At 36.6% G+C, this 144,179-nt stretch overlaps 1 protein-coding gene across 2 annotated transcripts; it reads right to left on the bottom strand.

Moving 5' to 3' along the window:
• Positions 1-31,067: 31,067 nt before the first annotated feature.
• On the bottom strand, positions 31,068-137,394 carry LOC149793059 (coadhesin-like). 2 transcript variants are annotated; one of them, XM_089966959.1, is made up of 16 exons: positions 137,309-137,394; positions 132,997-133,035; positions 130,548-130,715; positions 94,227-94,394; positions 83,812-83,979; positions 69,975-70,139; positions 59,801-59,965; positions 43,355-43,525; positions 42,595-42,615; positions 36,785-36,952; positions 36,288-36,452; positions 35,623-35,778; positions 34,662-34,798; positions 33,289-33,442; positions 31,854-31,975; positions 31,068-31,473 (listed from the first exon to the last, which is right to left on the bottom strand). In XM_089966959.1, the coding sequence occupies exons 1-16, from the start codon at positions 137,334-137,336 to the stop codon at positions 31,318-31,320; spliced, it is 2,151 nt and encodes a 716-aa protein (XP_089823085.1). In that variant the 5' UTR covers positions 137,337-137,394; the 3' UTR covers positions 31,068-31,317. The 2 variants fall into 2 exon arrangements, 1 of the variants encoding a protein (XP_089823085.1); XR_016422706.1 differs by lacking the exon at positions 33,289-33,442 and adding an exon at positions 33,095-33,144 and having other exon boundaries at positions 31,335-31,473.
• Positions 137,395-144,179: the final 6,785 nt, after the last annotated feature.

Here is a 144,179-nt window from a genome sequence, read left to right as displayed (position 1 = left end):
GCATAATTGTGTGTTACGAAGTCACACAAGATCAAAAACAGGGATCACCAAACAACTTCAAACATTGGTCGGAGACGGACGTTATATGCTATTTATTGTTCAATAACAACAAGTGTTAAGAAGCCATACAAAATCAGTGATAACGCCGACTTTGTCGTGGGCCGACTCCGTAATTGGCCGATTATGTTGTGGGGAGATTTCTTAAGTAAATGTATATGGGCAGAATCTGTAATGGGCCGACTCTGTAATGGGCCGAGGTCACCGTTTGAAGCAATTCTTTCGGCACTAACCATCTCAATATGCGCATTAATAGCACCGGCATTCATTGCAACTTTACAGATTCATGTTTGGACGAAAAGGTCAAGGTCATCACTATCGATTGGTTCCCACAGGCAATTTTGGCAAGACTGTCAGCAAAAGAGGTTTAGAATCATTGGCATTATTCAGACACATAATCCCTGATTGTTAAACCTAATTTCTTAAGACGTTAATAGTGGTATTAACCATGATAAGTCAGACGTGTGGAAAAAGAGGTCAGCATTTTCTTTAAGATCTATGCATTTACGCTAGATGTTGGCAATGAATAATTTAAATAATCAAAATAATAACTGCAGTGCGTATTTGCATCTGTAACACCACCAACGAAAATATATGTGATCACCGTCACATCACTGGTGCGCACAAATGAGCAGCACACATCTTATCCAATCTATGGCTGCAGATTTACACAGGCAAAGCAAACACCCCTGTCGTGCTTCATAAACGGCATGGGTTTGTTGGTTACCTGCTTATGCAAGAAGTCGCCGCAGAAAGTGGTGGATTATCTTTGATGGAGTCACTACTTACGCTTACGGGCACCACGCGATTGTGAATTAAAAACAAAGCTAAGTTCCGTGTCCGTGTAAAAGCCACATATATAAAGAGAATACAAATTATATGGCGATTTTCCGTGTCCGTGTAAAAGCCATATAAATAAAGAATACAAATCATATGGCGAATAACAATCCTTTCAATTGCACTGGATCCAGCAAGAGATCACGTGTGCCAGGGATTGATTAATATAAATGCAATAAACTGACAACGAAGAGTGCGAAACTAGTATGTAGCTAGCCTGAGCGCTTTCGACTCTTTAATGAGTCTTTTTCAAAGGCAAATACAAAACATAATCAAGACAAACAAATACAACAGAAAAACGGTTATGTGTGCGAAACTTTACATGGCTGCTTTTTTTTTTACAGGTATTCAACCTTCTAACTTTATTATGTGTCAGCTTGTTTTTTTTTAGCTTGTTGCTGATAATGGAAAATATTTATATTGACCTAAATATTGATGAACCATAACGACATCTGTTATTTTATGTAAATTTATATAAGCGCAGATTATATCCCGGATATTTCGTTGCTATAGTAGTCATAGGCTATTAAGCAAATGTAGAAAATTGTTTAAAATAAAGCGTGTCGGCTGCAAAAGATAATTTTATTTGTGCATTTCTAGTCCTCTTGGTTTAAAACGCTTGGTTTCAATGTTCTAAGGCGGCATATCCAGTAAGATTCCTTTTCTTTCCTGGTTTAAGATCTGTAGCCTTCAGTAAGTCGGAGAAACTGAAAAGCTCCACAAAAGGATCAACCTTCATAGATCTGAGTGGATGACAAAGATGTACAGAAGCCCGGTCGCAGAACACTTCCCCTCCCCTGGCCACACCTTTAGTGGTATAACACTTGCTACAATTGCTCACAACCTCATGTGAAGTCCCCAAACCAGGAAAGAAAAGGAATCTTACTCGATACGCCGCCTTAGAACATGTTTTGTATTTGCCTTTGAAAAAGACTCATTAAAGCAATTAATACAAATAATACTATCATACAGGTTAAAGAATTTTTTAATTCGTGCTCTACGTAGATTAGAACCCAGGTTCGCGGGTAAACTTCACCCATCGCCTTGCTGCAAACATGAGCCCTTATTCCCTCACGACTATGCACACATCAAGCAATATACCAAAAAAAAAAAATGATGTTACTCAGTCGGTGTTATATGCACTCATGGGTAGGAGACACACTCGCATGACGACCTAGTAATTAACTCTCATGTATATACACAGTCATTCCGGATTCCTATGAAAGAAATGAAGGTATACATAATTAATTATAGAGAATTATAAATATACACCAGACAGAACGGAAAGTGCAATCCCTGGATACCATTGATGAATGCTTGATAAGAGTAGGCAGAATTAATATTTTAATACAAATAATACTATCATACAGGTTAGAGAATTTTTAATTCGTACTCTACGGAGATTCGAACCCAGGTCCGCAGGTAAACGGCATCTATCACCTTGCCTGCACACACGAGCCCATATTCCCTCACGACTAAGCACACATCACCAAATAATGATGTTATTCAATCGGTGTTATATACACTTGTGTGTAGCAGACACACTCGCAAGACGGTCTAGCAATTAATTCCCATGTATCTATACAGTCATTCCGGATTCCTTTGAAAGAAATTAAGATATACAGAATTAATTATAGAGAATTATAAATATACACCAGACAGAACGGAAAGTGCAATCCGTGGATTCTACATATAGAAGAATGCTTGAAAATAGTAGGCAGAATTCATGTGTATATTATATATAGTAATTCGAGTGTATCTGCTACACACGAGTGCAGATAACACACACACACACACACACACACACACACACACACATATATAACGATTTACGCTCGCGTAAGGACATTTATGGGAGGTGTGATTGGGTCTACAATTTCCCGCCAGATTGGTCGTGTAATGAGCTGTCAAGAGCCAATATATTTAAAGTTTTTAATCACGTGTTCCGCCCAGCCAATCGCAATGCTTTCGCACCGTCTGTGCGCGGAGGGATTCTCTCTGCTAGGGACTTTGGCGTCAGTTGTGCCAATTTCCTTCTGGGGTGCGGACGTGTTCTATTTTTTGGCAGAAATTTTTCCCACCTCCACCCAATCATACCTCCCTGTATATATTTGTTATATCCAATCGCGTTGTTCATGATATGGTTGTGTATTGTTTGTTTTTTTGCATTTTGGTTTCCTTTCCATTTGTTTGGTCTTTAGGCGGTTGCATCCGCAAATAATCTCTTGCAAGGTTATATGGCTTATACAGTCTCGTTTTGTTTATAATGTCGCTCGTCTCAGTGTTTCATTTGTTTGCATCGTTACTTGATATATTTTGTTCCAAGTTATATTGATGTAGATACATAGTTTAGGCTGAGTCTGCTCAGTATATAATAAACATGTTTACGGTGGTTGCAGCCTCAAAACATTTCTGTATTATACGCTAGGTTTCATTGTTCAATTTCTTAGCACGTTTACTCTATAGACTTTGTCTAAATAGTTAGGTTATGCTGTAAATGTATGGCAAATTTTTGGTTCACTTATATCATTTATGTTTAATACAAAGTCACTAAAGTGGCCAGCATCAAACACAACGCTTGTCTTTGTTTTCATTATGTACCCATATACTTTGACTTTGTTACATTTACACGACTGACCTAGGGAATTCTATCTTTTCACTCTCTTATCTTCCTCTCGACAAAATCGATGTCGGAAAGAGTAGGCTGTTGCATGCACAGTTAATTTTACAATCTCATCAAACAAGTTAATAATACAGAATCATGTGTTTTCATTCACTTTCTTTCTGACAACCCATCTTGTACATGTGCAAGAACATATCACATAAATATAGTAAATGTGTACAATTAATAGCTTCCATAGTACAGAACGCTCTACGATATCACTAAAGTAATGGCGGATTGCCACGAGATGCACAAATTGCTGCACCCATTAAAACTAATGGACATTTGTATAGCGGAGTACGTATGAGTATGCTGTACGTACGAATATATGGAAAAGGCCGTATAATATTCAGTACTTACGAGTACCATGTATATGTAAAAGGAAGCATATACATGCAGTACCTGCGAATACATGGAAAAGGCCATATAATTATGCAGTGCGCAATAATACATCGAACATGACGTATAAGCTATCCGTACGTACATATATCAAAAAAGAGGACTTACGATTATAAAGGATTAGGTATTAATAGGTATAGTAGGTTTCATCATTTTTCCACTTGTAGTTTTGCTATAAAATTCAGTTAGTTCATTTATTAATTTTTTATTCATCTTTATAAAATCAATCTGACATCTCTATGAACTTTTAGATAATGGATATGTTCTATGAAAAAAGCAAAATAAATGAGAATTCATGTCTAAAAAACACTTCTTAGATTCTACTATGTTACTTGTTGATGAGGATTTGAAGAAAGTTCATTGTCTGCGATAAGGCACGTATATGTACAATGTTTTGTACAATGGCACCCGTGATTATCAGATGTGTCGTGCCTTGTGGCTGGACCGCGCGAAGTGGCCAACTTTCATTCTGAAGAATGTTGGAGAAGTTTTGTTTTAGTGTTATTCTGAATATAATATAATATTTGTTAAAGTGTGTGGCAAAACATGCTCATGTTACATACATCTGGCAACATATAAATGTTTCAGACATACAAGGAATATTCCTTTGTCTCATGGTCATTAATGATTCTTTACATCAGTGCATGCGTAGATTCTGCCTTAGATGTATATATCATTAGGTCTGTTCAATGCAATCAAGGAAATTTAATTAATGGAATTTGCTGTTCATCATCCCAACTCGGCACTCCATTAAATTGCAAACCTTCTGCTCAACCGTCCGACCATGGCAGTTCCTAGATATATTGGTAGTTCCAGGGTAATTACAGAAGCGTCTCGGAACTGAATGCCGGCACCACAGGTCGATGGACAAGAAGTCAAACTCAGCCAATCACTCAATATACTTGTAAAAAATATCAAACTTGGTATACTTGAGATTTTGTTTGAAATGGTGAATCAGAAAAAAGTATGTAATAAAATATTATTTTTCTTAACTTTAACAAGATAAAAATGTGTTACATATCCCGCAAACATCAACCGTTTCTGCCACACTGCTTAGCGATAAAGAATAATAAAAATAAATTTGCCGAAAAGGGCAACCGTACAAATAAAAAGAATGATAACAATATATATATATATATATATATATATATATATATATATATATATATATATATATATATATATATATACATATAACAAAAAAAATATTTAAAACTGTACTCTGTTTGATGCACTTCAGTCACCTGCACATTTTTGAGTAGCACATTTTCGACTCTCTATGATAACCCTGGGCAGTCGTTGGCAGCGTCTCTCTCTAAATTGGTCCCCATCACCACACGTGGCTGTGTATGCAGTCCATCCGTTCAAGGAACTCCAACTGTCAGTGTCTGTGTCATAAAAGGTAGTCGGAAATAAAAATCAATCATCATATTTAAAATACCGTTGCATTGTGTTTTCCATGGTATAGCAGTGTTAGGGACCAGCTTCGCCCTGCTAAAAGAGACCACCGTAAAGCTGAGATGCTTTGGCTTTCCACCAGACTCACTATTGAAATCTACACCAGTTCCAGCTACCTTCTCTCCAGTTGACTTTCCGGACATATTTCCAAATTTCTTCTATGACAAAGTACAAACCATGAGAGATAAGCTTGACACAAACATTTTAATTGACTCGTAGTTACCATACAGTTGGGCCACAAAATTTGAGCGGCAACCATTAGCAACATTTGAACCTGTCTCTATTGACTTCGTACGTACAATCCTGACGAAGAGTGCACCAAAGTCATGTGAACTTGATCCAATTCCAACATCACTGCTACTTGAGTGCTTAGATCCAGTATTGCCTTCACTAACTGATGTTATTAATACCTCTCTCTCATCAGGTGTATTCCCATCATTTTTCAAAACCGCCACTGTAAAGCCTCTGCTGAAGAAACCAACACTAGACCATAACGATTTAAAGAACTACCGCCCAGTTTCTAATATTCCATTCATATAAAAAATCTTAGAAAAGGTTGTTCTATCCCAGCTTGTATCTCATCTGAATTCAGTCTTTATAGCAATGTCCAATCTGCATATCGCCCTTGCCACAGTACTGAAACTACTCTTCTAAAAGTAGTTAATGACATTCTCTCTGCTTTGGATAGCGGAAATATAACAGTCCTCACCCTCCTTGATTAGTCTGCAGCATTTGACACAGTAGACCATGATATATTACTTCACCGTCTCCAGCATGTATTTGGCATTCATAATACAGCCTTACTGTGGTTCAAGTTCTACTTGGTCAACAGGACACAAATTATGTCTGCAAATTTAATACACTCCAGCCAAGTTGATTTATATTGTGGTGTTCCACAGGGGTCTGTTCTTGGACCTGTTCTCTTCATTTTATACATTCAGCCCCTCTCAAGTGTCATACATCATCATCCAGTGTCTCACCAATTGTACGCTGATGACACCCAAATATACAAATCTCGCCACCCAACTGAAGCTGATGCTACCATCCAGGGTGTAGAGAGGTGCATTTCTGATGTGAAATCATGGATTACATGTAACAAGCTGCAGATGAATGATGATAAACCTGAGGCCATTCTGATCACAACACAAAGACTTTCTCATTCACATCCTTTACCTCAAACAATAAATATCAGCAACGCCAACATTAAATTCACACAATCAGTACGAAACCTAGGTGTTACTCTGGACAGTACTCTCACATTGCACCACCATGTCATGAACATATGCAAGGCTGCATATCTTGAGCTGAGACGCATCCGCTTCATTCGGAAATATCTTTCAGTTGATGCCACTAAAACACTTGTGTGTTCGTTAGTACTTTCAAGACTAGACTATTGTAACTGAATTCCGTCTGGTTCATCTCAATATCTGCTCCAGAAACTTCCAAAATTTCACAACACAGTTGCTCGGATCATACTTAGAGTACCATGATCAGAGCACACCTCCCCGCTGCTCTGTACCCTACACTGGCTATCCATTCGATCCAGAATCAAACATAAAATTTGTTCTCTGTGCTACGTTTCACTGATGGACTCCAGTCCAACATACCTATCCGACCTCACCCATGTGTGTACACACCAGCAAGATACTAACGCTCCTCTTCTGACAATCGTATACTCAGTATTCCCACTATGAAAACAAAGTCATATGGTCAGAGTTCGTTTGCATAACAGGGCCTAGCAACGTGGAACGAATTGCCCACTGAAGTTAGACACAAGCGTTATAACGCTAAACGAAGCCTCTAACTTTACCGAGATTTTCTCTAATTGGGTTAATTTTTTTTGTTACTTTATCTTTGTCGTTTGTGTTTTTGTAAATTTGTATGTGTGTTTTCGTTTACCCACTGGACGTTTTATTGAGGTCGCACCCTCTCTGCTACTATAATTAAATCATTATTATATCAACCAAATATTTTATCAAGTCCTATACAATACATTGTTCTAGGATGATGTAAACGTATTGTTATGAATCCGTGTCTAGTAGATTGTGCTTTTGAAAATAAATTTTTAGACGTAATCATATCCATATCCCCACTACACCAAGTCTGTTGAATATTTCTCAGAGTATGTGTATCAGTTCCATTAAACACAACTAAAATATTACAGTTATCTCTGATCGCTTTAGGTGTTTGCACATATCGTTGAGTAACATAAATCAATCAGTATTTTTATGCCTGCCTCGAGAAAATATTCTTGCTGGACTTGTTTGTTTATCTAACTTAACATCATCATACACAACTAAATTATTCATAAATCCGTCTAATTCATCTACGGACGGTGCTTCATTAATATCTGTAATAAAAATAATATCATCGCCTTCTTCATTTAATAACTTTGCATTTTCATTAAAATCTTTAAGTACATCGTAACATCGTTGATCATCAGCTGACGGAGCCACTAAATATAACTTGTCCCACTGGTGCCATCTCATTATCAAATTAAAAAATAATTGCGTTTTGACCCAGATCGACATATTATTATTCATTCTGCTAGAATTTAGTAATGTTGAAATATGTTTTGCTGGCTCTTGTTTTCTTGCCACTGAGAAATTAATGACATCAGTGGTGTAGAAATATATTAAATAATATGAATCTATATTGTGTTCGATGTAGAGCATCCACCCCCACAAGTGGATCAACAACAACAATAGCAAAGAATAAAAAGCGTGCACTTACAAGTAAATGTGTTAAATGTGGTACAAATAAATATAAATTTACTTCTAATAATACAATTGGTGGTGATATCGCTACTTCATTAGGAAAATTAACAGGAACTCCATGGACTAAATAACCAGGAGAGAAACATCTTCCTGGATATAATTATTGTTGTCCAGGTACCCGACTTGATATCCGACTTGACGAGCGAGAAGAACGAAGACCTGGTGAGTATCCTATAAATGATATTGATCGAGCATGATGTAGCTTATAAAAGTAATGATTTACATCAACGAGATATTGCAGATGGGAAGTTGATTCACTCGTTAAATTCCATGAAAAAATAAATCTTTCAGAGAATCATTAGCTAATTGGTTGGTAAGATCTGCGATGAAAGGTAAACTAGTATTATGAGCCGGTAATTAATCATCCGATTATTATAAGATAATGGAATCGATTTATTATAGTCCAACGGGATATTGGAGGGCTAGAGCAGTGACTAGTAAACTCGCTGATGCAGCAAATGTTACACGTTCTGCTGCTGAAAAATGGTTAGTACGACAGGCAATATGGCAAATTTTATCTACCACCATCTAAACAAAGTCAGCAAGCACATTTTGATGTCAGCATTCCTAAGGAAGTTCATCAAGCAGATATTTTATTTTTATAACACGATAATATTAAAAGTAGTAGACATCAATAATGTACATATAAATATGCGTTAACTGTCGTTGACGTTGCAGGTAGATATAAGGAAGCGGAAACATTATCAACTAAAACAGCAACTTAAGTTTTTTCTGCTTTTGAACGAATTTATCAACGAGGACCCTTGACATGGCCACAACTATTACAGGTTGGTCCTGGCAAAGAATTACTTGGTGCAGTATCATCTCTGATGAAAAAACATAGCTTCAAAATCAGACGTGGACATACTGCAATTCATCGTGATCAGGCATTTGTTGAACGATTTAATCGAACACTTGCTGAGCGGTTATTTGGATATCAATATCAAATAATTCAGTCAAATATAAGATCCATCGAATGGGTTGCAACATTATCAAGTGTGATAGCTGCATTAAATAACGAATTTACTCGAACAACTGCCATGAAACCCGTCAATGCAATTACAAAAACATATGCCAATTCAAACAACTATTGATAGGTAATGTAACTGTAAGATATCTATATGAACCTGGTGAACTTGAAGGTGGTAAAAAAGAGCGACTGATCCTATTTGGAGTATTACGACACATACAATGTCTAGCATGGTAAGATCCACGGGTAGACCTGCTATCGACAGATTAGATTCAACTGCTCCTCAACGTGGATTTGTAAGCGAGCAATTACAAGTAATTCCTGAAAACACCCAACTATCACCACTTTCACTTTTCTAAACTGGCACCTTGACGTCGATTACATTCAAGACAGGTCAGCATTACATTTTCGCGTGTATGACCAAACTTACTATTAATTCTGTCTATGGTAAATTGTCTTGGATTATTATTTGAATACTGCCGCAACATAACTGTGTTACAGCTCGCACAATTATTATTCTGTTGTTGTTTTATCGAGATCAAAGTCGCGCTTACTTTTCTGTCACACTGTTTATAACTGGGTTAACATGGTTAACTCGCTCTAAAAAACATTGACAGGAACTAAGACAATATCATTTGATACAATATTTTATTTCTCTGATGATCCTGGTTTATCAACGTCGATATTCTGTCGTCGCGTATCAACCGGTTTATAACACAATGGTACGGGTAGATTTGAAAAATTGTCTTTATGTAACATAAATAATTGTTGTTGAAGTATATCACGAACTATCTTTCTACTTGCAACTATCAAATCATCTGGTCTCCATAAATTCCAAAAAATATTAACATGAATTTCTGAAATTATTTCACGCATTATTTCACATTGAATTTTATTTGGTTGTAGTCTGATTAATTTCTTAAACTCTCTTAATTCTCGATCAATTGATCTATGATCATTAGTCATTTCTTCATAATAATCTACAAAATTCCTCAGCCATTTATGTGGAGACAATCCAACAAAAGGTGATGATTTACCATGATCGCCACACATTATCACAGCAGTAGCATTTGTCAATAACCAATCAAGAAATATTTTTCTAATGAAACGGTGCATATTTCATCCCAAAGAATAATCTTTGGAATATATTTCTCTCCCATTTGTTTAGTACTCCATTTATCTCCCTTCCATCGAAAGAATTTATAATAAGTGCTTGATTTAATATTTCTTTCTCTCATTTCTCGTGCGAGTCTGTGTGTAGGTGTTAATGCAACTATTTCTGAACAACTGTTCAAGAACAATTCAATCACACGAGTTGTTTTACCACAACTTCCAAGCCCATTGAGATAAACTGTTTTATGTCTAGATACAGGATTATATACCGATGATGCTGATGACAATTTTGATATTTTATTTTGTTGGAAATAAGCACCCTTAATTTCAGTGTCGGCGGATTCAGAATAATTAAGTATATTTTCCTGTTTTATTCTCCATTCATCCCATAAATGCCGAAATGTAGTTGTTCTAGGAATCCTGTATCTTTTATTGATATAAAATGAATCCGTAGCGACTCTGACAGCAAACTCAGAAACCCTATTTAGCATTGATAATAGATTTATCGAAACTTACGCAAGCATTGGAGATCTTAAATGAGTAAACTGCGGTGACTCACCATCAATCTAACTCACAATTGTACCTAATTTAGTTATATCTGATAAATAAATATTACTTCGACTTATAAACGTATTTCTATTCGTTGTATCAGCAATTATAACATCTAGCTAAGCATCTTCTATAATCGATCTTGTACAACCTTGTTTATGATGATATGATCCTCATTGGGTGAATTTACCGATTATTTTTATGCCAAGACCATTTGCTATTTTATTCTCAAAATCAGTTATATCAGGATTTCATCATCATAATATTTCTTTTGTTATGGTACCCAAACTTCTTTGTGCGGACGATGTGATATAATTGCTTCACTTATTGTTAACAATGATATTATTTTTACATCGAGCATATACCGTAATAATACTGCTGGTGCCCACATGTTTTCTGAAAAGTTTTGCCAAACCAGACATAATAAATCGAATGAAAATTTTCGGCAAACTTAAATGACTCGATACAAGTGAATCCAGTCTAATCAAAATCTGGTAATGGTCCTTTTATCGATACTCTGGTCATTTCGGGTGTGGGATCACCAAATGGCTCAAAATACTTAGAACACTCTCCCATTCCAAGAACACTTCCCGGATAACATGCAACCATATCAACTGAAATAATATCTCTATAATCGTATTCAGTATTCCATAATCCACCCTGTCCGTATTGGACACAACTCGATATTATATCATATATAAGCTTCCACGAATTTTTCTCTCTAGCAAAATGAGCTGCGACTGATGAAAAAGTAAAACAATTACTGAGTAACCTTTCATGAATGACATCGTCATGGGTATATTTCAACGCAAGATTTTTCATATCTTCATGGAGAGATTCTGTTCGATATATTTCACCATTAGGTCGTACAAACTGATCAAACTTACTTTTTTCTTCGATACAAATACTTCCATCTGGTCTAATCAATTCATCGTCGTTTTCAGAACTCTGAAATAACCATACAGATACAGGATCGCTTTTACTAATCTGATTAATAAAAGCAAATATATCTCCTTGGTAAAATTTAACGATTCGATTTCGTGGAAATATTGTTACTGCATTAGTCCACGCATGGGCATTATGATCAATAATTTCAATCAAGGCTCCTTTCGACTTATACTTTGATTCGTATAAAATCTCTCCAGTTATCGTTCTTACCCTTATTGAGAATTCTAATTTCTTACCTAAGTCAGCAACATCGTTTATTGTAGCTCCTTTATCCTTGACTGATTCAGCCTATTTGCTTGTGTTTTCCCGTCTCTTATCAATTAAACCATTTCCACGTATAGCTTTTGTAAAATGTTTCGTTACTCGTCCGGCTACACAATTTATTTTTGAAAATTTCATCGGTTTTAGATTATTAACGCTAGGTTTATCATTTATCTGATAAATTCTATAAATAACCGCGGTTGCAGGATACGCTCTTTCAGAATACGGTTTGTCAATACCAGTCAGCATTCCTGGTTTGGTATTTTTACTTGTTACGGCAATTTTTCATTATAAAGGACAGGGTCACGTTCGTCGTTGACAATCCAAGTATCGTCAAAGTCTGAAATATATACAATATACGATTATTTTAATACGACGTGGAAAATAAATCCACGCCGTGATTATTTGTAGGAAAATCCAGCATAAGTAACTTTGTGATAATTTCTGAAACATAAACCATTAAGATTAGAACGTAGCGCAGTAGAAGCGTGGCTGACTGTCATACTCGAGGGTCGCCGTTCGAGTCTCGTGACTGATATACTATCGACGGTTACGATAATCTCGGTTTTTCTATATAAGATGTGGGTTCAAACCCGACGAGATTCCATGTACATCTACTCACCACGTCGAACAACTTGGTGGATACGTTTTGCACTCACCCCGGGTTTTGATATGGGGATGAGTGTGCATGAAATTGAAAGGCATAGACAACCTTCTGAATATTCTCAAATTTTGTTTTGTTTAGAAGATTCTCTGGAGGGTTTGTCTATGGGAGAATTTGTGAAGCCTCCAAAAATAAACCGTAGCGTGATGTGAGCTCTAAATCTCACTGAAAGGTACCCACACAACATTCAGAACGAATGTCGGTCAAAAAGAAAAGCCTCGAGGGGTGCTGAGAAGACCATAAGAAAGATACCCATACCCATCAATCTGTAGAATTATGACAATATATTTTTAAGCTGATCTAATTCAATACAAGAATGTACATAATTCATAATCTGATCTCTATCGCACGTAATGGTAATAATATGTTCTTTATGTAGTTCTTTTAATTGTTCCTGCGTCAACAAACATTTTTCATTGATGTATTCATCAATAATTATATTAATACTCAATTGTTCTGTATTGATTGGAATTTGTGTCATCATTGTTTTGATGGCATTTTCAAGGACCTCCTCCGAGTCTTGTATGAAAACTCTGACATGTTGGTACATTATATTATACCTCTTGATTAAATAATTAATTTGTAAAACACTCTGCATAATGAAAAATCGGTAAGATCTTACAAATATAAATTTATATTTAAATTTGCCTTTCTTAAGTCAATTAGGTGTACGCTCTGGTCAGTAATTTTGAAATGTATTCTTAACAATAAATTATTATGACATCGCAGATAAACCAGATTCATCGGTACTTGTACAATCAAATATCCAGGAGGTACTTGAGGTGTAAATGTATATAAAATATATCGTTGCTGAGCTTGATTTGATTTTTTCAAGATCTATTTGATAACTGCCATCAATTTCATCGCATACAAGATTAACTGCATTCGTTCAACTTATATTTACAATTCCTGGTGAAATATGTCTGCCGCCACCATACGGATCATTGTTATATTTGAGAAGAGATGCTGGCGGTGATGTTTTTTCCATACTTAAGCATTTTAGAAAAGTTTTCATTAATAAGATTACTGACTGATTTTTTTAATTCGTCAATTTCAAATCCCGGTAATACAAACTTTTAATACATTCGCTTCAGCTATTTTATGGTGATTAATATATAGTTGTCTGATGTTTGCTACTTTTTACTTCCTATATCATAAGTACAAGCATTTATTATTTCAATAATAACTCGATTAGTAATTCAGTATCTGATACAATTTGATTTAAATGTTGTATCGTTTCAATGATGTTCTTTTTTAGATCGTTCTTAGGGTATTCCAGAATATACTTTTTAAATAACTGCACTAATGTCGTGAATGTATTTTCAGTTTTTTAACTTCATCAGCTAATGATCTGAAATTATTGTCATAAACAATATGATCGGAAGTTTTCTATCAAAGTAAACTATTAAAAACGGTGTTTTAGGAAGTAATTTACCATCAGAAAGTTTAATACAATCATCTGCATAATGACGCCATGGATATCCATCATGATACTGTGGTTCATTTATAAACAATTTTTCGTTAATGTAGAAATCATCTCGTTGAGGTTCCAGAAGTCTTTTATACTCTGGCGGAATTTCAGGCCAACCTAAAGCATATCTAATTGACGAATGATACATATCTACAACGTAATTTGGAGAATTTATTTCAATTGCAGATGATAAAGTTAGCTCATGAACTGTTATAACTATATTGGATTTTCTTTCAGTTAGATATTTTATCCTGCGCTGGAATTCATCATTGATTTGTTCGATTTGATATCTGATTGCTTTCATTGCTATTTGTTTTGCAATCATCATTGCTTTTGAAGCCATTCCTTTAAAAAACCTACAACATCGCCAAGTTCATCTCCATAAATCATTCTTTAAATCGGTAATCGTGAATTTACTTCCCTAACCATAATCGGTCTAATTTGAGAAATGTGTATAATCATTTTTTAATTACGTGCTGATTAATTCATGTTCAGTCTCTGTGATAATCATCAACAATTTCATCAATGAGAGAATGATAAATGTCGTGATCTATAACACCGCTAGTGAATAATCTTCAACAAAAAACAGATATTTCGTTAATAATTTCTGGAGAATTATTTCCTGTGTGTTTTCCTCCGATTAAAACTTCTAATTGATCAACATCGGTAAGAATACTGTCAGGACAAGTTACTAGACCCCTTTCAGGTTTTGATAAATCTATTTCTTCTTGTTTCGATTGTAAATATTTACTCGCATCTAATATACGTTTACGAAGCATTTTTCGATATCCTGAATCAGAAAATGACCATTATACTATGAATCGATTCAGCTTATGAGATTTCTTGTCCCCGTTTTAACTATTTATCTCTTTCATCATAATTCACAGCAGTTTAAAACTATCAATAGAAAAGGATTGCGGAAGTGCTTGGGCTGGCTTCGCCAATGTTCCGCAATGACACTTGTTAGTTTCCTTCAAATCCAGTCTCCCCGATTACAGTGCTGCATGACAGAATATTCTCTCCCGTGTCGTTAGTAACTTGAGTTTGCTTGTCTGCTTGTGCGCGTGTTTGCATATATAAACACACACACACACACACACAGACACACACACACACACACACACACACACAGACACACACACACACACACACACACACATATATATATATATATATATATATATATATATATATATATATATATATATATATATATATTGCTGTGTATATTTAATTTGTGCTGTGTGCATGACCTTTGTCAGTCAATTTGGGTAGAGTAGTTAGGACCTACCTGACTTTTATCATTTTTGTGATATATTGAAATTCACTGGAACACTGTTTTTCGGACATGTGATAGAACTTTAAAGATTACATGGGTTATAATTCTGAATACTGTAGGTTTATCTAACATTGTCATATAGTAAATTAGAGGAATAAACTACACACACACACACACACATACGACAGTATCATGTATGCTAGACATTAGCACGCATGCTACAAAAAGGAAGAGAAAGCTAGTCAGTAACATGTGTGATTAAAAGTAAAATATATGCTAGAAAGCAGAAAGATAAAGCTAGACAGTAGCAAGATAAATCTCGATACTAGCGATAAAGAGCTAGACAGCAGCATGCAAGATATAGCTCAGCGGTAGCAAGATAAATCTAGACAGTAGCAACATAAAGCTAGACAGTAGCATGATAAAGGTAGAAAGTAGCAGGATAAAGGTAGAAAGTAGCAAGATATAGCCGGGCAGTAGTATTATAGCCAGACAGTATTATGTATCCTAGACAATAGCAAAATAAACATAGACAGTAGCCAGATAAAGGTAGACAGTATCATGATAAAGCTTGACTTTCTCATGTATGCTAGACAGCAGCAAGATATAGTTAGACAGTATCAACATAAAACAATACAGTAGCATGATAAGGCTAGACATTAGTAAGATCATCAAAGAGTGTAGCAACATAAAGCTATACAGTAGCAAGATAAAACTAGACGGTAGCAAGGTAAAGTTAGACATTGACATGCAAAATAAAGCGAGACAGTAGTAAAAAGCTAGAAAGTAGCAAGATAAACACAGACAGTAGCAAGATAACGATTGACAGTAGCATTATAAGGAAGACAGTAGCCAGATAAGTCTATACAGTATCATGTATGCCAGACAGAATTACCTATGCTGCAAAGTAGAAAGATAAAGCTAGACAAAAGCAGGAGAAAGTTAGAAATTATCATGTATGCTAGGCAGTAGCATGTATGCGAAAAATTAGCAACATAAAGTTAGAGAGTAGCAAGATAAAGGTACACTGTAGAAGGTAAAGCTAGACATTAGCATATGTGCAGGAAAAGTAGCAAGATAAAGCTAGACAGTAGCAAGAGAAAGCTAGACAGTAACATGTGTGCTTGACAGTAAAATATATTATAGAAAGCAGCAAGATAAAGGTAGACAGTAGCAAGCTAAAGCTAGACAGTAGCAAGATAAAGCCAGACAGTAGCAAGATAAAGCTACTGAGTAGCAAGATAAATCTAGATAGTAACAAGATAGAGCTATACAGTATCAAGATAAAGGTAGACAGTAGCATGCATGCTAGAAAGTAGCCAGATAAACCTAGACAGTATCATGATAAAGCTAGAAAGCAGCAAAATAAAGCTAGACAGCAGGAAAAGCTAGAGAGCAGCAAAGTAAAGCTGGACAACAGCTAGATAAATCTAGACAGTAACAAGATAAAGCTAGACAACAGGACTATAAAGATAAATAGCAGCAAGATAAAGCAAGACAACAGTTGTCAAAAAGTATGATGGTCGACATAAAGATCAATTTAAAAAGAACCAAGGTCAAGAGAGTATGTAGAGAGGGAACCAATCATTTAAATGTCACAACTGGCGGTAAACAAGTGAAACAGGCGAGAGTGTTTATATATCTAGGTTCTCTTAGTACAGATGACAGAAGAAATCAAGAAGCGGTGTAAACAGGAATTTGAATGCCGAAGGGTGTATTTCACAAGAACGAAAAAATAAGCTTTTGATATGTGAATTTGGCGATGCATAGAGAAAGTCGGTTGGAATGACATGTAAGCAAATGAAAAAGTATTAAGTTTAGTAAATGAAACGAAAAGATTGTAGCAAGTAATTTTGGAGAAGAAGAAAAGGTAGATATGGCATATACTGATAGGTGAAAACCTGTTAAGAGTATTAATATAAGAGAGAATGGATGGAAAGAAACTAAGAAGTAAGTATGCATCTGGATGAAGCGTAGAGCGATGGCAAGAGGAGAATGGATGCCTAAAACTTCCGGTATTGCCAAATGCTAATGAGAAATTCATCTGTCTCATCGCTACAAATATAACTATAGGTAGCCATTGTTCTCATCGTTACAACGATGACTATCGTTACCCACCTTTCTCATCATATCAATAATAACAATAAGAAATTTATTAGGGTTTGCGACTGTTGGGTAACCTGTTACTGATACACAAGTTACAGAATATTATGATTCGATATCTGGCAAATTACAATACTGCGAACGTTAGCTTGTTTATTGTTGATTTAAGCTCGTTTATCGTTCATCTAAGCGAACGAGACAAGTTGAATACATACATTGTTCTATGTTATGTTTAACAAATCAACATTTGCAACTTATTATCCTTTCAAATTCCAAAAAAGCAGATTACTGCGACATTTGAATCTGACAATTAGCACTTCAGACGTAGAATAAAATAATGTGATTCAACTGACATAACAAAACTTCTAATAGTGTCAAAAATCAATTTAATATCGTGCTTGTGAAATAATTAACAAATGAGTGAACTTAAAACATGATAAGATGAATGATTTAGCCTTTACTACACAATCAATTACTGTCATTATATGTTGACTTTCGGTTTTCTGCGTAACATGAATACGTACCATCAATGAGACGATGTATATCGACGTTCTGTGGATTGTAGCTATTAGCTATTTTATACAAAAAAAGCAGATTTAAAAAATATTTTAAGGATCTTAATATAATATTAATTCAGGTCGTCCGCGTTATCAGCTTAATTGGTTTTAACATAAAATACGTGCATGTTCTTTCCTGAGAATTGTATTGATACCCCTAAAATGTAAGATTAAATTACACCTAATGTGATAACAACTCCCGTTTTCTAAATGAATATAACGTGGTACATAATTTAATCGCAATCCATTCTTTTTCCGTTTCCCATTCCCCTCTCATGCAAAAGGGACCAAATATGCAGAAATCTTGAGTGAGAGGGAAACAGAAATAGGGCCGGATAAAAAAACATTGAAGCTGAAATTACATCATGTAACTTACAATATCATTCTTCAGAACGGTATGTTGTCACTTCTCTTGGGACCTATGTAATGTGTTTATATAAACAATGATACAAAGTTGCAATTGCTGGCCGAAACAGTGCGGTAAACATCTTCGTTACGGGGCACATATATGTAATTTATTTAAGGCTTTGTTGATGTTGTTGTTTCTTATACCTATTATAAGATATCAAAATCGATAATTATTAATTAAATATAAAAATATCCAAACGCCGCCCCTCCCTCTTTTCTTTCTGTTGACCTTCGTATCAAGATAATGGCGAAAATTCATGAAAAGATGAGAACAGATGAGTTTCGCTTGTGGAATACTACAACGTCTCTGGACTTATGAAGAATGATAATAAATATTAAGTCAAACCTACCAAAGGAAGAGAGAGAGAGAGAGAGAGAGTGAGGGAGAGAGAGAGAGAGAGAGAGAGAGAGAGAGAGAGAGAGATATTTATGGTCGGTAGTAATGTTAATTAATGCAGAATGATGACTTAGATCAACTTTAAATATATTAAAATATTTTAATTACTTCTTGGTGTTTCATCGTTTTGCTTAGATTTATACTCTGCGCTAATTTCCTTGCGCCTGTACGCAATGCATTTATGAGCGTTTGTATTCGAGAGTCTGTGTGTAGGCCTAGTGCTTTACTTTCTTCTTTAAAAGCATTTTTCATGTCTAAATCATAAGTGTAACTTATATTGATTTAATCAATATGAATAAAATAGAAACTCAAAAATAAAAGCAATCAACTTATGAATAAGAAAAGATGATTGTGAATAGGCACAAAAAGACAGAACTACATTTTGTAGCGGACACACTCGGCAGGGATTGGAGTTCATTTACCCAGACAATACACAGTTGCCTCTCGTCAGTCTAACTCCGTTCAAATGGCAAATATATGTATTTGTATGTGATGTAAGTACAATATATGTATAGTATGTACGCTGTATCAGTGATAGACCACTCGTTGCATAAATATTTCATTTAAAGGAAACGGCCTATATTTTTAGGTCACTGTGTGACGGACATGAATCGCCCTTCAGCTTATCAAGCTTATCATGTGTCTGTTTCTAATTTTAGAATAACACGTTCCCGTGTGTTTCGTGACTTATGTCTTTATCTTGTAGTACTACTGTAGCATCCACTGCTGTGTCAAACGGCTTTAAATATAAGTAACTAGCAAGAGCCATACGTAGGATTTTATGATGTCCCCTTTGTGAACTTCGAGAACATTTACAGTTCCTGCAATATTCGTGACAATGTCTCAAAACAAGTCCAAAAGTTTGGTATATGGCTATGGTTCTTCTTGTAGACCAAAACTTACGTTATCGTCAAAGAGTAATTTAAATATCTTTATGAAACCTAAGGTCATCATTTTTATCAATGATGTCCATTGACATACAGACACAATGCTCATAACTCGTTTTACAAAATACAATACGTGAACAATCTGTCATCTATACATTAAAATGTAGCTTTTGATCAGAACGGTACTTTTCTCCGCTATCAGGGAACGTGCATATCTCTCTCTCTCTCTCTCTCTCTCTATATATATATATATATATATTTCATAATTACATTTTTGGGTGTAGCATGCATACTACATACTGGTCGTTCAGGTGTCAGGATAACGTGACTGGGTGGGACACGATGCAATATATCTGCGGCACGAAGCCCCAATGCTAGACATTTGTTTAAACAGCTTCAATGCAGAAATCATACTGAGATGACAGAAAGGTTTTAAAACTACGCTAAAATTCCAAAACACACACACACACACACACGCACACACACACACACACACACACAAACACATATGAGCGCGCGACTTCAATCGAAAGCTGGAATACAAGATTTGATGACGTCATAGCTGTTAAATTAAGAAGACAACACCACTCTTTGTTGGATACGGAAAGTGATCCTTAAGCAATACGCATTTCTCATCTTTAATTATGATCCAGTACTCCACCTGGCATTTACAAGTGTTTGTTTCTTTAAAGTCACAACTGATGTACATTATTATTACAAGCCCATGTCGTATGCTTACCAATTAACACGGAAATCCGCAACAGCTGGATTAATATTCAGTCCAAGTTCACCCTTCAATATTTTCCAGTGCCCAAGCTGATTTTCAATTTTCACCCTGGTCTTATTGCTGTGTAATGCACGCTCTTTCGTCTCAGAGTCTCTCGTCTTCATTTCCCTCTCGAATCAATGTGTCAGCCACGTGCGAATGTTGTTGTGATTATATTAGTCATACGCGGAATTTGTCGAATGTATCACATCACTACTTTTGGATCACTGCCGAACTCGCATTAAATTACGAGCGACTTGCGTGACTGAATTAGGATGATTTGGATTATAAATTATGTGCCAATTTGCCAATTCTTTCAAATGGTAACTCTGCATATTTTGTATTATCAGATGATTTATCAAACCATAAACAACGACATTAAATTTATTCTAGTATAGATAAATAAAGCTATTTCTCGTCTGAAAAAAGAAGTGGTTATCCTGTGATTAGTATTATACTGATGCAATTATACGAGTCATCATATTTTTGCTATCAGAACGGCAGCTTAAAGCAATGACATTTGGTTCTAAATCATTTTACAATGTAGGAAAATAAAGGATACTGTACAAATGCATGTATTTCTTAGCTCCTTTATGTTTCATTGAAAATTCGTTTCTCTTTCACTTTAAATATATAAAGAGCATATTTGAAAACAGGTTTGATGACGCTACTTCGTGCTTATTCCGTGGCAAGAAATATGTATGAAAGTTGGGAGAAGTTCAGTCATATATATATATATATATATATATATATATATATATATATATATATATATATATATATATATATATATATGACAGAGAGGTGGGGGTCATAAGAGAACGTTATTGTATGCCACAGACTCTTATGAAGTTTGTTATATTTGGGTGAAGAATCAAGCTAGTTTGCCTTGTTTTATCTCTGAAGAATAGCTTTAATCTGTTCATCCTCAGTTTACGTATGTTCATTTCTTTGGTCATATGTCATACTGGCCACTTTGTAGTGCGTAGCTTCATATTAGCTTAACCTACTACCATTACCTTGGCTTTTGGCTATAAGGGTACCATTAACAGTTGAATGAAGAATCTTGTTATATCACAGGGTGGTTGTTTATATATTTTTGTTGTGCCTGATGATCACTTCTTTCGTCTTCTCAAATAGACTCATCACTTGTTTTATTTAAAAGTTGTTACAGATAAGATTGCAGCCCATATATCGTATGGTGCTACGACTTAGTAAGTATCTATACAGTATACATAGATTATGTTGGAGTGCTATTTCAGTATCTATACAGCATATATGGATGATGTTGGAGTACTATTTCAATAAGTATCTATACAACATATATAGATTCTGTTGGAGTACTATTTCAGTATCTATACAGCATATATGGATGATCTTGGAGTACTATTTCAATACGTATCTATACAGCATATATCGATTCTGTTGGAGTACAATTTCAGTAAGTATCTATACAGCATATATATTCTGTTGGAGCACTATTTTAATAAGTATATATACAGCATAATAGATTCTGTTGGAGTACTATTTCAATAAGTATCTATACAGCATATATATTATGTTAGAGTACTATTTAAGTAAGTATCTATACAGCATATATCGAGTCTGTTATATTATGTTAGAGTACTATTTAAGTAAGTATCTATACAGCATATATCGAGTCTGTTAGAGTACTATTTCAATAAGTATATATACAGCATATATATATTCTGTTGGAGTACTCTTTCAGTAAGTATCTATGCAGCATATATATATTCTGTTAGAGTACTATTTAAATGAGTATCTATACAGCATATATAATGTTGGAATACTATTTCAATACGTATCTTTACGGCATATATATATTCTGTTGGAGTACTATTTAAGTAAGTATCTATACAGCATATATCGAGTCTGTTATATTATGTTAGAGTACTATTTAAGTAAGTATCTATACAGCATATATCGAGTCTGTTAGAGTACTATTTCAATAAGTATATATACAGCATATATATATTCTGTTGGAGTACTCTTTCAGTAAGTATCTATGCAGCATATATATATTCTGTTAGAGTACTATTTAAATGAGTATCTATACAGCATATATAATGTTGGAATACTATTTCAATACGTATCTTTACGGCATGTATATATTCTGTTGGAGTACTATTTAAGTAAGTATCTATACAGCATATATCGAGTCTGTTATATTATGTTAGAGTACTATTTAAGTAAGTATCTATACAGCATATATCGAGTCTGTTAGAGTACTATTTCAATAAGTATATATACAGCATATATATTCTGTTGGAGTACTCTTTCAGTAAGTATCTATGCAGCATATATATATTCTGTTAGAGTATTATTTAAATGAGTATCTATACAGCATATATAATGTTGGAATACTATTTCAATACGTATCTTTACGGCATATATATATTCTGTTGGAGTACTATTTCAGCACTATACGACATATTAGGTTACCAGTAATGTTCAGAAGCTTTTAGTACTTGCTTGGAAATTATTAACTCCTATTCGTATTTCGATTGCCAGCATAGCAAACAGAATCAATGTCTTTAAATTACAATGTTTCAAGGCTATGGGTATCCTCACGCCAACTCAACATTTTTCTCAGCATGTCAGCACCAGCAAAATCATCAGGGTTCAACCGGGACCAAACTATGGTACTATTACATAGACTTAATAAGTTGGACCGTCTAATGGCAGCCTTGGTACGTCTCGTTTATTTTCCTGAACAACTTCATCCACCTTCTTAACTTCCACACCCATTATTTCCATCTGCTCATGGCTTTCATTCATCAGAGATCCCTTAAGAAAAAAAGTGAAAATCAAGATGTAGGGATATCTTGATTAGGATGATAATGTGTTGAGGACATAGTTTCGAATTGTCAAACTGGCAAGGCCAGTTCCATAATTGATAGGAATAAAACGCTATTCACGCACTCAGCAGTAGAATAATGCCCATATTAAATTTGCTTATTATTGTTTTCTTCAGTGTACAATCCTAATTTCGCTGACGAGGCGGAAAAGACATCATCTTACTTGAGGCTCATTTTGTAGAATTTCTGATCAAAATGGAAAATGATAACAGTTTTCATCATTTCCATGACACTAAAATGCATTAGGATTCAGAACAAATAGTTTTGGACAGGCCTTTCATGGAATCAAGGTCCTTTATGTTCCACTGGGGATTCCAGCAAGCCTCTTCACAGATATTGCAATAAATGCATAAAGAGAGGCACTCATTTCCATGTTTGCAAGTAGCCTCAAATATGTCGAGACCATTTTTGGCTTCACCTAGATGTTAAGTGTTGTGGCAAGTGGACAGATCTTGGACCCAAACAATCTACATATTCTGCCATAAATCCACAAAATGCACCGTCTCACTCAACCACCACAACCGTACAGTCCAACAATATCAACTCGTTAAGATCCTCTCACATCAGAGTGAATAGTAGATTGAATCAATTGCCCATTAGAATGTTTTCGTCTGTGTTGGATTCATTGTTGGATGGATATTGTCCTTTCAAAATTGTTTCCACCTCGGGTTGTACGGTATAGTGATATCTTTTAATCAGCTTATGATACTAGTACTGTTGTTTAAGCAACATTGTACAAAGAATTGGCACCAGGGCATACTGATACTCTCTTCGTAATGAAACCCATTTTTAAATTTTAAAATAAGACCTCTGGGCTTTATGCCGCAAAGAAGAATTGGAGGAATTGTGTTTTATCATTATCGTTATTATCTGAAGGGATCCGGTGTTCAGATTAATGAGGGTATTGCACTTTTATAATAAATATCATACAATCTTAAGGTGGTCGCTATATGGGTAAAATTGACATCAAGTTATCTTTCTCAATATTCCAATTCATTCGGATGAATTATGTTTATGGATTGCAGCTGGGGTTATCATTATAAGAAATTTATTGGATGCTGAGCCATTTGAGATATATTTGAAGAACTTTGCACTGCCTCAGAATGGACCTTTCTAAACAAAATTGGTTGCACGGCTGTTCTTCATATCGCATATGACTTCACGTGCCTTTAACACAACGAAATTAGTCGTAGCAATTCCCGAAAAGCCTTTCTCAATATGTGCAGTATGAGTTGAATTCCTCTTGCAATGGAGAAAAAATATAGACCAAGTAGAAGTTTGATTTGTATTGGCATCTTCGTTTACAGCCTGTCCTTTCATTCCTTCGGAAAAGACCGTTCAACGCAAAACTCATTTTCATATATCCGTGTATAAATGTCGTGCCAAGAGCGAGAATTAAAAGACATCACGGGTAACATTTACCTCTGCAGTTTGGTTGTGATTATGGGGAGAGCTTTTCTAAAGCAATTTGCTACGTTTTCTATGATGGTAGACAAATCCAACCATACTATTTTACAGAGGTGTAAAATATGATATGGGGTTGTTGCTCGTTGAACAGTTCCGTAAGAAATGCCTGATTTTGCAAGATAGGATTCTATCACGTTTAACCTTACATCTATGCTCAGAAATTGGTTTAGTCTTGGCATTTGGAAATGTTATTCATATAGCTTTACCCAGTTGTATTAAGTGTTCATTTATGAGGCCATTGGAGGGAAAAAAAATCCCCCACCCATTATTTCCATCTGCTCATGGCTTCATTCATCAAAGATCCCTTAAGAAAAAAGTGAAAATCAAGAGGTAGGAATATCTTGATTAGGATGATAATGTGTTGAGGACATAGTTTCGAATTGTCAAAATGGCAAGGCCAGTTCCATAATTGATAGGAATAAAACGCTATTCAAACACTGAGCAGTAGAATAATGCCATATTAAATTTGCTTATTATTGTTTTCTTCAGTGTACAAACCTAATTTCGCTGATGAGGCGGAAAAGCCATTCTCTTACTTGTGGCTCATTTTGCAGAATTTCTGATCAAAATGGAAACTGATACCAATTTTCATCGTTTACATGCCACAAAAATGCATTACGATTCACCATAAATAGTTTTGGACAGCCCTTCATGGAATCAAGGTTCTTTTTGTTCCATTGGGAATTCCAGCAAGCCTCTTCACAGATATTGCAATAAATACAAAAAGAGAGGTACTCATTTCCATGTCTGCAAGTAACCTCAAATATGTCGAGACCATTTTGGGTTCCACCTAGATGTTAAGTGTTGTGGCAAGTGGACAGATCTTGGACCCAAACAATCTACATATTCTGCCATAAATCCACAAAATGCACCGTCTCCCTCAACCACCACAACTGTACAGTCCAACAATATCATCTCGTTAAGATCCTCTCACATCAGAGTGAATAGTAGATTGAATCAATTGCCCATTAGAGTGTTTTCGTCTGTATTGGATTCATTGTTGGATGGATATTGTCCTTTCAAAATTGTTTCCACCTCGGGTTGTACGGTATAGAGATATCTTTTAATCAGCTTATTTTAATAGTACTATTGTTTAAGCAACATTGTACAAAGAATTGGCACCAGGGCATACTGATAATCTCTTCGTAATGAAACCCATTTTTAAATTTTAAAATAAGACTTCTGGGCTTTATGCCGCAAAGAAGAATTGGAGGAATTGTGTTTTATCATTATCGTTATTATCTGAAGGGATCCGGTGTTCAGATTAATGAGGGTATTGCACTTTTATAATAAATATCATACAATCTTAAGGTGGTCGCTATATGGGTAAAATTGACATCAAGTTATCTTTCTCAATATTCCAATTCATCCGGATGAATTGTGTGTATGGATTGCAGCTGGGGTTTATCATTATAAGAAATTTATTGGATGCTGAGCCATTTGAGATATATTTGAAGAACTTTGCACTGCCTCAGAATGGACCTTTCTAAACAAAATTGGTTGCACGGCTGTTCTTCATATCGCATATGACTTCACGTGCTTTTGACACAACGAAATTAGTCGTAACAATTCCCGAAAAGCCTTTCTCAATATGTGCAGTATGAATTGAATTCCTCTTGCAATGGAGAAAAAATATAGACCAAGTAGAAGTTTGATTTGTATTGGCATCTTCGTTTACAGCCTGTCCTTTCATTCCTTCGGAAAAGACCGTTCAACGCAAAACTCATTTTCATATATCCGTGTATAAATGTCGTGCCAAGAGCGAGAATTAAAAGACATCACGGGTAACATTTACCTCTGCAGTTTGGTTGTGATTATGGGGAGAGCTTTTCTAAAGCAATTTGCTACGTTTACAACGATGGTAAACAAATCCAACCATACTATTTTACAAAGGTGTAAAATATGATATGGGGTTGTTGCTCGTTGAACAGTTCCGTAAGAAATGCCTGATTTTGCAAGATATGATTTTATCACGTTTAACCTTATATCTATACTCAGAAATTGGTTTAGTCCTGGTACTTGGAAATGTTATTCATATAGCTTTACCCAGTTGTATTAAGTGTTCTTTTATGGGGCCATTGGAGAAAAAAAATAATCCAGTGCATTTTGTTTTTCATAGAAAATCTGATTCTTCTTTCTAATTTGAACATACAAACTTCTAAAGAGAACAATAACACGCGGCTTCTCAGACATGTGGTATTGATTTTCTCAACCTAAACATGTAAATGACTGCAACAACCTTTAGGTTGACATTTTGTCTTACGTTTGCTGGTATCGTAGTTCAATGTGTTCTTACGGCCAGGTCTTTCACCTCTACACCTGCGATAAGAGAAGTTGTAAGCTCATTCCACTCATTGTTAGCTGCTGAAGAAACATACCGCCGAGCATGGTAGACTTTAACTATTTTTATTGAGTACTTTTTCTTCTGTTTTTTTATATTTCATTGTCAGTGTCACATGTATGTCTATTGGTAACTTACTTACCAAAGCTTGTATGCTCCGAATAGAATTTCACCTATTTCTAGTGAGAACTAAATTGATCGAAACTAAGAACAATGCGTTGGAACATGCCATAAAAGACCACCGCAACGGAAAACCATCTGCCGAAGACCACATTATATGTGCACAGATATATTAATCTTGTTTTGCTATAACCTGTCACGAGAGATCGCCTGTCTTGAGACAATAATTTTTAGGCAGAATTAGTGGCATTTTCAGATGAGTTCTACTGCAATTTGATTTTAATGTGGTAATATTATCTCCTGCAATTTGATTTTAATGTGGTAATATTATCTTGGCGGTTCGCTTATCGCACATGCAAAGTAGATATTTTGAGTAATGATTTTGTGAGATGTTTGCTTATAAGAAGTTATACAACAATGAAATTGATGGTAATACGTGATTTGTTTTTTGCTTAAGGAAGTGTATTATTGGTTTCTGTCCTGGTAAAACAAGAACCGTCATGGATGTATGCACACATATATTCAGGTAGATAGCCAAGTATTTTATTCGTTTGATACAATATAGTATATCAGCAAATGTTTCTTTTGTTTGCTGTTGACTATTGACATCAATAGGTTATCAACATTTCCTAGATTCTCCCAGTCGGTTCTTTCATTTTGCTTTTTGTTACTAAGCGACAAGAATGTCATAATTGACAACTATTTGAATGACATGCATTATGTAAACGAATGGCACACTGTTAAGCCTTTTTTGCAGTTCTTCCGTCTTGAGACACACAGAGACTTCACTCGGCTGAAAGAGAACTTCATTGTTTGATTGGTATGCAATTCATGGATGTCATCTTTGTTTTGCTTTGTTTACAATTAGTGTGGGTTCAATGTGAATAAGGAAAGGAGGACTATTTTGCAATTTCCAGCTTGAAGGATAATATTTACTTCTGAGGCTGTCTAAGAGAACTCACCAAAAATAATTTTAAGGCATTGTTTCTGCCTACATCGGAGGCAAATATATCAATGTAGTTTTATAATTGTAATTTACTGATATAAAACTGAATTTAATTAGTTTATCGTCCACAACAATTATCATATCGGTAAACTGTAACCAAGACAGTGTAACATTTGACAAAATTGTCTTTGAGCGATATGCAAGCATGGAACTTGTTTTGCACTGTCTTCTAGTGCCCTTCTAAGGTATAAAACAAAACTAACAAATTCACATTCTTGAATGAGGTACTTAAAGTGCACACGCAAATAAATATATTTAATAATTGTGTACTATTATCATCTATCTGTTATGAAGAGAACTAAAGACAAGCGTCTCAATTCGTAAACTTCAAATGGAATGTTATACACATAATAGAAGAAACGAATGTTACATTATATATATAGTATTTTCTAGAGGATGTCAATAAAGGTTCTGAAATATCAGCTCTATGGATTAGGCGGGGTGAAATCTATGGTAAGAAGAATATGTACGTACAAAGATCGTCTTTTACTTTTCCCACGAATACGAACCTTTGCAGAATATGTATATTTAAGCTTTCTTTGATGCCTATTGTGGGACATCTAAGCAAATGACATAAATGTGACTGTATTATCAATCTTTATGATAAGGCACTTCAAAGTTTTATATAAAGCTGTACCTAGTTTTAAATGCATTTAAATGTATGCGAAATGTCAATGTATTTAATACAACATTGATATTCCTTTTATAATGTCTGGTAGCTGAGCAGTATTCGTTGTTTTTAAACCTGAAGGTTAACAACAATGATGTCATTATCATCCACTACATTTGAACTATCCTCACCGTTATTTTAACCTTTTGAACTAATCCGCCTCTAGCATTCTCAATTTCCGAGAGCATATCGTTTGGACGAGCTTAGTTAGTTTTATTTATTTACTGTCATCGGTTTGTGGAAATCATGTGATATTGCTCTTTTTTGCACTGACTTTTTGTGTCCGATATTCTTCCATCAGTATGTTCAATTTAAACATATTTATAAATCCTTCAACTGATTTTAATTAGACTAGGTAGAACGATTTCCTAGAATAACATAAGTTTGGTCTGCTACAATTATTTCCGTGATGACATCTGTAGGAGACGTGTAGCCCTTGTTGCAAGGCGTATGTTGTATCTTCCAATTTCGATCAAACTTGTAAATAATTATTCTTTGATATGCTTCCGAATTTGTTTTTGGCTTTATCTCTCTAAATATGTCGCATAGCAATATTGTCAACTCGTTTGTTTGACTCATCCATGACGCCTTACTTATTTTGATGACACTCAGCAGGGTTGTTTCTTTTATAATCAAGTCAACTTCAGTGAAACCATTTCTTACTAAATATATTAACAAACTTATCATTGGCTGTTCTCTAGCACAGGTGTGGCTTTAACATCCTCCAATAAACGTTTGGCGTCTTTATCTGATAACGTAGGCCCATTATAATATAATTTTATTTTTGTATGGTTGTCTTTTTCTAGTTTTCTTGGTTTAAACGGCTTGGTTTCAATGTTCTAAGGCGGTGTATCCAGTAAGATTTATTGTCTTTCCTGGTTTGGGTACTCCAGTTGGAGTTGTGAGCAAAAGCAGTAAGTGTTGTATCACTGAACGTGTGGCCAGGGGAGGAGAAGTGTTCTGCGACCGGGCTTCTGTACAGCTTCTTTATCATCCAATCAGAACTATGCAAGGTGGTCCATTTGTGTAGTTTCTCAGTTTCTCCGACATACTGAAGGCTCCAGATCTGACATGTGATGAGATAAGTGATATTCTCTGTTTTGCACGTTTTGTTTGAACCATGCATGTTTAATTTGTCTCTAGTCACTGAGCTAGAAAATGTCCTGGTCTCTATCATATGTTGACAGGTTTTGCACCTTTTATCGCCCAATAGTCCAGATTGACTAGGGTTGTCTTGATTAATGAATGGCGTTAGCTTCATCCTGACTAGGATGTCCTTGAGGTTGTTTGGTCTCCGGTAGGCTACTACAGGTTTGTTAATGAGGATTAACTTTAGTGTGTCTGACGATTCCACGATGGGCCAGTTTTTCCCGATGATTTGACCTATATTGGTGTTGTCTGGAGGGTAGTTCAGGATAAATGGTATCCGATCAGCCTTTCTTATAGAATTCAGATAATTTTTTTGTCTTATCACTATAAGCTCAGCAATGTTTATTGTAACATCTTATCTTTAGTCAAAACACGTGATGTTTGTTTTCGGCAGTAACAATTTAAGGCAATTTGCAAGTCGTGAAATTACGGTTATATTTCTGTACGTTTTCCTCTTTCTTTTTTATTGCTGTTTTATTCCATTGGACTTGTATTATCATGGAGTTTTGGGCTTTGAAACTTTTCATCACTTTCTACTGATTGATCTTTTACGGACATATTTTACTAGTACACGTTAATGGAGAACTTCATGCATCTCTTTTTGCTATTTCGCATTTGGAATGCAATGAGACTGAGAAGATATATAAACCTTGTTAGAGTCAAAATCATCTGATGACATTTCGTTTGCATATGCTTAGATATTCCTGAATGCGAATAAAGTACGCAGATGTGTGAGAGAGAGAGAGAGACACAGAGTCATACAATAAACATCTTTTTAAAACAATCAAATACAGCCATTTCTACAGTAAACTTCTTTATTGTTAGTAATACAACAATAATGTATAATTTCTTTATTTTTCATCCATATGCAAGTTGGTGGACTGCATGCTGGGTAGGAATATTTTATCCGACAGTAATGCAGATGAATCATCTTCTATAATATACTGATAACGATGCCATTATTTTATTGTAATTTGAAACATACTTCATTGTATATGAAGTTTAATTATCTGTTTTCAGGGACCTCTGGGGTAAAATAATTGTTTTCTGGAAATGTAATTGCGACAGATAGCCCATAACCTCGCATGAAATCTACATCGGTGAAGCATAAAATGTCATTTATCATATCGTAATGTCCCTATGATCTGCTCCCAGCTTATTGACTGCATTACATGTCCAAGTGCCGCCGTATAAAATGCTCTGATACGAGGCGATCACAATAGTCTTCCCTCCATCGGTATATTTGACTGGCGGCGGAACGTAAGGGTTTCCGAATGTCTGAAAGAAAAGACGACTTCATCATGTTCTTTCAAATTATCAGGGTTTAATTTCGTGAATTTGTCTTCATTTTCATTCAAGCGAATGTTCCCCAAGTGTGCAATACCCACATATTTCCTTCTCGTGCTCTAATTTTCTACCTCCCTACGTATATAACAGTTTCTCTGTCTTTCTATGTATGCATTTATGTCCTTGTCTAAAACATATAATTAACATTTATATTTTCTATAAAAAGTGATTTCATTTTAAAGTTCTTATTCAAACAGAGTTGTATATGATGCAATTATTATTATTATCATTATTATTATTATTATTATTATTATTATTAGTAGTAGTAGTAGTAGTAGTAGTAGTAGTAGTAGTAATTTTTGTTAACCTACATCTTTATATCCCCAGCGTATGATAGGCTCCGGGTAACCTAAAGCTTTGCATTCAAGCTGTACAGTTGTCCCATCCGATATATGTGGCGGTTGTGCTGTCAGTGAAATTATCTTCGCAGCCGCTGGGAAATCATAAAATATTGACCGGATTGATGTGTGCTACATTCTTTATGATAAAATGCTTTAATTATATATAAAATGCTATAATTATATATATATATATATATATATATATATATATATATATATATATATATATATATATATATATATATATATATATATATATATATATATATGCTTTTAACAAACGTATGATAATTAGTGAAATAAAAAACAGGTGAGTTAAGGTGAAGGGAATGAAAATTACTACACATTTTAGTTGGCGTGATTGATAAAGAAAAAACAAAAACAATTATCTCAACAAATTGTATGAAAATAACTTGAAAAAATTCGTTATATAATTCAACATATTTAACACCAAGAAGTAAAAAAATGAGGACAATAAAAATTAAACTATAAATTGAACCTTGGAATATAAACAAACCGATTATAAAAAACTACTAAGGAAAAGTTCTAAAGCGTAACAAAATTAGAACTTTGGGTTAATCAATTCGCTAAATGTTGTTTTGACAGAGATTACTGTGAAACTAAATTTCTGTGCAAATTAGTGATATTTACAGCTAATCTGTACAATTAATAGCTTCCATTGTACAGAACTTTCTACGTTTTCACTATAGTATTGGCGGAATATCACGTGATGAGCAAATGGCTGTGTCCTTTAAAATGGAAATTTCCATTGAGGAGTACGTACGAATGTTTGGAAAACGATATATAAGTATGCAGTACGTACGAATACATGGAAAAGACCGTGTTATATACAGTACACAGGAATACATGGAAAGGTCGTATAATATACAGCACGTACAAATACATGGAAAAAGCCGTATAATATATAGAACGTACGAATAATGAAAAGGCCGTATATTATACAGTACGTACAAATAAATGGAAAAGGCCTTATAATATACAGTACATACGAATACATGGGAAAGTCTGTATAATAATAAAAAGTACAAACGAATACATTGAAAAGCCGTATAACTAAGCAGTGGGTAATAAATCATGGAAAATGCCATATAAATATACAGTATGTAGAATACATGGAAGAAGCCGTATAAGTATAAAGTACGTACAAGTATATGTAAAAGGAGGACTGGCGATTACATAGGAATACATACTAATAAGTAGAGTAGCGTTCGCTTTCATCATTTGTCCACTTGTCATTTTGCTACAGAATTCAGGTAGTTCATTTATTCATTTTGTATTCATCTTTATACAATCAATCTGACATCTCTAGGAACTTTTATATACTGGATATTATCTATGAAGGACGCAAAAAGAATGAAACGGTATGTCTAAAAACGCCTCTTACATTCTCCCATGGTTACTTCTTGATGAGCTTTTGCAGAAAGTTCCTTGTCTGCGATAAGGCACGTATATGTGCCAGTGTTGTGTACATTGGCATCCGTGATTATCAGATGTGTCGTGCCTTGTGGCTGAACCGCGTAAACTGGTAAACTTTCATTCTACAGAGTGAGGGATAATGTTTTATATTGTTATACTGAATATAATATAATATAATATAATATAATATAATATAATATAATATAATATAATATAATATAATATAATATAATATAATTTAATATCCTGCGTTGATAAATGGTATAATGCAAGTAGCATTTATATAGCAATTTAAATATATCATTAGAATGAGGTAATTCTTTTCTTCTGCTTCACTGAAAATATAATATGTCCACATAGTTAATTTCTATGGAATTTGTCAATTGTTCTATATGTACATGCATTGGGTTATTGATTTCTATTAGCGAATGACTACATGTGACCAATGTTAATTTCTGTGGAATTTGTGAACTGTTCTATATGTACATGCATTCGGTTATTGATTTCTATTAGCAAATGACTACATGTGACCAATGTTAATTTCTGTGGAATTTGTGAATTGTTCTATATGTACATGCATTGGATTATTGATTTCTATTAGCAAATGACTACATGTGACCAATGTTAATTTCTATGGAATTTGTGAATTGTTCTATATGTACATGCATTGGGTTATTGATTTCTATTAGCAAATGACTACATGTGACCAGTGTTAATTTCTGTGGAATTTGTGAATTGTTCTATATTACATGCATTGGGTTATTGATTTCTATACGCAAATGACTACATGTGACCAATGTTAATTTCTATGGAATTTGTGAATTGTTCTATATGTACATGCATTGGATTATTGATTTCTATTAGCAAATGACTACATGTGACCAATGTTAATTTCTGTGGAATTTGTGAATTTTTCTATATGTACATGCATTGGGTTGTTGATTTTTATTAGCAAATGACTACATGTGAACAATTTGGAAAGTAAACCATTATCTGACTAATGTAAAACTATATTTGATGTTATTCCAGGAAGGTTCCGTTATTACCGACAACACGAAATTTGAAGCCAAATTGCTTGCAACTACAAATTGTTATGTGAGATACGCTATGCATAAGGCATATTGATATCTTACATCATACACAGTAATTGTGCATGATTTTCGGTACTAGTAGTAATTACCTCACGGTCTCCCTAAAATTGAAAGGTAACTTGCAAGATTTCATTGTCATATCTCTGGGAATGAGCAAATTAAAATTGTTTCAATCATATTAACAGAGTGGTTGGATCGAAGTGTAGATGATTTGCAACCTGAGAACTCAAAATACATCGCACACAGATACCTCTTTATAGTACCACTTGACACTGACACCTGCTATAGTGGTCAAACATAGCAAAGACACGTTTCCACCTGACACCGTGGACGCGTTGCCGTAGATTATCGGGGGTTCCAACACTCTGGGTGCAGGAGTTGTAATGGCTGTAAAATACAGAGGTATTGTAAGTAAGCCTCTTCTAGCCATTGACACCGTATGAAAAGTAAGGCAAATTCCAGGAACAAAAGTTTTGATTAATCGACTTAATGATATTTCATAAGTACTTTTCATGGTTATTACTTCATTAACGTGTGTGAATGTGTATGCCTTTCCTTGTAAAGAATCAAACAACACACTTCTAATCTAAAGTAATATATAAATACACTAGTGTTTTATTTGCACATACCAGATTTGTATATCCTGGGACATTATTTGCCCATACCAAATTTAAATAATCTGGGGCAATATTTTGGCCATACCAAATTTAAATAACCTGTGGCATTATTTTGGCCATACCAAATTTAAATAACCTGGGGCATTATTTTGGCCATACCAAATTTAAATAACCTGGGGCAATATTTTGACCATACCAAATTTAAAAGACCTGGGGTATTATTTTGGCCATACCAAATTTAAATAACCTGGGGCAATATTTTGGCCATACCAAATTTAAGAAACCTGAAACACTTTTTGATCAAACCAAATTTAAATAACCTTGGAAATTATTTGACCATACCAAATTTAAATAACCAGGGACATTATTTGCCAGATTATCTTTAAATAATTTGCTGCTTTATTTTGCACAAACCATTTTAAAATAAACTGCAACAGTATTTGCCCATGCCAGCATTAAATAACTCGTGACTTTATTTACACATACTATCTTAAATAAGCTTTTTCTTTAGTTGCCCATACCATCTTTAATTAACTGGGTGTTTTAGTTGCCGATTACAATGTTTAATTAACATGATGATTTAGTTGCCCATACCATCACATGTACGTGTCTCTACATCCCTAGCGTCATTATCTGTATAGCACTCCTTCCCGCCATGCTGAGGGGATGGACCGTCACACTTTCTGGACCTCATTTGTCTTCCTGCCAGACATTCTTTCCACTCTCCCCAATGTCCCCACATTCCATCCACTAAGGTATATATATATATATATATATATATATATATATATATATATATATATATATATATATATATATATATAATATAATATAATATAATATAATATAATATAATATTAAGCATTCATTAAAAATGCCAATTAGTAGTTATTACCTAAATGGTAAGATGGTGAATGAATGCGTAATTGTTTTACTACTACTCATTAAATGAGAAATATCCACATCTACGCACAAATGCACACATACAAATTCAATAAATATATACAGTGCCCTATCAACTGGCTTGACATTCAATAAATAGCTCATCCACATCAGCCGTGACCTTTGACACGAAGAAATGCTCATGTTACATACATTTCGCAACATGTAACAAGTTTCTGACATACAAGTGAAATTCCTTGGTCTCGTGATTCTTTACATCAGTAAATGCATGTATAGATTCCGCTTTAGATGTGATTACGTCTGTTCAGTGCAATCAAGGAAATTTAATAAATGCAATTTGCTGTTCATCATCCCACCTGGGCAATCCATTAAATGGCAAACCTTCTGCTCTACCGTCTCACCGTGGCAGTTCTTAGAAATATTGGTAGTTCCAGGATAATTACAGAAGCGTTCTCGGAACTGAATGCCTATACCACAGGTCGAAGGACAAGAAGTCCAACTCAGCCATTCACCCAAAACACCTGTAAGAAATATTCAGCTTCCTGTACTTTATGTTTTATTGGAATTGGCAAATCTGAAATAATTTGAAATAAAATATAATTTTTCTTATCTTGAAGAAGATACAAATTTACTACATATCCCTCAAACATTAACAGTTTGTTCCATACTGGATAGCGATAAAGAAACAATAAAAAATAAAATTGGCGAAATGAGCATAAGCAACCGTAGAAATAAATGGAATGATACCAAAATCTTATATATATATATATATATATATATATATATATATATATATATATATATATATATATATATATATATATATATATATATATATATGCAACTCAGTTACCTGCGCATTCTTCGGTAGCACATCTTCGGCTCTCTATGGACAACCCTGGGCATTCATTAGCCGTGGAGCCACTTGACCGTTGGCAATGTCTGTCTCTAAATTGGTGACCACCACCACACGAGGCTGTGCATGCAGTCCATCCGTTCCAGGAACTCCAACTGTCAGTGTCTGTGGCATAAAAAGAAATCGCAAAGGAAAATGCATCGTCACGGTCAAAATACCATTAAATATTTCTGCCATTAATTTGCTATTGATTGCCATATTTCTGTACAACCTTCATATCACATGTAAAAATGCATGCAAGTCTGTTTGAAGGCATCATTCATATTTTATATTTTAAAGGCATATATTTGTACCAACTCATATATTACAAGTGTTAAGAAAAAGCTGGGTCCAAAGATATTAGATTCAGGATAAAGAGAAGAAAGTTGGGCAAGTAAAAACAGGGCTGAAAAGGGGGGGGGGGGGGTGTGCGCAACCGAAGATATATCTCCGTGGCCCAGGCACGGAAGGGGGCCTGAGAATAACAACACTTTTTAATTTCATAAAAAATTTATTTGAACAAGAACTAGGAGATGCTCGGGTTTTCTTAACCCAGGGCACGTCATCGCTCTCTACTGCCCTGATTATATATAGCGGACATGGAATCATAATATTCTCTAACTTGTTTACCAGTAACACCTTGCGCAACAGTCGCAAACCATAATGAATTTCTAAATATTATTGTTCATATGATGAGAAAGGTTAGTACCGATAGTCATCGTTGTAACGACGAGAACAATGGCTTCCTGAAGTTATATTTGTAGCGATGAGACATGCGAATATAATTTGGAACAACGGCGGTGACCTTTCAGATGGAGCGGACAATATAAATGCATTGTTCATGGTATGTGCTTTGACTAGCATTGTAGTTGGAACACAGATGCCCCTCCCCTATAGAAATATTATGAAAAGGACTATGCATACGTTTAATTTAATTGTAGACAAAACCCAGATGGTTAGGACATCAGTTTACCACCTGCACAAGGCCTTAATTTCCAAGATTATTTCTATTGCATTTTGGTCCAAATCTATTCTGTGGTCCGTAAGAAAACTTTGCTGGTGGATTTTCTTAGTAATGGCGGCCATATTTGATGACTGATTGACATCATTTATACACAGTTATAAGGCATTAGTATTAAAATTCTTCAATACAATTTCGATTATATGAAATCTAAGTTGTTGTTTTAAAGCAGGCGTTTATTTTGTTTCTTCCTGTAAATGCCTAGTTCTAGTAAGCAGTGTCTAAGAAGAATTGATACGTTAAAAAAATATCGGCATTTGAACAAAACTAAAAGGCTTGTATATCTCGATGATTTCTGTCCGTTATTGTAATGTTCTGTCCAGTGCTCTTTTGAAAGAAAATCTATTAAAGGCATCTTATTGGTAGTGGTCAAACTTAATGCCTCGTATGCGAGAGGTCGAGGATTCGATCCCCGGCCGAGTCATACCAAAGACTTACAAAAATGGTTCTAACAGTTGCCTCGATTGGCGCTCAGCATTAAGAGGTTAGTGTTAGGACTGGTCGGCCTGGTGTCAAGATAATGTGACAGGGTGGGACGTGATGCTACATGTCCGCGGCATGATGCCCCAGTGCTAGACACTATAAACTGTCACACTGCAGACATCGTAGCGATATGACTGAAAAATTGTTAAAGCTACGTTAAAAATCCAAAGAATAATAATACTAATAATGAGGACTTTGTATAACGCCAAATCTTTAGAAGCTCTAAGCAGTTTACAACATTAGACAACACCTATAAGATAAAAAACAAACACCATGAAATCAGAAAACATTAAAATACATACTGAGAATATTTAAAGTAGGTCTTTAGGTTTGTTCTTGCAGTCGAAATAAGTGAGTTTTGAGAGCACTCTTGAATGGGATCACTGTGCCTTTGTGTCTCAGTTCAGTGGGCAATTCATTCCACGTTGCTGGGCTCTGGTAAGCAAAACAACGCTGTCCATATGACTTTGTTTTCATTGTCGGAATAATGGGTATAAGATTGTCAGAAGAGGAGCGTAAGTATCTTGCTGGTGTGTACACATGGATGAGGTCGGATAGGTATGTTGGACTAGAATCCAACAGTGAAACGTAGCACAGAGAACAAATTTTGTGTTTGATTCTGGATCGAATGGATAGCCAGTATAGGATACAGAACAGCGGAGAGGTGTGCTCTGATCGTGGTACTCTAAGTATGATCCGAGCAGCTGTGTTTTGAACTTTCTGAAGTTTCTGGAGCAGATATTGAGATGAACCAGACAGAATTGTGTTGCAATAGTCCAGTCTTGAAAGTACTAATGAACACACAAGTATTTTTGTGGCATCAACTGAAAGATATTTGCGAATTGAGCTGATGCGCCTCAGCTCAAGATATGCAGCCTTGCATATGTTCATGACATGTTGCTGTAATGTGAGAGTACTGTCCAGGGTAACACCTAGGTTTCGTACTGATTGTGTAAATTTAATGTTGGTGTTGCTGATATTTATTGTTTGAGGTAAAGGATGTGAATGAGAAAGTCTTTGTGTTGTGATCAGAATGGCCTCAGTTTTATCATCATTCATCTGCAGCTTGTTACATATCATCCATGATTTCACAACAGCAATGCACCTGTCTACACCTTGGATGGTAGCATCAACATCGGTTGGGTGGCTAGATTTGTATTGTTTGGTGTCATCAGCGTACAATTGGTGAGACACTGGATGATGATCTATGACACTTGAGAGCGACTGAGTGTAGAGAATGAAGAGAACAGGTCCATTTTGCAGATACAATTTGTGTCATGTTGACCAAGTATTACTTGAACCACAGTAATATATCATGGTCTATTGTGTCAAATGCTGCAGACAAATCGAGGAGGGTGATGACTGTAATTTTTCCGCTATCCAACGCAGAGAGAATTTCATTAACTACTTTTAGAAGAGTAGTTTCAGTACTGTGGCAAGGGCGATATGCAAATAGTTCATTGCTAGAAAGACTGTTTGAATTTAGATGAGATACAAGCTGGGATTGAACAACCGTTTCTAAGATTTGTTTATATGAATGGGAGATTAGAAACTGGGCGGTAGTTCTTTAAATCGTTATGGTCTAGTGTTGGTTTCTTCAGCAGAGGCTTTACAATGGCAGTTTTAAAAATGATGGTAATTCCCCGGATGAGAGAGAGGTGTTAATAACATCAATTATTGAAGGCAATACTGGATCTAAGCGCTCAAGCAGCAGTGACGTTGGAAATGGGTCAAGTTCACATGACTTTGGTGGATCAGGATTGTACGTACGAAATTCATAGAGACAGGTTCAAATGCTGCTAATGGTTGCCGTTCAAATTCTGTATACCAACTGTATGGTGACGACGAGTCAAATGAAATTGTGGTGTCACGCTTATCTCTAATGGTTTGTACTTTGTCACGGAAGAAATTTGTCCGGACGGTCGACTGGAGAGACGGTTGTTGGAAGTGGTTTAGATTTGTTCCTTGACATTAGCTTGTTAGTAATCTCGAAGAGCTCTTTGCAGCTGGAACTTTCCATGATCTTAGTTGTGTAGTGGGCTGATTTCGATGCATGAACTATATTTGTGACATTCTTCTTAGCGACTTCATAGATTTGCTTCTGAATAGTGAGTCTGGTGGAAAGCCAGAGCCTCTCAGCTTTACGACGGTCTCTTTTAGCAGTGCGAAGTTGGTCCCTAACACTGCTATATCATGGAGAACACTTTTCAATTGATACTCTGCACTTGGTAGCTGGACAAGTTTGTCAAGTAATGAACGCAGACAGTTATCGAGTTGTTCTGCGGTAGGAGGTAAGCAAGTTGTTAGGTTAGCTTGGATGTTATGCATTAGTTTGGTTCTATTTATCATACGGAGGTTTCTCTTAGTAGCAGATAAAGATGGAGGGTAATAGACTGATACGTCAAGATGGCATATAATGTAGTATAAATCGGAAGCATAATGAGAAATAATTTATGTGTCGCCATTACCAAGTAATGTTGCTATTCATTTAATTTTCAGCATAGAGTGAATATACATTTGTTTATGGTATTTAAGCACATATTTAACGAAGGCAATTGCCGCATTCTCTGCAGCATTAAAGGTGTATTGGCGTCATGTTTATGACTAGAAGTTCTATAACCATATTAAGTACGGTATGAGTAATTTGGAGATTACAAACACGTCAGATTATTGCACATGTCTCTTTGATGTGATTTGTAGCTTTAGCCTACTCATCGACTTGCAGACTAAGTAAAATATCTTTTTTTAAACTGTAGAAAGTGGAGATAATTAACAGGAGTCATGAAAGACTGACATTGTTTCCTAATTTCAGAATTGTAAAAAATACACAGGAAAGAGGAGTTGAAAATACGTAGGAAAGCTTGAGATCAGTTGTTGGAAGGATTTACTTCCTTGCAATGCGATTATTGCAGCACGTTTGAAATGCTCTTATTCATTGTGCAATACTCTGAAAGAAAGAAATAAACTTGTATTGTTAGCGGCTAGCAACTTCGTTTACTTTTAATTTTTAAGAAAGAAATAAACTTTTATACACTGTATGGCCGACTTAGATTACTGTGTAAGGAAGACGCAGATTTTACGTTATGGTGTGGTCTACTTCCTTTACTGTGTCAGAACGAGGCAGCTCTTGGGACACGGGATAAACGACTTGCATTACCTTTTAAGATATGGACTTAGAACTGTATGGCCGACGTCAGCGCCCAAAATGTTAAATTAAAAGCTTAAACATCGTCTGGTACAAATATGTTCGAATACAAATATCTAGATTGCTATTTTATCAAATAAGACAATTAATTAATCAATTCGCAATTTATAAAGCCATATTTAAGTCGATTAAACAGTAATTTCAGGATCTTCACGAGATCTCAGAAGCCTAATAAATGTTAAAAAGTTGAGAAAATAAATTCTAGTAAACCTACAAGGTTTAAGTCTTTGTGTCACCGTGGTATTCGTCTTGTGCACCCTAATATAAAGCCAGGAATAAAGGACAAACAATACTATGACCTTCATCACACGTGTGCGGTGGTTTGCAGAATTAGCTTGCTCTTTCGTTACTTACGTACACAAACAGTATTGTTACCGATTTCAGTTTCCACTGATGGGCCATTGCAGTCATTGGTTTGAATTTGATCGTAAGTACTACAATTTCTGCTTCTATATTTGACACCTCCGCCGCATATCGCAGTACAAATTGTCCAGGAAGACCAATTGTTCCAAGAATCTTACAAAATAATTATTAATCATATAGTTTGATTCCAGAGAAAATCCCTAAATTATCTGCATTATGTTTGCTTTTAGGAACATACATCGCAATGCTCAGTATAACAAATTATTCATGAAAAGTATTTAAAAATTAAAAGTAAACGAAGTTGCTAGCCGCTAATATATGCAGAGTGCAATCCAAAATCTCTTATTAATATTGTTTGCTTGGGGATCACATCGGCAATGGCTGAAATACAATAGCAATCCGGATGGTCTTTCTTCAAAATATTTATTCGGACTTCGTATACTAGCAAGAGGTAGCATGCACTGACGTTGCATCTTTTTATTAACATTGTCAATGACAATAGAGTACCAAAATGTTAAACCTGAAAATAACAATGATTAATCTACGCCTAGGTGACCTATTGGAATGATAAATTTGATGTGAGTGCTGTTGATGACAATATTCAATTATTAAAGAAAGCATTTATTGTGATCTTTCTTCATTTGACGGTTTTTTCCGTTTAGAAAGGCTTAAGAAGGCTGGATAAGGTAAACTTACCAGGAGGCTTCGTGGTCATCACTGAAATTGAAATGTTGGATGATGTGTACCAGTTAAAAACAATGTACAGAAGTCAAAGAATGGTCGGTGCCACTTTATTTCCTATCGTCTTTGTGGCATTAACAGTATATGTTGTGAAGGACAAACGTGGAGATACTTGCCCTACCTAAGTGTATCGTAAACCAGTGTCTGGTGAATATTCTACCAACATATTACACCTATGCATCATGCTGACTGATGTAAACTCTTGTATCTGTTGGAATGGTACTTTTAGTGACATAATTATTGTTCAAAATATTCAATTTTAAAGACATTATTCACTTTGGTCTTTTCCATTCTTCTTTAGAACATTTTATTAACCTTTTATGAAGTTTAAAAATACTGGATACGGTAAACGTACCAGGAGGGTTCGTGGTCATCACTGAAATGTTGAATGATGCATAGCAGTTCAAAATATAAAAAAATATAAAAGGCAAATAATGGTTGGTGCCATGTTCGTTTGAATCGTGAGTGTTTTGTTCCCTAAATTTCTCTTATTATACACCAAGCCAATACATTATGGATTCATCAATAATGTCATTTCTATCTTTTCTTGATTTCTAAGAATTCCCTATATACAGACTATGAAACTGACGACTATAAATTTTGAATGTATCTTGTTCATCAGCAAATTCTGACATTTTACATGATATCAGATTGTTTTCATTCTTAATATGCATAAGTTTGTCAGTTATTGGTGCAGTTTGTACCATGGTATTACCTTGACTTGTGCAGTTGATTTCCGGGCATGGTAAAGACTCCACGCTGACTCCCTGGCAATCGCTTTTTAGTTTTGTGTATTCGTCATTAGTACAGTTTCGCACGCGAAAACGGATGTTATTACTACATGGTTCAGTGCAATTGGTCCAATCCGACCATGCAGTCCATAAACCTGTAAAGCATATAGTATACTGTGAGAGCTATTGTCCTGTAAGGCATACCTTATCTTTCGTTCATGACCGGCTATTGCAGTTACACGTTGTACCTTTTCTGAATCTAGGTAGTGCACATGTGAATACACATCGTATCGTAACATCTGTAATGAATGACATACACCCAGATTCTGCAGAAAGACGGTAATATATAGAGGTTACATTTTCCATCTAACATTGCAAATACTCTCTAGCCACTTTTCAAATGTATAGTGCACTTGTCATTTAAGTAAAACAAATCAGTGCAAATCTTCACTAAATGTCATATTGATAATTGATTTTTATTATTTTATTTGTTTCTTCTGTTTGTAGTTTTCATACCGACAAGTGGAATTAATTTTTTGTAACACAGACAGTACTTAATAATGAACTTGAAAGCATAGCTGTATTGATTGCCTAAATAACGCCGTTTCAACACCGGTTTGAAGGCAGAAGTGATGATTCGCTTTATCTAAGAATATCAAGTATTAATAAAACAATAGAGACAGAAAAAATGGAACAAATGCGAGTATCCGTATATGAAATTCATCAGTTGAACAAATCTGTGTGTATTTGAAAACCATGGCATAGACGGGATACACATATTTGCTAAAAGATCAATGTTTTCTGAAAACATATCAGATATGGATAATATTCATATATGTTTCTATATCACAATGTTCAAAACTGGTATCTACATACATGTCAGGGTATTCGTGAATCCTGCTATGACACTGTAGAGTCTAATTTTTATATTTGCAATATCAATATCATATAATTCGGCTGTACCCTGAAAATTCCCAGCTGTTATCCATAGACATTTTCTTTTATAATCTTGTTTGTTCCCTAGGGATTGGGTCACTACACATGACCTTCAAGTTCGATTGATCATCAAGTACTTATAGTTCAATAACATTGCACACGAATCCTCATGTTACAAAATGTGTCGCATTGGTCTTGTTATTGCAAGTTAGTTGTTCGTGCTCATTATTATTATTATTATTATTATTATTATTATTATTATTATTTGTAGTAGCAGACGCACTGGTAGTAGTAGTAGTAATTAGTAATAATAGTAATATTAGTAGCAGTTTTCGTAGTAGTGACACTAGCCGTTGTAGTAGTAATAGTAGGAGGAGGAGGAGGACGAGGAGGTGGAGGAGCATAATAACATTGTGCACATTAAGACTGGCTGCTAAATGCTTCCCATGGTAATAAGCACTTAACCGCACAGCCATTGTATGTATCATTTAACTATTTACCAACGGATTATTTCATTTAGGTCAGCCTATTGTTTTCTGTTGTCTAAATACTTATAACCAATTCTGATCACATTGGACAGTGGCTGATATGTTATTTGGTTTGGATCAGTTAGTAAATAACCTATATCAAAGGTTCGTTTGGTATTTTAAAAGCGAAACCAATCTCACAGTTTAAAATTTTCTCGTTTCTTTTTGGGCAGTATGTGACATTTCAAACAATGAATCAAACACTACCATTTCGTTTTAGGGGACCAGTAGAGTGTGAGACGGTGTAAAATACGGTCATTTCAACTTTTTTAAAAAGTTTCCATGACACTGGCTTTCCTGTCGGGATTCTCTGCGGTGACAACATGAATGCGTCATTTTCAATAACGTTTGGAAAATCTAGGTTCTGAAATTCAATGTTTTGTGTGTTTGCAATCGTGGAGGGAGATAACTACCTTGATTAAAAACCAGCGAGAACGGTCACTAAGTCTAAACCTGTTTCAAAAATCGAACGAATGTCCCAAACAAATACTTGTAACTAGCATTGTACGATGCTATGTGAGAAGTCAGGCCTAAATTAGCTTGCTATTGACAATCTATAGCATGTACTTTGGTTAGACGTCTGGAAAATATTCGGATTTGTGAAACGTGTATGTCAATTATTCTTCCAAATATCGTCTAACTTGTGCTAAATGTACACTTTGAGCTTCCGTAACCAACATCATGTAGGACTGTAGTAGCTCGAAAGCCAAATGGCCCTTTTAAGAGCCCCCACATAGAAAAGAACGATACAAATACATTTTCCAACAATAATTGTGTTTGCATATTTTGTGCTTGAATGTATTATTTTTGTCTATGTCTATGCTGACAACAATGCAAATTTAAAACCGATTTACTACTTCTTTTCTTTGCATGTATGGTATAGTAGTATGTCTATAAACACTTTCTACCCATGTGCTATAGGGTATGTTTGTATGTTTTGGTATGTCCGGTGAATGTCCCTATCAACAACCCCATTCTCTTTTGATATATATACTTGTTCGTTATGGTGGTTTTTGGTACATATTAATACTATAAACCTATGTAAAATTATAAAAGTAGGTTCATTAAGGTACTTACAAAATTTGCTTTGTAGTTGTGAATTTTTGGAGTGAATTGTATTTTCTGTGAGACATGATGTTTTCACGTCCTTGCTTCAGGCATATCAATAGACGCGTTCTCCAGTCGTACCAAGTCTTCGGATAACAGAGTGGATAACAAGGCACAGCGCCAATAGTGTCATAGATGAAAATATTGATTACCACACAGGACCTGAATGCAATCAAAGGCGTAGGTCCCAGGCCCTAAGATAACACGATCGCCTCAAGTGGAACCCCAAACAACAATACCTCCAACTATAGCAACTACATCCACTAGACTAAACTTCTGAAGCTGGGACTGGACTCTAATGCCACCTACAGCACTGAGAGTGATTATAACTCATCAGGGGGACAGGCAATGAGGTGTAAATGAGATGATAACTTAAAAATGCAAAACGAGACTAAGAGGCAACCAGGAAAAATGAAGCAGAGAGAAAAATACACAATAAACGTCAACTGCAGCAACACCCAAACCGTAGAAGAACAATCACGCCGACAAAAAGCCTCAACAGAAGCAGCCAATAACGCCAACTCTAAATATGTAGGGGTAGTGTACCTTAAATACGAGGCTGTCTAATATGGAATGGGATAATTAATTGATGATCGAAAAGCAGCTCAACAACACGTGCATGTGTTCCGGACGGTCATTGCAGCATCCAAAAGAATAAAAAGTGAGGGATGAATAAGCAAAATAACAATTTCCAACTTGTTCCAGGCAGCGGAAAACATATTGTCTTGGGGAACATATTGATAATATCCAGTCTCCTAAGTGACGCTGAGTTTAAATAAGCTCATCGAATCACTCAGGAATCCATCCTGATCCATCCCTGTTTGACAGCCATCGAATGACCTTGTGAATATTGACCTGGTCACTCCAAACAGCTCCAAGAGGCGGATGTAACACAAATTTATGCCGCCTGATTATCTGAAATCTGAAGATTTTGCGCAGAATAGAAACCGAGTGGATTTTTGGACTAAATGAATAAGACAAGCACAATGTGTGAAAGATGGAAATTTATGAAATGAATACATGGTGTAAAAATACAATGATTCTCTCACGCTCTCAACATTGATTGACACACTAACTCTGCACAAACATTCACACATTGAAAGTAAACCAAGAATATGAACTCAATATGACATACAGATCCAAGAACCTCATGGACTGCAGATACGTTTCAAATAGTATTATACACTACAAGAGAGATTCACATAATCTTAAGTATGGACTCCGATTAAGATTCAAAATAATCTTATCATATTCAAATGCGTTTCAAAATAATGTCATAAACTATGAGAGAGATTCACATAATCTCTTGGAACACAACTAAGATTCAAAATTATCTTATAAACACAACTAAGATTCAAAATAATCTTATAAACATAAAAATTCGCCCAATTGGAACAACAATTGAACCAAACGTATGCTTCTAGACCTCTTGTACAGTCGCACGATTCCTTGGGTTGGCCCACACTCTTATCGGCCTATATAGTTTAACTTTGGCTTAAATCCCCATGTCTATAGTAACTTCTTTAATATTCAGATATGGTTCGTTTAATCACAGTTTGAAAAGAGTTTTTAAATAATACCTAATTAAAAACATTCAATTTAATGGGCAAATAAGTCATATTATTGTTTTACTGTTATTTCCAAAGACGTATGTACTATGTACTTTGTAATGTAAAGAATCAGAGAGTAATACAATTGAAAACTGGTGATGCCAATTACAATATATGACTTACACACAATTGGTTGTAGGGTATGACCCGAAATTATACAAATTAGCAGAAGGTAAACGTTAGTAGATCATCAGCGTGTCAGACAGAAGCAGTTGATGTTGGGAGCCGGACCCTCCAAGCGGACTTTTGATTTTCCGCGCCCATACATGCAAATTAAGCAGCATGAGGAGGATACAGTTAAGTATATAATGGTATGTTTCCATTCTACAAATTCTATTTAGTATGCGAGGCACACACTGTTGATCCCCGATAGAGCAGGGGTATCAGTTCGTTGAGTGGTGGCTCCTGCTGTCCACTTGACAAATATTTAAGAAATATTCTTTGAGTATGTTCATGCGGCGTCAAAGGCCAACATGTTTTGGCCGTAAATAACTTAAATTCTGGATTGATTGATTGATTGATTGATCAGTCGTACCAATTTTCCGGAGGAAAATGATCTCGCTGAAAGCAAGGCTACCTGACAACTGTTCATTTTTTACAGGTGAATTTTGAGCTATAGTCCAAGCAATTCAAGAGATTAAAGCGAGGCAGACCCCGTAAGCAGTTACAATGAGTTTTCGTTAGTGAGCTGTGAACTCTGGGATTGGGTGGTTCTAACATCAGAGAAAATATGACTCGTGAGGACTACTCGATACATAAACCAAAATAAAGAGACTGTAGGATTTATTTGGGGGCCTCCCATATTAATATCCCTGGAGAAGAAAGGAAAGTGAAAAATCCAACAATTTGCTAAATGAATCTAAAATACATCACTTGGATTATAGAGTCCAGGAGACATTGCCTGAAATAGGCACGAGTAATGGACTACACGAACAATGGCTGCCTATTATACAATTCGCTTAAAAGTCATAAAAGTAATCAAATATGGTCAAACACTCCTTGCCAACAGCTTTGGTAGACTCATTCCAGATATAAAAGAAGCGAGATTTATATTTCATCCCCGTCCCGCTCCATAAACGTAAAGCTATAATTTCAACGACAGTCCCAAATATTTCAACAAAAAATAATTTTAAGGCCCCCATCGGAGAAATGAAAAGCCTCAGTTAGATTTCCAAATTTCTTAAAAGCAGGAAATAATTTCATTAATATGGTGTATGAAAATATCCTGAGGGTACATCTCTGATATGGGAAAGAGATGAATATATAATGGCTGGATAGGGATATAAACAAAGAAATAAGGAAAAAGGAGCCAAAATAATTACATACCGTAACAAAGGAATAGGGCCAGAACGAATACAACGAACAACAAGTATTGCTGGCACAAGCAAAACAACTTAAGACGAAATTATTGTAAATTGCATCAAAATTTACCAGTCTAATGTGTCGGGACCAGAAGAGCAAGAGATCGACATGAGGTGAGAGAGTGGCTTGATATACCTTGCTATAAGGGGAGATAACGCGAGGCAGCCCAATACCCACCATCAGGGGCATGAGAGAGTACACTACACAATTATATAAGGACATTTTAGGAAAAGCCTGAAAAAATAACTTTAAAGAAGCTAGTTAAACGAAACACACAATCCAACCACTGGCAAAAACATTAATTAACATCCCAATGTCCCCAACAAATATGTAACTGTGTATTTATATTCACTTTGCCACCATCTCTATTGAATCACAATTAACACAGTAACACACAGACAAAGCATTCATGTGCTTTCATCCTATTACAATAATACAAACCAAACGTTTGAAGAAAAAGCGAAAGACCCACCCCGAAACATTATTTCTCTCCTTGTCTATGGGGCCCCGCTCAACGATTTGTTACATTATAAGCAAATACATGAAAACGTGTTTGTGTCAAAATTATACAATATATGTTCTCCTTGAAAAGAACAAGGTATACAATAACTTTTTATAACAGGCACATTTTCAAAGTTTTCACTCCTATTAATCATATATTAGAAAAGGAGCAAGACAAAAAACGACGTTTGGAAATTGATGAAGTCAGTCCTGGACCTCACAGAATCCGCCAGAGACGGCAATGAGCATTTCTGCATATTTTCCTCTTTTGCCTCTTCCAGACGTGGTCAGTTGAGAGATAAGCTGAGTACACATTAAAGTGTCTAATGGATGACCTAAACAGATAGCCTAATTCGTGTTCGATTTGAAGTAGCTGCAGCAATGAACCTTATAAAATAATATAATAGATAGGGAAAGCACAGAAGACTAAGGCCAAATTGAAGGAGGAGAGAATATGAGGACAGTTAGAAGTTGGCTTTTCTTAATAAATTTATTTTATGTATATCTGTATTTTTTATTTGACTTTGTCAAAAATCATTGTTTTTAATATCTGAAGAACATAATACATAGGTAAAATTGCATCTATGTTTGTACATTAAATGCTCCAAGTTCATTATGAGGAGGGTGTGCAAAACTCTGTTGAACGTAGAGAAGGTCCTGGTGGCGTATATAAATATGTAAATACTGTAAATATGTGAATGCTGTAAATTTTAAATATGTATACGTGTAAACACTTTAAATAAGCATATATGTAAATATATGTAAATGCCATAAATATATATGTATAACCTCATGAAGCAGACAGAGATAACTAAAAACAAATATCATGAAGCAGCACTGTTCTGACAGCAATAGGCTAATGAGAACTTTATCGCTACAAGTGAGTCTAGGTGTGTGTGTAGAATACGTGAAATTGCAACTCGCAAAACCGCCAGAAACTTATGTGTATTGTGCCGTCCATAGAGTTAAGATACAATTAAGTAAAGAGTTAAGACTGAATTAAGTATAGAGTTAAGATGTAATTAAGTATAGAGTTAAGTATGTGCATTGTGCCGTCCTTAGAATTAAGTTTGTATATAATACTGTAAATAATATGTGTATTTGCTGTCATACATTCCTCATATTGAATGCAAATATTTTTGTTATTTTAAACATATATTTATTATATAGTTATGAAACTATTAATGCGATTATCGCTGGGATTGAAAAATTACACGACGATGGTAATTCAACTTTTTGATCAACATGCTCCTGATAAATTCATTTGTGGTTTGAAGCGTGAGAACAACGAAAATTCGATGTTCTATATACACTAGCAAATGAAGACAGGTTAATCAAATTACTTCAACAGGCAATGACACAATCGCTAGGCAAAAAAAAATAGATCCGAGGTGTCACACCAATACGGAACAAACAAGACAGTGAGTTCGAGTGTAATACAGTTGATCCAGATTATGCACAATTGTGAAAGTCAAAGCGATTTTAAACAAAGTGAAAGCGGTGGCAAATTTAGTGGTAACGGAATGTAAACAAAGTGAAAGCGGTGACAAATTCAATGGTAACGGAAAGTGAACAATGTGAAAGCGGTGAAAAATTCAATGGTAACGGAATGTAAACAAAGTGAAAGCGGTGACAAAGTGAAAGATGTTACGGATTGTAAACAAAGTGTAAGAAGTGACACTGCGCGCGTTTTGACTATTGTCGAGTATATATTTCTGGCTACAACCCATGTAACTTGGACGGAGAAAGGCAACACTGTGCATAATTCAGAATTTGATTTCTATCACATACATCCGTAATAATATGTCCTCGCTGCAGCGCATTTAACTGTTCATGCGTTAACAAAACATTTTTGTCGACGTATTCATCAATAAGTATATTAACAATATATATTTATGCGTGGAAAAGTGTCGAGATTGTTCGGTCGGCACTTTAAAGTGCCACTTTTTGTATATAAAAACTCTCGTATGTTGGTACATTTTATAGTTCCAAATAAATATTTGTCATGAGTTCGTAGAACTTCGCCTCTGTCAAGGCAGATTCAGAAACAAAAACTTTTATTTTTATTTTATAAAATCCTGATTTTGACGCTATATAATGACACTATGCGCATAGATATAAACCTATTGTAAGAGAATCTCCTCTTAAATCAAGCAGATATCCCCGCTGGTCAGTACGTTTGAAATGCATCTGTGACAACAGCGGATTACATCATCGCATATGAACCGGATTAACAGCTTCTAACCCAATACAAAAGTCCAGATGGAGCTTAAGGGGTAAATGTGTATAAAATGTATCCCTGCTGGGCCTGATTGGATTCGTCAAAATCTACCATCGATAGCATCACATACGATATTCACAGATATGGTAGTTGTGATTTTGATAACAACTGGTGGTATATGACGACCTCCACCGTATGGATTATTATGTAGTTTGAGAATATTCGGATAAAGGGATATTTTTCTAAGTGCGGCAATAATTTTGGGGTAGATTTCATCGATGATATAAATGGCTGTTTTCATTGGCTGGTCGGCATTAAGTCCTGGTATTATAATTGTTGGTAATTCTGCTTCCATTTAATCGCTTAGTGTCTAAGAAACAGTTGCTTAAGTGTCGTTGTGTAAGGGTGTTTAAAACCAACGAATTCATCACCAGTAATAATTACTGTTCAATGGTAACCTGATTAACATACTCGAGGTCGGATGCAACTTGATTTAGATGTTGTATTGTGTCAATGATTTGCTTCTTCATTCGTTTGGATACTCCTGTACGTAATTCTGAAACAGCCGTCGTAGATTCGAGGACATAGTCTGGTGTTCATTTTTGATGACATCAGCAATTAAATTAATAAAACTTACACCGAGAAATGACTTTCTATCTTTATCAATGTCATATAGTGTTCTTTATAGTCTAGGAATTCTTTTACCTTCATGTTCAACATAATTAAATATTCTGTTTCTATGTTAACTGCTCACATGTATTACCATTGATGTGTTTTTCGATATTCTGGTAGCGAAGGGTACAATATTCGTTTGTCTGAAGTGTAATCGCCACATTTAGGTTCTGGTGGTCCCTCATAAACCGGAAGATCTTCCAACCATCATAATACAGTTCGGATCGACGACTGATATATATCGAGACAGAAGTCAGGCGTTGATATTTCTAACGCGGCAGATGACGTTGGCTCATGAACTGTGATAGCGATCTTGGATTCTTTTCCCGTATTAGATTTAATTCAGCGCTGCAATTCACCGTTAATCTTAGATTTGATAAATGCCCGTTGGAATGCCCACAACTTGCCTGTCGGGGGCTTCCATCGTGTGTATTCTTATACGCACTTACCAGTAAATGATTTGCTTGAAACCCACCGAGTGACTTTAATTTGATATTTAGCCAGATATGATTGATTGATTGATTGGTTGATTTTTAACGGCGCATCAGCACTGTTAGGCTATTTAGCGCCAAACAAAATGTTATTTGTATAATATTTAAAAAAATTTATAAAAGGTCCTATATCGACCAGCGATATAAAAGAAGAAATGGTTGAAATTAAAAACGGTAAGATGGTAACGGTGCAAAATAAAGCTTCCCGATCAACGGGAGATGTAAATGTTCTATGTTAATGCAAAAAGATGAAAAGGTATTAAAATGGGACGGTATATATATTGCATAAAACTGCACAAGGTGATAGCATAAAAATCAGAGCTTAGAGTAAATATTTAGTGCTTTCAGGAACTCTATAATACGAGTGATGTTTATAGTATCAAAAAGTTCTTTCATGTCATGCACAATGTAATAACGATCGCGCGTAGGTTGCAGGTCAAAGCACTCTATCATAAAGTGCTTGACAGTGAATGGGTCATTGCAAGAAACGCACTCTGGTGGGTCTTCACCTTTTAGGATGTGGGTGTGGGTGATATAAGTATGACCAATTCGGATTCTTGCAATGACTACCTCCTCCCTACGTGTTCCACCACAAATATTTCCTCATCGTTTTATCTCCAATATCACTAACATTGATTCAGAAGGTCCACTTAGTGGATAACCCCGAGAAATTGTGGTACATATTGTAAATGTTGTAACGCCGAGTACTGAGAACATATAGCTAGCACTTCACGCCATGTATTGGCGGATCAGTAATTGTCTGTGTTGGAAGTGTTGGATTCCAGACTGGGGTGTTTTGATGACCGCTGACATATTGTAAAAATTCTTTTGGTGGCGCCAACCCATACGAATCAAAATAAGCAACTGCACGTTGGTTCAATCGCGTCTGCAACCATATGAGTACCTGGACCAGAACTACCATCGAAATTAATGATACCGGTTTCAACACTGTTTGGTTGTTTTGTTAATTGATCACGCACAAAAATACCTCTGAAGTCTTTGATACTTAATTTTTAGCAGCATAAAGGAAATCAATACTGGACATGTGAACCATCAACGACGTGTCTAGTTCAGTCTTAGACATGATCCGAGGCTTGACCGTACTACGAATGGGAGTTCCTGGAAATCTTAGACCGTTCCCTTTTTTGCGAATATTTTAGTCTTTGTCCTTTAGCTTTCTTAAATGCCATCTCAACGACAGTTTCACCAGCACCACTCGCAGCTGATATTTTAACTGCTTGTGATTCAGCGGTTACCAACGCTGGTATAGCTGCAATAAGTGGAAATATACCACTTATCTTAGCAATGTCTTTAATGGCATCCACAGAAGGAATAAGTTGTCTAACGGCGGTCTCTAATTGTTTGCCTTTATTGAAGAGTCTGAGTTGACGTTCTGTGAGTTTTTTTGGACCGACTGCGATCTGTGCTGATTTCAACAATATTTGTTTCCATAATTTTTTTAATACTGATTGTAGCTTTGTAATCTCACCAGGAGTCAGAGTAACAATAACATGATGATGTGACATTATAATATCATAGACGATTTAATTACATGTTTTCTGCTGAGGCATCAACGACTCTGATTCGTCTACCATCACCTTCAAGCAGCATTGTTTTGTCTGACAGTATAACAGCGATTACTCTATGATCAGTAACACCTGCTGGTAGTGCACTTACTCGAGCTCGAAACTGTATATCAATGACTGACTGTATAAACCAATCAAGATGTTCTAGCAAGAAATAGTGGAGAGGATACACCGTCGAGAAACCCGCTAAGATAATTGCTAAGCAGAATCCACATTCTGATCAAGCCCAATGAATGTTATTAAATGATGATAATCCCTTGCAACGTGATTATTTTCAAAATACATCAAAAGTTCTTCAGACGGTTCTTGATGTCCATTTATCTTCAAAGAATCTTCCCTAACCTCAAGTGGGTCAAATGGCTTATTACCATATAACTTCATATTGGAGAATCCCGGCGTCGAATTTCATGAAAAGCTATAAATACATGATGCCCTGGTGCTGTAACTCGCTGTTGTGATGCGATCTGCCATGCAAATGTGTCAACAGTTGAACTCCTGATCGAGTTTGTGGTCATGGTCAACCATGATTGATTTTCCGCCGTGTCAATGAAAGACAGCAACAGTTGTTCTTGAGCGAGTGATAGTGACATTTCTGGCATCCATAAGGAAAGTTTTGTCAGTGTCACATTTCCATGAAGTTCCGCAGTTGCAGCTGAATCAACTCCTTCAGCGTGCCAGATAGCATCGTCGTCCGTGTCCATTCGATGGAGAGCAACTGTTTCTAATGTTTCTACAGAAATCTAGGATATGCGACAGTGGTATTGCACAGCTAAATCTTCCCCGAGTATCAATTTGATTTTTTACATGTGCGAATCCCAGATTAAAATTTGCATTTACAAAGAATAAACTTTCAAAATATGCGTCGTCAGCTTCAGCAGTAACCTTTCTGGAGCGCCGAAAAGGATAAGGTCGGACATCAGCGCAACCAGTGGTAACTTTTGCAAACATCACCCATAGACCACCGGACCCTGAAGAATCATAGCTGTATCGGTATAGCCCCAATTTCATCGTAGTAACATCAACGTCATTATGACAAACCTCAATATCCGGACAATCAATAATATATCGTGCACTGTTAAACAATGCTATAATTCCGTTATTAACAAATCTACCCTGCGCATCAAGATAAGGATTGCCATCGATTTTGCAAGTCTACCCTGAACTCCAATGAATGCCTCGGTGGGCAAGAAATATCTCGATGTATCCTGAACTTGTAACTCGATTCGTCCACGCCTTTTTGCTTCAGAAGAATAATATTGATATTTAGGCATATACTAATCCTTAAGTACTGGCACATCCATGTCAAATACTGGATCGGATACACGTTTAAACATTATATTTATATTTGCTGTTGTTTAAAATGGTGCGCCATCGATGTTCAACGTCGGCGACGACTAGATAACCCACTACCAGCTACTCTATTTGCAGTATATTCCGAGCTTTTTCACCCGCTAATTCTTTCAACCGTTCGTTTGCAGCTTTTTTATCATTTTGCTGACATTTGCAGGCATACAGTCGGTGTTGGGCAAATTTACTGGCCGAGGTCGGTCCGCTGGCGGCCTACATTTTAATCGTCCTAGTCTATCTTTTGTTGTTGAGAATGCTTCATCGGCAACATCACCAACAGCACCAATAACCTTATCACGAATAACGTCAATAGCTTTTATTCCTCGTTTCTTTGCAATCGGTATTGCTTTTTGTGCTATACTTCGTAATAGACCCTGAACAACATCACATAGTCCATCTCCATAGATCGCTGTATATGTTGGTAATCGCGAATTTATCACCCTGACCATTATAGGTCCACGATGAGTATTATGTATGATCATCCTATTTTCTTGTCACTGATCTAATTACATACTGTCAATGAACGAGGTAATCATCAACGATTTCATCAATAAGGGACCGATAAACATTAATGTCTACGATTACGCCTGTGAATAATCTCTGAAAATAGCAGCTGCTTCATTAAAGATTTCTGGAGAATTATTACCGACTCGTCTTCCACCAATCAGAATTTCTAGTTCTTAAGCGTCAGAGAGAACATTATTGAGACATAGTTAGTTTATCGGGCAACGGAAGAGTAACTTTTGCTTTTAAACTGCCAGTGGGAACACATTTTAAGTATTTTTTGCCTGGTTGTTGTGATACTGGCTGTGGTTGTTGTAACAGTGCGTTATAGGTATCTACACCATTGATAAATGCAGTATATTTTATATCATTATTTCGGGCCTGATCAACATCGTAATAGATAAGAAATATACACTTATACCATTTTTCACGACCTACAACATCATTGATGTAGTCAGATTTCAAAACATTTTCTCTATTTTCAAAACTCTGCAGGGGAAATGCAGATAAATTTTCCACGCTGTCAGTATTTTTTACTAAGGCAATACTTTCTTTTGTAACTTTATCATTAATGTCAGTTATTTCTCTTGCTTGTTCTAGTTTCAGTTCTGGTTCTGATTCTGATATAAGATCCTTTATATCGGCTACTTCAGAACGAAACTGGTCAATATTAACAAGTATTTCATCTGGAAGGTCTCTTAGCATCTTTTTTTGTTGTTTATTTCTGTCTGCTATTTGTCCAGTTGCTTCAATGGTTTGCTCCAAAGTGGGAACAACTTCGGTAGCCTTTTTACGTCCCTTGGTAGCCTATGTAACCGATTTAAACATATGTTTTGCCCCTTCTGCAAATTCCACCTGAGACTCCTGACGCGCTTGTATTTGCTGCTTGACAGAATCATGGACTGAAAGATATTTCTTAATTTCATCTAGTGTCTGTCGCGCATGTTTCTTGTGCGAGATTCCATGGTTACAGTATTATTTGATATTATTAATGATTTAATCACTGACCGTGTCGTTACTTTTATAGCAGCAGCGAGGGGGTGGGAACAAGAACATCACAAACAAAAATACGCTAAATCGGTTCGAGGCCTCGTTTAGAGTTCTGTTCATTTTCGTAAGAAGCTTTATTTTCACGATTTAATTGCTCCAGAAACTCGTCTATTCAGCCTTCCTAATGTTATTTCTTTGTGTCATGTACATAATTATCACGGTTTATCTATCTATCTATCTATCTATCTATCTATCTATCTATCTATCTATCTATCTTATGACGTCGGTGAAGAAGCCTTATAAATTGCCGAGTTTTCTTTTATCGATGGCATATAAATATCAACGGCAAGCCGATATAATTTTTTTATCGCATCCACTAAGTTAGTAGAGTTATTGAAAATGCACTAAGTTCAAACAGATTATTATTATTATTATTACTACTATTATTATTATTATTAATAGTAGTAGTAGTAGTAGTAGTAGTAGTAGTAGTAGTAGTAGTAGTAACAAAGTAAAATTCTACACATTAAGCCTGAATGCCACATTTCATTTCCATATTAGTAAGGACATAGATATACAACCTTTGTATTTATAAGACTTACCTAGGCAAGTTGATATTACAAAAAAGAAAAAAACTAAAGAAGATGACAAATTCCAAGAAAAATCTCACAGAGAGGAAATGGAGTTCCTGCTGATAGGATGCGCACGAAAACCAGAAAACCATGCAGCTCTGTAACGGTGTCTAGTTCTCCAAGGACATTTTCGTCATTGTTCACCATTATGACTGGCAAACTTGATTTATCATCCGCGTTTCCTAAGTTAATGAATAAATGCAAATATTGGTAGAAGAACTTCTTAGGTGTCTGCGAGGGTGGCTTCATCGTCTTGTTCTTATTACTCTTCTTCTTTTGTAGCTGATGCTTCTGTAGCTAAAACGTGATCTCACCGAAGACCGAAGCCAAAAATGTACAGGAATGTTACAAAGTTTGCTGGATTTATCCAATCAAGAACTGACCTTTTTTAGTCAGTTGGAGACACTTCATTGTATAATTGTGTTCCACATCATACAACTCGCAGAGGATCAGTGGATATGAATTCCAGTATAAGCAAAAAGTTGTGTAATACGATTCACTTCAACGATTTTGCTCCTGAAACAACTGTGACCCAAACGATGTACACACCACACTCGTCGTCCCCACAAGACTCAACCTTTCGCAAAATGGGTGGAAAGAAGTTAATTCCTCCTCGTTTAGGTAAAAAATGGGATGTTTTGTCTTTGCTGACTAAATAAAAATCCTGAGATGCGAAAGAAAATCGTTCAAAAAACACTTAAAGAAATCTTGATACCTTGTGTGAACCTTATTTGAATACGGTTAAAGAAACTGTATTGTTGTCTTAGATGTGGCAAAATCTTACAAAATACTCTCATTCAAATGAAAAATAGTTTACTAAAACTATTCATCGAAGTGGGTGATATCTGCCAATGATGGTAGGACTCTTGTTAAAAGTGATTACCCCTATGTTAGGATTGATTGCTGGGTGGCTGAGATCAGAAAGAATCAACGACGAATATAAAAGAATATAAACGGGACGCGAAAAGCGAACCCAAAATCATGAAGAGCAGGCGTGGCCACAAGAACAAAATGAAACGAAGAACACGAAAATTGTCAATCTAGAGGATCGCATTGAGTAATGCTCAATGGAACACAATATTCGTAAACAGTAATTAAATATTTAAAATTTCATAGGAACTATCGAAATTCTAACACGATTAGAAGTGTCTTTCTAACATGATTCATTTTATTTTCGAATCGGGAATAATTGAAATACAATGAAAATTCGGATCTTATTTCTTCACAATACCTAGGTCGATTTTGGTATACTGGCAAGAGGTTGTATACATATGAGTTTGCCACTTTTGCATTAGTAAGATACCATGGCAATGACAAAGATGCCTATACATACCACCGGTAATTGGATCGTAAACCAGCGTCGGTGAACTTTGTACTGACATATTACACATGAGAATCATTCATGTTGATCGCAACTCAAGTAATCTGATGGATTGATAACTTTGGTATCAGAACTATTGATAATAATATTCAATTTTAAAAGAAGGTATTTCTTTGGTCTTTCCCATTCTTCTTTTGATTTTTTTATCATTACCTTTTAGAAACACTTAACAAGGTGGGAGAAGAATGCTTAGCGGGAATCTTCGTCCGTCATCAGTGAAATTTTGCATGATATATATCAAATGAAAATGCAAAATGTACGGATTGCAAAAAATGGTTCGTAACACTATAGTTCGTATTCTGGATACCTGTCTAAACGTGTCTTACTACATTCACCTAGACAACACAAGATTGATTCAGGAAGAAGGTTATTGATGCCTTTTTCTGATAGCTACGACTCCTATATGCAGGAACTATGACACTTTGACTATGACACATTTTGAGTGCATTTTACAAATCAGCGAATCATCAGACTATACATACAATCTGATTTCGTTTAAATTGTAACCATGTAGATGTTCATAGTTCTTTTTCATGCAATTTGTACAATGTTACTGCCTTTACCTGGACAGCTAATTTCGGCGCATGTCAGTGACTCGACGCTGTTTCCAGGGCAATTATTGTATTGTCTTGTGTGGTCGTAGCTCGTACAGTTTCGGACGCGAAGACGGATGCCATTCCCACATGTCTGCGTACACTGGGTCCAATCCGACCATTGATCCCATGTGCCTATTGTGAAGTAAAGTTAACAATGTGAGATACATAAGCCTACAAAACCAAATCTCATCTTTCATACACTCCCTGCTATTTACCTGCATATTGTACCGTTTTTCGATTGAAGTGAATGCACTTCTATAGGCCACAGCAGAATTTAAAATCTGTAATGGATGGCGAAAACACTTAGTCTGCAGACAGAAGGTAATATAGCTGCTAAATTTCCCATGGCAACATGTGCAAAACTTGTTTTCTTTACAATCGGTGTTTTAAAGTTGTTTTGTTTCTTTATTTTATTTCCATATAAACAAAGGAAATAAGTACGTTAAACACGGAGAGTAATAATAAATTTACAAAATGGTTTGTTTCTTGTTTCCTAAATACTGCTGTTTCACCAAAGGTTTGAAGACAGAAGTGAGCATTCTCGTCATCTAACCTTATGTTCTTTATTATGTTATTTCCATTTTAAGGTTCGTATATAACAGTAACGCAATCAATTACGAAAACTATACAAAGAGGCAAAACATATTTGAAAATGACATTAGTGGACATGAAGATATTACAAAATCTTAGACTCTAAAGAGTGCCCAGGCAAATATCACTACCCAGCTTTCACGTCTCTAAATTTGAGTGTACTTGTAAATGGGCAATGTGTAGAGACATATCTTAGAAACAAAATTGACTTAGTATGGTACATAGAATCGTTGCACACTTTAATTTTCATGAACTCGAAAAATAAATAAAACTGAAACAAACAAGCTACAAAACACTAAAAAAAGCAAATAAAAGAATGGACAAATGTGAATGTCCTTGCATAAAGTTTATTTATTGTGCAAATATGTATTGTAGTTGTAAACATGACAGATGCTGGATATACGTTTCTGGCGCTAGAGCTATGCTTTACGTAAACATTACATGTATCTTTCATGTACATCTATGTTCTTATATAACTTTCCTTAATATGGGAGGCACAACATGTCACGCTATTCGTGACCCAGTCCCGATATTTCTTTCCCATGAGTCTCTGTGTTATAAATATTAGTACTAGTCAGAAAAATTTCAGTTGAAATCCTAGTAAATTCCAAGAAGTATATAATGATCCTTTCAATGTCTATTGACCTCATAGAAATAGGTTACTGCTTGTATCTTTCAAGCTAAGTTGATCACCTGGGCGTTTTAGCTCAATGATATTGCATAGTGTTCTTGTTGCAGCAAAACATAACGCTTTCTTCAGCAGGTCTTGTTTTAGATATATTTTCAGGTTGTTCTTCCTAATATTATTATTGTTATTTTTATTATTATTATTATTATTATTATTATTATTATTATTATTATTATTATTATTAATATTATTATTATTATTAGTTGTAGTAGTAGTAGTAGCATTAGTAATACAAATATAAGGTCCTAAACATTGAGCCTGAATGCCACATTTCATTCGCATATTTGTAACCACATAATTCGATAGCCATTGACTTTCCTAGTCAGATTTATTGACCTCTGTTCATTGATTTTAAACCAATGGATTCTTCCCTTTAAGAGACCCTCTTGAATTATGTTATCTAAATGTTAAAAACCTATTGCGAAAATTCTGGACAGTGGCTGATTTGTTATGTGTCTAGTAAGCCTGGATGCTTTTGCATGCATTGCTGAAATTGTACGATATCGTACAATGACTATATAGTTTTAAAATGATGTATGAATCCACAGAAAAAACACCTCTTGCAGAGCTGGAAGTTTTAAACAGCTCAGGAAAGTGCCTGTTAGTCACATTAGTAAACAACGCGTTTGAATGACATATCTCTCAATCCGGACTAATCTGACTGCTTACACTTAATGTCATTACTAATATAATTTTCTTGAGGGATATATCGTTTTCTTACTTTCATCGAAAATGTCGCCATGGATATATTCTCAAGAAACTGGTTAGTTGGATAAAAGCTGGGACAAATGTACTTAATGACCTTTGTTCATTAGACATTGAATGATTTTGGATTTCGATTAAAAACACAATAGTACATCTCTGATCTGTATTTTGGTTGTATTATGACTTTGTGTACTTGAGTACCAAAATTATTCCGAACACATGTTCCACAGAATATTATTTAAAACAAAATAAATTGCTATCATTGTTTAGAGGTCATTGACTGCATATGGTACACTTTAAAAATATTTGACAAAGCACTCTTAACTGGTGACTGTATTAACCGCCAAAATAAAAAATACCTGTAAGGTAATTTAGGAAACAAAGTAGGTCTGGAAGCAATACATCAGAGTTGTTTTATTCATTGCGCTGATGTTTGCACGGAAAACTTAATTAATTTGCGGAAATTTGTTAGAGTTTATTTAGTTAGAGTTCTGATTGACTGGCTGGATCATTACGGTTCAGTTTCTAGGCGCAATGTTGAAACCAGACAATCATGTTCCTTGTAACTGTTTCCCACTATTTCGATATAAATCCTTTTAACGCAGAACATGTATAACTCATCATATGCCACACTCTGGTATTGTAGAAATCCGACCACTGTCAGAATTCTTTGGAAGAAACAGAGTCATAAGGGGTGTAGGAATTTTGTATGAATCCAAAGCATAGGGCTTTTTTTCCCCCTAATCTCTTGTCCGAAGAAGTCGGGGAATAAAGATTGATGATGGTTCATATTTCTGAAACTATATAAAGTGACAGATTTTTTTAAACGAAAATGCACCAGTAGATAAAGTGTTTTTCTTTTAGAACAAATGTTTTCATGTTACATAAATTTCTGTTTAAGATGAGGGAAAAGCTATTTCATTTCAAGATTAAAAACGCTATATATACATTGCAATCCGTCATGATGCTGCAAACATGGTAACACATTAATATTACATTTTAGGACACTAATATCGGATAAGCCTTTGCTTATTAATGATTCTGCACCAAATGAATCAGGTGCAACTTTCACTATTGAGTACTAAATACGGTTCTTTTCAAGGCATCCCATATCTCTTAGAAAAGTGATATTATTCAGCTTCAGTAAAACTTTAACCCTTTTTGCCCATGGTGTTTGTGTGTGAGTGCGTTTTTATATGACTTCGGCACAGTCTAAATACCAAGACAAATGGGCAGTTGCATTGTCTTAATTACATTCTCTAATTTGGAATGAGAATGAAAATTTTATAACACAACATAAATGTTCATTTTCTACTCCAATTGTTTAAACCAATAACTCAAAAGCACAATTTTATGAAGAAAAAGAAAGATGCAGGTTTTGTGACTACATCGTGGTGTTTGAACATTAATGTTACATCCATAACTACTGACCGATCTCATACATGCACTTGCAAACCATAATAGATACCGTCGCAACGAGCTCGTGCAGATGAGCAAATTAAAAAGGAATACACAATTCCTGTGGCTTACCGTGGCTACTCTAATCTTGAAAAGAAAATTTGATTTCAGATGTTCAAGGGGAAATGGTCTAACTATCGGGAAGGACAAAGTGTCATATCTTTACCAGAACTGGATTTCTCAGCTTGGGAGAAGGGTTGTTTTTCTTGTGGCGTGACACCTTACGAATGGGAATATTAAATCTCGGCTTAAGTGGAACATGCCAGATGTTCTCCGTCCAGTCATTACCTTCCATTGATCGGGACTAAAGAAATATGTTAGTCATCGATACCATAGAATAGACCTTTCGTACTTTGCATCCTGAGCTTAAAGATTGCATTCGCAAAGAACTAGTACTATTGAAAGTGAAACGCACAGAAGAAATGCATCCTTTGCGAAATTGACGATTTAACCTGAGATATCTCAATGCCAAAATACCTTTGATTGGTCTGAAACTGTTAAGTGGTGAGAAATTATACAACTACAAATAACAAAAAGAAGTGCGTTGATTTAATGTCTACTTACAGTGTGACACTGTTACAAAGCATTCTAGGGGACGCCACATTTGACAAATTAAATAACACGTTTGAAAGCAGTATCGCCTCATCCAAATACTTCTTTATTGAGTGTAGTGTGTTATTTATTGACTGATCTGGTTCCTTATAATTTATCACTAAATGCGTATTCGCAAAAGCTGGAATATTTCCATCCAAACGAGACATTATTTTAAACGATTAGTTTAGAATTGCACTTTTGTAATCTGCGTGTAGAGCTACGGGACGATTTTGCAATGATATTCTCAATTGAAACGCAAGCTCAAAATCCATTCTGTATCTTTTGACTATGTGATTTCCAAAGTACACGAACACTGATTCCTGGGAAACTGTGACAGACATAAAACGCAACGTGGATATTAAAGCTTACTATAGTATTGCAACATTTTCGTGGAAGACGTCGACAGTGTCAACAACTTAGACTATTGTCAAAGTCTTTTACAAAAATCGTTTACACCACCAACCATTCCATTGATTTTCAACGATGAGTAGTGAGCGTGTTAGTAACTAGTTCTCTTGGATTTCCTTTCAAATCAGGTTCATTGTGAAGTATTTATTTTTTGTACATGCAAAGACATGATGAATACACAATGTTTTTATATGTATGAGATCCTCATTGTGTTTAAAGTGGTACGATTTCCTATCGATATTTCTCTATCCGCTGTTTGAAAGAGATATTCCTCGCTCTTTATAGACTCTTCATGGTTACCAAAAATGTGAATAGGTTGTGACGTACAAAATTTGTGTCAAGACTAGAAAGATAGATGTACATGACTAAAAAGAATTAGTTTTGATGCATGGAAGACACAAGTGGTTAACTATATCGAACACAAATATGTTAATATTCCAAGAAAACAAGTTCAATAAGAGCAAGTGCCATGAAATGAACATCTCATTAAAGACAATATTAGGAAAAATAGTGTGGGAACACAGAAGAAAAAATATTACAATCTCACAAGAACCCATTTGTTAAGTCGAAAAGAATGATAACAAAACCATTCCCGAAGAAGAAATTGGAGACGGTGAACTGCGTACACACTATACGAAGAGTACCAGAGTGTGTACTTATATTTCCTGGGACACACCTTGATCGAGAATATTGTACACTGAGTCGTTTATATTCAGTTTAGGCGATTCTAACTTGTGTCTTATTGATGTACATCGTCATGGATGTCATATTTGGTTTGGTATTTTACTTCTTCAAATGTAAATATGTTGTTGTTTTCTGTGACTTTGGATGAACTCTAAACATATGACAATATACTGCGTTGCTGATTTTCATCTCAGAATACGCAACACCATAGCCAAGGTAACATATTACTCCTCCTAGTTCCTCAGTTCCCAGAAGCATTAACGAAAATATAGATCGTCAACGTTGGGAGGCACCATATCCTCGCCATCTCTTAAATATATATATTACTGGAGGGTGTGGATCAAACAAAACCGAATCTAATCTGTCAACGTTTGATGGAATACAAATCGCACTTGTTTGACAGTCCACTCCAACGTATCGTATTGTGCTCCGAAGGTGGCAATCAGCTGACAGATTACTTTAGAAAGTGAAAGAGAATCCTTTCCGATCCTGGAAATTCATGATGAAATAAGGAGATTGTGTGCGACTTTCATCGAACACATCTTTTCATTTTTGAAGAAAGTTCAGGAGAAGACAAAGAAGAAATTCAACTTTATTTTATATGAAAAGGAAATCATTAAAATCTCAGCGTCATGTAAACAAAAAATGTTTTCCTTAAGAATGTAAAGCACATCGAACCATCGGCCTCAATACCTATTAAGAAATCTTATTTAAAAGTCCAAGAGATAAACTTCAAGTGGAATTGTTAGCGAAACAACTAGGACCATCTTGGCTGAGTTACGTGTTTGACGATGCCACTAAAACACATCACGCATATGTATGTATCAATTTATGGATTTATGGGCAAATCTTTTTCAGCACTGGTTATGTAGGGAAGGTCTGTCACTTAGACGTCCCTTTGGAGACTCTTTAAAGAACCAAACACGATAAAAACCATCTTACACTTATTTTCATTGAAATTTTAGTCAACATGATATTCTTTCAATCATATCTTCCAAACCTGATGATTCGTGCATTGTTTGGCACCATCCGCGAACGAAATGGGTAAGTCCGTGCAAATTGTGTGGAAGCTAATCTCAAAGAAATTGTACGATGGTTTACATTGATTCCACTTCAGTTACCTCAAGGCATCTTTCATATCCTGCATCAAAACAAATGCCTTTTTGAAAAAGCATTCAGTGACATTTTCGCTAACGTGAAGTTCTAGGATCGGTAGTACAAAAGGAAAAGAACCATGTTGAAACCTGGTAGAAGTACTTTTTAAGGAGAAGCCTTTATTGACTTGTTTTTAAATGGAAACCTAATGAGAAAACGGAATCGAATGAGAAGGCCAAATCATCCCGCAACATTCGTCCAGGATAGAATATTTATGGTGTTGCCACTACATGTTGATATCACAAAAATAACAGACTAAAAAAATTACAAGTCCCAATAAAAATCTCACAGAGAGAAAACGGAGTTCCTGCTGATAGGATGCGCACGAAAACCAGAAAGCATGCAGCTCTGTAACGGTGTATAATTCTCCAACCACTTTTCCGTCATTGTTCACCATGATGCATGGCAAACTTGATTTATCACCCGTGTTTCATAATTTAATGAATAAATGAAAATATTTGTAAAAGAACTTCATAGGTGTCTGCAAGGTTGGCTTCTTCGTCTTGTTTTTATTACTCTGATTCTTTTGTAGCTTTTGCTTCTGTAGTTAAAAAGTGATCTCACCGAAGACCTAAGCCAAAAATGTACAGGAATGTTACAAAGTTTGCTGGATTTATACAATCAAGAACTGACATTATTTAGTCAGTTGGAGGCACTTCATCGAAAATTGTGGTCCCCATCACACGACTCGCAGAGAATCAGTGGATATGAATTCCAGTATAAACAAAACGCGTGTGATACACTTCACTTCAATGATTTTGCTCCTGAAACAAGTGATGTCACCCAAACGATGTGCACACCACACTTGTCGTCCACACAAGACTCAACCTTTCGCAAAAAGGGTGGAAAGGAAATGAATCCCTCCCCGTTTAGCTAAACAATGGGATGTTTTGTCTTTACTGACTAAAGAAACTCATGCGATGCAAAAGAAAATTGTTCGAAAACATTTAAATAAATCATGATACCTTGTGTGAGCCTTATTTGAATGCGATTAAAGAAACCGTATTTTTGTCGTAGGTGTAGCAAAGGCTTACGAAATCCTCTCAGTCAAATGAAAAATAGTTTACTAAAACTATTCATCGAAGCGGGTGATATCTGCCAATGATGGTAGGACTATTGTTACAAGTGATTACCCCTCTGTTAGGATTAATTGCTGGGCCGCTGAGATGAGAAGGAATACACAACGAATATAAAAGAATATAAACGGGACACTAAAAGCGAACCTAAAATCATGAAAAACAGACGTGGCCACAAGAATGAAATGAAACGAAGACACACGAAAATTGTTAACCTAGTGGAACGCATTGAGTGATGCTCAATGGAACACAATATTCTTAACCACTAATTATAAATTTAAAATTTCATAGGTAGAATCGAAATCCTAACACGATTAGAATACACTGAATTGTCTTTTTAAAATGATTCGTTTACTTCGAATCGGGAATAACTGAATTACAATGAAAATTCGGATGGTATTTCTTCAAAATACTTAGGTTGATTTTGGTATACTAGCAAGAGTTTGTATTCATATGATTTTTCCTTTTTTGTATTAGCAAGATACCAAGTCAATGACAAAGATTCATTATGGCGTTCTGTTGTATTGGGGTGGGGTTCTCCCAATATAATTTAATTAAATTAGATTGAAAGTTCCACCCTGGCTCGTTAGGTTAGAAAGTTAAATTAGTGATGATGTAGATTTACAGCTCTGAGCCCCCAGTCAGCAACGCCGACGGTTAAATTATAAAGAACACGAAGATGAAATTCAATCAATAACAATTTAATAAATGTGATAATTTAAAACGATAACTTCCAATCACTCGTCTTTCCCTCGACCAAGTGACAGACTAATTCATCCCGTGATTTACAGTGTGAGTTCGATTTTCCCCCTGTCCTTGCATCTACTCATCTATTTCTTCCCGCTGATTCTTCCTTCTTTCCGTTCTTCTAACTCCTCCTTTGTCTCTGTTTTCCTCTCTACTATCTCCTCCTCCAACTTCGCTCCCAGACTTCAACTTCTCCTGACTTCTCTCCTTTCCTCCGTCTCTACTATCTCCTCCTCCAATTCGCTCCTAGACTTCAACTTGTCCTGAGTTCTCTCCTTTCTTCTCTTTTCCTCCGTCTCTCTATCTGAGACTACGGGACCAAACTGAAACTGGTCTGTCCCTCAAAGCTTCCTGTGAAAACCCACAAGGCGTTAACAAATGTTTTATCGAACCTCACCTCACACTATAACGACAATTAACCATCAGATAGCTGTCACTGTTTCGGCCACGCATGCATACACATCGAAATTCCCACACACTTCTTGCAGGGTAAACAATGGCGTAATAACACAGTATCAGCAAATTGTTATACAGACATCAATACATTGCGTCACGTCAGTATATACACATATATATTTAATCTCATCGTACTACAATCCGACAAAATCAGACGCATGTCTGTACATTACAAATATTCAACAATGGCAAAATCTATAATCATATGAACATATGTGTTAGTCTACTATAAAATACCCACATAGCAAAGTACAATATTAACTCTTACGACGGATGGCAAGCTATATAATTCTTCACAAATATCAACTCATTTCTTCAAAATATGCAAACATATTAACAAAGCAAAGTAATTCTTCGTACTAAGATTCTAGTACTAATAAAGTATACATACGACCTACAATTAAAATGCAGTCGCATTCCACAAAGACCGAACAAATATCTACTGACCGTTTGAAGCTTTCTGTACTTAGACCTTCCCGCTCTAAGATTTTCCCGCCAATAACGAATGGCTATTCGGAGTTACGCTAACCTCTTCTCTGGGTAATTTCTCTCAGCGAACTAACTTTTGCCGGAAAACGCAGGGATATCATTCTACCCAAATCAAGGTCTCCCCCCCATCTCGATTCTGATTGGGTGGCGCTGTGTCCCTGTCCAATCGTCTTAGCGGCCAGTTCAACCTGTCTGTCTGTTTGCAGGGGAAAGAAGTTAGGACACTCCCACTTCTTCATGCAATTTCTTTTGATCTTGGAAACATTTTGACACCTAGGTGATAATTGGCTGTCTGTGACTTCGCAACTCGGATGTCCGGTCCTTTGATTCTAGCCACAACAATCTTACGTAACGGATTAGTGCTAGCCTTCGGCAATGTTCGACATCAAACAATGACCCGTCAGAATTACCTTGATTATACATGTTCCAAACTGGGCTACTCTGGGTCGGGGTAAACATGACACCCACATACATTCCACCGGTAAATATATCATCAACCAGTGTCGGTGAACTTCGTACTGACATATTACACCTGAGAATCATTAATGTTGATCGCAACGTAAGTAATCTGATGGATTGGTACCTTTGGTATCAGAACTATCGGTAATACTATTCATTTTAAAGGAAGGTATTTCTTTGGTCTTTCCCATTCGTTTTTTGACATTTTATCATTACCTTTTAGAAACATTTAATAAGGTGGGAGACGGATGCTTACCGGTAATCTTCGTCGTCATCAGTTAAATGTTGCATAATATGTATCAAATGAAAATGCAAAATGTACGGATTGCAAAAAATGGTTCTTAACACTATAATTAGTATTCTGGATACCTGTGTAAACGTGTCTTACTACATTCACCTAGACAACACAAGATTGATTCAGCAGGAAGGTTATTTATGCCTTTTTCTGATAGCTACGACTCCTATATATATATATACGAACTATGACACTTTGACTACGACACATTTTGAGTGCAGTTTACAAATCAGCGAATCATCAGACTATACATGCAATCTGATTTCCTTCAAATTCTTACCATGTAGATGTTCATAGTTCTTTTTCATGCAATTTGTACAATGTTATTGCCTTTACCTGGACAGTTAATTTTGGCGCATGTCATTGACTCGACGCTGTTTCCAGGGCAATCATTCTCTAGTCTTGTGTGGTCGTGACTGGTACAGTTTCGGAAGCGAAGACGTATGCCATTCCCACAAATCTGCGTACATTGGGTCCAATCCGACCATTGATTCCATATGCCTACAGTGAAGTGATCATAACAATGTGAGATACATAAGCCTATAAAATCAAATCTCATCTTTCATATACTTACGGCTATTTACCCGCATATTGTACCGTTTTTCGGTTGAAGTTAATGCACTTGTATAGGCCACATAGGAATTTAAAATCTGTAATGGATGGCGAAGACAAAAAGTCTGCAGAAAGAAGGCAATATAGCTGCTAAATTTCCCAATGCAACATTTACAAAACTTGTCTTCTTTACAGTCGGTGTTTTAAAGTTGTTTTGTTTATATTATTTCCATATAGCCAAAGGAAATAAATAAATTAGACATGGAGAGTATTTAATATAAAATTTAAAATATGTTTTGTTTCTTGTTTCCTAAATACTGCTGTTTCACCAAAGGTTTGAAGACAGAAGTGACCATTCTCGTCATCTAAACTTATGTTCTTTATTATGCTATTTCCATTTTAAGGTTCGTATATCACAGTAATGCATTCAATTACAAAAACTATACAAAGAGGCAAAACATATTTGAAAATGACATTAGTGGACACGAATATATTACTAATCTTAGACTCTAAAGAGTCATCATCATCATTGGCGACTCAGTCTCGAAAGACCATGCGAATAGCGCCCTTGGGGTGTTGTCTGTCTCTGTTGGCATCGTCTGCTGTGACTGTGCAGGCCTTTACGTGAGTGACAGTCCCTATTGCAATTGATGCAGTTATACTGGGAAGTCTGTGTTACTGTGGTAGCTGCCGTGTTCTTCTTTCTCTTACGTTTCTCCGCCGCCAACTGGCCTCTCCTCGCATCAGCGACTTGTATGCCATTATTTACCATCAATCTCCAGGTGCCTCGGTCCTCGGCCAGCTCTTCCCAGCCATCGGGTGAAATGTTGCATGCCTTAATGTACCTCTTGCATACATCCTTGAAACGGAGTGAGGGGCGGCCGACTCTTCTCATGTCAGTGGCCAGCTGTCCATATTGGATATCCTTTGGCAGCCTTCCATCCTCCATGCGTCGGACGTGTCCCAGCCATCGAAGGCGGCGTTTGCTCAACAGGGACTACATGCTGGGGGTACTTGCACGCTGCAGGATCTCGCTGCGTGGAATACGGTCTTGCCAGCTGATTTTAAGGATGCGTTTTAGGCACCGTATATGAAAGGAGTTGAGCCGGCGTTCTTGCCTCATGTAGGTACTCCAGGTCTCACTTCCATATAGAAGGGTGCTGAGAACGCAGGCCTGGTAGACTCGGACCTTGGTGTGCTCTGTCAGCGCGTTGTTTTCCCACACCCTCTTCGTTAATCGAGCCATGATGGTGTTTGCCTTTCCAAGACTTCTGTCCAGCTCCATATCAATCGAGAGGGTGTTGCTGATGGTTGACCCCCGAAAGGTAAAGTTGTTGACTGCTTCCAGGGTGACACCGTTGATTTTGATGGAAGGGGCAATGGTGGTATATTGCACGCTGACATTTGTTTTTTCTAAGCTGATGGTGAGACCAAACTGCATGAAGGCATCAGCAAAACGGTCTCCCAGTCTCTGAAGGGCTTCCTCGGTGTGGGTCACAAGAGCTTCGTCATCTGCAAAAAGCATCTCCCTGATGAGCACAGCTCTCACTTTGGTCTTTGAGCGCAATCGTGTCAGGTTGAACAGCCTCCCGTCGGACCTGGTGTGTAGATATATGCCATCTGTGGACGTGTCGAAAGGTGTAGGACAGGAGCAGGGAGAAGAAGATCCCAAAAAGTGTTGGTGCCAGCACGCAGCCCTGCTTCACGCCGCTGTTAATTGGGAAGGAGGTTGAGGAGGATCCATCATACAGGACTGTTCCCTTCATATCTGCATGGAAAGAGACTATCATGCTGTGGAGTTTTGGGGGGCAACCGATCTTACTCAGAAGTTCAAAATGGCCCTTCCTGCTGACCAAGTCAAAGGCTTTGGTGAGGTCGATGAACATCATGTAGAGTGGTTGACCTTGCTCTCTGCTCTTCTCTTAGAGTTGTCGTAGGGAGAAGATCATGTCTGTCGTCGACCTGCCTGCTCTGAAACCGCACTGAGATTCCGGGTACACATGGTCCGCCAGCAACTGCAGCCTGTTGAGTAAGATGCGGGCGTACACTTTACCAACGATACTCAAGAGCGAGATCCCTCTGTAATTATTACAGCCACTGCGGTCGCCCTTGTTTTTGTAAAGGGTCACAATTGTGGCATCGCACATGTCTTGGGGGACTCCTCCTTCCTCCCAGCAGAGGCAAAGTGGCTCATGCAGTGGTTTAATCAGTGTTGGTTTTCCACGTTTGATAGCTTCGGGCGGGATGCTGTCACTACCTGGTGCTTTCTCGTTTGGAAGGGAGTCGATTGCTTTGCTGAGCTCCTCTAAGGTTGGCACTTTGTCGAGCTCTTCCATGATGGGCAGATTCTTTATACTGCTGAGGGCTGCATCGGTGACTGACGTTTCTCGGGAGTATAGCTCTGAGTAGTGCTCCACCCATCTGGTCATCTGTTGCCCACGATCTGTGATCTTCTCTCCCATCAGATATTTCAGGGGAGCGACCCCTTTCACTGTAGGCCTAAAGCCTTCTTGATGCCACTGTACATACCTTGGATGTGCCCGGTCTCGGCACTGCGCTGGATCCCTTCACACAGTTGTTGCCAGTACTCGATTGCACACTGTCTAGCGATGCGTTGGGTGTTACTTCAGGCATTTCTGAGAGCATCAAGCGTCTGTTCATTGGGGCATTTTTTGTAAGCTATGAAGGCTTTTCGTTTCTCCTCGATTTGTGGTTCCATCCTTGATAGGTGTGCGTTGAACCAGTCCTGGCTGGGTCGTTCCTTCTTGTCAATCGTTGACATAGCTGTAATGTAGATGGCACCCTTCATGGCATTCCACTTGGCTATAGCGTCGTGCTCAGGCAGGTCCTGGAGAGCCTTGTCCAGAGCGGACACATACTCCTCCACTTTGGCGGGGACTGACATCTGTGCGGTGTTTATGCGAGGACGTCAATTTGGTTTTGACCTCTGCTGCTCACGAGGGCATGGTCGGAGTCGCAGTCTGCACTGTGGTAGGGTCTGGTGGAGAGGACACTGTTAAGGGCAGAGCGCCTGGTGATGACCAAGTCGAGTTGGTGCCAGTGATGAGATCTAGGGTGTTTCCATGACACTTTGTGTTGTGGCTTACACTTGAAGAAGGTGTTTGTGACGCACAGGCCATGGTAGATGCATAGCTCCAGCAGTCTCTGACCGTTTTAGTTGGTCTTTCCAGTGCCATGATATCCGAGGCAGGTAGGCCAGGACTCGTGGTCCGCACCTACTCTGGCATTAAAGTCGCCGAGGAGGAATAATGGTTCATTTTTGGGGCATCCTTTGATCTGTTCATTCAGCTGCCCATAGAACTGATCCTTCACGTCTTCTGACGACGTGAGGGTTGGGGCGTAGACACTGATGATGTTGACAGGACCTGAAGCAGTGGTGAGACGGATGGACAAGAGACGCTCAGTGCCCCCTGTGGGAGGTTCAACCGAAGCCAGGAGATTGTTTTTGATGGTGAAGCCCACTCCGTGCTGGCGGGGCTCCTCAGGTTCTCGACCCTTCCAGAGGAAGGTGTAGTTTTCCTCTCTGAGGGAGCCACTAGAGGCGAGCCTGGTTTCCTGGAAGGCAGCGATGTTGATATTTAGTCTGGTGAGTTCTCTATCGATGATGGCCGTCTTTATGGTGTCGGCCACTTCTCTGAGGTCGTCGGAGATGCCTGTACACATGGTGTGCACATTCCAGCTTGCAAATCGAAGAGCTGGAGTCTTCTTTATTGGTTTCTTGTTTCTTTTGTTTGGTGTGGAATTACCGTCTGCTTGTCATGCTGAACAACACACTGAGCTCCAGACACCCACTGGAGCAGGCAGACGATGGCGGGTCAACACCTTATTCACTGGGGACTGCCCGGCTTAAGGCGGGCGATAGTTGGCCAGTGGGACACGATGATCCCTCCCACCGTCAAAGCTGACCCCTGGCGCCAGTTTTCTACGCCAATCGGGTGAGACTTATAACCCGTAAACTGTCAGCTTCCGTGTTGTTTCCTCACTCTGTAGCGAGACTGGAGTGTCCTTTCCAGGGCGCAAGCCTGGGCGTGGAGTATGGAGATCCTGGGCTGCCCAGACGTCAGGATCCCCCTCTCGTCCTTGCTGGTGGGGTCCAAAGGAATGCTGAGCATGACATTTGGCACCAGTTTGGATGCAGGAGCTGCCTGAAGGAAGTCGTAGTCGACCCCCAGCCGCCTTAGGGGCTCCACTCCGGATTTTCTGTCTGGGTTTACTCCCGTAGCCTTTCCTTCTCCCAAAGAAATCCAAGGCTAACAAGCCCAGTCTGCCAACCCAGTGATACCGCCGGGCACTCGGTCGCGCCACACAGCAGGCTCTGTGAAGGTGCTGCTGTGGACACAATAGTGTAGCAGAGGCCATAGGCAAGTAACCTCCTGCCCCACAAAGCGAGACAGTGGTCCTGCGGCGATCACTACACCTGGGAAGGAGAGGCTATGAGAGACGCTTCACTTTCCTTTGGCAAGCGGGACATCAGGCCCATGCCTCGCACAAAGAGTGCTCAGGCAAATATCACTACCCAGCTTTTACGTTTCTAAATTTGAGTGTTCTTGTAAATGGGCAATGTTTATAGAGATATAATAGAAACAAAAGTGATTTAGTATGGTACATAGAATCCTTGCACACTTTGATTTTCATGAACTCGAAAAATCAATAAAACTCAAACAAACAAGCTAACTGCTTACACTTAACGTCATTACTAATATAATTTTCTTGAGGGATATATCGTTTCCTTACGTTCATCGACAATGTCGCCATGGATTGATTGATTGATTGATTGATTTATTTTTTTACGGCGCATCAGTACTGTTAAGCTATTTAGAACCAAAAAAAAGTTATTTGTATAATCTTTTTAAAACATTATAAAAGGTCTTATATCGACCAGCGATATAAAAGAAGAAATGGTTGAAATTAAATACGTTAAGATGGTAACGGTGCAAAATAAAGCTTCCCGATCAACGGGAGATATAAATGTTCTATGTTAATGAAAGAAGATTGATTGATTGATTGATTGATTGTTTGTTTTTTAACGGCGCATCAGCACTTTTAGGCTATTTAGCGCCAAACAAAGTGTTACTTGTATAATCTTTTAAAACTTATAAAAGGTTCTATATCGACCAGCGATATAAAAGAACAAATGGTTGAAATTAAAAACGGTAAGATGGTAACGGTGCAAAATAAAGCTTCCCGATCAACGGGAGATGTAAAAAAGATGAATAGGTATTAAAATGGGACGGAATATATATTGCATAAAACTGCACAAGGTGATAGCATAAAAGTCAGAGTTTAGAGTAAATATGAACATGAACTCTATAATACGAGTGATGTTTATAGTAGTAAAAAGTTCTTTCATGTCATGCACAATGTAATAACGATCGCGCGTAGGTTGCAGGTCAAAGCACTCTATCATAAAGTGCTTGACAGTGAATGGTTCATTGTAAGAAACGCACTCTGGTGAGTCCACACCGTTTACTATGTGGGTGTGCGTGATATAAGTATGACCAATTCGGATTCTTGCAATGACTATCTCCTCCCTACGAATGGTTCTGTAGGAAGGAGTCCATTCTCCTAGCGTTGGCTTGATTGCATGAAGTTTGTTATTTACAGCATCATTCCATGATGCCTGCCACTTCTGCCGTAAGGACTTTCTGATACTAGGTTTAAAATCTGTATACGGTATTTTAAAATCAGATGGTTCTAGAGTAAGGGCCATTTTAGCAGCGCGGTCAGCTTTTTCGTTACCTTTAATACCAATATGGCTAGGTAACCAACAGTATATTATATCGTGGGAGACACTCATCTCGGTATTTTTGACGAGTATGTTTTTCAATAATGGATTCTCCAGTTTTCTATTGTGTAGTGACTGGAGTACTGATAGTGAGTCGGAGAAGATGATACTGTTTAAAATACGTTTGCTTGCTATATGTTGCAGAGCAAGGTCTATTGCTCTGATTTCGCCTGAAAAAATTGATGTTCCATTTGCTAAACGAACTTGCGTTGCGTGATTTCCACAAACGAAGGCTGCAGCAGCCTTTTCCTCATCCTTTGATCCGTCGGTATAAATTCTTGTGTAGTTTTTATATTCGGTGAGAAGTTCTTGATAACAGTTGTGGAAGACGGAAGGGTTTGTCTCCGATTTTTTTCCATCGTGTAGCGTAAAAAGTACTTTTGGTTGTTTAATTAGCCAGGGTAGTGTTTCGGAGATGGATGTTTTCTGAATTTTAGAAAGATCTATATTTGTAGTGTCAAGGCTGGATGATATTCTAATGCCAAAGGAAGGTATGGCGTTTGGTTTATTTTCGTATAAAGTTTTGTATTTGGGTTGAAAAACAGCCGAAAAAGCAGGATTCAGAGGGTTTGCTTTTAATTTCAGAGCATACTGTGCGGAAAGCATTTCTCTACGATGCGATAACGGTGGTTCATTCGCCTCAGCTAGAATGCTTTCACACGGGGATGTTTTATATGCTCCGAGAGCCAGTCTTATTCCCTGATGATGAATTGGATCAAGCATTTTAAGATATGACTTTCGGGCTGAACCATACACAACGCAACCATAGTCTAGTTTGGAGCGAATAAACGTTCTATATAAATTCAGGATGACTTTTCTATCAGCACCCCAGTCAGTGTGCGCTACTACTTTAGGTAGGTCAAGTGCTTTTAAGCATTTGGCTTTCAAGGTTTTTAGGTGTGGAATAAAAGTCAGTTTTCTGTCAAAGATAATACCCAAAAATTTTGTTTCCTCAACAACTGGAATAGGTGTTCCGTCCAGCGTGAGGTGAGGTTCTTCGTGGTGTCGTCGTAACTGACAGAAATGCATGATTACCGTTTTTGATTTCGAGAATTTGAAGCCGTTCGTACTAGCCCAATTTTGAATCTTGTGTATATTTTGCTGTAGTTGTCTTTCAATTGTATGCATGTACTTTGATCGATAACATATGAGAAAATCATCAGCATATAGTGAGCAATCCACACCAGGAGTCAAACACTTGGTGATGCTATTAATTTTGATATTGAAAAGTGTCACAGATAAAATACTGCCCTGGGGCACACCCATCTCTTTCTCGTGCAAATCTGAGAGAGTACAGCCCACTCGTACCTTGAATTTTCTGTTTGAGAGGAAGTTGGATATGAAAGAGGGCAGACGGCCTTTTAGACCTAGATCGTGCAGGTCTTTTAGTATCCCGTACTTCCATGTTGTGTTATAGGCCTTTTCTAAATCAAAGAAAACCGCTACTAAATGTTCTTTCTTGATAAATGCATCGCGAATGAATGTTTCTAGTCTAACCAGATGATCGTTGGTGCTCCGTCCATAACGAAAGCCACTTTGGAAAGGAGATATTAAATTGTTAGTTTCCAGGTACCATACAAGCCGAGAATTGATCATTCGTTCCATTGTTTTGCACATGCAGCTTGTGAGTGCAATAGGTCGGTAGTTGGTAGGATCTTCGCTATCTTTACCGGGTTTGGGAACTGGTATTACTGTTGCTTCTTTCCATATCTTAGGTAGATTACCAGTAATCCATAAATCATTGAACAGTTTCAAAAGAGATGTTAAAGATGATTCTGGAAGATGTTTTGAAAACTGGTAATGTATTTCATCAGGCCCAGCGGAAGTATCATGGGCCTTGTCTAAAGCCTCCATAAGTTCTGATTGTGAAAACAGTTGGTTGTAACTTTCCGAGTTGTTGGATGTGAATTTTAAACGTGACTTTTCTTTTTGAGTTTTCAAGTTTTGGAAGTCTTCGGAATAATTAGATAATGAGGAATTTTTAGAGAATGTATCAGCAAGAACATTTGCTATGTCACGTTTCGAGCTAAAATTGTTATTGTTCAGTTTCAGATGTCGGAAAGAATTGTGTTTTCTCTTTCCGTTTATTTTGCGGATCGTGTCCCAAACTTTCTTAATTGAGGAACGAGAGTTTAATCAATTGTAGAGTTAAGATTTACAAGGGAGATTCGGAAGTGATCGCTGCTGTGAAGGTCATCAGCGACCTTCCATTCATAGTTCAAAAGCAGTGAAGGAGAACAAATTGTCAAATCGATGCATGTGTATGTACCCGTGCCTGGATGTAAATATGTCGGTGTTTTGGTGTTATATAGACACAGATCGTGTCTAGAAATAAAGTCTTCAACTTTGTGACCTCTGTCACTTATATGATTTGATCCCCATAAAATGTTAAGGGCATTAAAGTCCCCGAGTAAAACAAATGGCGCGGGAAGCTGTTGAACAAGGTTGTCTAATTCGTTTGGTACTAGGTTAGTGTTTGGTGGTAAGTAAATAGAGCAAAATGTAATCACTCGATGAAGAGTGACGCTTACAGCAATGGCTTGTAAATTTGTGTTTAAATAGATGACGCTATGAGGGGCTCTGTTGGTCACAATAACAGAAACTCCTCCTGATGCCCTATCAACATTTGGAGAGCAGGTGTTAAAAAAAGGAGTAGTTTTTAAATGTGATATTGTGCATATCTTTCAAGAATGTTTCTTGAAGGCATAGTACTGCAGGATCATGTTCGTTTAAAAGCAGGAGAATATCATTGTAATTTGCTTCAAGTCCTCGACAATTCCATTGTATGATAGTGTTTTTCATTATAAATTTAAATTAAAAATTGTGGAGCTAGGTTAGACCGTTCGCGTGGGGGATTTGTTTGGTTATTTCTCTGGAAGAAGTACGGGGGTGAATTTTTTGTTTGTAGGTCTGGAGTTCCCTTGGGCGCATGGAGCAGTTTCTTCTGCATCCATGCTCTCGATGTCTCCAAACCTGTTAAAAAGTTTGATGGGGTCATCTGACCCCTTTTGTTGCCTGTTTCCATGAGATTTGTTTTTGTTTTTTGGTGATTTTGGTTGTTGGGTATTGCTGAATGTAGTTTGTGTAGGTGCGGTGTTTTTCTGTGATTGGTGATGAGGGGTGTTTGAGCTTGGTGTTGAATCGGGTGCTTCTGTTTGTGTTTGAGCGTCCATCGTTGTTTTAGGATTGCTCTTCACTACAGTGGAGAAGGATGGGCCAGGATGGGCTGTTTTTGCCTATACAATTTTTCTGGCTTCTGGATAGGGAATATTATTTGTGTATTTTACCCTCTGAATTTCCTTCTCCTGTTTCCAGGTATCGCAATCCTTGGAATTTGCGTGGTGCTCTTTTCCACAGTTGACACAATGCGGAGTTGCTCTACAATCAGATTCCTGATGAGCATTGTCTCCGCATCGGCCACATATTTGGCTCTTGGTGCAGCGGTCTTCGTGATGGCCGTATTTTTGACACTTGTAACACCGAAGGGGGCTGGGAATGTAAATCTCTACCTTTACTTGCAAAAAGCCAACTTTCACCACTTTGGGTACAGTTGGCCTGTTGAAGGTGAGTACAATGGTGTTGGTGTCCTGCAGATTGTTATTACGTTTAATACGTATTCGTCGGACTGCAGTGACACCTTCACCTTTCATTCCTTCGATGATGTCAGCGTCGGTGACTCCAGCCAAGTCACGGCAGCGAATCACGCCTTTGGACGGATTCAGTGTGGTGTGAGCGAATGAGGTTACTGGGATATCAAAGAACATTTTCATTTTCCTGATATTGTCTGATTGACCTCGTCGCTCACACTCAATAAGAAGACAACCCGATTTCAACTTTTTAACACTTTTAGGTGTGCCAATCGATCCTGTGATAGTCTTTTCGATAACAAATGGAGATAGTGCGGCAAGCGGTTTCGTGGCATCTTTTGACTGTATGACCATGAAGCGTGGAAATGACTCCACACTACATGGTTCATCGTCAGACTCTGATAAGGGTTTCGATCTTTTATTTTGATTTTTTTTTGGAATTATCCATGATGGCTAGATTAAAAATTCAGCACCCGTGCTCCCCACCCACCAAGGAGCCCAACAAGGGGACACTTTTCAAGTGCCAGGGATACACAAATGCCATACTCAGTTGATAAAATTACCTTTGATTGACCTTGAAGTCGCCAATTTCTAAGGTCGGTAAAATTACCCCCCGATTGACCCGTTAAGCCACCGCCTTCTAGGAAGCCTTCTAAGACTTGGAAAAGGGAAAGATAGGGGAATAGAATATAGTGGCAACGGTGGTATCAAGAGAGATACAAAGAGAAAGAGAAAGAAGGTGAGAAAGTTAATAAAGACCTCCTAGGGCTCGGCGTGACCAGCCGATTTGTCGGAACCGGGCCCATCCCGACCACCCGTCTAAGAGAAGTAGAGGCCAAAGTAGTGTATTGCAGGGAAAGCCTCTGCTCAACAACCAGGATCCTTTCCTCCCCCGACACGGGACGCAACCCACGGCAAACAGGCTGCCTCTACTTAGTCGCCTTTTACGACAAGTAGCGAGGCACGTCGGGCCAATTCCACAACCACGGACCCGCAGGGGGCCGGAGAACGAGAAGTAGAAGGAAAACATTCACGTTCGAAGGAGACAGAAAGAAGCAATTGGAAAGAAATGGCCGTGTGCGATGCAACATATGTTGCAGAGATAAGGTATGAGAGAGAAATGTATCATAATTCGTTAACCCTTCCAAGGTTAAAGAAACTTTTGCGTGCCGTAGCTTTACAATCATCCATTATTAATCATCACTCCCCGCCAGTATGATGCCAACAGTAGCAACAGGAGATACTGCAAACGCGAGAGGAAAAGTAGGACACAGTCATGGAAAGGTTTTGAGACAGTTAAAGCTGATAGTGTCAAACACATAACGGTTCTTTACAGGGCAGCCCATATCTCTTAGAAAAGTGATATTATTCAGTTTCAGTAAAACTTTAACCCTTTTTGCCCATGGTGTTTGTGTGTGAGTGCATTTGTGTGTGACTTCTGCATAGTCTTAATACCATGACAAATGGGCAGTTGCATTGTCTTAATTACATTCTCTAATTTGGAATGAGAATGAAAATTTTATAACACAACATAAATGTTCATTTTCTACTCTAATTGTTTAAACCAATAACTCAAAAACATAATTTTATGAAGAAAAAGAAAGATGCAGGTTTTGTGACTACATCGTGGTGTTTGAACATTAATGTTACATCCATAAGTACTGACCGATCTCATACATGCACTTGCAAACCATAATAGATACCGTCGCAACGAGCTCGTGCAGATGAGCAAATTAAAGAGGAATACACAATTCCTGTGGCTTACCGTGGCTACTCTAATCTTGAAAAAAAAATTTGATTTCAGATGTTCAAGGGGAAATGGTCTAACTATCGGGAAGGACAAAGTGTCATATCTTTACCAGAACTGGATTTCTCAACTTGGGAGAAGGGTTGTTTTTCTTGTGGCGTGACACTTTACGAATGGGAATATTAAATCTCGGCTTAAGTGGAACATGCCAGATATTCTCCATCCAGTCATTACCTTCCATTGATCGGACTAAAGTAATATGTTAGTCATCAATACCATAGAATAGACGATTCGTAGTTTGCATCCTGAGCTTAAAGATTGCATTTACAAAGATCTAGTACTATTGAAAGTAAAACGCAAAGACGAAATGCATCCTTTGCGACATAGACGATTTAACCTGAGGTATCTCAATCCCAAAATACCTTTGATTGGTCTGAAACTGTTACGTGGTCAGAAATTATACAACTACAAATAACAAAAAGAAGTGCGTTGATTTAATGTCTACTTACAGTGTGACACTGTTACAAAAGCATTCCCGGGGACACGCCAGATTTTACAAATTAAAGAACACGTTTGAAAGCAGTATCGCCTCAAACACATCACGCATATGTATGTATCAATTTATGGATTATCAGTTGCGGTTCGTTGAGGTTCATCACAAAAATATAAAAACTAAAGAAGATGACGAGCCTCAAGAGAAATCGCACAGAAAGGGAGAGGAGTTCCCGCTGCTTGGACTCGTACGAACACCAGAAAACCATGCATCTGTCAAATTCTGCAACCACTGTTTCGTCGTCTTCACATTGATGCCATTCAAAACTGAAAAATTCTTAAAGGAACTTCTTAGTTTGATGCGAAAATGTCTTCTTATTTTTGTTTTTCTTTATTAGCTGTTGCTTCTGTAGCTAAAAAATGATGTCACCGAAGTCCTAAGTCAAAGAAAGAACAGGAATTTTGCAAAGTTTGCTGGATTTATCCAATCAAGAACTGTCATTATTTAATCAGTTGGAGGCATTTCATCGTATTCGACCGGAAGGAAATCCGTGGATATGAATTCCAGTAAAAAGAAAAAGTGTGAGACACGATTCACTTCAATGATTTTGCTCCTGAAACTAATGATGTCACCCAAACGATATTCACAATACAATCGTCGTCCCCACAAGACACATTCTTTTACATAAAGGTGGAAAGAAAGGGAGCCCTCCTCGCTTACCTAGACCTTGGGATGTTTTGTCTTTACTGACTAAATATAAATAATGCGAAGCAAAATAAAATAGTTCAAAAAATTCTTAACAAAATCTTCTATACCAAGTGTGAACCTTATTTGAATGTGTTGAAATAAAATGTATTGTTTTCTACAAATAAGAAGCAGCTTAGAAAATAGTCATCATTGAAATTAAACACATGTAGAAATGCTGGATCGAAGCGGATGATATCCGCCAATGATGGTCGAACTCTTGTCAAATGTGATTGCTCCTATGTTAGGATTGATTGCTGGGCAGCTTTTAGGATGCATCATGAGATGAGGAGGAATAAACGATGAATATAGGGCACACGAAAAGTATCTATTTCGACGAACGCATTGAGTAATGCTCAATGGAACACAATCTTCTTGAACAGTAATTAAGCATTTAAAATTACAAAGAAGCTATCGAAATACTAACACGCGTAGAATGCAATGAAGAGTCTTTGTAACATTATTCGTTTTGCGATCGCATCGGGAATAACTGAATTACAGTGACCATTCGGGTGGTCTTTCTTCAAAATAATTAAGTCGATTTTGGTATACTTGCAAGAGGTTGTATGCATATGACATATTCTTTTTTGCATTAATAAGATACCATGTCAATGACAAAAATGCAGAGACATGCCACCGGTAATTGGATCGTAAACCAGTGTTGAGGAACTTTGTACTGACATATTACAACTGAGAATCATTCAGGTTGATCGCAACTTAAATAATCTGATGGATTGGTACCTTTGGTATCAGAACTATTGGTAATACTATTCAATTTTAAAAGAAGGTATTTATTTAGTCTTTCCCATTGTTCTTTAGATATTTGTATCCTTATCTTAAAGAAACACTTAATAAGGTGTGAGAAGGATGCTTATCGGAAATCTTCATCGTCATCAGTGAAATGCTGCATGATATATATCAGTTCAAAATGAAAAATGTTCGGATTGCAAAGAATGGTTGGTAACACAATAATTCGTATTCTGGATACCTTTCTAAACGTGTCTTGCTACATTCACTTAGAGACCACAAGATTGATTCAGCAAGAAGGTTATTTATGTCCTTTTCTGATTGCTAAGACTTCCTTATGTATGGATTATGTCACTCTGATTACGACATATTTTGTGTGCATTTTACTAATCAGCAAATCCTGCGATTATACATAAAATCTGATTTCTTTTAAATTCTAGCCATGTAGATGTTCATTTTTCTTTTTGGTGCAATTTGTACATTGTTATTTCCTTTACCTGGACAGCTAACCTCCGCGCATGTCAGAGACTCGACGCTGTTTCCCTGGCAATCGTGTTCTTGTCTTGTGTGATCGTGGTTGGTACAGTTTCGGACGCGAAGACGGATGCCATTCCCACATGTCTGCGTACATTGGGTCCAATCCGACCATTGATCCCATGTGCCTACTGTGAAGTAAACATAACAATGTGAGAAACATAAGCCTATAAAACCAAATCTCATCTTTTATACACCCCCTGCTCTTTACCCGCATATTGTACCGTTTTTCGATTGATGTCAATGCACTTGTATAGGCCACAGCAGAATTTAAAATCTGTAATGGATGGCAAAAACACTTAGTCTGCAGACAGAAGGTAATATAGCTGCTAAATTTCCCATGGCAACATTTGCAAAACTTGTTTCTTTACAATCGGTGTTTTAAAGTTGTTTTGTTTCTTTATTTTATTTCCATATAAACAAAGGAAATAAGTACGTTGAACATGGAGAGTATTTAATAATAAATTTACAAAATGTTTTGTTTCTTGTTTCCTAAATACTGCTATTTCACCAAAGGTTTGAAGACAGAAGTGACCATTCTCGTCATCTAACCTTATATTCTTTATTATGTTATTTCCATTTTAAGGTTCGTATATGACAGTAATGCACTCAGTTACAAAAACTATACAAAAAGGCAAAACATATTTGAAAATGACATTAGTGGACATGAAGATATTGCTAATCTTAGACTCTAAAGAGTGCTCAGGCAAATATCACTACCCAGCTTTTACGTCTCTAAATTTGAGTATACTTGTAAATGGGCAATGTGTATAGACAGACATATCTAAGAAACAAAATTGACTTAGTATGGTACATAGAATCGTTGCACACCTTGATTTTCATGAACTCGACAAATAAATAAAACTCAAACAAACAAGCTACAAAACACTAATAAAAGCAAATAAAATAATGGACAAATGCAAATGTCCTTGTATAAAGTTTATTTATTGTGCAAATATGTGTGTAGTTGTAAACATGACAGAGGCTGGATATACGTTTCTGGCGCTATAGCTATGCTTTATGTAAACATTACATATATCTTTCATGTGCATCTATGTTCTTATATAGCTTTCCTTAATGTGGGATGCATAAAGATGTCATGGTATTCGTGACCGGACTCCGATATTTCTTTCCCATGAGTCTCTGTGTTATAAATATTAGTAATAGCCAGAAAAATTTCAGTTGTAATCCTAGTAAATTCCAAGAAGTATATAATGATCCTTTCAATGTCTATTGACCCCATAGAAATAGGTTACTGCTTGTAACTTTCAAGCTAAGTTGATCACCTGGGCGTTTTAGCTCAATGATATTGCATAGTGTTCTTGTTGCAGCAAAACATAGCGCTTTCTTCAGCACGTCGTGTTTTAGATATATTTTCAGGTTGTTCTTCATAATAGTATTATTTTTATTATTGTTATTATTTTTATTATTATTATTATCATTATTCTTATTATTATTATTATCATTATTATTAATATTATTATTATTATTATTATTAGAAGGAGTTGTAGTAGTAGTAGTAGTACTAGTAATACAAATATAAGATCCTAAACATTGAGCCTGGATGCCACATTTCATTCGCATATTTGTAACCACATAATTAGATAGCCATTGTATTTATAAGACTTACCTAGTCAAATTTATTGACCTGTATTCATTGATTGTAAACCAATGGAGTCTTACATTCAAGAGAGCCTCTTGAATAATGTTATCTAAATGTTAAAAACCTATTGTGAATATCCTGGACAGTGGCTGATCTGTTATGTGTCTACTAAGCCTGGATGCATTTGCATGCATTGGTGAAATTCTACGATATCATACAATGACTATATAGTTTTAAAATGATGTATGAATCGTGAGAAAAATCACCTCTTGCAGAGCTGGAACTTTTAAACAGCTCAGGAAAGTGCCTGTTAGTGACATTAGTAAGCAAAGCGTTTGAATGACATATCTCTCAATCCGGACTAATCTGACTGCTTAACCTTAATGTCATTACTAATATAATTTTCTTGAGGGATATATCGTTTTCTTACGTTCATCAACAATGTCGCCATGGATATATTCTCAAGAAATTGTTTAGTTGGATAAAAGCTGGGACAAATGTACTTAATGACCTTTGTTCATTAGACATTGAATGATTTTGGATTTCGATTAAAAACGCAATAGTATATCTTTGATCTCTATTTTGATTGTAGTATGACTTTGGGTACTTGAGTACCAAAATTATTCCGAACACATGTTCATAGAATATGATTTAAAACAAAATAAGCTACTATCATGATTCAGAGGTCATTCATTGTATTGAAGATGGTACACTTTAAAAAATATTTGACAAAGCACTCTTAACTGCTGACTGTGTAATAACCGCCCAAACAATAAATACTTGTAAGGTAATTTAGGAAACCAAGTATTTCTGGAAGCAATACATCAGAGCTGTTTTATTCATTGCGCTGAGGTTTGCACAGAAAACGTAATTAATTTGCTTAAATTTGTTAGAGTTTATTTAGTTAGAGTTCTGATTGACTGGCTGGATCATTACGATTCAGTTTCTAGGCGCAATGTTGAAAACAGACAATCATGTTCCTTGGGACTGTCTCCCACTATTTCGATATAAATCGTTTAAACACAGAACATATATAACTCATCATATTCCACACTCTGGTATTGTAGAAATCCGACCATTGTCAGCATTCTTTGGAAGAGACGGTGTCATAGGGAGTGTAGGAATTTTGTATGAATCCAAAGCATAGGGCTTTTTTTCCCTTAATCTCTTGTCCGAAGAAGTCGGAGAATAAAGATTGCAGATGGTTCATATTTCTGAAACTATAGAAGGCGGCAGATTTTTTAAACGAAAATGCACCAGTAGATAAAATATTTTTCTTTTAGAAAAATGCTTTCATGTTACATAAATTTCTGTTTAAGATGAGGGAAAAGCTATTTCATTTCAAGATTAAAAACGCTATATATACATTGCAATCCTTCATGATGCTGCAAACATGGCAACACATTAATACTATATCTAAGGGCACTATTATTGGATAAGCCTGTGCCATTGCGCCAATGAGACAAAAATTGTTATAAAAAGAATGTTGTGTCACTCACTTGAAGGAATTAGAAGAAGTCTTTGTATACTCTTAAAACGTGACGTAATATACAGATAGAATACTATAAACATTCCAGGGCATTGTGTCGCTGAGCAATCTGCTTCTTCCATAGGACTATGTCTTATTGAAAATCACCATTTTCCACTTGTAAGCCATTTGTTTCTTTTATCAGTTGGTTCAAACATTTCTGTTTCTGTTCTCGAGAGAATGTGTTTTCAATATAGAATGCGCTGGAAGCATTGAAGACATGACGTGGGGAAGATAATAAGGACATCGATAATATCACTCATTGCAGACATAGGATATTGGTATGTCTCTACGGGATGCTTACATGGATCTCTTGGATATGTAAACCGTTTCACATCATTGTAGAAAATAGAGACAGCTATGTATACTCGCAATATTTGGCTTATTACTCAAAAAAGCATGTGTACATGCCAGATCATTTTGTCACTGTTTCAACTGTCTTGATTATTTATTTAATTTTATGTTCTATATAATGAACCTGTTCTCATGTTTTTGGGGTAATTTTCTGATTGGATGGATGTGTATAGTAACATAGGTCAGGTGGGATGTAATCTGAAATTAGCCAAATATTGTGCCATAAGTCAACTGGATGCATTGCAATATAGAATCCTAATAGTATAGTGGAGATGTATATAAAGAGTGAATCGAACAATTATTCTTATTTCTAATTGATATTTCCTTTTTATGTGATTTAATATCAGCCTGCAGATTTATCTAATGTTGCATTTATATTTAATTTGCGAGGGATAATTTGTTTGGAATATTTTTTTTGGAATTACAAAGTGCTAATTGATTTTGGACTAAAGTATTAGATTGGGATTATTGTGAATTCATTGAAAGACATTCCTGGCAATGCCATTGTGTTAGTGAACATGTTTGGAACTTCAGCACATTCAAGACATGGAAGTCATTTGGAAGACTCTATTCTCTTTGACTTGATATAGAACGTATTAGAACATATCGTATTTAATGCATATTGATGACCTCTTCCATTTTCACCAATCCAAATAAGCGTTAACAATTTCAGTCCGAACGAGGAGTGTCTCTTCGAATCAGAAGAGAGCTGACCCGTGACGTCACATTTCGTATATGGGCGTGACAGCGTTCGTATGTAATTTATCATTTCGACATGGTTTAAGTATGGCTTAATCTATTAAAATTATGCATTCGGGTGCGCGTGCTGAGGATACGAGGAGTGATAATACTATGGCCACGAACGCTAATGTAATGCTTCCAGGAGATGATGAATTTGATTTGAATTTGGCTGGTTTCCTCTGATGTTTACAAGAATGTTGCCAGCCCCAATAGTGTTACCTTCAAGACCTTCGCCATCGCTAACATTTTTGGAGGATGTCAGAACGAGACAGAATGAAAAATCTGAAAGATCTGTACAACTGATGAAGGAAGCAGAGCACGTTATTTGCTGAAAAAGTAGCAATAAGAAAAAGAAGAACACTAGAAACAAAAGAAGAAGAAAAAGACAATCAAGAAGAAGATGATGAAGAAGAATTAGAAAGGGAAGAAAATGAAGAATACGGAAAACGAGAACGAGAAAGAAAACATTCACGTTCGAAGGAGACAGAAAGAAGCCATTGGCAAGAAATGGTCGTGTGCGATGCAATATATTTTGCAGAGATAAGGTATGAGAGAGAAATATATCATAATTCGTTAACTCTTCCAAGGTTATAGAAACCTTTACGTGCCATAGCTTTACAATCCTCCATTATTAATCATCACTCCCCGCCAGTATGATGCCAGCAGCAGTAACAGGAGAAACTGCAAACGCGGGAGGAAAAGTAGGAATTAGTCGTGCAAAGGTTTTGAGACAGTTAAAGCTGATGGTGTCAAACACACAACGGTTCTTTTCAGGGCAGACCATATCTCTTAGAAAAGTGATATTATTCAGTGATTGCCAAATCAAGTAAAACTTTAACCCTTTTTGTCCATGGTGTTTGTGTGTGAGTGCATTTTTATGTGACTTCTGCATAGGCTAAATACCAAAACAAATGGGCAGTTGCATTGTCTTCCTTACATTCTCTCCTTTGGAATCAGAATGAAAATTTTATAACACAACATAAATGTCCATTTTCTACTCCAATTGTTTAAACCAATAACTCAGAAACACAATTTTATGAAGAAAAAGAGAGATGCAGGTTTTGTCACTGCATCTTGGTCTTTGAACATTAATGTTACATCCATAACTACTGACCGATCTCATACATGCACTTGCAAACCATAATAGATACCGTCGCAACGAGCTCGTGCAGATGAGCAAATTAAAAAAGAATACACAATTCCTGTGGCTTACCGTGGCTACTCTAACCTTGACATGAAATTTAGATTTGAGATGTTCAAGGGGAAATGGTCTAAATATCGGGAAGGACAAAGTGTCATATCTTTAGCCAGAACTGGATTTGTCAACTTGGGAGAAGGGTTGTTTTGCTTGTGGCGTGACACCTTACGAATGGGAATATTAAATCTCGGCTTAAGTGGAACATGCCAGATGTTCTTCGTCCAGTCATTACCTTCCATTGATCGGACTAAAGTAATATGTTAGTCATCGATACCATAGAATAGACCATTCGTAGTTTGCATCCTGAGATTAAAGACTGCATTTACAAAGATCTAGTACTATTGAAAGTAAAACGCAAAGACGAAATGCATCCTTTGCGACATAGACGATTTAACCTGAGATATCTCAATGCCAAAATGCCTTTGATTGTTCTGAAACTGTTATGTGGTCAGAAATTATACAACTACAAATAACAAAAAGTGCGTTGATTTAATGTCTACTTACAGTTTGACACTGTTACAAAGCATTCTAGGGGACGCCACATTTGACAAATTAAATAACACGTTAGAAAGCAGTATCGCCTATCCAAATACTTCTTTACTGAGTGCAGTGTGGTATTTATTGACTGATCTGGTTCCTTATAATTTATCACTAAATGCGTATTCGCAAAAGCTGGAATATTTCCATCCAAACGAGACATTATTTTAAACGATTAGTTTAGAATTGCACTTTTGTAATCTGCGTGTAGAGCTACAGGACGATTTTGCAATGTTATTCTCAAGTGAAACGCAAACTCAGAATCCATTCTCTATCTTTTGATTATGCGATTTCCAAAGTACACGAAGACTGATTCATGGGAAACTATGACAGACATAAAACGCCACGTGGATATTGCAACATTTTCGTGGAAGACGTCGAGAGTGTTAAAACTTAGACTATTGTCCAAGTCTTTTATAAAAATCGTTTACACCACCAACCATTCGACTAATTTTCAACGATGAGTAGTGAGCGTTTTAGTAACTAGTTCTCTTGGATTTCCTTTCCAATCAGGTTCATTGTGAAGTATTTATTTTTAGTACATGCAAAGACATGATGAATAATCAATGTTTTTATATGTATGAGATCCTCTTTATATTTAAAGTGGTACGATTTCCGATCGATAGTTCTCTATCCGCTGTTTGAAAGAGATATTCCTCGCTCTTTATAGACTCTTCATGCTTGCCAAAAATGTGAATAGCTTGTGACGTACAAAATTAGGTTCAAGACTAGAAAGAGAGATGTACATGATTGGAAAGAATTAGTTTTGATGCATGGAAGACACAAGTGGTTAACTATACCAGACACAAATATGTTAATATTCCAAGAAAACAAGTTCAATAAGAACAAGTGCCATGAAATGAACATCTGATTAAAGATAATATTAGGAAAAACAGTGTGGGAACAGAGAAGAAGAAATATTGCAATCTCACAAGAACCCATTTGTTAAGTCGAAAAGAATGATAACGAAACCATTCCCGGAGAACAAATTGGAGACGGTGAACTGTGTACACACTATACGAAGAGTACCAGAGTGTGTATTTATATTTCCTGGGACACACCTTGATCGAGAATATTTTACACTGAGTTGTTTATATTCAGTTTAGGCGATTCTAACTTGTGTCTTATTGATGTACATCGTCATGGATGTCATATTTGTTTTGGTATTTTACTTATTCAAATGTAAATATGTTGTTGTTTTCTGTGACTTTGGAGGAACTCTAAACATATGACAATATACTGCGTTCCTGATTTTCATCTCAGAATACGCAACACCATAGCCAAGGTAACATATTACTCCTCCTAGTTCCTCAGTTTCCAGAAGCATTAACGAAAATATAGATCGTCAAAGTTGGAAGGCACCATATCCTCGCCATCTCTTTAATATGTATATTACTGGACGGTGTGGATCAAGCAAAACCGAATCTAATCTGTCAACGTTTGATGGAATACAAATCGCATTTGTTTGACAGTCCACGCCAACATATCGTATTGTGCTCCGAAGGTGGCAATCAGCTGACAGATTACTTTAGAAAGTGAAAAAGAATCCTTTCCGATCCTAGAAAATCATCCCGAGGATAAAGAGATTGTGTGCGACTTTCATCGAACACATATATACATTTTCGAAGAAAGTTCAGGAGAAGATAAAGAAGAAATTCAACTTTATTTTATATGAAAAGGAAATCATTAAAATCTGAATCATTTACAAAAAATGTTTTCCTTAAGAATGTAAAGCACATCGAACCATCGGCCTCTATACCTATTAAGAAATCTTATTTAAAAGTCAAAGAGATAAACCTCAAGTGAAATGTTAGCGAAACAACTAGGAACATCTTGGCTGAGTTACGTGTTTGACGATGCCACTAAAACACATCACGCATATGTATGCATCAATTTATGGATTTATGTGCAAATCTTTTTCAGCACTGGTTATGTAGGGAAGGTCTTTCATTTAGACGTCCCTTTGGAGACTCTTTAAAGAACCAAACACTATAAAAACCATCTTACACTTATTTTCATTGAAACTGTAGTCAACATGATATTCTTTCAATCATATCTTCCAAAACTGATGATTCGTGCATTGTTTGGCACCATCCACTAACGAAATGGACAAGTCCGTGCAAATTGTTTGGAAGCTAATCTTAAAGAAATATTACGATGGCTTACATTGTTTCCACCTCAGTTACCTCAAGGCATCTTTCATATCCTGCATCAAAACAAATGCCTTTTTGAAAAACATGCAGTGACATTTTCGCTAAACTGAGGTTCTAGGACCGGCAGTACAAAAGGAAAAGAACCATGTTGAAACCTGGTGGAAGTTGTTTTCAAGGAGAAGCCTTTATTGGCTTGTTTTTAAATGGAAACCTAATGGGAAAACAGAATCACACAAGAAGGCCAACTCATCCCGCAACATTCGTCCAAGGTAGAATAGTTGTGGTGTTGCCACTACATGTTGACATCAGAAGAATAACAAATTTAAAAATATGACAAGTCCCAATAAAAATCTCACAGAGAGGAAACGGAGTTCCTGCTGATAGGATGCGCACGAAAACCAGAAAACATGCAGCTCTGTAACGGTGTTTAATTCTCCAACCACTTTTCCGTCATTGTTCACCATGATGCATGACAAACTTGATTTATCACCCGTGTTTCATAATTTAATGAATAAATGCAAATATTTGTGAAAGAACTTGATAGGTGTCTGCAAGGTTGGCTTCTTCGTCTTGTTCTTATTACTCTGATTCTTTTGTAGCTTTTGCTTCTGTAGTTTAAACGTGATCTCACCGAAGACCTAAGCCAAAAATGTACAGGAATGTTACAAAGTTTGCTGGATTTATTGAATCAAGAACTGACATTATTTAGCCATTTGGAGGCACTTCATCGAAAATTGTGGTCCCCATCATACGACTCGCAGAAAATGAGTGGATATGAATTCCAGTATAAACAAAACGTGTGTGATACACTTCACTTCAATGATTTTGCTCCTGAAACAAGTGATGTCACCCAAACGATGTGCACACCACACTTGTTGTCCACACAAGACTCAACCTTTCGCAAAAAGGGTGGAAAGGAAGTGACTCCCTCCTCGTTTAGCTAAACAATGGGATGTTATGTCTTTACTGACTAAAGAAAATCCTGCGATGCAAAAGAAAATCGTTCGAAAACATTTAAATAAATCTTGATACCTTGTGTGAACCTGATTTGAATGCGTTTAAAGAAACCGTATTGATGTCTTAGATGTCGCAAAGGCTTAAGAAATCCTCTCAGTAAATGAAAAATAGTTTACTAAAACTATTCATCGAAGCGGGTGATATCTGCCAATGATGGTAGGACTATTGTTACAAGTGATTACCCTTATGTTAGGATTAATTGCTGGGCCGCTGATATGAGAAGGAAAACACAACGAATAAAAAATATATAAACGGGACACTAAAAGCGATCCTAAAATCATGAAAAACAGACGTAGCCAGAAGAATGAAATGAAACGAAGACACACGAAAATTGTTAACCTAGAGGAACGCATTGAGTGATCCTCAATGGAACACAATATTCTTAAACACTAATTAAAAATTTAAAATTTCATAGGAATTATCGAAATCCTAATACGATCATAATACACTGAAGTGTCTTGTTAACATTATTCGTTTTTTTCGAATCGGGAATAACTGAATTACAATGAAAGTTCGGGTGGTATCTCTTCAAAATACTTAGGTCGATTTTGGTATACTGGCAAGAGGTTGTATTCATATGATTTTTCCTTTTTAGTATTAGCAAGATACCATGTAAATGACAAAGATTCATATACATACCACTGATAATTAGATCGTAAACCAGTGTCGGTGAACTTCGTACTGACATATTACACCTGAGAATCATTCAGGTTGATCGCAACTTAAATAGTCTGATGGATTGGTACCTTTGGTATCAGAACTATTGGTAATAATATTCAATTTTATAGGAAGGTATTTACTTTGGTCCTTACCATTCATCTTTTGATATTTTATCATTACCTTTTAGAAACACTTAATAAGGTGGGAGAAGGATGCTTACCGGGAATGTTCGTCGTCATCAGTGAAATGTTGGATGATATGTATCAGTGAAAATACAAAGTATACGGATTGCAAAAAATGGTTCTTAACACTATAATTAGTACTCTGGATACCTGTCTAAAAGTGCTATACTACATTCACCTAGACAACACAAGATTATTCAGTAAGAAGGTTATTTATGACTTTTTCTGATTGCTAAGACTTCCCTATGTAAGAACTATGACACTTTGACTACGATACATTTTGTGTGCATTTTACTAATCAGCAAATCATGAGATTATATATAAAATTTAATTTCCTTTAAATTCAGACCATGTAGATATTCAAGGTTCTTTTTGGTGCAATTTGTACATTGTTATTGCCTTTACCTGGACAACTAATTTCCGCGCATGTCATAATCTCGGCGCTGTTTCCAGGGCAATCATTTTCTTGTGTTGTGTGGTTGTGGCTGGTACAGTTTCGCAAGCGCAGACGGGTGCCATTCCCACATGTCTGCGTACACTGGGTCCAATCCGACCATTGATTCCATGTGCCTACTGTGAAGTGAATATGATAATGTGAGATATATAAGCCTATAAAACCAAATCTCATATTTGATACACGCCCGACTATTTATCTGCATATTGTACCGTTTTTCGATTGAAGTTAATATACTTGTATAGGCCAAAGCATAATTTAAAATCTGTAATGGATGGCGAAAACACTTACTCTGCAGAGAGAAGGTAATATAGCTGCTCAATTTCCCAATGCAACATTTACAAAACTTGTCTTCGTTACAGTCGGTGTTTTAAAGTTGTTTTGTTTCTTTGTTTTATTTCCATATAGCCAAAGGAAATAAATAAGTCATACATGGAGAATATGTAATAATAAATTTAAAAAATGTTTTGTCTCTTATTTCCTAAATACTTTTGTTTAACCAAAGGTTTGAAGACAGAAGTGACCATTCCCGTCATCTAAACTTATTATGATATTTCCATTTTCATGGTTCATATATAACAGCAATACTGCATTCAGTTACAAAAACTATACAAAGAGGCAAAATATATTTTCAGGTTGTTCTTCCCATTATTATTATTAGTAGTAGTAATAGTAGCAGTAGTAATAGTAATACAAATATATTGTCCTAAACATGGAGCCTGGATGCCACATTTCATTCGCATATTTGTAAGCACGCAACTATATAGCCATTGTATTTATAAAACTTACCTAGTCAGCTTTATTGATCTATATTCGTTGATTGTAAACCAATGGATTCTTACATTCAAGAGAGCCTCTTGAATTATGTTATCTAAATGTTAAAAACCTATTGTGAAATTTCTGGACAGTGGCTGATCTGTTATGTGTCTACTAAGCCTGGATGCATGTGCATGCATTGCTGAAATTGTAGCATATTAGACAATGACACTATAGTTTTAAAATGATGTATGAATCCAGAGAAAATAGACCTCTTGCAGAGCTGGAAATTTTTAACAGCCCAGGAATGTGCCTGTTAGTCACATTAGTAAGCTAAGCGTTTGAATGATATATCTCTCAATCCCTACTAATCTAACTGCTTACAATTAATGTCATTACTAATATAATTTTCTTGAGGGATATATCGTTTCCTTACGTTCATCGACAATGTCGCCATGAATACATTTTCAAGAAACTGGTTAGTTGGATAAAAACTGGAACAATGTGCTTGCTTAATGACCTATGTTCATTAGACATTGAATGATTTTGGATTTCGATTAAAAACGCAATAGTACATCTTTGATCTGTATTTTGATTGTATCATGACTTTGAGCACTCCAGTAACAAAACTATTCCAACCACAGGTTCCATAGAATAGAATGTAAAGCAAAATGAGTTACCATCATCATTCGGAGGTCATTCATTGTATTGAAGATAGCACACTTTACAAATATTTGACAACGCCCTCTTACGTATTGACAGTGTGATAACCGCCCAAATAAATAAATTCTTGTCAGGTAATTTAGGAAACCAAGCAGGTCTGGAAGAAATATTAGAGCTGTTCCATAGATTGCGCTGATGTATGCTCGGGAAACATAATTAATTTGGGGAAATTTGTTAGAGTCTATTTAGTTACAGTTCTGATTGACTGGGTGGATCATTACGGTTCCATTTCTAGGCGCAATGTTGAAAACAGACAATCGTGTACCTTGGGACTGTCTCCCACTATTTCGATATAAATCGTTTTAACACAGAACATATATACCTCATCATGTGCCACACTGGCATTTTATAAATCTGACCATTGTCAGAATTCTTTTTAAAGAAACGGAGCCTTGGGGAGTGTAGGAGTTTTGTATGAATCCAAAGCACAGGGGATTTCTTTCTTCTAATCTCTTGTCAGAAGAAGACGGAGAATAAAATAGATGATGGTTCGTATTTCTGAAACTATAGAATGTGACGGATTTTTCGAAACGAAAATTCACCAGTAGATTGTTTTGTTATTTTTTGTAGAACAAATGCTTTCATGTTACATGAATTTCTGTTTAAGATGAGGGAAGAGTTATGTCATTTTAAGATTAAAAACGCTATATATACATTGCAATCCTTCATGATGCTGCAGACATGGTATTATATCAATTCTATATCTAAGGGCACTAATATCGGACAGGCCTATGCCACTACGCCACTGAGACAAAAATTCCTCTAAAGGATAGTTGTGTCACTCATTTGTAGGAAGTATAAAAAATCTTTTTATACTCTTAAATGTTGACGTAATATAGAGATAAAAAATATCAACATTCCAGGGCATTTTTTCACTTAGCAATTTGCTTCTTCCATGTGACTTTGTCCTATTCATCATCATCCACTTGTAAGCCTTTTGTTTCTTTTATCGGTTGGTTCAAACATTTCTGTGTATATTCTCGAGAAAATGTGTTTTCAATATAGAATACGCTATGAGCAATGCAGACATGACGTGGGAAAGATAATAACGACATCGATAATTCGACTCAGTACAAACATATGATATAGGTATGTCTCTACGGGATGCTTACATGGATTTCATGGATATGTAAACCGTTTCACATCTTTGTAGGAAATAGAGACAGCTAGCTATATTCTCAATATTTGATTTCTTACTAAAACTATAGCATCTGTACATGCCAGACCATTTTGCCGCTGTTTCAAACTGTCTTGATCCGCTTAACTCACTCTTGCATGATTAAAGTCACATTGTTAGATATAAATATACTGTGTTTTGAACTTTTGGTCCATGACTGTAGATTCTATTTAAAGATATTAAGGTAAACATAGGTTATTTATTTAGTTTCATGTTCTATATAATGAACCAGTTCACATGTTTGGGGTTAATTTTCTGATTGGATGGATGTGTATTGCAACATAGGTCAGGTGGGATGTAATCCGAAATTAGCCAAGTATTGTGCCATAACTCACCTGGATGCATTGCAACATAGAATCCTAATAGTATAGTGGAGATGTATATAAAGAGAGAATCGAACAATTATTCTTATTTCTAATTGATATTTTATTTTTAAGTGATTTAATATCAGCCTGCAGATTTATCTAATGTTGCACTTATATTTAATTTGCGAGGGATAATTTGTTTTCAATATTCTTTGGAATTACAAAGTGCTAATTGATTTTGGACTAAACTATTATTTTGTGATTATTGCGAATTCATTGAAAGACATTCCTGACAATGCCATTGTGTTAGTGAAGATGTTTGGATTGATTGATTGATTCTTTATTTAACGGCGCATCAGCACTTTTAGGCTATTTAGCGCCAAACAAAGTGTTATTTGTATAATGTTTTAAAACTTATAAAAGGTCCTATATCGACCAGCGATATAAAAGAACAAATGGTTAAAATTAAAAACAGTAAGATGGCAACGGTGCAAAATAAAGCTTCCCGATCAACGGGAGATGTAAAAAAATGAATAGGTATTAAAATGGGACGGTACATATATTGCATAAAACTGCACAAGGTGATAGCATAAAAGTCAGAGTTTAGAGTAAATATTTACAGCTTTCAAGAACTCTATAATACGAGTGATTTTTATATTATCAAAAAGTTCTTTCATGTCAGGCACAATATAATAACGATCGCGCGTAGGTTGTAGGTCAAAGCACTCTATCATAAAGTGCTTGACAGTGAATGGTTCATTGCAAGAAACGCACTCTGGTGGGTCTTCACCTTTTAGTATGTGGGTGTGGGTGATATAAGTATGACCAATTCGGATTCTTGCAATGACTACCTCCTCCCTACGAATGGTTCTGTAGGAAGGAGTCCATTCTCCTAGAGTTGGTTTGATTGCGTGAAGTTTGTTATTTACAGCATCATTCCATGATGCCTGCCACTTCTGACGTAAGAACTTTCTGATACAAGGTTTAAAATCAGTATATGGTATTTTAAAATCAGATGGTTCTTGAGAAAGGGCCATTTTAGCAGCGCGATCTGCTTTTTCGTTACCTTTAATACCAATGTGGCTAGGTAACCAACAGTATATTATATTGTGGGAGACACTCAACTCGGTATTTTTTACAAGTATGTTTTTCAATAATGGGTTCTCCAGTTTTCTATTGTGTAGTGAATGGAGTACTGATAGCGAGTCGGAGAAGATGATACAGTTTGAAATACGGTTCTTTTCTATATGTTGCAGAGCAAGGTCTATTGCTCTGATTTCGGCTGTAAAAATTGATGCTCCATATGGTAAGCGAACTTGCGTTGTGTGATTTCCACAAACAAAGGCTGCAGCAGCCTTTTCCTCATCCTTTGATCCATCAGTGTAAATTCTGGTATAGTTTTTAAATTCGGTGAGGAGTTCATGGTAAGAGTTGTGAAAGATAGAAGGGTTTGTTTCGGATTTTTTTTCATCGTGTAGCGTAAAACGTACTTTTGGTTGTTTAATTAGCCAGGGTGGTGTTTCGGAGATGGACGTTTTCTGAATTTTAGAAAGATCTATATTTGTAGTGTCAAGGCTGAATGGTATTCTAATGCCAACGGAAGGTATGGCGTTTGGTTTGTTTTCGTATAAAGCTTTGTATTTGGGTTGAAAAACAGCCGAAAAAGCAGGATTCAGAGGGTTTGATTTTAATTTCAGAGCATACTGTGCGGAAAGCATTTCTCTACGATGCGATAACGGTGGTTCATTCGCCTCAGCTAGAAGGCTTTCACAGGGGGATGTTTTAAATGCTCCCAGAGTCAGTCTTATTCCCTGATGATGAATGGGATCAAGCATTTTAAGATACGATTTTCTGGCTGAACCATACACAACGCAACCATAGTCTAGTTTGGAGCGAATAAACGTTCTATATAAATTCAGGATGACTTTTCTATCAGCACCCCAGTCAGTGTGCGCTACTACTTTAAGTAGGTCAAGTGCTTTTAAGCATTTGGCTTTCAAGTTTTTTAGGTGTGGAATAAAAGTCAGGTTTCTGTCAAAGATAATACCCAAAAATTTTGTTTCCTCAACAACTGGAATAGGAGTTCCGTCCAGCGTGAGTTTAGGTTCATCGTGGTGTCGTCGTAATTGACAGAAATGCATACATACCGTTTTTGATTTCGAGAATTTGAAACTGTTCGTACTAGCCCAATTTTGAATCTTGTTGATATTTTGCTGTAGTTGTCTTTCAATTGTATGCATGTGCTTTGACCGATAACATATGAGAAAATCATCAACATATAGTGAGCAATCCACACCAGGAGTCAAACACTTGGTGATGTTATTAATTTTGATATTGAAAAGTGTCACAGATAAAATACTGCCCTGGGGCACACCCATCTCTTGCTCGTGCAAATCTGAGAGAGTACAACCCACTCGTACCTTGAATTCTCTGTCTGAGAGGAAGTTGGATATGAAAGAGGGCAGACGGCCTTTAAGACCTAGATCGTGCAGGTCTTTTAGTATCCCGTACTTCCATGTTGTGTCATAGGCCTTTTCTAAATCAAAGAAAACCGCTACTAAATGTTCTTTCTTGATAAATGCATCGCGAATGAATGTTTCTAGTCTAACCAGATGATCGTTGGTGCTCCGTCCATAACGAAAGCCACTTTGGAAAGGAGATATTAAATTGTTAGTTTCCAGGTACCATACAAGCCGAGAATTGATCATTCGTTCCATTGTTTTGCACATGCAGTTTGTGAGTGCAATAGGTCGACAGTTGGTAGGATCTTCACTATCTTTACCGGGTTTGGGAACTGGTATTACTGTTGCTTCTTTCCATATTTTAGGTAGGTTACCAGTAATCCATAAATCATTGAAGAGTTTTAAAAGAGATGTTAAAGATGATTCTGGAAGATGTTTTAAAAACTGGTAATGTATTTTGTCAGGCCCAGCGGAAGTATCATGGGCCTTGTCTAAAGCCTCCATAAGTTCTGATAGTGAAAACAGCTGGTTGTAGCTTTCCGAGTTGTTGGATGTGAATTTTAAACGTGACTTTTCTTTTTGAGTTTTCAATTTTTGGAAGGCTTCGGAATAATTAGATGATGACGAATTTTTAGAGAATGTATCAGCAAGAACATTTGCTATGTCACGTTTTGAGCTAAGATTGTTATTGTTCACTTTTAGATGTCGGAAATAATTGTGTTTTCTCTTTCCGTTTATTTTTCGGATCGTGTCCCAAACTTTCTTAATTGAGGAACGAGAGTTTAAAGAGGAAACATATTTCATCCATGATGCTCGTTTACTTTCTTTGATTGTGCGGCGAGCTTTGGCCCGGAGAATACGATATTTACTTAAATTCTCGGGCGTCAGATGATTGTTAAATTTTTTCAAGGCTTCTCGGCGTTGCCGTATGGCTTCCTTACATTCCTTAGTGAGCCAAGGTTTTAGGGTTCTTTTACAGTTTGCTGAGGACTTGGGGATGGATTCTTCTGCAATGTCGGTTAAAATAGATGTAAAATGCTGAATGGGGTCGTTAACATTGAAAACTCTATCCTCATTCAGCCTGGTTTTACAGAGTGTTTCGAATTTGGCCCAGTCGGCCTTCTTTAAAATCCATTGTGGAATTACTTCATCAATTGTAGAGTTATGATTTACAAGGGAGATTGGGAAATGATCGCTGCTGTGAAGGTCATCAGCGACCTTCCATTCATAGTCCAAAAGCAGCGAAGTAGAACAAATTGTCAAATCGATGCTTGTGTATGTACCCGTGCCTGGGTGTAAATATGTAGGTGTTTTGGTATTATATAGACACATATCGTGTCTAGAAATAAAGTCTTCAACTTTGTGACCTCTGTCACTTACATGATTCGATCCCCATAAAATGTTATGGGCATTAAAATCCCCGAGTAAAACAAAGGGTGCGGGAAGCTGTTGAACAAGATTATCGAGTTCGTTTGGTACTAGGTTAGTGTTTGGTGGTAAATAAATAGAGCAAAATGTAATCACTCGATGTAGAGTGACGCTTACAGCAATGGCTTGTAAATTGGTGTTTAAAGGAATGAAACTATGAGGAGTTCTGTTGTTCACAATAACAGAAACTCCTCCTGATGCCCTAACAACATTTGGAGAGCAGGTGTTAAACAGGGAGTAGTTTTTAAATGTGATGTTGTCCGTATCTTTCAAGAAGTTTTCTTGAAGGCATAGTACCGCAGGATCATGTTCGTTTAAAAGCAGGAGAATATCATTGTAATTTGCTTTAAGTCCTCGACAATTCCATTGTATGATAGTGTTTTTCATTATAAATTTAAATTAAAGATTGTGGAGCTAGGTTAGACCTTTCGCAGAGGGAATTTGTTTTGTTATTTCTCTGGAGGAAGTACGGGGGTGAATTTTTTGTTTGTAGGTCTGGAGTTCCCTTGAGCGCATAGAGCAGATTCTTCTGCATCCATGCTCTCGATGTCTCCAAACCTGTTATAAAGTTTGATGGGGTCATCTGACCCCTTTTGTTGCCTGTTTCCATGAGATTTATTTTTGTTTTTTGGTGATTTAGTTTGTGTGGATGCCGTGTTTCTCTGTGATTGGTAATGAGGGGTGTTTGAGCTTGATGTTAAATCGGGTGCTTCTGTTTGTGTTTGAGCGTCCTTCGTTGTTTTAGGATTGCTCTTCACTACAGTGGAGAAGGATGGGCCAGGATGGGCTGTTTTCGCCTGTACAAGTTTTCTGGCTTCTGGATAGGGAATATTATTTGTGTATTTTACCCTCTGAATTTCCTTCTCCTGTTTCCAGGTATCGCAATCCTTAGAATTTGCGTGGTGCTCTTTTCCACAGTTGACACAATGCGGAGTTGCTCTATAGTCAGCTTCCTGATGAGAATTTTCTCCGCATCGGCCACATATTTGGGTTTTAGAGCAGCGGTCTTCGTGATGGCCGTATTTTTGACATTTGTAACATCGAAGGGGGTTTGGAATGTAGATGTCAACCTTCACTTGCAAGAAGCCAACTTTCACCACTTTGGGTACAGTTGGCCTGTTGAAGGTGAGTACAATGGTGTTGGTGTCCTGCAGGTTATTATTACGTTTGATACGTATTCGACGGACTGCAGTGACACCTTCACTTTTCATTCCTTCGATGATATCTGCGTCGGTGACTCCAGCCAAGTCACGACAGCGAATCACGCCTTTGGACGTATTCAGTGTGGTGTGAGCGAATGAGGTCACTGGAATATCGAAGAAAGTTTTTATTTTCCCGATATTGTCTGACTGACCTCGTCGCTCACATTCCACGAGAAGGCAACCAGATTTCATTTTTTTGACGCTCTTTGGCGTACCAATCAAACCTGTAATTGTTTTCTCAATCACAAACGGAGAGAGTGAAGCAAGGGATTTTGCGGCATCTTTAGATTGTATTACCATGAAGCGTGGAAATGTGTCCACACTACATGGTTCGTCGTCCGAGTCAGATAAAGTTTTGGTACGTTTATTTTGATTTTTTTTGGAAATATCCATTTTGGCTAGATTAAAAATTCAGCACCCGTGCTCCCCACCCACCAAGGAGCCCAACAAGGGGACACTTTTCAAGTGTCAGGGATACACAGATGCCATACTCAGTTGATAAAATTACCTTTGAATGACCCTGAAGTCGCCAATTTCTAATGTCGGTAAAATTACCCCCCGATTGACCCGTTAAGCCACCGCCTTCTAGGAAATCTTCTAAGACTTGGAAAAGGGAAAGATAAAGGAAGAGAATTTAGGGGCAACGGTGGTATCAAGAGAGATACAAGGAGACAGATAAAGAAGGTGAGAGAGTAAATAAAGACCTCCTAGGGCTCGGCGTGACCAGCCGATTTGTCGGAACCGGGCCCATCCCGACCACCCGTCTAAGAGAAGTAGAGGCCAAAGTAGTGTGTTGCAGGGAAAGCCTCTGCTCAACTACCAGGATCCTTTCCTCCTCCGACACGGGACGCAACCCACGGCAAACAGGTTGCCTCTACTTAGTCGCCTTTTACGACACGTAGCGAGGCACGTCGGGCCAATTCTACAACCCCGGACCCGCAGGGGGAGAAGATGTTTGGAACTTCAGCACATTCAAGACATGGAAGTCATTTGGAAGACTCTATTCTCTTTGATTTGATATAGAACCTATACGAACATGTATTTGATGCATATTGATGAATGGACCGCTTCCATTTTCTTCAATCAAAATAAGCGTTAACAATTTCAGTCTAATTGATATTTCCTTTTTATGTGATTTGATATCAATCTGCAGATTTATCTAATGTTGAATTTAGATTTCATCTGAGAGAAATAATTTGTTTAGAATATTCATTGGAATTACAAAATGCTAATAGATATTGGACTAAATTATTATTTTGTGATTATTGCGAATTCATTGATAGACATTACGGACAATGCCATTGTTTTAATTGAAAATGTTTGGAACGTTAGCACATTAAAGACATGTAAGTCATTCGGAAGACTCTATTCTCTAGGACTAGACATAGAACCTATACCATTATGTTATATTTAATGCATATTGATGAAAGGACCTCTTCCATTTGCACCAATCCAAGTAAGCGTTAAAAATTTCAGTCAGAGCGAGGAGTGTCTCTTCGAATCAGAAGAGAGCTGACCCGTGACGTCACATTTAGTATATAGGCGCGACAGCGTTCATACGCAATTTATCATTTCGACATGGTTTGAGTATAGCTTAATCTATTAAAATTATGCATTCGGGTGCGCCTGCCGAGAATACGAGGAGTGATAATACTATGGCTACGAACACTAATGTAATGGTTCCAGAAGATGATGAATTTGATTTGAATTTTGCTGGTTTTCTGTGATGTTTGCAAGAATGTTTGCCAGCCCTAATAGTGATACATTGAACACCTTCGCCATCGTTAAAATTCTTGGAGGATATCTGAACGAGACAAAATGAAAAATCTGAAAGATCTTTACAACTGGCGAAGGAAGCATAGCAAGTATTTTCCTTAACAAGTAGCAAGAAGAGAAAGAAGAACACTATAAACAAAAAATGATGAAAAAGACAATGAAGAAGGAGATGAAGATTGATTGATTGATTGATTGATTTTTAACGGCGCATCAGCACTTTTAGGCTATTTAGCGCCAAACAAAGTGTTATTTCTATAATCTTTTAAAACTTATAAAAGGTCCTATATCGACCAGCGATATAAAAGAACAAATGGTTGAAATTAAAAAACGGTAAGATGATAACGGTGCAAAATAAAGCTTCCCGCTCAACGGGAGATGTAAAAATGATCAATAGGTATTAAAATGGGACGGTATATATATTGCATAAAACTGCACAAGGTGATAGCATAAAAGTCAGAGTTTAGAGTAAATATTTACGGCTTTCAAGAACTCTATAATACGAGTGATGTTTATATTATCAAAAAGTTCTTTCATGTCATGCACAATGTAATAACGATCGCGCGTTGGTTGTAGGTCAAAGCACTCTATCATAAAGTGCTTGACAGTGAATGGTTCATTGCAAGAAACGCACTCTGGTGGGTCGTCACCTTTTAGTATGTGGGTGTGGGTGATAAAAGTATGACCAATTCGGATTCTTGCAATGACTACCTCCTCCCTACGAATGGTTCTGTAGGAAGGAGTCCATTCTCCTAGAGTCGGTTTGATTGCGTTAAGTTTGTTATTTACAGCATCATTCCATGATGCCTGCCACTTCTGACGTAAGAACTTTCTGATACAAGGTTTAAAATCAGTATATGGTATTTTAAAATCAGATGGTTCTTGAGAAAGGGCCATTTTAGCAGCGCGATCTGCTTTTTCGTTACCTTTAATACCAATGTGGCTAGGTAACCAACAGTATATTATATTGTGGGAGACACTCAACTCGGTATTTTTTACAAGTATGTTTTTTAATAATGGGTTCTCCAGTTTTCTATTGTGTAGTGACTGGAGTACTGATAGCGAGTCGGAGAAGATGATACAGTTTGAAATACGGTTCTTTTCTATATGTTGCAGAGCAAGGTCTATTGCTCTGATTTCGGCTGTAAAAATTGATGCTCCATTTGGTAAGCGAACTTGCGTTGTGTGATTTCCACAAACAAAGGCTGCAGCAGCCTTTTCCTCATCCTTTGATCCATCAGTGTAAATTCTGGTGTAGTTTTTAAATTCGGTGAGGAGTTCATGGTAAGAGTTGTGGAAGATAGAAGGGTTTGTTTCGGATTTTTTTCCATCGTGTAGCGTAAAACGTACTTTTGGTTGTTTAATTAGCCAGGGTGGTGTTTCAGAGATCGATGTTTTCTGAATTTTAGAAAGATCTATATTTGTAGTGTCAAGGCTGGATGATATTCTAATGCCAAAGGAAGGTATGGCGTTTGGTTTATTTTCGTATAAAGTTTTGTATTTGGGTTGAAAAACAGCCGAAAAAGCAGGATTCAGAGGGTTTGATTTTAATTTCAGAGCATACTGTGCGGAAAGCATTTCTCTACGATGCGATAACGGTGGTTCATTCGCCTCAGCTAGAAGGCTTTCACACGGGGATGTTTTAAATGCTCCCAGAGCCAGTCTTATTCCCTGATGATGAATTGGATCAAGCATTTTAAGATATGACTTAGAGGATATCAGAACGAGACAGAATGAAAAATCTGAAAGATCTTTACAACTGGCGAAGGAAGCATAGCAAGTATTTTCCTTAACAAGTAGCAAGAAGAGAAAGAAGAACACTATAAACAAAAAATGATGAAAAAGACAATGAAGAAGGAGATGAAGAAGGAGAAGAAGTAGAAAGATAAGAATAATAATAAATGGGAGAACGAGAAGGAGACGAAAAACATTCACGTTCGAACGAGACAAATTAGGCATTGAAAAGAAATGGCCGTGTGCGATGCAATATATTTTGTCAGAGATAAGGTATGTGAGAGAAATGTATACGGATTCTTTAACTCTTCTAAAGTTAAAGCGGCTTTTACGTGCCATAGTTTTACAATCCTCCATTATTAATCCTCGCTCACCACCAGAATGATGACAACAGCAGCAACAGCTGCTTTTACCATTACCAAAGGATAAACTGCAAAAGCGGGAGGAAAAGTAGGACTCAGTCGTCGAAAGGTTTTCAGATGTTAAATATGATGGTGTCAAACACACAACGGTTCTTTTCAGGGCAGACCATATCTCTTAGAAAAGTGATATTATTCAGCGATTGCCAAATCAAGAAAAACTTTAACCATTTTTGCCCATGGTGTTTGTTGTGTGTGAGTGCATTTTTATGTGACTTCTGCAGTGTCTAAATACCAAGACAAATGGGCAGTTGCAGTTTCTTCCTTACATTCTCTACTTTGGAATCACAATGAAAATTTTATAACAAAACATAAATGTCAATTTTATACTCCAATTGTTTAAACCAATAACTCAAAAACACAATTTTATGAAGAAAAAGAAAGATGCAGACTTTGTGACCACATCGTGGGCTTTGAACATCAATGTTATATCCATAACTACGGACCGATTTTATACATGCACTTGCAGCAAACCACTATAGATACCATCGCAACTAGCTCATGGAGATGAGCCAATTAAAGAAGAATACACAATCCCTGTGTTTTACAGTGGCTACTCTGACCTTGAAATGAAAATTCGATTTCAGATGTTCAAGGGGAAATGGTCTAAATATCGGGAAGGACAAAGTGTCATATCTTTAGCAAGAACTGCATTTGTCAACTTGGGGAGAAGGGTTGTTTTTCTGGTTGTGTGTCATTTTACGAATGGGAGTATTAAATCTCGGCTTAAGTGGAACATGCCAGACGTTCTCCGTCCAGTCATTACCTTCCATTGATCGGACTAAAGTAATATGTTCCTCATCGATACCATAAAGGAGACCATTAGTAGTTTGCATCCTGAGCTTAAAGATCTCATTTACAAAGACCTAGTACTATTGAAAGTGAAATGCAAAGAAACAATGTATTCTCCTTTGCGACATAGATGATTTAACCTGTGATATCTCAATGCCAAAATACTTTTGATTGTTCTGAAACTATTACGTGGCCAGACATTATACAACTACAAATAACAAAAAAGAAGTGCGATGATTTAATGTCTACTTACAGTGTGACACGTTTGAAAGGCAGTATCGCCTCAAGCAGATACTTCTTCATTGAGTGTAGTTTGTGATCTAGTGACTGAACTGGTACCTTATAATTTACCACTAAATGCCGATTGAGAAAAGCTGGAATATTTCCATCCAAACGAGACATTATTTTATAGGACTAGTTTAGAAGTGCATTTTTGTTATCTGCGTGTAGAGCTACGGGACGCTTTCATAAAGATATTCTCAAGTGAAACGCAAACTCAAAATCCATTCTCTATCTTTTAAATATGTGATTTCCAAAGTTTACGAAGATCGATTCCTGGGAAACTATGACAGACATAAAACGCTACGTGGATATAAAAGCTTACTTTAGCATTGGAACAATTTCGTGGAAAACGTCGACGGTGTCAATAAATTAGACTATTGTCAAAGTCTTTTACAAAAATCGTTTACACCACCAAAGATTCCACTGATTTTCAACGACCTGAAGTGAACGTGTTAGGGACTAATTCACTTGGATTTCCTTCCAAACAAGGTTCATTGTAAGTTCAAGACTAGAGCTATAGATGTTCGTGAATTGAAAAGAATTAGTTTTGATGCATGGAAGAAACAAGTGGTTAACTATACCGAACACAAATATGTTAATATTCCAAGAAAGTAAGTTCAAATAAGAACAAGTGCCATGAAATGAAGATCTCATTAAAGACAGTATTAGCAAAAACAGTGTAATAAGAACCCAACACAGACGAAGAAATATTAAGAGCTCACAACAACACATTTAAGTCGAAAAGAATGATAACGAATTATTCCCGGAGAAGAAATTCGAGACAGTGAATTGTGTACACCAGGGTGTGTACTTATATTTCCTGGGACACACCTTGATCGAGAATATTCTACACTGAGTTGTTGATATTCAGTTTATGCGGTTCTAACTTGTGTCTTATTGATGTATATCGTCACTGATGTCATATTTGTTTTCGTATTTTAATTCTTTAAATGTAAATATTGTGTTGTTTTCTGTGACTTTGGAGGAACACTAAACATATGACAAATATGTACAATACCTTGTGTTGCTGATTTTCATCTCAGAATACGCAACATCATTGCCATGTTTACATATTTCTCCTTATTCCTCAGTTCTCAAAAGCATTAAGGACAATATAGATCGTTAGATTTGGGAGACACTGTATCTTCGCCATCCCTATAGCATATAACAAAAGCAAAACCGAATCTGTCAAATTTTGATGGAACACAAATCACATTTGTTTGACTGTCCACCCCAACGTATAGTATTGTGTTTCGAAGTGTGGCACTCTGCTGATAGATTACTTTAGAAAGTCAAAGAGAATCATTTTAGTTCCTGGAATTTCATCACGAGGAGGAAGAGATTTTGTGTCACTTTCATCGAACACATCTTTTCGTCTTTGAAGAAATTTCAAGAGAAGACAAAGAAGAAATTGAACTTTAGTTTATATAAAAATGAGATCATTATAATGTCAATATCATATAAAAAAAATTCCTAAAGAGTGTAAATCAGAAGGCACCATCGGACTCAATACCTATGATGAAATCTTATTTAAAAGTCCAAGAGATAAACGTCAAGTGGAAATGTTAGCCAAACAACTGGGAACATCTTGGCTGAATTACGTGTTTGACGATCCCACTAAAACACATCACGCATATGTATGTATTGATTTATAGCCTATCACTGGCTATTATTTGAGATTTCATGCAACACTTTTTCAGCACTGGTTTATGTAGGGAAGTTCTTGTCATTTAGACGTCCCTGTGGAAACGCACTAAAGAACGAAACACTTTAAAGCCATCTTACACTTATTGTCTTTGAAACGGTAGTCAACATGATATTCGTTGAATCACATCTTCGAAAACTGATCATCCGTGCATTGGTTGGCACTTACTGCGAACGAAATGAACAAGTCCGTGGAAATTGTTTGGAAGCTACTCTCAAAGAAATAGTACGATGGTTTACATTGATTCCACGTCAGTTACCTCAAAGCATCTGTCATAACCTGCATCAAAACAAATGCCTTTTTGAAAAACATGCAGTGACATTTTCGCTCAATTGAAGTCCTAGGATCCGTAGTACAAAATACAAAATTTCATGTTGAAACCTTGTTGAAGTTGTTTTCAAGGAGAAGCCTGCAGATTGTTATTACGTTTAATACGTATTCGTCGGACTGCAGTGACACCTTCATCTTTCATTCCTTCGATGATGTCAGCGTCGGTGACTCCAGCCAAGTCACGGCAGCGAATCACGCCTTTGGACGTATTCAGTGTGGTGTGAGCGAATGAGGTTACTGGGATATCAAAGAACGTTTTCATTTTCCTGATATTGTCTGATTGACCTCGTCGCTCACACTCAATAAGAAGACAACCCGATTTCAACTTTTTAACACTTTTAGGTGTGCCAATCTATCCTGTGATAGTCTTTTCGATGACAAATGGAGATAGTGCGGCAAGCGGTTTCGTGGCATCTTTTGACTGTATGACCATGAAGCGTGGAAATGACTCGACACTAAATGGTTCATCGTCAGACTCTGATAAGGGTTTCGATCTTTTATTTTGATTTTTTTTGGAATTATCCATGATGGCTAGATTAAAAATTCAGCACCCGTGCTCCCCACCCACCAAGGAGCCCAACAAGGGGACACTTTTCAAGTGTCAGGGATACACAGATGCCATACTCAGTTGATAAAATTACCTTTGAATGACCCTGAAGTCGCCAATTTCTAAGGTCGGTAAAATTACCCCCCGTTTGACCCGTTAAGCCACCGCCTTCTAGGAAGCCTTCTAAGACTTGGAAAAGGGAAATATAAAGGAAAAGAATATAGGGGCAACGGTGGTATCAAGAGAGATACAAGGAGAGAGAGAAAGAAGGTGAGAAAGTTAATAAAGACCTCCTAGGGCTTGGCGTGACCAGCCGATTTGTCGGAACCGGGCCCATCCCGACCACCCGTCTAAGAGAAGTAGAGGCCAAAGTAGTGTATTGCAGGGAAAGCCACTGCTCAACTACCAGGATCCTTTCCTCCCCCGACACGGGACGCAACCCACGGCAAACAGGTTGCCTCTACTTAGTCGCCTTTTACGACACGTAGCGAGGAACGTCGGGCCCTTTATTAGCTTGTTTTTTAAATGGAAACTTAATGGGAAAACGGAATCAAATGAGAAGGCCAAATCATCCCGCAAAATTCGTCCAAGGTAGAATATTTGTGGTGTTACCACTACATGTTGATATCTCAAAAAAGAAAACACTAAAGAAGATGACAAGTCCCTAGAAGTATCTCACAGAGAGGAAATGTTGTTCCTGCTGATAAGATGCGCACGAAAATCAAAAACCCATAGAGCTCTGTAACGGTGTCTAATTCTCCAACCACTTTTTCGTCATTGTTCACCATGATGCCTGGTAAACTTGATTTATCACCCGTGTTTCATAATTTAATGAATAAATGCAAAGATATTTAAAGTAACTTCTTAGGTGTCTGTGAGGGTGGCTTCTTCGTCTTGTTCTTATTACTGTTCTTCTTTTGCAGCTGTTGCTTCTATAGCTAAAACGTGATCTCACCAAAGACCTAAAACCAAAAAAGTACAGGAATGTTACAAAGTTTGCTGGATTGAACCAATCAAGAACTGACATTATTTAGTCAGTTGGAGGCTCTTCATCGTATAATTGTGGTCCCCATCATACGACTCGAAGAGAATCAGTGGATATGAATTCCAGTATAAACAAAACGTGTGTTAACACGATTCACTTCAATGAGTTTGCTCCTGAAACAAATGATGTCACCCAAATGATATGCAAACCACACTCGTAGTCGCCACAAGACTCAACCTTTCGCAAAAGGGTGGAAAGGAAGTGACTCCCTCCTCGTTTAGCCAAACAATGGGATGTTTTGTCTTTACTGACTAAATAAAAATCCTTCGATGCGAAAGAAAATCGTTTCAAAAAAGTTACAGAAATCTTGATACCTTGTGTGAACCTTATTTGAATGCATTTAAAGAAACTCTTATTGTTGTCTTAGATGTAGCAAAAGCTTACAAAACACTCTCAGTCAAATGAAAAATAGTTTACTAAAACTATTCATCGAAGCGGGTGATATCTGCCAATGATGGCAAGACTCTTGTTAAAGGTGATTACACCTATGTTAGAATTGATTGCTAGGCCGCTGAGATGAGAAGGAATAAAAGACGAATATAAAAGAGTATAAACGGGACACGGAAAGCGAACCCAAGATGATGAAGAACAGACGTGGCCACAAGAATGAAATAAAACGAAGACACACGAAAATTGTTAACCCTGAGGAACGTATTGAGTAATGGTCAATGGAACACAATACTCTTAAACAGTAATTAAATAATTAACATTTCATAGATTTTGGTCGATTTTGGTATAATGGCAAGAGGTTGTATGTATATGGTTTTTCCTTTTTTTGCATTAGTAAGATACGATGTCAATGACGAAGATGCATATAAATACCACCGGTAATTAGATCGTAAACCAGTGTCGGTTGTAACCTTCAAGCTAAGTTGGTCCCTTAATCATTTTAGCTCAGTGATTTTGCCTAGTGTTCCTGTTGCATGAAAACAACGCGCTTTCTGGAGCTGGTGCTGTATAAGATATCTTTTCAGTTTGTTCTTGACATTAGTATGATTATTGAGGTTATTATTATCATTATTATTATTATTATTATTATTATTATTATCATTATTATTATTATTATTGTGATTATATTATTATTAGTAGTAGTAGGAGGAATCGAAGGAAGAGGAGGACGAGGGGTTGTAGTACTGATACTGGTAGTAGTAGTAGTAGTTTCAGTATTAATAACAAAGTAAAATTATGCACATTATGCCTGGATGCAACATTTCATTCCCATATTCGTAAGGACATCGATATACAACCATTGTATTTATAAGACTTACCTAGGTAGATTTATTACCAATTGATCGGAAACTAATCAATTATCACATTCAAGCCAGAGTCCTGATGAATTTTGTCTATATGTCAAAAACCCTATTGTGAACACCCTCGGTAGTGACTGATCTGTGATGTGTCTACTAAGCTTGGTTGCATTTTGTATGAAAGGCTGAAATTGTACTATATCAAACACTGAGCATAGTATTAAAATGATGAATGAATACAACAAGCAACACACCTCTCGCAAAAAGTGGAAAACTATAGCAGCGCAGGAATGTGTCTGTTAGTCACATTAGAAACCTGACTTTATGACTGATAAAAGTCCTTATCTCGACTAACCTGACTTCTTATACTCAGCGTCATTGCTAATGTAATTTTCTGGAGAGATATATAATTTCCTTAGGTTCAATGGCAATGTTGCCATGGACACGTTCTCAAGGCACTGGGTAGTTGGCTAAAAATGAGCTTATTGACCTCAGACAGATATGTCTGAAGTCGCCATTGGTCACTTGAAAGCCACCTTTTTATCGATAGGTTCAAAATGTTCAATGTATTATCTCCAGCAAAACGTGTTTTTAATATTGAATATGATAGAAACATTGAAGACATGACGTTGGGAAGATAATAACGGCATCAATACTATCACTCAGTGCAGACATAGGATATAGGTATGTCTCTATGAGATGCTTAAATAGATTTCATCGACATGTTAACCGCTTCACCGATTTGTTGGAAGTAGAGAAAACTAAGCAGAGAAAACTATGTATACTCGAAATATTTGGCGTATTATTCAGATAAAAGGATATGTACAGGCCAGAGCATTTCGCCACTGTGTAATTGTCTGGATCCGTCAGACTCACTCCTGCATAATTAAAGTCAGATTGTTATATAGAACCATATTGTGTGTTTAACGTTTGGCCCATGACTATTGATTCTATTTTAAGATATTAAGCTATAAATAGGTTGATTATTTCGGTTCATGTTCTATATAACGATCCTGTTTACCTGTTCGGGGTAATTTTCCGATTGGATGGTTATGTATTGCAACATAGGTCAAATGGGTTGCATATAAAACAAGTCAAGCATTGTGACGAAAGCCACATGGATGCTTGGCGACATAGAGTCGTAATAGAATAGCGAAGATGCATATAAAGAGTGAATCGAACAATTATTCCTTTTCCCAATTCCTATTTCTTATTACTGTTTTTATTTTAATATCAGCCTGCAGATGTATCTTATTTTGTATTTATGTTTAATTTGAGAGGAACAATTTGTTTGGAATGTTCATTTTGATTACAAAGTGCTAACTGACTTTTGACTAAAATAATAATTTGGGATGATTTGGGATGATTGTGAATTCATTCGAAGACATTCTGGACAATGCCATTGTGATAGCTGATTGTTGGAACTTCAACACATTTAAGTCATGCAAGTCATTCGGAAGACTGTAGTCGTTTGGACTTGTAATTGAATCTTTACGAATGTGTTGGATTTAATGCATATTACTGAAAGGAACGCTTACATTTTCATCAATCCAAATAAGACTTACAAAATTCAGTCAGTGCGAGGGGTGTCTTTTCGAGTCAGAAGAGCTGATTCGTTATGTCACATTTAGCATAATGGCGTGAAAGTGTTAGTACGAATTGTATCATTGCTACATGGTTTGTGCATGGCTGAAAATATTACGACTATGCATTGTGGTGCGCCTACTATGGATAGAAGTGACAGTACTACGGCTAAGAACGCAACTGTATCGCTTCGAGAAGATGATGCCTTTAGTTAGAAACTTTCTGGTTTTCTGTGATCTTCGTAGGTAATTTTGCTAGTGCCAGTAGTAATACGTTCAACACCTTGATCTTTGCTACATTTGGTCGGGGTTTTAAGAACGAGACAATGAAAAATCTGAAAGATCTTTACAACGGCCGCAGGAAGCAGAGCAAGAATATTGCTTAAGAATTGCAAGAAGACAAAGAATAACACTAAAAGAAGACGAAGAAGAACATGAAGTAGAACGAAAATGAGAAGAAAAACATTCAAGTTAGAACGAGACAGAAAGAAGATATTGAAAACAAAACGACGTTTGTGCTACAAGACATTTTGTCAAAGATAAGATACACGAGACAAATGTATCAGGATTTATGTCATCAACAATTAAAGAGGCGTTCACGTGTCGTAGCGTTATAATCCTATCTATATTACATCCTCGCTCACCGCCGGTATGATGCCAGCAATAGAGATAATTACTGATACCACTACCAAAGAATAAACCACAACAAGGGGAGGAGAAGTTTTGGAAAGATTTAAGACAGTTAACACTGATGGTGTTGAACATGCATCGGTTCTTGTCATGGCCTTCATCATCTCTTAGATAAGAGATATTACTAAGTGATTGCCAAATCGAGTAAATCATCAACCCTCTTTGCTCATGGTGTTTGTGTGTGAGTACGTGTTTATGTAACTGATGAATTGTTTAAATTCAAAGTCAAAGGGGCGATTGCGTTTCGATGATATGTTCTCGTTTTTGGAATTACAATGAATAGTTCATAACACATCATAAAAGTCCATTTTCTGCTACTCTTGCTTGAACCAATACCTCCAAGGCACACCTTTAGCAAGGAAAAGAAAGATGCAAGGTTGTGACCAAGTCATGGGCTTTGGACATCAATGTTACAGCCAAAACTAAGAGAATGAACTGGAGTAAGACTTGATGGAAGACCATCACATGAAGCAAACGAAACATGTCGTTTTTATTTCTTCTGATTTTCAATGTACTCATGATAACGGCATTCAAGTCCCTTATTTGTTCGTGGGTCATCGGGCGTGCGAGAAGTGCTTGAAAAAAATCTATATATTTTTACTAAATGTAGTAAGATTCCAGGACTACATGAAAGAATATTTTGGAATCTTGCACTTTTCCCAAAGTTGCTCAAAAGATTTTAATCCCTATCGACGGCACTTGGAGCAAAGAGGACATCCAGCATTACGCAGACTGTCATCGATGTGCCACAGTCATGGCACACATTTACTTCGATTACGATGGTCAAACGCTTCTGAAATCTAAGTCAGAAACAAGGACAGTGTTAACAACTTAGACTATTGTGAAAGTCGTTTACAACAATTGTTTACGCCACCACCTTATTCCACTGATTTTCAACCATATGTAATTTGCGTGTTAGTGACTACTTTTCTTGGATTTTGTTTCATATCAGGTTCGTTGAGAACTATTCGTTTTCAGTACATGCAAAGACATGATGACTACAAGATGTTTTTATCCTCATTATGTTTAAAGTGGTACGATTTCTGATCGATACGTCTCTCCCGCTGTTTGAAAGACATATTCCTCGCCCTTTATAGACTCTTCAAGCAAATAAAAAAATGTGAGCAGCTTGTGCGGTACAAAATTAAATTCTAGAAAGATGTACGTGATTGAAACAAATTCGTTTTGCTGCATGGAAGATACAAGTGGTTAACTATGCCAAAGACAAAAATGTTAATATTCCAAGAAAACAAGTTCAATTAGAACCAGTACCAGAAGCGAACATCTCATTAAAAACAATATTAGAAGAAACAGGGTCAGACGAATCCCTCCACAGAAGAAGAAATATTAAGAGCTCACAAGAACGCATCATCTCATTGATATCATATTTGTTTTCGTATTTTAATTTTACAAATGTAAATATGTTGTTGTTTTCTGTGACTTTGGAGGAACACTAAACATTTGACAAATACGTACTATATCTTGTGTTGCTGAGGTTACATATTACTCCTCCTCGTTCCTCAATTCCCAGAAGAGTTAAGGAAAATATAAATCGTCAAAGTTGGATGAAACAAAACCGAATCTAATATGTCAACGTTTGATGGAACACAACTCACATTTGTTTGACAGTCTACCCCAACGTATCGTATTGTGTTCTGAAGGTGGCAATCAGCTGACAGATTACTGAACAAAGTGAAATAGAATCCATTCCGATCCTGGAAATTCATCGCGAGTATAAAGAGATTGTGTACGACTTTAATCGAACACATCTTTTCATCTTTGAAGAAAGTTCAGGAGAAGACAAAGAAGAAATTGAACTTTATTTTATATGAAAAGGAGATCATTATAATGCCAGTATAAAGTAAAAAAGAAGTGTTCCTTAAAAGCAAGTGGCACCATTGGCCTAAATACCTATTATGAAATCTTATTTAAAAGTCCAAGAGATAAACATCAAGTGGAAGTGTTAGCCGAACAACTAAGAACATCTTGGCTGAATTACGTGTTTGAGGATGCTGCTAAAAAATATCTTGCATATTTATGTATTGATATATAGATTATCCCTCGCGATTGTTTGAGATTACATCAAAATAAATGTAAAGATTAAAGATGTCAAATCCCAAGAAAAATCTCACAGAAAGGGAGAGGGGTTCCTGCTCCTAGGATGCTTACAAACACCAGAAAACCATGCATCTGTCTAATTCTCCAACCACTTTTACGTTGTCGTTCACCATGATGCATTCAAAACTGAAAAATTCTTAAAGGAACTTCTTAGGTGGCTGCGAGGGTGTCTTCTTATTTTTTAGCCGTTTCTTTTGTTATTAAAAAGTGATCTCACTGAAGACCTAAGTGAAAGAAAGAACAGGAATGTTACAAAGTTTGCTGGATTTAGCCAATTAAGGACTGTCATGATTTAATCAGTTGGCGCCATTTCATCGCTTAATTGTGGTGCCCATCATACTACTCGCAGAGAACCAGTGGATATGAATTCCAGGATAAACAAGAAGTGTGATACGATTGACTTCAATGATTTTGCTCCTGAAACAAATGATGTCACCCAAACGATATTCACAACACACTCGTCGTCTCCACAAGACACCTCCTTTCACAAAAAGGTAGAAAGAAAGTGATTGCATCCTAGCCTAGGTAGACATTGGGATGTTTTGTTTTACTGACTAACTAAAAATCCTGCGATGCAAAAGAAAATCGTTAAAAAAATCTTAAATTAATCTTCGATACCTAGGGTGATCCTTATTTGATTGTGTTGAAATAAACTGTATTCTTGTCTATGAATCAGAAGCAGCTTAGAAATACTCATGAGTCAAATTAAAAAATGTAGATAAGCTGGATCGAAGTGGATGATATCCGCCAATACTTGTCTGACTCTTGTCAAATGTAATTTTTCCGATGTCAGGATTGATTGCTGGGCAGCTTTTAGTATGCATGATGAGATGAGGAGGAATAAACGAAGAATATAGGACAAACGAAAAGAATTTACTTAGAGGAACACATTGAATAATGCTCAATGGAAAACAATATTCTTGAACAGTAATTAAGCATTTTAAGTTGCATTGAATCGATCGAAATCCTAACACGACAATGAAATGAAGAGTCTTTATAACATTAATCGTTTTGGGATCGCATCGGGAATAACTGAATTACAGTGGCCATTCGGGTGGTCTTTCTTCACAATAGTTATACTTAAATACTTCAGTCGATCTTGGTATACTGGCAGAGGTTGTATGTATATGATTTTTCCTTTTTTGCATTAGTAAGATACCATGGCAGTGACAAAGATGGAGATACATACAGCCGGTAATTGGATCGTAAACCAGTGTCGGTGAACTTTGTGCTGCATACTACACCTGAAAATCACTCAGGTTGATCTCAACTTAAATAATCGGTTGGATTAGTACCTTTGGTTCAGAACTATTGGTAATAACATTAAAATTTGAAAGAAGGTATTTACTTTGGTCTTTTACATTCTTTTTTTTTTTTTTGATTTTTTTTATCATTACCTTTTAGAAACACTTAATAAGGTAGGAGAAGGATACCGACCGGGAAATGTTGCATGATATGTATCAGTTGATAATGCAAAATGTACAGATTGCAAGAGATATTTCTTAACACTATAATTCGTATTCTGGATACCTGTCTAAACGTATCTTACTACATTCACTTAGGCAGCACAAGATTGAGTGCATTTTACTAATCAGCAAATCCCGAGATTATACATATAATGTAATTTTCTTTAAATTCTAAACATGTAGATGTTCATAGTTCCTTTTGGTGCAATTTGTACATTGTCATTGCCTTGACCTGGACAGCTAATTTCGGCGCATGTGGAAGACTCGACTTTGTTTCCAGGGCAATCGTTTTCTTGTCTTGTGTGGTCTTGGTCGTGGCTGGTACAGTTTAGTACGCGATGGCGGGTGCCATTTCCACATGTCTGCGTACACTGGGTCCAATCCGACCATTCATCCCATATTCATAGTGTGAAGTGAAAATAACAATGTGAGATATATAAACCTATAAATCCAAATCTTATCTTTCATCCCCGCACGGCTATTTAGCTGTAGATTTTTCCCGTTTTTCAAAACAAGTTAATGCACTTGTATAGGCCGCATCGGAATGTAAAATCTGTAATGCATGGTGAAGAGGCATATTCCGCAGAAAGGAAAAAGTCGTAGAAGTACAGTTTAGAGATTCCTTGAGTTATTTTGCCATTTCCTTGAGTAGCATACCAAAAACGTTTGGAATGGCAGAAATTGGCAATTGTTATTTTCCACATTTTTCGATACCAAAGCTAATCAACACGTCGCTCCACCGTCATTCAACGACAAAAAACGAGAAACATTCTACACCTGGTACCAAATACCTATTCAAACCCGTTTGATTTTGAGAACGAAACGTTAAAGAATTGCCCATCCGATATGGATATTTTACGCCGTTGCTGTAGAATATTGTTATAATTAAATTTGAATCGCTGAGATATCGATAATTTTAAGAAGCTTGTATCATCACCAATGGGTGTATATTATTGCACGGAAATAAAACTAGATTTGGCAAATTAAAGAACACGTTTGAAAGCAGTATCATCTTAAGAAGATACTTCTTCATTGAGTGTTGTGTGTGTGTGTGTGTGTGTGTGTGTGTGTTAGAGACTGATCTGATCCCTATAATTTATCACCAAATTCCGTTTGTCAAAAGCTTGAATATTTCCTTCCAAAAACGACACTATTTTAAATTACTAGTTTAGAAGAGCTACGGGACGCTTTTACAAAGACATTCACAAGTGAAACGCAGACTCAGAATCGTTTCTCTATCTTTTATCTATGTGATTTCCAAAGTACACGGAGACTAATTCTTGGAAAACTATGACAGACAAAAAACGCTACGTGGATATAAAAGTTTACTTTAGTATCGCAACTAATTTCGAGGAAGACGTCGAAGAAATTGGAGACAGTGAACTGTGTACACACGAAATAAAGAACACCAGTGTGTACTTATATTTGCTTGGACTCACCTTGATCGAGTATATTCTACACTGACTTGTTTATATTCAGTTTAGGCGTTTCTAACTTGTGTGGTATTAATCCACGGCGTCATTTATGTCGTATTTTAATTATTTAAATGAAAATGTGTATTTCATTGTCATGTTGGAAAAACATTAAACATGTGACTAATACGTACAATATCTTGTGTTGCTGATTTTCATCCCAGAATTATCAACACCAATGCTAAGGTTAAAACCTCCTCCTCCTCCTTCCTCCGCTCTGAAAAGTATTATTGAAAATATAGATCCGTAAAGTTGAAGGAACTGTAATTTCGTCATCTCTTTAACGTGTAGATTGTTGGACTGAGCGGATCGAACAAAACCGAATTTGTAAACGTTAAGACGGAACACAAAGTCACATTTGTTTGTCTATCCAACCGAACATATCGTATGGTGTTCGGAAGTGTGGCAAATTCAAGATATTTCTTCCCATTCATTGTGATACTTGGGTAGGACGATAGGAATGTGTACAACTTGTATCGAAGAGATCATTTCATTTTCGAAGAACCGCCAGGAGAAGACAAAGAAGAAATTAAACTTTAGTTTATATGACACTGATATCATTATATTGCAAGGATCATTTAAAACAAGTTGTTTAAGAATGCAAATCACGTCGCACCATCAGTCTGAATGCATATCTTTTGATCTTATTTAAAAGTCCAAGAGATCAACTTCAAGTGCAAGTGTTAGCCAAACGGTTAGGAACACCATGGCTTAATGATGCTTTCGACTGTGCCACTACAATACATAATTCACATTCATGTATCTGTTCAAGAGATATAATCTGCGATTATTTGAGGTATCTTACAAAACTTTTTCACCACTTGTTTCAGGAAGTAGGGTATGTCTGATGACCTTCGATGATATCTGCGTCGGTGACTCCAGCCAAGTCACGACAGCGAATCACGCCTTTGGACGTATTCAGTGTGGTGTGAGCGAATGAGGTCACTGGAATATCGAAGAAAGTTTTTATTTTCCCGATATTGTCTGACTGACCTCGTCGCTCACATTCCACGAGAAGGCAACCCGATTTCATTTTTTTGACGCTCTTTGGCGTACCAATCAAACCTGTAATTGTTTTTTCAATCACAAACGGAGAGAGTGAAGCAAGGGATTTTGCGGCATCTTTAGATTGTATTACCATGAAGCGTGGAAATGTGTCCACACTACATGGTTCGTCGTCCGAGTCAGATAAAGTTTTGGTACGTTTATTTTGATTTTTTTTGGAAATATCCATTTTGGCTAGATTAAAAATTCAGCACCCGTGCTCCCCACCCACCAATGAGCCCAACAAGGGGACACTTTTCAAGTGTCAGGGATACACAGATGCCATACTCAGTTGATAAAATTACCTTTGAATGACCCTGAAGTCGCCAATTTCTAATGTCGGTAAAATTACCCCCCGATTGACCCGTTAAGCCACCGCCTTCTAGGAAGTCTTCTAAGACTTGGAAAAGGGAAAGATAAAGGAAGAGAATTTAGGGGCAACGGTGGTATCAAGAGAGATACAAGGAGACAGATAAAGAAGGTGAGAGAGTAAATAAAGACCTCCTAGGGCTCGGCGTGACCAGCCGATTTGTCGGAACCGGGCCCATCCCGACCACCCGTCTAAGAGAAGTAGAAGCCAAAGTAGTGTGTTGCAGGGAAAGCCTCTGCTCAACTACCAGGATCCTTTCCTCCTCCGACACGGGACGCAACCCACGGCAAACAGGTTGCCTCTACTTAGTCGCCTTTTACGACACGTAGCGAGGCACGTCGGGCCAATTCTACAACCCCGGACCCGCAGGGGGTAAACGGTTAGGAACACCATGGCTTAATGATGCTTTCGACTGTGCCACTACAATACATAATTCACATTCATGTATCTGTTCAAGAGATATAATCTGCGATTATTTGAGGTATCTTACAAAACTTTTTCACCACTTGTTTCAGGAAGTAGGGTATGTCTGATGACCCACCCCCACAAAAAAAAAAACTATAAAAAAATTCAAAATCTCTATCCTTCTTTTCAGTGAAACGGTAGTCAACATGACCTCCCTTGAATCTTTCTCTTCAGAACTGGTTCGTGCATTGTATGGCAACAGTCGGGAACAATATATGCAAGTATTTGCAAATTGTTTCGAAACCAGTCTCCAAACGTAGTACGATGATTTACTTTGATACCACGTCAGTTACATCAAGGCATTTTTCATATCTTTTAGCAAACCAAAATCTTTATTGAAAACCATTCAGGTCATTGTCGCAAATTGCAAATCCTAGGATAGGTACTCAAATAGAAAAACTTCAAAAAAACGAATAACGTTGAAACCTGGTGGAAGTGATTTTCTGGGAGATGTTATCATTGGTCCATTTCTAAAATGCAATCCTTATGAGAAAACTAAAGCAAATAATAAAGCCAAATCTGCCCTAACAAATTGTCGAAAGAGGAAATGTGGTAGTGCTGCCACTAAACGTTCACACGACTAGAAAAAGTAAAGAGTAAAGAATATGAAAAAGGTCCCATGAAAGAGAGGGAGAACAGTTTCTGCTTTTAGGTCGTGTACAAACACTAAAAAGCATACAGCTCGGTGACGGTGTCTAAGTTTCCAATCATATTTTTGGCGTCGTTCAAAATGAGGCCTGCCAAAGTTGATTAATCACCCGTATTTCCTAATTGAATGTAAAAGATAAATATAGTTTTGAAGGATCGACATTGGTGGCTGTGACGGCGCCTTCATCTTCTTCTTCCTCTTCTGTAGCTGGTAGGACCCTTGTCAACAATGATTTCTCTAATGTAAGGATTGACAGCTTGACCATTTTTAGGATGCATCATGTGATAAGGGGGAATGATAAAAGAATGTGAAAGGACACGAAAAGCAAACCCAAAGTCTTGAAGAACAGACGTGGCCAGAATGATGGAATGAAACGATGACCAAGGCCAAGCCAAAAAAAGACAAAAAAGCAGTCATGATATCTAGATGGCCAGAACAAGGTCATCTGGAGATCGAAGACACAGAAGCTCTCTTGCAACAGTGTAAAGAGACGAAACGTGGTTAATTGTCTTCCTTGACATAGATTGTTAAGAACAACGTCAGGTGTGAAATGCTGACTTGCCAATGTCTGTGAAGAAATGGATACCCAGGAACTTCATTATCGTCTGACGCACAGTTCGTACACAGGTGGAGTATGCTGCAGACGAACTTCCCCATCGCAGAACTAAAGACATTAGGCTTATGTCATTAACAGAGACAAGAGGCATCGATCAGTAACTCACTGGGTATCCGTCTAAATTCCAAACGATCACATATAATCATCCTCACTTTCCCCTTCAAGCATCCACTAATCCTCACAGTTGAAATTAATGGAGTTAGAGAGTTGCAGCCTATGGTGCCAGTCTTGAGAGATGTAGTCATTAAGGAAGAGTAGTGACAGATGTTAAACGGCCGTATCCAGATCAACCCAAATCTTTAGGAAACAGATGTAAATAATTTGTCCAACAAAAATTGTGTTTTTATGTGTTTATTTGTCGAAGTCAACGTTGACAAGAACTAAAACTTAAAACCCCTTTACCTTTTATCTTTTGTTACAGTGTGGTTGTGTGTAAGATTATAATGTATCTATAAACACTTGCTACCGTTGTGCTTCATATTGTGTGTTTTTGTTTGGTAGGTAGTCTACACACCAAATCCATTTCCCTTATAAAATTCGTGTTTGTTGGATGTAGTGAGTTTGCATGTAAGATTATGTCTATAAACACTTTATTTTGTATGATACTGTGTGATTGTATGTTTGAGTATGTCTTTGTCTTTCCCCAGAAAATATCCGTTCCTTATGAAAGGTGTAATTGTTGGTACAGTGTCTTTTGATATCTAAAAACACTCTCTACCGTTATGTGAACTTATTTAAAAACAGAAAAATAATGTCGTTTAGGTCTGCATGAAATTTCTTTTGCCTTAAGAATGCTATGTTTTGTGAATCATGTATTTGTGAAGGATGCTTTCCTTCATATTGGTCCGTCATAACACTTGTTTGCGAATGGGGAGACCATGCCTGACTCAGAAGGGGTAGGTGGGGCTCGGTACGAAAGGAGGGGATGGGTAATATCGCCTCAATTCGGAGGTGTGGTTATCAGGGTGAGGGCTAATTTTCCCGCGAGAAATCCCATCCCCACAAAGATAACAGGCAGAAATATACTGTAATGTAAGCCTTAATCTAATTAACTTTAAAATATCGCATGGCAATACAAGTAATCAAACATTCCACATTGGACTAGTACTCTGATGGAGACAACTGCTGGTTTATGTTACATGTTTACTAGGGTTCCCATGGGAAATATATCTTCATGGCAGTCTTGAATCCTCTTCACAACTTGATTGATGTCATGCAATTAATAAATGGTATAGATGGCCTTCTTCAATAATACATACCATTACATTGTTGCAGCGTTAAAACCACAGGACTGAAATAATCAGAGTTGAAAATGACAATATTTCAATGTACAAATCCGGACAAATCTGATTTTTTGAGCTCTTTAACCACTTTAGTCAAGCGACTAGAGAAGAAGAAGAAATTCAAGTCAATACATCGATTTACTCCATGCGAAGTGAGGCTGATGACATCATGTTTTCGTTCATTCTGACAGAGGAATATATAAAGAAGCGGAAGCCCGTGAGAGATAGATACATACGACATTTCATTCCAAGGAGGACTGTAATTATGAGGTTGCAAAATTTAAACTTATTAAAGAAGAGGGGGAAACATTGTACACTATGCAAAAGAGTGACTGTCAAAATTAGTAGTTCGTACATTATAATCAAAAGCTAGACCTGGTTGTTAGGTACTATCAGCGCCAAAAAGGCACAGCAGTTGATAACGAGTGTCAGATTGAAAAATACTTGAATTACATACAAAACCGATACTAGAGCTGACTGCAATTTCTGAGAGGATATACGAAAGATCGGAGACCAGAAACTATCAAAGTCTGAGAGAAAATTGAACGGTATTGGAATCTTTGAGCATATTATTTTAGGAAATGTGATATATATATCCTCAGTACATGATTCAGATTTAAGCTCGCAAAATGCAAGCCAAGTTAACGAGAAATCTATAACATTAGATAGAGATTATTAGGAATGGTTCTATAAAATAACTCTAGGCAAAATTGTAAAACCTCATGCATTATCTACTCCAAGAAAGCTATCTATCACTTTTTGAACAAAGTTCACGAGGAGTTGGATATAATGAAAGAAAACGTGTGTTATTTCAACGGTTTCACCACGGAGTGGTGCGCTGGCATTGTTGTAGTTCCAAAACGAAACGGTACGGTAAGACTTTGCTTTTTCTAACTAAACTGAACGAATCAGTTATGACAGAGAACCACCAGGTACCATCAGTCGGAGAGTCCCCTTTACCAAACATGGTGCAACTTCAGGTTTTTTGGTAGATAATCCTGTCGGAAGATTCACGCTTCCTTACAACTTTCATTACTCACTTTGGTAGGTTTTATTTTAATCGCATTTCGTAATCGGTTTGGGGCTTGAATTTTTCAGAAAAGGATGTTACTATAGATCAAGAAGAAGCTTTTACAGATATCAAGTCAGAAATTATATCTTCACCAACTTTGGCACATTATGATCCAAATAGAGAAATAGTTGCACCTCCTGATGCATATCATTTGGAACAGGTGCTGTACAAAGGCTTAAGGAAGGTAGTACTGTGAGACACGTGGCATTCGCACGGTTATGTATGTCAGACACCCTGCAAAACTGCGATCAAACAGAGAATGAGTATTATGCAATCACTCGGCCATCAACAGCTATTTAATTGGGTCACAATTCAAACTCGAAACTGACCATAAGCCATTAAAGAGACTAATGTGGACAAAATTCTTTGGAGATTTGCATCCCTAGAATTCAACGTTTTAAAATGCAATTGATCAGATACAAGTTTGCTGTAGTTCATGTTGCAGGCATACGTCTGTTAACTCTGTATGCTATATTGAGACCAAAATTATTGTTTTCAATCTATGAGTGTCATAGGACTTCAGGCTGAAAAAATACCTATGTTGATTTCGTAGTGAGCAAGTTGCCCTGCGTAAAATACTCAACTTGAAAAAAATCAAGTTTGAATATTTAAATGATTCGATTAGCAAAAAGGCATACAAATCTGTGAAGCAGGGGTGGCCAAAGAAATCGGCAATGGACGAAAAACTTCAATCGCACTGGTGAGATAGAGGTGAAGTTACGGTGCAAAATGGTCTAATAATGAAATGTACACATTTGGTTGTACGAGAATCACTTCAAAAAGAAACCATTGACAGAATTCGCTATAGCCACCAAGACATAGGTAAATGCTGAGAACACGCATAACCGTCACTTTGGTGCAAAGGACTACTCACTCAGCTAGAACACCTGGTAAAATAATGCAAAAATTGCATCGAAAACTCAAAAAATGAATCTGCACCAATGATACAAAATGCAGTTCAAAGTCGACCTAGGCGAAAGGTCGCATTAGACTTGTTTTAACTGAATGGTCAATATGTCTCTTAGTGAATGATTATTTTTCACTATATATCGAAATATTACAATTGCAAGACGCAGGTTCAAAAGCAATCGTCCATCATCTCAAATCAATCTTCGCGCGACACAGTATACCAGATGTATTAATTTCAGATAATGGTCTACAAAACAAATGCGCAAATCTCTGGGAATTTTCGGCAAAGAATAGATTTATGCATAATGCAAGTAGCCCCAAATATCCACAAAGTTATAGTTGCGTCAAAAGATTTGTTCAAACAGTTAAAAGAATGCCAAAAATAGTAGACCTCCCTTACATATCTCTTATGACTTATCGGTCAACAGCATTATCTAATGGATACAGTTCTGGTGAATTACTGGTGAGAACACAATTACAAACTACTTTGCCAATGGTGCCAGAAAACGTACAGAAGAAAAGGCTAGATCTAAACAAACATAAAAAATCGGACAACTAGTAAAAGCAAGCGCAAAAGAGAAAAGTTTATGATGGTCGACATGAAGCCCGAAATGTGAAACAAGTTCAAGAAAGGAATAAAATATGGATTGAGGCTCATTTTTCGTCAGGCACTGCTATATCTGAAGCATCTACAAATCGTTCATACATGTTAGTAACAGGTGAGGGATAGATACAGTATAATAGGATAAATGTAATTCTCATGCCTACCACAATATCGGAGCCTCTTCGAGTGAATGTTTCAAACACTCATACTTTGTGTACCTTAGATGAAAGCAAAGAATACCAATCAGTCAAAATGATTACTTCACACGTTTGATAATATTGTAAAAGCCACCAGAAAGACTGAACTATTAAAAAAAACTGACAGTATCTTACTTAGAAATGCAATCACCAGATAACAGTTTATTTTAATGATTACATACGCAGCTCGGGGCATTTAGAATAATCCTTAATCTAATTATGTTTATCATACCATTTAACAGTAATAGTAATCAGGCATTCCATTCAGTACTATACCTGATGTATAGACAACAGCTGGCTTATGTTATTTGTATTCTAGTGTTTAAGTTTCATGGGAAAAATACTTTCAGGGCAGTCTTGTCTCAACTTCACAACTGCACTGATGTCTTGTAGTTAATAAATAGTATTGATCGCTTTCTTGAGTTATTCGTCAATAACAAATAGCATTACATATACCAAAACTAATATCCAAAGAGTGAAGGAGGAGAGGAAAAAATAAAGAGAGAAAGAAAAAGAAGCCAAAGATGTAGCCAGAAGGCTAGAAGGGTAGACGAAAAAGATCAATCTACAAGAAACACAGCAGCAGCACATCCAGGGATAGAAACAAGAACACACTGCCTGGTCATATAGCAACAGCAATCAGCACCCACGCCCGAACAGCTAGTCTCAAAGTACTTAAAAGACTAGGCAGTGGAATGGGGAATATGACTGACAGAAGGAAAAGTCAACACTTTCGATGCAGTGGGTAATATGAGTGCACCTTGTGGATATACCTCGGATACCCAGTACCGTTAGTAACAATGTTCTCAAATGAGCTGAATGAATTACATAAGATCCCTACACAACCCATCCAGTAGTTGCCGCTGGTTAATGACCTAGTGATGGTTGACCTGATCAATCCAAACATTCCCCAGAGCGAACGTCCAGATAAAAATTTATGTTTTCTGAGTACCTAAAGTCGTTCCTTCTCTCGCCATCAGAGGTCAGACCTCTTTCCTTTAAAGTGATACTAATAAGATATTGCATCTTACACATAGGGCCTTAATGTTGGCTAGAACCCCACGTCGTCAAAACCTAAATAATATTCATCCAATATAGTATCGAACTTAGAACACACAATATTAATTTTGCATTTAGATCTCTTTTGTCCACATGACTGGTTTCTTAAAGTGAATATTCAAATTTAAAAATACACACCGAATTAAAAATGTTGCAACTAATTAGAATAATCCGAAATTCCAACATGAGGCTTACACAGAAGTGATAATAGGGAACAACCCGACTCAGATAACTGGGCCGAATTTGATGACTAGTACATACACGATGTTTCAGAAAGTTGCCGCTAACGCTTGTGGACCCCAGCCGGCCTACTAATTTTCCGCGTCGAGACATGCCAGTCGAGAGGCCTATTGCAAAACGTCCGCGTATGAATCAATCGCCACGTTGCGTGCTTACACGCAGCTAGGGTATCGTCGGGTGATGTGCTCCTTTTTTCCCACCCTACGACTACTTAATAAGAATGTCGTGCATGAGATACGCGTACGGAAGGTGGCTCTATTTTCCTCCTGACGATAAAAGAAGAAGTCTGTGTAGCAATTAACAGATCGTAAAAGGCACCACGTTTCCGGAGAGAAAATTCGTGCTGGGGCGAGGTTGCCTAACAACTATATTTGTACAGTTGAATTTAGGGACATAATACAAACGATACAATGGATAAAAACTAGACGATCACCGAAGGCAGTTCTATTTAGTTATTCCATCAGTGCGCTGCGAAATCTGAGATGGTGTAGCACTACTAGCAAAGACGATATGGCTCGAGAAGTCTACCTTGGATCTGGACCAAAATAAACAGAGGTAATGATTCATGTGGGTGCCGTCCCATATCAAAATAACTGGAGATGAAAAGGCAGACAAAGAAACCAATTAGCAAATCAAATCCGAAATACATTGAATGGATGCACACTGACCGAAACTGACGGAGAAATTTGATAACTCGAGCAAATGGCGCATACTATACAATTTACAGAATCAAGTCCACATAAACATTGTTGCTCCAAACTTGGCAAAATCGTTTGACTCCAAAATAATGAACAGAATAAAAACTGGTAAAGAATTCCAACACAACAGCTCTGGAACGTTTTTTCCATGTATGAAAGAAAATTAACGGCACGAATTATCTACCGTTACTGTACATCCCTAAAAACGTTACCTGCAAAGATTACCGCAGATATATCCAAGAAAAGAAGAAGAAAAAAACTCCAAGAAAATCAAGAGCAACAAAATGGTCCAGCTAAATATCCAGAACAATATCATCAATAAGGTGAATGCAAATATCATGGGGTAGATCTCTAACATTGCCAAGAGATGGAATATATAATCCCTGGCCTTAGATATTTTAGCGAGAAAAGTATATATTGCCAATTCTTGAGCTGTATTCTGCCTTGCCTCAGAAGCTTGGAATAATTTAGCGATGGGAACACACATCCCTCGTCCAGCCTAGGTTAATCAGGATTACTTTCTGTAACAGCCAAACATTGTATTACTCCCACCGAAACGAGAAACATTCTCTATAGTCCGCCTTTGCTAATAACTATTCTGGAAGGTCTCATTTTTTGACACAATTTTCAAATGGCTCAATATTTCCCAAAATTGTCTGTAGGTTGTCTCAGTTATTGTCATTTTTCAAGCAGCTCAAGTTTTCTGAAAATTGTCTGTAGGTTGTCAACTATTTTCATTGTCCGCTATTGACCTTACCTTAATATTGGCCCCTTCCATATCTGTGACGTTATATAACAAACTCTAATTAAAATTTAATTCGTGCCCAAAATAGAACAAATCCCATCCTTCGCAGTCAGCAATTTATTGCGTCACCAGTATTTACACCAATCTTAATGTTTACATGCCATTCTGAATGTACTGTGCAATTACCTCTACAAGAGTTTGCTTCAATACATTGATATATGTTTGAACTAGATTATTCAAATATGGCGCATTTTTTAACGTCGTGATGGCGTATTTAGGGAACAAAAATTTCAAAAGGTAGTAACAGATTATATATATATATGTACCTAATGCAAATTAGACGACATTATACTCCTACAATGTGATCTAATGTAACTGTAATCGAGTTATGGAATGCCAGATACGTATCGAAATTTAAATACAGTAGCCAGATGTGCTGGATTTAATTCAACTCTTAGGTTAATTATACATCTCCTTCTCATTTACAATCATATAAATTTCAGTGCCGCAGTCACGGGATATGTACATTTAGAAATGTAAACTCTGCTTAGGAAATGTACGAAGGAAAATTAGTACCGATTGTTAAAATGATATTATAACTTTATTATAGCCATTATTTATGAATCCAATATTGCATAATGTTTTGTATTCATTACTGTTGCACCGATTCCACACGCTTGCAGCTGCGTGATGCTAAAGGAGGGTCACTGCAGTTGAAAACTACTGTGCTGTTTAAAGGCTACTATATATATGACACATGTTCTACAACAAGTGGTTGTACAAGGAGACAAATTTTTCCAGAAGCTCTCTCTCTCTCTCTCTCTCTATATATATATATATATATATGTAATTTGAAAATACAGTGATCTACTCAAAACTAATGTTAACTATATTTAATGATTTAAGGCATGCAGGAAGTATAATACTGTACATTTGTATCCCACTGTACCACAGGATAACATGTTGTGGATCCATTGGTGTAACCACAATAATTATCTGTCAGAAACAATCGTTATTGTTGTTTTTAAGGTAATATCACAAACCATAAGGTAATATTGTACAAACCTGTACCACAGGAATCTGTCAATGTATTATCCAGGGCACATGGTCTCACTTCTTCTGCTATGTATCCATGGCAATGTCCCCCGTGGAGAACTAGTATACACTCTCTTCTCCTCTCTTGTTTTCCTGTGCACGTGCAACTACTCCAATCAGACCAATCACCCCAATAAGCTGTCAACGATTTATTAAGTAATAATTAGCGTACGTCTTTAAAACAATTACTTTGTTATATCAATAAAATGAGGAAACTAATGATAACAAGATTCCCTACTCCTAATTAACACAAGGTAACTTTCATAATCTTTCCGCTCGATGACTTTATTTTAATGTTCCTAATATTGGATATTATGTAAATGAAATGAATTCCAAGAATCTTGAATGCGTTGATGTACAGATATTATTGACATAGCTGTACCAATTGTCTGGATGTTTCACGGTGATATAATTCAAAATGGCTTTGAATGATTCCACAATAATTCCAAAGATGTGATTTTGTCCAAAATGTCGATGAGCTCTTTGTAATTCCAAATAATAATTTTTATATAAATGATTCCTCTCAAATGATATCAGAACAGAATATTAAAAAATTCCACACACTTAACTTAAAGGAGGAATTAATATTTTTCTTTAACCCAACCATATACAAAAAATCTAACATAATAGATTAACCAAGATGTGGGTCAAAATTTCGCTTTCAGAACATTCTAAGTTTGAAACAAATACAAAAGCGCTGACTTGAATTCAAATATCAGTGTACAAATTTAAAAAAATGATAAAAGTTAGGTACGCCATACTTACTCTACACTCAATAACGGACGAAGGTCAAAAACACAAAATAAATAGAATATACATGACAATAATGAAGTCTTGAATAATGTGTTTTGTAACGTAGTGAGGGATGTAACATGTCATTTCAAAGGTCGTACTGAGTAACAAATTATGAAGCAAGGACAATTAGGAGGTAACGAACGGATCGAAAGTCTAAAGGAAGTATCTTGCCAATAAGGAATTAGTTACTAACATTGGTGAAGAAGCCTGATAAATTGCTGAGTTGTCGTACATCGAGGGAAGCAAATTTAAAAAGACAAGTTTTAAAAAAATTCTCGCACCACTAAGTTAGCAATTTTCTTTAAAATGTGTTCAGTTCAACTGTATAACAAGGTTAATTAATGTGTCAAATTATTTTCATGTTTATTCACAGATTGGTATTCTGAATGCGAGTTTAGTTTTTCCGCATACACAGAACTAGCTCAATTGACCATAAGATGCGGGGAAAATTGTTGATAAAGAAGTTCTTCTAAATTTTGTTTTAGGCAAAAAATCAAAATTAACAGTAGAATACATTTAGCAAGTTGTTAGAAATTATATTATTGAATTTCAAAAAATAATTGAAGGAAGATGACTTTGCAGTGACTCACATGTTTGACAAAGCCCTGTCAATCAGCATACAATGCCCATCAAGCACGCCATGGCCATTGCGATTTAATAAGTTCAAACAGATATATGTCAGGGATCGTGCATAGGAATATATTTTATGCTATAATAGAGTAGAATATGCGGTGTCCAATCGAAACATGATTTCGCTGTGACCAAAGTAGTTTTCAAACGTGTACCAATTTCTTTGTACTCTCCCAAATTATGTTACATTGTAAGTTACAAGGGAAATATGAACAATTTAAGAAACATGAAACACGACTTTTACCTATTGGCAGACACAATGAATGGTTTGTACAATTTTTTCAGCAAATATATAGTTCTTATTATAGTCGATATTTATAAGTTGCTCTTTGCTGTCTCAATAAAACTCACTGAAGAAAACTTCTATACCTTTTCTCTACCATCACTTCCAAAAACATTTGAAAGTTAAAGTTTTTACCACTTTTTTTGTTGCTGTTTATAAAGATAATACATTCTAATTATGAATAAAAAGAGTTTGTCACAGCTTGGAAGTAGGATATTATTCATTCATTCTTAATGGATCATACACTTTCCTTCACATTGTGTGGAATGATATACCAGTAGTTAGAGGTGTTTATCCTGTTTTGTATTGACTGACAGATTCAATCCTTGTACTGCCAGATAAAACAATTCGATAAAGGTTAAAAGGCGATTTGTTAAAACAGAATCTTTTCTTTTTCGCACCTAAGGATGACATTATTTTTTTGCTGGATGCATATTATTGGTTAAAGATCAATATTTCAGTCTATCTTTGTATTAAAATAATTCGATCAGTGTCATTGCAAGGAATTAGACTGAAATAATGAAATATGCAAACCAAATGACTTTAGATTAGGTAGTTTGCAGGGAAATATGAAACCTATATATAGTTGAAGGGGTGATTTATAGATATTAATCTAGAAAATATAAATAAGCATTTACTTCCTAAGTGATTTGAAACAGGCAGGATAATTCGAATGTCAACAAGGTGAAATAAAATAAAAAGAATACTTACACTGTGATGACACAAGTCTGTCTATTAGTAGAATAAAGGCTGTGAATAACGAAAATGCTATCAATTTAAAGTCGTGAGAAAATTACTCTACGGTGGGTTGCAAGAAAACCGTTTGCATCCCAAAGACAAAATTCACATTCTCTTATTTGATCATGTAACAAAAGGAGAAACAAAAAGAGCAAGTACCAGCTAAATATGACGTTAGTAAGACAGTTATATAATCGTTGCGCTGACCAGTGTCTAATGATAATAAATATAACCATCACCACAACCACAGAAGAATAACAAATTAATACAAAGCTGCAATAGTATCTGACCTAATAATTATTAATCCGTCCATTCCTTTTGCTATTGAAGCAAAAACAAGTTGAAGGCGAAATACCTATGTTTCCAAGAAACATATAATTATTATTTGCTATTTCCGTGAAAACAAATAAGCATCATAATCTTAGAGCACAATCGTTATTAATAATCTTAATTGATATTAATCACTTTGTAACGCTCTTAGAGTACGCGTAGTTACGACTACTTTATTACGCTCTTAGAGTACGCGTAGTTACGACTATTTTTTACATTCGATATGATTGAATTATTATTTGGTTGATTATAAGGAACCGAAGATAGAAATATACTTTTCAACTGTATGTTTTAGCCAAGTAGGAGTTACAGTTGTCGTACTTAACCATATTTTCATGGCATTATAGTAGAATGAATTGGTTCCATAAATTGGCAATAATGATTAATTTTAATAGAACGTTATTTTGGGATATTCTTATCTATTCTCATCATTCTTAATCTACCAAAGCCTTAGGTCGAACATTTGATGCCAAGTACCATAAATAACGCCCTGACAAATAACGATGGATATTATTCTTTTATATATATGCTGCTCAGTTTGTTTTATTATCAGATTTTAATTTCATATATGAAATTGATCCATATTACCCCAAACCGCTGAATTAATTAGTGGAAATGTGTGATTACAATTTAAACATTTAGGTACCAGCTGCTCTCTCGAAAGATCCATTGTTTTACTGAATGGACTACAAATTTTCATCCTAGCAAGGTAAGTAATAGAAATATACAGTGATTCGGAACATTAACAACGTATCAATCAGCAGGTAAAGATTTTAATACAGTTTAAACATTATCGTCAAATCTAAAGGTCGCCAAAGTCAAAGGGATTTAATCGATAAAGCTTGATTTTTTACTATATCGGGTCAATATTTACATTAACTCAGTTTCTCCATTCTCTCACACGTTTTAAAATGTCAAGATGTCGAAGGTTATGGTGATTAATTTTGATATCGATTGACATTCTCGATCGCGACCATGGCCGAAAACTTAGTGCTACCTTAAACGCATGCATCGGTACTTGATAAAATTGTGAATTTAAAAACCAAACGCAATTGGTTGTTGTTGTTGTGGGGTTTAACGCCATTTTTCAGCACGATAGGGCTATACATGGCGGCCAGTATTAATGGTGGAGGAAGAACCCGGAAAACCCCGGAAAGAACCACCGACCCACGATAAGCTACTGGCAAGCTTTCTCACATGCCCACATTGGCTGAATCTTAGACTCGAACCGCCGCAGCCATAGGTGAGATGGCAGTGATCCGTAACGAAGAGCGCTTTAGACCACTCGGCCACTCGGGGCCCCAAACGCAATTGGTATTTTGTTTTAAATATTTGTTTGTGCTACGTCTTGAAATCAAGTTACAAATTTGTTTTTCTGATATTCTATAACGTATTTTGCTGTATTTCGGATTCTGGCGTGTAACAATATTTTGTTATTCATTATAGTTTACGATTGATGAAAATTTAAATAATATAATAAACGAGGATTTGTTTCTATGATAGGATTTGTTTCTATGATAACCGGAACGATAGTATAAATCAACTGTCCCTTCAGTCAATATGTAGCAAAAAATCATATACAACTATGTGTGCTTTTTACGAAATTCGATCTGAAAACTTGATTGGTAACTAGATTGTGGAATACGGAAAGAGCAGAGTCTTAATAGACCCGTCTGCCTGCGTGTAACATGAACATGTTTGAAAAATCATATGGTAGGAAAATTAGTCGAAGCAGAAATAATAAGATAGATGCAGATTGTTCCTCTTAAGCATTCACGTTTTATTATGGGCAATAATAGTTACATAATTAGTAACTCGGTTATAAGCTACTTTAGTATCATATTCATACGTGACAAAAGTGTTTCATCAAACTGTAGTGGCGTTTGTGTTTTAACTTGAAACTAGTACTACTCCAACAGGATTCCGGAACGATGTGCATTGTTATCAAAATCCCATTATTATCATTACCCCAAATGGATTAGTAACATAGACATTATGTTGCAAAGTTATATGGGTTGTTTTAAGTCTTCAATTGTTGGATATTATGCAAACCATTTTCAGGGGGCCCCGAGTGGCCGAGTGGTCTAAAGCGCTCTTCGTTACGGATCACTGCCATCTCACCTCTGTCTGCGGCGGTTCGAGTCTAAGATTCAGCCAATGTGGGTATGTGAGAAAGCTTGCCAGTAGCTTCTCGAGGGTCGGTGGTTCTTTCCGGGGTTTTCCCGGGTTCTTCCTCCACCATTAATACTGGCCGCCATGTATAACCTATCGTGTGCTGAAAAATGGCGTTAAACCCCACAACAACAACCATTTTCAGAATTTTAGTATCCATGACTCATTGCTTGCATACCAAAGTAGACATGGGAATAATTGAAAATGAATTGCAGACATTCTCACTGTGTCCGTTATTGTAAGGAAAAAAAACGAATATTTTGAACATTTATTTTATGACTTAGAAGTTACTGAACAATTTTAGAAAATTATTTGTGGAACGGACCAGAACTAATGACCTAAATATAGAATTATACGAGATCGTTTCAAAGAATTGTGCTTTTCAAAGATTAATTTCTTAAATTTTCATGCACAGATGACATTGTACACCAGGTCACGTGATGATGCAGAGGAATGTATACAATCCTGACAACTTACGTTAAATTAAAATAGTAATATCTTCAAACGTGATTTAAGCAGGAAGTGAAAGTACTGACAAGTTACTCTATGCTGAGGTAAGATTTGGGATCCAGGATGAGATCTTGTTAGAAGTGGTATGAAACATATTTTCACAATGGGTGTTTATTCTGATCGTTAAACGCACGTTATATTTTATTTCAATGAACCTATCATGTTTTAAAAAATGAAATAAGAGAAAGGAAACAAAAAGTGATATTTAATCCTGAATTATTATTTGTAGCAAATATAAGTAAAATTCAATGAGAGCATGTTGCAAAGTCATAGATCTTCATATTCAATTACAGTTGACATTGGATGTGTTGCGAGACTGTTTAGACTAACCTGTATAGACAAATACTGTTTTTTCCTGAAACAGATTGAAGTAGAATTAAAAAAGCTCTACCCTTTGTTCCTCCGTCTCTCCTTCATATTTGCTACAATTCCCAAGGACATTTTCACTTCTTTACATTGGAATACGGTAAAGAGTTACGTATTTGGTTGCATTTAAAGGAAAGTTTAATCATTTATAATTTGGCCACATTTCGAAGTTATTGTACGAATCAAGTCCAAGCTAAAGTCGGGAAATATCTAATTTTGATATACATGAATTGATTGATTTATTTTTGGCGTACTAATAAAGGTCAGCGCATTATCCTAAACGGAAGGAAAAAGGTAGTACATTTTCATACAAATCATGGAAGTTTGTAAAACTTCTAAATAATGCAGTATGGTCTATATTTATACCTTAATTTTAGATATCATAGCCCTTTTTCTATTCATTAATCTTTAACGTATGATGCAATTGTTATTATCTTATGCAAAAGCTGCATTCATTCATACTGGCGTATGGAAACACAATCGACATACAGAACGTTTAATTGCACAGCCTGTTTGCCGAGGAAAAATTAACCAATGAACAGGTGCTTAATGTTGCCTTTTGCAGACGTAGAGATTGGAGCAATCAAATCACTTTTCATAATTGAAATACAAGAAAAGGAGAGCTCCCATGCTATTTGCAGCTATAATGCACTTGACTGTGTCTAGTAACAACAACAAAGAAATACAAGTCAGAACACCTGTTATGAATATGGGACATATAAAGACTGGGATTGTATATGTGACCTTTGATTATCAAGACTAAACATATATTAATTGTATGTAGAAGAAATTATAATTGTTCTCCTCTCCCATAAATAAAAAGAAATAAAGAAAAGGAAAACAAAGAACTAATAGGTAACTAAACATATATACAAGTACAATGAAAAATATATATTTATGTACTCACCTATAGTACAAAAAAAAGGTCTTGCCATTTCAGACAGATTCAACTCCGCATTAGGTCACGCGCGGCCCTTATCTGTATACGTTGACAGACTGGTTTCAATTGATAAAGCAACAGGAATGACATGTATCGACCCTATGCAGCAGTTTATTAAGACTGAACGTCATTAAATGAACACCTATCACAGAACAGGCGTTTGTCGCAGGGCTGAAAAAATAAATCTTAAAATGTGATACACCTTGTTGTTTTGACCAACTATATCTCCAACACGTATGCATAATCATAGGCAAATTAATTAAAAAGCAGTGTAATACATGTTTTTATGCTTATCTAATAGCTTGCATTCTCCAACAAGGACCAGTTGCTACTTTGTATCAAGAGAAGAAAGCAATAAAAGCTGACAATTTATATGAACATTCAACTATTTTATCTCTGACATTCATGTCTGTTTTTGGAAGACAATAAAAGACGGTCTGTAAGTCTTATAACACTGCATTTACAAGGATGCTTTGGTCAATCACTAACAAATCTGACTCCAACCCATGTTGTTCACCTGTTTGCACTGGATGATTGGTAATCACAACTTATGATAAGAGCAAACGTGGCATCAGTTCTAGACGAAGTGGCACCAAATACTTGAGTTAGGTACACAAATATCGGTTATAGTCGAGGGTATCTTGTTCTAAGCTTGTGTTTGTGGAAATGACAGATTGTGTGGTCCTGGGTGAGTTGCATTCGATAGTGTCCGAGATTCGTTTAAAAGGCTTTTGTGATACAAACATGTATGAATCTGAATATGAAGAAATATCATGGAAATAGGAAGTTTACTGAGAAAACTAAAAGGTTCAAATGAAATAATTCTTTACGACATCAAACATGCTTTGAACAGATCTGAACTGAACATTCTATGCATTAATATACATTTAGAAAATGCAAGTTCACCGCTATCGTACTGACTCACTCCACCTAGAAACAATAAGAGGTAGGTACAGTAAGGCCTCATTCGTACATTTTCATAAGCGTTGTTGATATGATAATACCATGGCAAAAACGTATGCACATTAAAAAAAATCTTAAAATTGCAATTGATAATTAAATAGTTTATGATATGATGTCATTGGCACGTGTTCATGACGTCATATTTAACAATTAAACAACATGTTGTGCTAAAATTGGAGCTATTTAAAAAACATTAAGGTGATCTACTCCAGATGCAGTAACCGAATTGATATTTTTAGAGAATATAAAGTTAAGCATGAATATGCTTTTGCTAGAATTTCACAATGACCAAGCATTAACCACATCTAATCTGATGTGTCTGCTACAATGTACGCATACAGTATTGTTGACCACAGTAATTATATGTCCACTGAAAAATATACTCTTATACTATACTGAAACACTAAAAAAACCATTTAATGTTGCTGAGAACATATCTTTTTGCGACAGGAGACATATTTTTTAAAACCATCTACCACATATGCAAATTTCTCCCGTCTGCGCTTCTCCTTAACGACAAATAAGAAAAATTCTTAGTTCACCGCTCAGGTCTCTCGCAATGTAGACCATACAAGTCAAGTACAGAGTATCAATAATGCCTTTTTGTTTCTCCTACGTTCTAAAAACATAACAGATATTAAAATGTTGCATTCTACTTGAATTATTTTTGCCTTTTTTTAACGCGTTTTGGGGCATTTGTTAAAAAGGGAGAACATAATGTCCCCACTGGTCAACAAGTTATCGATATATACGAAATTTGCATGTCACGATTCAAAGGACTCATCGATGTGTAGAACTAAAGCGCATGACTGCTTCAAGATACCAATAAATCATCAATCTGCAGTCATAGTATATTTGAGAGCCTAATTATTTATTTTTCGATATATATACACACACATATGTTGTTATTTTATCCTTCATTGATTTAGCTGTGTACCTCCTATTTTTTCTGTCTTTCGTTCTCGTGCCATTTATTTAAGGGGTTTTATTAGCTTTAAAGTAATCCTGAAAACAATTTGTTTTAAATCTGCTATTTCTAATTGTTGCTTACATTTGTCATTATTCTGTTCATTACTTTTCAACATTCCAGTTTCCCCTGCTGATTAGTACAACTCTTTTGCACATAACCATTCATGTGTGTGTGTGTGAGAGAGAGAGAGAGAGACAGAGAGAGAGCGAGAGCGAAGAGCAATAAGAATGGCCATACAATAAGAAGGGGCGAACCCTTTGGGGGGTCAATATTTTGCATATTTTCCTGTCTTAAATTGCTGAATTTTGAACGTTATATACATGTCTACTTTTATCTTATAACTAAAATTGTCTTTGTATATTTTTGTTGATCTTATACTAGGGTGATTGTATAGTACATACTCCTTTCGAAGATACCGTTGCCTATTAATTTAAATTTGCTCTCTCGCTTTTTAATATTTTGGTTTCATGCAGCATCTGACTTTCTACCGTCATAATTTTAAATTTTGATGAAAGCAAATATTATTTTCCATCTCTTGATCGAATCCGCTTATATATCTTTAATTATTTATTAAAAGAGAAAGAGTAAAGCGTTCAATTTTGTACTTATCCTTTATTTTGCATCTACGTGTTATTCCCATATATAGATAGCAACAAATATGCAACAATCAGCATTATTAACTAGAGCACCTGACATGCTTGTAAGTATAGTACTATGTGTGCGTTCTTAGTGCAGGGACGAATTGAAATCAATTACTTTGGCATCAGCATATTTGTTATGATGGAAAGTGGAAAGGCTATGTAAATTTTCACATACACACACACATACACACACACACACACACACACACACACACACATATATATATATATATATATATATATATATATATATATATATATACACATGTATATGATAAAATATTTACAAAACTTTACAATCGCATTTGTGCGTGTGTATACATAAGTGGGTGTGAAACATAAACTCGATCTATTAACTTATATTACATCCTATCCAAATAACAAGATAAAAGTTTCTTTGAAACGTTTTTTCGATCATTGATACTCATTATCTTATGCTCATTTTAGAATCGTATTAATTTTAGTTTTGTGAATATAGTTTAAGCATTCTAGTCATAGGAAAATGCTGCTGCTGCTGATTTTTTATTACATCATTCGATGGAATGTGAGCGATCTTTACAGTCAGTAGATATTAAGTCAGCCTGCTGCTGAAGTCCTTAGCGTGAGGACGAAAACTTCAGGTTTGTTTTCTTTATATTATTTGTGTATTGATTGAACAATTACAACTATTGTCAAATATGAATAATAATACATTCATGCTTTCACTAAAGTCTGCAGTTGAGGTGTTTCACAGACCGATCCAAGTTACGGCAAAATGGATTGACAGCAGCTGTATTCAACAGCAGACATAATTATGACTGGTGATAACATTCGTGACTTTTCCGCAGCCACTCATTTGCTAGATTCGTGAAGATATAACTGAAGAGCAAAGCCCGTCCAACAATAAAGGGTAAATACCATTCACTAAAAGTCCCGTTTACAATGTTCCTGATTACGGTCAGGTCACTAGTGCGTTCAGAGGTATTTCACACAACGCATGTAATTTACAGCTGAAAATTTACCCCAATAAAACAAAAATCCCTGTGATCAGAATTTGCGTGGATACAATCGCCACTTAATAATGCAAGCAGTAGCCATGGCATCAAATTCACTAATAGGCGTGATCCCCAAACAACACGGAAAAATACAGGAGGTCCCGGCCGGTAGAATTGCAGTTTATCGATTAAATATAGTCCATGAAGTCGAGCTTGGAAAAGTCAGGGATCAATCTGACAGCGGAAAACGTCAAAACCACTCGTCGATACTATCCCAAAAAATTGGACATGCTGATAAAAAAAAGATGTGAAACCATATGAATACATAAACGCCTGGAATAAATTTCCTGAAACTCAGTTGCCACCGAACGAAGCGTTTTATTTATCGTCACGTGAAGGTATCTCAAGAAAATGATTACGAACATGCAAAGAAAGTTTGTTCTGCATTTGAGTACAAAAGCCTCAGTGACTACAGTGATATGTATATATATATATATGTGTGTGTGTGTGTGTGTGTGTGTGCGTGCGTGTGTGTGTGTAGTGGGGTGTTTTTGCTCGTTGACGTGTATGAGAAATTTATTGATATTGCCATGCAGGTGTACAAGCTCGACTCTGCATATTATTTATCTTCACTAGGTATGGACTGGGATGCATCGTTGTCTAAAACCAAAATTGAGCTGGAATTGGGCACAGATGTTGATCAGAATTGGTTTATCGAACAATCACTTCGTGGCGAATATGAATGTCAAGTCTCAGATACGCTCGTACCAACAACCCAAACGTAGACAGGCATGCCCCGCTGACCCCAATTGTTACATTATGTATCTAGATACGAATAATCTTTACATTGGACAATGAAGCAATCATATCCAATTGATGGATTTCAGTGGATCGATCCTGTGCACATTGATCTAAAAAAACATTTGCACGATCACAATATCGACAGTGACCACCGTTAAGTCTTTGAAGTTGCTCTGAAATATCATTCGCGCATAACGATCTGCTGCAGGCAAAAGAAGGACTGTTGGTGCCTGGTAAATAGTTGTCCCCCTATCCGTATGTGGGTTCAACAAGAATGCCATTTTAAGGGATAATTTGGACTTGTGTGACGGCAACAAGAATTTAACTTGGGCTGCCATTTTATGGATAAATTCGTCGATACGGGGTCTAATGGATATTTAACATTGCGAGTCGATATGGAAATGTGACATATTTTATGAAAATCCAACATACATCCTTACTAACGAAATAGTACCGCTCTGGTGGCCTAAGTGGTTGGAGCGTCCGACTCGGATGAGGGAGATCGCGGGTTCTAAACCCAGCCGAGTCATACTTAAGACTTATAAAAGTGGGACTAACAGCTGCCTCGCTTGGTGCTCAGCATTAAAAGGTTTCGTCTTAGGAATGGTCTGCATAGTGTCAGAATAATGAGACTAGGTGCGACATGATGTTACATGTCTGCGGCATGATGCCCAAGTGCTAGACATCAATATAAACTGCCACAATGCAGACATCTTAGCGATATGACTGCAAAATTGTTAAAGTCACGTTAAAAATCCAAAATAAACACAAACACACGCCAGGTGGCACCAAGTCTTAGGACTAAACACAATTACGTCACGTGCGAAATATGCAGTTGTACTTGCAATTGGGTATGCGTGTAACCATAAACCATCGAGTGCTTGAATTTCGTCAGGAAGCTTGGATAGCCCAATACATTCAGATGAATACTAACCTGCTCACAAAATCCATACATATGAACAATGCCGTGTTTGGGAATACCTTGGACGAATTCGCGTTGTATCTTGTCTTTGTGCAAGACAAACGTCGAAGGCAAATCCTGTTCCCTGTCTTTGGACAAGTCAGTGAACAATCTGACGGCGGAGAACCTCAAAATCACTCATCGATACTGTCCAAAAGATTTGGACTGCACGAGAAGACCTCACAGCAGGGTTTGAATAAACATTTGCACCTGTGATTAAACCCACAAAGGAAATTACTAAACGTGCCGAGCATATTAAAAAGGCTACAAGAACAACCGTTCAAGTGGCAGCGCTTACGAAAACAGAAGGAAAACCTTGTCTGGTTCGTAAGATAGCCAAACATATAAAGGATATAAAAAATCCACAACAGCAACTGCAGAGGCGGTTGATGCTGTAAAAGAAGACGTTGAAGGACTTGGATGATACGCTGGTGTACTCGCCAAACGCACCAGTGAATTTTGGGAAGACGTCAGAGACGTAGTTGCTAAACGGGCCTCCTGAATACAAGTCAGAGTTGCCAACACCGCATCAGTTTTTTTAATGAAGTAGCTCGCCAGACAATTTAAAAAATCCTATGCGTATCGCTCTTAACAGACGTGGGTTCGTAACTGGAATGACTACATGATCAAAATACCATCAAAGACATTTGATAAGTACATGAATGTTTAATTGCCTAAAATGGTATTCAGGGAGAGTATAGGAAAGAAACAAGCTAGAGGTTACTGTTGGAATTATTTTAAGCAATCACATACTGCATTTACAGAAAAAGGAACTGAAGAAGATGGGTGGGGGTTATGAGAACATATTTTACATTTGCGACCAGTGAAACTACAACAAGAACCTGTGCTACAACCACAAACACGCTGCCGATCAAGGTCCTATGTCGGGAATACCTCGGCCAATCTCTATAACATAATTAGAGGTGGCAGCTGCACCTGAATATGAAGAACAACAATTACGAGTGACTCCAGCAAAGGGAAAGAATCTAACCAAACCTGCAAAATCGAAAACACCAGCCCAAGCAAAAGTATTATTTGGCCAGTATGAGGTGCCACAATTTGAAGCTAAATGGTAGCGTTATTATAATAACCAATTACCACGACAGAGGAACTAAAGCAACAACGAGATCAACAACGACAAGTAGCACCTGCACTTCCATCGACACCTGCACCGAAAGGAAATTCTGAATCGGCTAAGGAGCAAGTACAAACGTGTCGCAGGAAACAAAAAGAAATATAAGATGTAGAGCCGACTAAACAAACGAAAAGCTGCTTGGTGGACTGTGTGACCCGAATGATATTGCTGATCAATTGGATACAACGCACCCAAAATCATTAATGAAGCTACATCAATCTTGTCAGCGGTTGCCCACCATTGACATTATGGACAGATACAAATATCGTGCACTGATACATGAACTTGTTGATTTCTATATGATATATACACCGATGAGGAGTTCTGAAACAAAGGAGACAAACCGGTCAGAGATTGTAGTTAACTTAATGGACCATACATAGTCAGTAGCAC

This window comes from Sinohyriopsis cumingii, chromosome 8 (genome assembly GCF_028554795.1).
Source record: "Sinohyriopsis cumingii isolate HCF-2022 chromosome 8, ASM2855479v2, whole genome shotgun sequence".
In the NCBI taxonomy this organism is placed as follows: Eukaryota; Metazoa; Mollusca; class Bivalvia; order Unionida; family Unionidae; genus Sinohyriopsis; species Sinohyriopsis cumingii.
This window is presented reverse-complemented; position numbering and strand designations above follow the sequence as displayed.

Coding starts and splice junctions, on each gene's coding strand:
- LOC149793059 (XM_089966959.1), bottom strand. CDS start 137,336: ATGGCAAGACCTTTTTTTTGTACTATAG. Junction 94,395..130,547: donor GACAGATTCCTGTGGTACAG/GTTTGTACAATA, acceptor TTCACTTCACAG/TAGGCACATGGAATCAATGG. Junction 36,453..36,784: donor TGCTACCGAAGAATGCGCAG/GTAACTGAGTTG, acceptor TATTTCTTACAG/GTGTTTTGGGTGAATGGCTG.